The 142,053-nt window shown below is 43.4% G+C and overlaps 2 protein-coding genes and 1 long non-coding RNA gene across 3 annotated transcripts in view; 1 reads left to right on the top strand and 2 right to left on the bottom strand.

The window, feature by feature from the left end:
* LOC142494438 (uncharacterized) overlaps nt 1-12,468 on the top strand; it is a 31,821-nt gene extending 19,353 nt beyond the window's left edge. Inside the window, exon 3 of the long non-coding RNA XR_012801436.1 lies at nt 12,367-12,468. This is a non-coding gene — a long non-coding RNA (uncharacterized LOC142494438). The remainder of the gene's footprint in view (nt 1-12,366) is intronic.
* An 8,528-nt stretch (nt 12,469-20,996) lies between these two features.
* LOC142495318 (tyrosine 3-monooxygenase-like) lies at nt 20,997-92,307 on the bottom strand. Its single transcript, XM_075600613.1, has 12 exons — nt 92,080-92,307; nt 89,732-89,906; nt 86,854-86,942; nt 75,749-75,816; nt 67,774-67,824; nt 58,524-58,669; nt 56,042-56,177; nt 55,719-55,788; nt 48,815-48,871; nt 44,417-44,512; nt 23,346-23,479; nt 20,997-21,720 (listed from the first exon to the last, which is right to left on the bottom strand). Exons 1-12 carry the CDS (start codon nt 92,305-92,307, stop codon nt 21,561-21,563), a joined length of 1,410 nt encoding a protein of 469 aa, XP_075456728.1. The 3' UTR covers nt 20,997-21,560.
* Nucleotides 92,308-113,246: 20,939 nt separating this feature from the next.
* PAH (phenylalanine hydroxylase) overlaps nt 113,247-142,053 on the bottom strand; it is a 95,697-nt gene continuing 66,890 nt past the window's right edge. Inside the window, exons 5-13 of the mRNA XM_075600612.1 lie at nt 135,036-135,103; nt 126,019-126,215; nt 125,222-125,357; nt 120,582-120,651; nt 120,404-120,460; nt 119,686-119,781; nt 117,527-117,660; nt 116,635-116,750; nt 113,247-114,563 (exon numbers count right to left, since the gene is read on the bottom strand). Of these exons, the coding sequence (XP_075456727.1) occupies nt 114,520-114,563; nt 116,635-116,750; nt 117,527-117,660; nt 119,686-119,781; nt 120,404-120,460; nt 120,582-120,651; nt 125,222-125,357; nt 126,019-126,215; nt 135,036-135,103 (918 nt within the window). The 3' untranslated portion in view covers nt 113,247-114,519. The remainder of the gene's footprint in view (nt 114,564-116,634; nt 116,751-117,526; nt 117,661-119,685; nt 119,782-120,403; nt 120,461-120,581; nt 120,652-125,221; nt 125,358-126,018; nt 126,216-135,035; nt 135,104-142,053) is intronic.

Raw genomic sequence — 142,053 nt, 5'->3', positions numbered from 1 at the left:
CGATGGGGGGGCGGGTGGCCCGATGCGAGGGGGGGCGGATGGCCCTTTGCGAGGGGGGGGGGCGGATGGCCCGGTGCGAGGGGGGGGGGCGGGTGGCCCAGTGCGAGGGGGGGGGGCGGGTGGCCCGATGGGAGGGGTGACAGATGGCCCTGCAGGGGCCTGAGGCAGACAGGCATGGAAGCGCTGGCTGCCGGAAGGGGGAGGAGTGGAAGCGCTGAGGAGGGAGGCCACTGCTCAGAGAGCCGGAGGCGGGGTAATCTCCCCCAACAACATGAACCCGCCTCCGGCTTTTTTTTTTTCTACAGCGCGAGCGCGGGAAAAACAGCAGCGCGAGCGCGGGAAATTTAAAAAACACACGTGTGCTGCTTGGGCCAATATTTACTCGCCCGGGGGTTAAATCCACCCGCCCCGGGCGAGTAAATGTATATAATTGTCGAACACTGTGTATATATATATATATATATATATATATATATATATATATATATATAGCAACTGTAAATATTACTGTATGTTCATTTGCATGTCTTAGACAGGTCTGCAACCCTGTCTTTCCCCATTGTCACCCAGCATACAGCGCTTCCACTGCAGCAAGGGATTCTGGGAAATGCATTTATGTCAAAAACGAATGTTGTTCTGAATAGGAATTTATTAAATGTATTTTATTTATATATTTTATTTTAAAGCGGGGTTGGGGGCGGGACTAGGGGCGGGGTTGGGGGCGGGACTAGGTGGCGAGTAGATTTTTTGGTTGGGCGAGTAGATTTTTGGGTGATTTGTCGAACACTGTATATATATATATATATATAATCAAATGGAACTATAACTGTATGCTCAGATCCCCTGAAGAAGTCTGTTAATCAGATGAAACGCGTAGGGAAGGTGTGCAGTGGACTTTTCAACGCTTACAATTGAACTGCTGAATATCTATACCGGTCCGGTATTAAGAACGGTTCCCGTGACGTCATCCGCTGGTCCGCGACTTCAACCGTCCCCGGTGGGAACTAAAAAGCAACTGGTTGGTGTGCACCGGGGAGAGACCATCGTGGAGTGCCTGATTCGTCAGTTCCTGCAGGCAGTGAACAACGGAGGCAGCTATCTGTTCCAGTGGAGCCACGGAGGGACTTCAACAGCAAAGCAGCGTTTCCTGGTCCTAGGAGCATGAGTATTACTCATACAATGCTTTTAATTGTTTTATGTTTGTGAGTTTATTTTTATTGAGATTTTTGGGAATTAAATATATCGATTTTTGCACAGTAATGCACTAGGATTTGGCGCTTTTTTTTTCTTATATATTTATATATATATATATATATATATATTAATTATATATATATTAATTATATATATATATATATAAATATGGTCGAAACAGCTGTCGGTGGGTGGTTTTCTGGGTATGCACCTTAACCCTGGCTGTGCTTAAAGCTGTGACCATGCAGCAAGCTTAATCCTATAGGGAACCATGTTAAAAATGGTTTTTGAAGCAAAAAGTGGCACTGTGTGCTCATTTGCATGTCATTTCCCAGAATCCCTTGCTGCAGTGGAAGTGCTGTGTGCTGGGTGATAATGGGGAAAGGCGGGTTGCAGACCTGCCTAAGACATGCAGATGAGCATACAGTTGTATTTACATTTGCATATATATATATATACAGTGTTCGACAATCCTATACATTTACTCGCCCGGGGCGGGTGGATTTAACCCCCAGGCGAGTAAACATTGGCCCAAGCAGCACACGTGTTTTTTTTTTAAATTTCCCCCGTTCGCGCTGAAATTTCCCTGCTCGCGCTTAAAAAAAAACAAAAAAAAAAACTCCCTACCTGACTGCTGTTTGGCGCGCGCTCCCAGGATTTGTGGGCGCGCGGCAGGCTCTATATGAGCCCGCCCCCAACGAGCAGCCATTCTTTCTGCCCGGACATCAAGAGTAAGTACACGCCATGCTGCGGCCCCTCTGCTCCTTCCTGCGATCCCCCTGGTCCCTACATGGCTCCCTACTCCCCCACCGCGGCAGCTCTCCTGTCCCCTCCTCCTGTCCCCGTCCCCTGTCCCCTTCCCCTCCTCCTGTCCCCTTCTTCTGCTCCTGTCCCCTTCCCCTGCTCCTGTCCCCTTCCCCTCCTCCTGTCCCCTGCTCCTGTCCCCTTCCCCTCCGCCTGTCCCCTTCCCCTCCGCCTGTCCCCTGCTCCTGTCCCCTTCCCCCTCGATCCACCGATCGCTGATCCGGGCGGGAGGTCCCCACTGCTTGCAGCCCGGTTGGCGTGCGGGAGGGGGGGGGGGGGACTCTGCCCTAACCACGTGACTCCCACCTACCCTGCCGCCTCCCCGCCAGCTAGCTTCATGCCGCCGCGGGCTGGGGGGAAGAAGCAGTCTGCAAAGCTGCTTGGCCGCGCACTGTGAAGACATGCCGGCGAGGGGAGCAGGGTAGTGGCGGCCACTGCGGGGCTGACTGTCCCCTGGGGGATACCTCGCCACGTGCCTCCCACCCACCCTGCCTCCCCAAAGCTTCCAATATGCCCGCGTGAGGTATGGGGGGGGGGGTGTCGGCCTGCCCCCCCCCCCCCCCCACGAGCGGGGGGTGGGTGGGGGAGGAGCGTGGTGGTGGTGCTGGTCGTGGCCTTTCCTTCCCCCCCCCCCCGTGTGTGTGTGTGTGTGTGAGCAAGTGTATGTGAGCAAGTGTATGTGTGTATGTGTATGGGAGCATGTGTATGTGTATGGGAGCATGTGTATGTGTGTATGTGTATGGGAGCATGTGTATGTGTGTATGTGTGTATGTGTATGGGAGCAAGTGTATGGGAGCAAGTGTATGTGTATGGGAGCAAGTGTATGTGTGTATGGGAGCATGTGTATGTGTGTGACACCAGAGGTACCCCCCCAATCAGTCACCACCCCCCCAGTCAGTCACCACCCCCCCAGTCAGTCACCACCCCCCAGTCAGTCACCACCCCCCCAGTCAGTCACCACCCCCCCAGTCAGTCACCACCCCCCCAGTCAGTCACCACCCCCCCAGTCAGTCACCACCCCCCCAGTCAGTCACCACCCCCCCAGTCAGTCACCACCCCCCCAGTCAGTCACCACCCCCTCAGTCAGTCCCCCCTCAGTCAGTCCCCCCTCAGTCAGTCACCCCCCTCAGTCAGTCACCCCCCCCCCCCCCAGTCAGTCACCCTCTCTGTGTATCACCCACCCTCTGTGTGTCACCCACCGTTTCTCCCCTCTGTGTCTCTCCCCCCACACTCTCTCTTTCCCCCACACTCTCTCTTTCCCCACACCCTCTCTCTCCCCCCCCCACCCTCACTCTCCCCCCCCCACCCTCTCTCTCCCCCCCCCACCCTCTCTCTCCCCCCCACCCTCTCTCACCCCCCCCACCCTCTCACTCCCCCCCCACCCTCTCTCTCTCCCCCACACCCACTCTCTCTCCCCCACACCCTCTCTCTCTCCCCCACACCCACTCACTCTCCCCCACACCCTCTCTCTCTCCCCCACACCCTCTCTCTCTCCCCCCCACCCTCTCTCTCCCCCACACCCTCTCTCTCTCCCCCCACACCCCTCACTCTCTCCCCCACACCCTCTCTCTCTCTCCCCCACACCCTCTCTCTCTCCCCCACACCCTCTCTCTCTCCCCCACACCCTCTCTCTCCCCCCACTCTCTCTAACTCTCCCCCCACTCTCTCTCTCTCTCCCCCCCACTCTCTCTCCCCCCCACTCTCTCTCCCCCCCACTCTCTCTCCCCCCACTCTCTCTCTCCCCCCACTCTCTCTCTCCCCCCACTCTCTCTCTCTCCCCCCACTCTCTCTCTCTCCCCCCACTCTCTCTCTCTCCCCCCACTCTCTCTCTCTCTCCCCCCCACACTCTCTCTCTCCCCCCACACTCTCTCTCACCCCCCCACCACCCTCTCTCCCCCCCCCCACACCCTCTCTCTCTCCCCCACACCCTCTCTCCTCCCCCACACCCTCTCTCTCTCCCCCACACCCTCTCTCTCTCCCCCACACCCTCTCTCTCTCCCCCACACCCTCTCTCTCCCCCCACCCTCTCTCTCCCCCACACCCTCTCTCTCTCCCCCCACTCTCTCTCTCTCTAACTCTCCCCCCACTCTCTCTCCCCCCACTCTCTCTCCCCCCTCTCTCTCTCTCTCCCCCCACTCTCTCTCTCTCCCCCCACTCTCTCTCTCCCCCCACTCTCTCTCTCTCTCCCCCCACTCTCTCTCTCTCTCCCCCACACTCTCTCTCTCTCCCCCCCACTCTCTCTCTCTCCCCCCACTCTCTCCCCCCACTCTCTCTCCCCCCACTCTCTCTCCCCCACTCTCTCTCCCCCCACTCTCTCTCTCTCCCCCCACTCCTCTCTCTCTTCACCCCACTCACTCTCTCTCTCCCCCCCCACTCTCTCTCTCCCCCCCACTCTCTCTCTCCCCCCCCACTCTCTCTCTCCCCCCCACTCTCTCTCTCCCCCCCCCACTCTCTCTCCCCCACTCTCTCTCTGCCCCCACTCTCTCTCCCCCACTCTCTCTCTCTCTCTCTCTCTCTCTCTCTGCCCCACTCTCTCCCCCCCCTCTCTCTCTCTCTCTCCCCCCACTCTCTCTCTCCCCCCCCTCTCTCTCTCTCTCATCCCCCCACTCTCTCTCTCCCCCACTCTCTCTCTCCCCCCCCACTCTCTCTCCCCCCCACTCTCTCTCTCCCCCCCCCACTCTCTCTCTCCCCCCACTCACTCTCTCCCCTCCCACTCTCTCTCTGCCCCCCACTCTCTCTCTCTCTCTCTCATCTCTGCCCCCACTCTCTCTCCCCCCTCTCTCACTCTCCTCTCCCCCACACTCTCTCTCCCCCCCCCACACTCTCTCACTCTCCCCCCCACACTCTCTCTCTCTCCCCCCCCACACTCTCTCTCTCCCCCCCACTCTCACCCTCTCCCCCCCCCCCACTCTCTCTCTCCCCCCCCACTCTCTCTCTCTCCCCCACCACTCTCTCTCTCCCCCCACTCTCACTCTCTCCCCCCACTCTCTCTCCCCCCCCTCTCTCTCTCACCTCTCTCTCCCCCCCACTCTCTCTCTCCCCCCCACACTCACTCTCTCTCCCCCCCACACTCTCTCTCTCCCCCCCCACTCTCTCTCTCTCCCCCCCCACTCTCTCCCTCTCCCCCCCCCCCACTCTCTCTCCCCCCCCACTCACTCTCTCCCCCCCACTCACTCTCTCTCCCCCCACTCTCTCTCCCCCCCCCACTCTCTCTCACCCCCCCCACCTCTCCCTCCCCCCCCCCACTCTCACCCCCCCCACACACTCCCCCCCCACTCTCTCTCTCCCCCCCACACTCTCTCACTCCCCCCCACACTCTCTCTCTCCCCCCCACTCTCTCCCCCCCACTCTCACCCCCCCACTCTCTCTCCCCCCCACTCTCTCTCTCCCCCCACTCTCTCTCTCTCCCCCCCACTCTCTCTCCCCCCCACTCTCTCACCCCCCCCACTCTCTCTCTCTCCCCCCACTCTCTCTCTCTCCCCACCCCCTCTCTCTCTCCCCCACACCCTCTCTCTCTCCCCCACACCCTCTCTCTCTCCCCCCCACCCTCTCTCTCCCCCCACCCTCTCTCTCTCCCCCACACCCTCTCTCTCTCCCCCACACCCTCTCTCTCTCCCCCCACCCTCTCTCTCCCCCACACCCTCTCTCTCTCCCCCACACTCTCTCTCTCTAACTCTCCCCCCACTCTCTCTCTCTCCCCCCACTCTCTCTCCCCCCTCTCTCTCTCTCTCCCCCCACTCTCTCTCTCTCCCCCCATTCTCTCTCTCTCCCCCCACTCTCTCTCTCTCCCCCCACTCTCTCTCTCTCCCCCCCATCTCTCTCTCTCCCCCCACTCTCTCTCTCTCCCCCCACTCTCTCTCTCTCTCCCCCCACTCTCTCTCTCTCCCCCCACTCTCTCTCCCCCCACTCTCTCTCTCTCCCCCCACTCTCTCTCTCTCCCCCCACTCTCTCTCTCTCCCCCCACACTCTCTCTCTCCCCCCACTCTCTCTCTCTCCCCCCACTCTCTCTCTCTCCCCCCACTCTCTCTCTCTCTCCCCCCACTCTCTCTCTCTCTCCCCCCACTCTCTCTCTCTCTCCCCCCACTCTCTCTCTCTCTCCCCCCACTCTCTCTCTCTCTCTCCCCCCACTCTCTCTCACTCTCCCCCACTCTCTCTCTCTCTCCCCACTCTCTCTCTCTCTCCCCCCACTCTCTCTCTCTCCCCCCACTCTCTCTCTCTCTTCACCCCACTCACTCTCTCTCTCCCCCCCCACTCTCTCTCTCCCCCCCCACTCTCTCTCTCCCCCCCCACTCTCTCTCTCCCCCCCCACTCTCTCTCTCCCCCCCCCACTCTCTCTCTCCCCCCCCCACTCTCTCTCTCCCCCCCCCACTCTCTCTCTGCCCCCACTCTCTCTCTGCCCCCACTCTCTCTCTCTCTCTCTCTCTCTCTCTGCCCCCACTCTCTCCCCCCCCCTCTCTCTCTCCTCCACTCTCTCTCTCTCTCCCCCACTCTCTCTCTCTCCCCCACTCTCTCTCTCTCTTCATCCCACTCACTCTCTCTCTCCCCCCCCACTCTCTCTCTCCCCCCCACTCTCTCTCTCCCCCCCCCCACTCTCTCTCTCCCCCCACTCTCTCTCTCCCCCCACTCTCTCTCTCCCCCCACTCTCTCTCTCCCCCCCACTCTCTCTCTGCCCCCACTCTCTCTCTCTCTCTCTCTCTCTCTCTCTCTGCCCCCACTCTCTCTCCCCCCTCTCTCTCTCCTCTCCCCCCACTCTCTCTCTCCCCCCCACACTCTCACTCTCTCTCTCTCCCCCCCCACTCTCTCTCTCTCCCCCCCACTCTCTCCCTCTCCCCCCACTCTCTCTCTCTCCCCCCACTCTCTCTCTCTCCCCCCACTCTCTCTCTCCCCCCACTCTCTCTCTCCCCCCACTCTCACTCTCTCCCCCCACTCTCTCTCCCCCCCTCTCTCTCTCTCCTCTCTCTCTCCCCCCACTCTCTCTCTCCCCCCCACACTCTCTCTCTCTCCCCCCCACACTCTCTCTCTCCCCCCCCCCACTCTCTCTCTCTCCCCCCCACTCTCTCCCTCTCCCCCCCCCACTCTCTCTCTCCCCCCCACTCTCTCTCTCCCCCCCACTCTCTCTCTCTCCCCCCACTCTCTCTCTCCCCCCCCACTCTCTCTCTCTCCCCCCCACTCTCTCCCTCTCCCCCCCCACTCTCTCTCTCCCCCCCACTCTCTCTCTCCCCCCCCACTCTCTCTCTCTCCCCCCACTCTCTCTCTCTCTCCCCCCACTCTCTCTCTCCCCCCACTCTCTCTCTCTCTCCCCCCACTCTCTCTCTCTCTCCCCCCACTCTCTCTCTCTCTGCCCCCACTCTCTCTCTCTCTGCCCCCACTCTCTCTCTCTCTGCCCCCACTCTCTCTCTCTCTGCCCCCACTCTCTCTCTTCTGTCTCCCCCCACTCTCTCTTTCTCCCCCCCACTCTCTCTCTCCCCCACACACTCTCTCTCTCCCGCCCCACACTCTCTCTCTCCCCCCCACACTCTCTCTCTCTCCCCCCACTCTCTCTCTCCCCCCCACACTCTCTCTCTCTCCCCCCCCCACACTCTCTCTCTCTCCCCCCCACACACTCTCTCTCTCTCCCCCCCACACACTCTCTCTCTCTCTCTCCCCCCCCCCCCCCACACACTCTCTCTCTCTCCCCCCCACTCTCTCTCTCCCTCTATCTCTCTAACCCCCCCACACTCTGGATCGCTTATTACCCTATATATCTTACTTGCCCTATACTACACCGAAATAACCTATACTGCTGTCTTCCAGATCTGACTCAAGCTTCACACGGAAGATATCGGAATCCCCCCTAACCCAGAAGACAGGTAGGGAACACATCCCCTCCAATGTGTAACATTGCGGGAATGAGGTACCTGGACATTGAGGGACTGCGGATCAGGTAAGATCCCAGGCGGGATTACTGCTTTAGATATTGTGAAGCGGGGGCGTCCAGACACTGGTTAAGAGGTTCAGGAAACTAGTCATTCACATCTGGCTTTTATTTCTAGATCTGAAATTTACTCACACACACACGTAACAAGGCCTAATTGTAGTATAATGTAATACAATAAATACATTTATGTCAAAAATTAATGTTGTTCTGACTAGGAATTTATTAAATGTATTTTATTTATATATTTTATTTTAAAGCGGGGTTGGGGCGGGACTAGGGGCGGGGTTGGGGGCGGGACTAGGTGGCGAGTAGATTTTTTGGTTGGGCGAGTAGATTTTTGGGTGATTTGTCGAACACTGTATATATATATATATATATAATCAAATGGAACTATAACTGTATGCTCATTTGCACGTCTTGAACCCCACCTTTCACCATTATCACCCAGCACACAGCACTTCCACTTCAGCAAAGGATTCTGGGAAATAGCATGCAAATGAGCACACAGTGCCACGTTTTTGCTTCAAAACCATTTTAAACATGGCTCCTTATAGGCTTAAGCTTGCTGCATGATCACAGCTTTAAGCACAGCAAGGCTTAAGATGCATAGCCAACCAGCAGGCAGGCAGGCAAGCAGGCGTTTTGACCTTAATGGGTCTCACCAGTGTGAGGTTGGTTACTGGCTATGCAAAACTGAAGCAATGAGGATGGTGTTTACCATACTTAGTTAAGTTATAGTGAGTAAAAAAAGTGCCATAGCTAGTGACCAACCCTGATGAGACCCATTAAGGTCGAACAGCTGTCTGTGGTTGGGGTTATCTGGCTGTGCTTAAAGCTGTGACCATGCAGCAAGCTTAAGCCTAGAGGGAACCATGTTTAAAATGGCTTTGATGCAAAAAGTGGCACTGTGTGCTCATTTGCATGTCATTTCCCAGAATACCTTGCTGCAGTGGAAGTGCGGGGTGATAATGGTGAAAGGTGGGGTTGCAGACCTGCCTAAGACATGCAAATGAGCATACAGTTACATTTCAATATGCTTTGCTGTGGAGGGGTTTTGTAACTTTTTTTACTCACAATAACATGTGTGCGTGCGTGCGTGCGTGTGTGTGTGTGTGTGTGTGTGTGTGTGTGTGTGTGTCCAAGTAACCCCCTGGGCTACTAATCTGCCATACCTAACACATAAACCGTGGTACCAGCGCAGGCAGTGTTAGGGTTAATCGCAGGAAGCCCAGGAGAGGAGCTGTGAAGTTGGCTTTGCAGCACCACCTAATGTCCTGAGTCGGTGAGTTACACAGAGATCCTTCACCTCTCTCTCTGCTACAGGCCCAATTGTTCAATTCCAAACTTGCCTGCCCTGCCCCCACACACCCACATGCATTTTCCTACTCTCTCCTCCTCACATTCTTCCCCCCTCACTCTATTACCCTCCCTCCTCACTCTATTACCCTCCCTCCTCACTCTCTTACTCTCGCCCCCTTTACTCCCCCCTTACTCTCCTGCTCCCCCCTCATTCTTACTCTCCACTCTCACTCCCTGCCTCTCACTCTACACAAAAGCTCACCCCGATGGCCCACAGCGGGTGAGGCGGGATTAGGTGAGGAGGAGCGACAGGAGCAGGGTGGATGAGGAGGAGGCACACGGTCATACCAGCAGGAGCCCGCTAGCCCGGCACTACTATTGACCCGGCATGCCTCGCAATAGTTTCTGCAGTCGAGGTACCTCACCAACTCCAGCTCTCCCGACAAAGACTGGCCAGACAGGTGCCCCGTGCAGGCTGGACAGGCCAGATAGGCAACATCATGGAAGCCCGACTCCCGGTGGGCCCAACTTCCATGTCAGGACTTCCCCCGTCCCGCCACCGCTGACAAGTAGGGCTCTGGGGAGTGTAATGCTGCGGCCACGCTGCCGCTGAGCGCGCTCATGCTTGGTGCGCTCATTTTAATGTAATCTAATGAGTATGGCCACACATACGCTCGGCAATGCTCAGCGCTTGGGGTGACATGGAAAATTGATTTCCAAGAGCTCAGAAGGGTCACGTGACACAAAAAGACATCACAATAGTTCCTTAAATAACACGCCTCGATCCTACCAATTACACGCCCCCCCTTAAACGCCATGCTACACCCCTCCACACCCACCGCCCCCCCCTGCTCGGGCTCGCAAATTGCAGAAGGACAGCCGAGCACTCATGCTTGGAGTGTTAGTGACGTCACTGCTCTCAAGCATGGGGACGCTCAATGGCAGCAGGGCCGCAGCCTAAGAAGTGTCGCACTCACAATTTGCACCGCGCCCTGCGATTTTCCAAGCCCGTCCTGACCAACAGTAGTTTATTAAAGCTTTAAACTTTTTTGTACATGGTATTGGTATATATGGTATTGTCTGGAATTTTTTAAACTTATTGTTAAGTAGTAGAGAGCATCTATAGGCACAACCTTCTTTGGGTACTTTCTTAATTACACACACAATCCCTGCAAGCTCTAACCCCAACACCCACAACACCATATGTCTCATGTTCCTTTTGATAATGGACATGTTGTGTATAGCACATACCCTTCTCAACTTGGCAGACACAAATATAAATGTATCTACGTCACCACCATGTGGACAGATTTCAAATAGGCTCAACAATATCATTGTACTTTGTTCACACAAATGTATTTATTTTTTGTACAGTCATAATAATTCCCATTTTATTTTCTCAAGTAAACAACATGAAATATTAACAACATTACCATCCGGCTTTGGGATAAAGTCACTGTGTTGCTTTGCTGCCACATGGTAAAGCCAAGTTTATATAAAGCAGCTGCCCAACAAACCTCATCACTCAGAATACATATAAATTACCACAAAAAAACAGTTACTGTGATAAATTAAAGAAAACACACACACACACATACATATGTATGTGTGTGTCGGGGCTAAAACCTTGGGTGGTTGGCAGTGGGATCCTCCCCTTCCCCTGCATTAGAGATGTGTGAACTTGTCCTGTTTCAGTTTATGCTAATTTTCTAAGCATATGTAATTTAGAAAAAATTAAGCTTAATTTTTTGTGCCAAAAAAAATCTCTTTTTGTTTCAAGTTTGGCAAAAATGTTATTCTCGTTCAATTTTTTCAAAAGATGCGTAAAAACAATCCATGGTCACGTGACCAATGTCACCTGCACACTTGTCATGTGACCTTGCACATTTTATCCCGAACTCTGCAGTTTTTTCATGAAAAGGTTCTCAACAAAACTGCAACTTTCGCTGTATACCTGAACTTTTACCAAACGTTTGCACATCTCTAGACTGCATGCACATTCTCCTGCACATCATTGGTCTCAGTCACTCAGGTTAGTTATCATCACTCTAGCCCATTGTCCTCTTCTTTATCCTATGTGTGGGCCCCCCTTTCAGACCTGCTAATTTCTGGGTCATAGAAGCCAAAAGTGACCCATACGGGCACATTCTAGTAGCTGCGAGTCTTGCATATCCCTGCAGAAAGAGCTCTTTCTAATAGGATATGTAGGTTTTGGTATTCTATAAGCCCTTTCTCGCATGTCCTAACCATTTAAGGATTTAGTTGATGCGGTTTCATTGTAGCTTTGCAACTTCCAGTGGTATGACCCTAAAGGCTCAAACACACATTTTTGTTCAACTCGCTGGAATTGTAGTAGCTCTGTTAAGTACCAATGTGGAAAAAATGTTTTATTTCGACACCTCAAGGGCAGCGAGAGAGGCTCAATAGATGCAAACTGGTATAACAACAAGCGACACATGAATTCTGGTGAGCTCAACATGCAGTTAGTGATAAATTAAACCTAATCAAGTATTCTACTTTAATTAATGCCACTCTCCAGTACTTCCTAAGGCTGGGGCCATGGTACAGCAGACTGTGCAGACGCGTCCGCCCGCTGAGCGAACAGACTGCCTTAAGGCAGTGTTCACGTCCATGCGGCATGCGGGTGTGTGCGTGCGGATGCGGGAGGGGGCACACGTTGCGCAAGAAATCAGTTCAAACTGATTTATTGGCGCGACAGGTTGGTCACGTGAGCGGTTCGCCCAATGAGGGTGAACCAGCTCCGTGATTCCATAGTCACGCCCCCCACGGGCCATCGACCAGGCCCATGGAAAGCTCCCGCTTTCCCACATCCTCCGCACGCCTGGAACCGGGGCGAAGGCACCATGTCCCGGGCCTAAGCCATGATGTAGCCGAGAATAACAGTAACATTTTTCCCAATAGAATGTAACATTGTTGTGGCAATACTAACTTGAAAGTCTGACACTTAGTATACTGTAGCAGCAATAATACACACTGGTTGAATAAGTTCTGTATAAGTAGCCAATTACAATAAATCAGTGATTCTTGGCGTACAGTAGATCATGCTGTAAACTCTATAGAAGATGCAGGCAAATTTTAACCATAATGTACGGCGTGATTGATAATATAGAATATTGTCTCTGTCTTTCCAGACCCAGATGTCCAAGAAGCAGTCGCCATTACGAAAAAGAAAAAGACAAGATTGAAACTTTTGAAGAGGCGGCGTTGTATTTTTGTATTTTTTTTCCCCTTTATTCTCCTGTACAAATAAATAGTTTTATTCTTTAAATATACTTTTTGGGTGTTCATATTTTTATTGTCTATACACTTAAAGTAGTAATACTGTATACCTAAAATTCATTGGGCATTTTAATATATAAAAATGTGTCATTGATAAACTGTACAGAATACAGTACTGTACAAATTAATATATAAATCTAGAAAATAAAATAAATAATAAATAAATAAAATCAAAATAAAAGTGTTTTTTACTATCTAGATACACTAACAACAGTACTGTACTACTGTCTAGCACAGTGGTTCTCAAATCCAGTCCTCAGGGAACCCCAACAGTGCAGGTTTTAAGCATATCCTTGCTTGAGCATAGGTGGTTCAGTCAAAAATGATTGGGTTTAGCAGATACAGTATCTAGCGACTCTGTGAGGAAATTACATACACACATGCACATAAATGTGCTGACACGCATATGCATAAATGTGATGACACGCATATGCGTTTCAACCAGGTTCCAATTTGACATACACGCATGCGCATAATTGTGATGACATGGATATGCGTTTCAACCAGGTTCCAATTTGACATACATGCATGTGCATAAATTTGATGACACGAATATGTGTTTCAACCAGGTTCAAATTAGACATACCGTACACGCATGCACTGAATAAATATTTTACATTCTGAAGAAGAGGCGACGTTGTATTTTTGTATTACTCCTTTTCCCTGTATTATCCTGTACAAATATAACATTTAATTCATTAAAAATACTTTTTATTGTGTGTGCTCATATTTTTAATCTTCTACAGTTAGAGGATTTGTGTATGGCTAAGGAACCTCAGAAAGGACTTTTTTCCCATGTACTGTATACAGCATGAACTCGTAACGTTAATCTTCAAATTACAATTACACACACACACTTGCAGAACTGTATGGCAATAAAAGACAGGTTGAATTGCACTTAGATTTTTAGATTTTAAGACAACTCGTGATTTTCCACTTGAGTTTCTCGACGGTATTGCAGACAACGCTAAAATGCAATTTTCTACACCTGTTAAAAACACTAGTAAACCAGCATCTTAACGCTGGAAAGTTTTAAGAAATCATGTGGCACGACCTGGATATGCCCAGGAATACAAATCGTGAAATGTTCGGATAATGGCAGCTGCATCTGAACATTGTACCAAATATTTGGAGCCCTGTTAAAATATCCATTCAAAGAAACACATTCCTTCCCCCCTGTCTCTTTAACTCATAGGTGGACTTATTGAAAGGTAAATTGCCTATGTAATTAGCTGACTATTTAAAACCCCAAGAAAACACTAACTTCTTCATTGCCAACATGGATTTGTTCAGCATGAACTGGTACATGTTGCGCTTCATGCGACAGAGACACAGGGAGAGAGAAGAGATAATACAGGGAGAGGACAGGGTGGCTAAGAGAGTGCATAGGCCATGCTCCTATTGGCCGAGAACTACCTTGGAAGAACTCACAGAGCAGGAGGTTGTGAGCAGATACACGTTTAGCTCAGCAGCCATATTAACTCTTTATGAGGAGTTAGGGGGAGACTTAGAGCCCTTGAGAGGCAGAGTTCATTTAGTCCATGGCCTTGTCAGAATGTCAAGCTCATTATGCCTTTCAGTAAATTGTTGGCATAGTAGGTGGGGTTTCGCAGCCGACATTTTTCCATGCTCTTCGCCAGTTTCTATGTATAGTACACTAAATAGACATGCTAGGCATTATATAAATGTTCCTACTGAGCACACAGAGTGACAGGTACTCAGGATTTACTTTTACAACATAGTTTGCCTACCCAATATGATGGGTGCAATACATTACACACATGTTGCACTTACCCTGCCACATGAAAGGGTGGAGGTGTTTTGCAACTGCAAACAATATCAATCCCTTAATATGCAGGTTGTATGTGATGCACACATGAAAATTCTGAGTGTGGTAGTCAAATATCCTGGTTCCTGTCACGATTCATATATACTGCATCACCCATCAGTCTTCAGTACATTTGAGGCAGAGAAATATGGCACAGAATGGCTGCTGGGTGAGTAAAGGGAATACCAAATGGACAGAGACACTTAATTGTAGGTTATGAATGTTGATATGTTTTCATGCCAAATATTAGAACTAATTAAGGGTGAAATGTACTATACTATTTATAACTTTCCACAAATATATATCAGACATGAAAACAGCTGAGTATTTTAATTGCACTTTATACAAATGTTATTGTAATGTGTTGAAAATGATTCATAGTCACAGGATAGCCAGTCACTATATGGTGAAGCTAAATACATACTATTTTCCCTAGATTGTGTACTGATTTTAGGTACAGAAGTGCACTATTTTGCAAATCCAGTCCTAAAGAAACAGCATGCCATGTAGTAAGCATATTTCTTTTTCAGCACAGGTAGTTCTATCCATATGTATGATTCACTGATTAAGGCTCCTGCAATGAAGATGGCATTTCATAAAAATTAGACGTTGGCTATTTTGGAGGAGTGTTGTTATTAAACTCTGTTTCATATTATAGCACATTATAAAGACCGATTTAACCACATAAATACATTATAAGATGTTGCTTATCTGTTCCCACATTCTTACAGGGGTGCAGGATAGGGAAACCAGGTGTGACTCCTTACCCCATTGGAAAACCCTCCAACCCCTACAGAGGCAGATTATAATGCGGCACACACATCCACATGCCCAGTTATTGAGAGGACGTTTAAACTGTTGTAAAGTCGGTTCAGATGTCTAGATAGATCTGGTAGTGCCCTAAAGTACTCGCCTGAGAAGGTTGCTGACAGTCATTTGTTGCTGTATTCTGAACAATGTTGCACTATGTCACAATCTTCCAGGCTACATAGATGAGAATCTGGAGGCCGATCCTCATGTGTCTGCTGCAGGGGTTAGGGAGCACACAGCTAGAGGGGAGGAGGCACGGGAGCATGTTGTTCAGCAATTTTTTGCAAGTAAGATGTTATGCATTATTATATCTAAATGTGTTGTCTCATTTGTGTGTACATCACTTATGTATGTTTTTTTGATCGTAGGATAGAGTGCAGTTCATGCTAAAGATGCGGCATGGACCAGGCATTTCCTGTCCTGTGCAATTGCTGTTCTTGGAGTTATATCCTATGCACACTAGGTGACCATCTGGCAATGGTATGTGAGGGATTAACCTCTTCCTCCTCCCCATGTCTATTAACCCCCACCTCACACCTGGCTGTTATATGTGTGTAGGAGAAGAGGGTTCATGGTGTGCATGGAGGTTACTGGTATTTTCCTCTATTCTTTTGAAAGTCATGTAACAACCTTTCCCCTATCCCTATGGGAAACAGCAGCAATTACGGTACTGATGCTACCTGTTAGATGTACAGAAGGCCTGGGCCTCCACTCATAGGGAGCCTGGGGTGACTGTGTGCTTTATATCTCTATGGTGCTGCGCCTCTACCTATGAGGATCCTGTGTAATAGGATGACTCCTCGTATACTTAGGGTATACCCCAATGACACACTTATAATCAGGCATAATATAACACCTTTACTGTGGTCCCACAGAGGGCCTCCAATAACACTTACAACACAATATACAAATACAACAAGGATAGCAGTATTCACAGTAATATAGTCCTGAGGTATCTAGCCCCAATAGTACCTAGGGTTCTCAGGGACCTGTAACCCAGTGTCCAGTAAGCAACCCCTCCCAGTGTGTGTTTTGGGACACAAAAATCCTTTGGAATACAAGTTTCTTTGCTCTACATCTGAGTGCTGTCGTCTCTTTTACCATCTGCATTGGTGGTAAAGTATGTTTTATGTGATTTTACAGGAGTGCTAGTATCTGCTAGTATCTGCTTGTACATATATATCTGCTTGTACACATACATATACATAGCTCAACCCCATTATAGTGCAATCCGCTACAACACAGATCCACTTATAACGCAGTCTGTGCGTGGCTCCCATTTTTTTCCACGCTAAGGGTTTTTTTTTTTTTTCAAACTTCATCTCTCACTTCTTCCCCTTGTCCCTCCCACCTGGATTTAATGTAACAAGCAGATAGCCCATGGGAATGGAAGCCCGGAGAGGACAGAAGTGCCCGTTCGATCAGCCAATCAGAGCAGGACGGGGAGGAGGGGTATTTTTTTGCTGCATTAGCTAAGGTTATGCCCCTAAGAGAGGTTACATTCATTGAAGGTCACCTTCAAGTGGTACTGGTCCCTGTTACCTTTAGAATTGTATCACCTTGTAATCTTTGGCACAGGATGTGAATCCTCAGTAACCGGTGAAAGATTCTCCCATCCGATTCTTATCTGACTATTTTACACCACGGCAGAACAAAGTCTCCAGTCCTGCCCTTGCTCTTGTCACAATATCACAATGTCACAACCCAACAGCCTTCCTACAAGAAGTACTAACCTTACCAATCTGGACAACCGTGCCTATATCCTATTCAGATGTACTTTTTATCTGGTTGGTTATGAATGACTCACACACACATCTCTTTATATTGTAGATACAAGACCAGGCCAAAAAAAAAAACGAAAAGAAAATGAGTGCGCCAAGAGAATCAAAATCTAAAGGTATCTAAAAAAGCAATATTGAAAGATTGACTAATCTTAGAATAAAAAATAAATTGAATACCTGAATTAGGATAAAAACAATGTGACATGAACCAATCCGGAGCAAACATACAAAATAAAAAGGGTCTGGCACCAAATACTGTAGCATATAAAACTCAAAGTGTGAATGTAGCTAAATATAATGTGTGTTCAAACCAAAACCGCAATGATTGCAGGAAGTGATAGATTAATGAAAATAAGGAAAAATCTAATTGGTGGCAGACAAAATAATACAACTACAATAGTAGAGGAAGACGTTTGTGATTTATCCTCTGAATTTACCAGACTTGAGAATTTTCTGAAAATAGAGGCACGCCACTGGTGGGATGTTTATTATTTAAAACAATATCTTAATGAGGGCAGAATCCCAAGGGGACTTAGACTCCTAAAGAAATCAACCTTTGATGATTTAGAATTCACTAAATCCTGGAATGAAATTTTAGATGTTTGCTCTTTTGCTCTCATTAGGTTACTTGTTACCTATAGAGAGAAGATCTTGGAAAATATAGCAGAAGATATTGATCAGCTCCAGGGGGAATTGAAAGAAATGGTGGGTGTAGATAGAGCACAGCCGAAGACATCCTGCTTCCGGTATCCAGAGAAGGAAAAGGCCAGGCAACTCCAAACTGACGAAAAGGTAATTTATTGCAAGCTAAACATACAGTAAAAACGGACTACATGAACGCACCTACGCATTTCATGCAACAGCACTTTATCAAGGTGTGAATTGAAGGGGGAATTGAAGCTTTTTAGTGACACTGTTGAATTTAATGATCTAGTAGAAGAAACAGATATTAAACTAGAGAGATTTGAAGAAGAATTGATATCAAATAAAGATAAGAAGTTTAATAGGGACTTTCTTGATTATAATACAAATAAACAGAGAAACTGGGCACCCAAACGGGAAGGAAAGGAGCATTTTAGAGCTCCGAATTTTCTTCTTCACATAAGGGAAGGGTCCAATTTTAAATATTCAAGGAGGGATGATTATAGATCTCATAATCTAAATTGGGAATTTTCAGATCAACATAGAGTTTCAAAGACTAGGAGGAATACTGATGAAAGTACAAAATTTAAAACATCTAGGTTTAATCCTGTTCCCCAAACTAGGAGAGGATTTGACTTTTCAACCCCAAAAGATCCAGGATCAGATTCTCTAAGACCCTCCTCAGATATATTTAGAATTAATGAGGTTTCACAGATAGGTACCAATTTGGGAGCAAAACCAAAGATTAGGTCTGGGCTTTTAGAAACATTTAGAAACCCATCAGCAGTGTCTTTTTTAGAGAAAGACAAATTTTTTTCAATCTGTCAACATTCCCACTCACTGTGGAACAAAGTAAGGTTCTCGAGAGAGGTTTATCCTTTGCCCCCACTAGTGAGCCGGTTTTGTTTGACCTGGTTATTGATATGCATAGATTCACGAGAAAGTTAACACTGAAACAGCATTTTTTTTAAAAATGGAACCCAAAGTGTTCCAATTTTTGACAGTGCAATACAGGCCAATGAACAGGAATATATTGCATCAATGGTTCCCCTTTTAGAGGAAAATGAAGGGCCTGTAGAGGCAGGTATTTTGTTTGATTCCCTAGTGAGTTCAGAAGAAATTATACACTCAAATTTTAAACCTAGATCGAGTTTTTATCCATCTCAGCGCAAAGGACATAATGTTGAGGTGTTCCATGAACTTGTTTTGAAGGATCTTGTGAAACTATGCGAACACCCCCCTAAGAAAACTTTGAATTTAGCATATAATGAAACTAAAGCACTAGAAGAACTTAAAAATAATCAAGATATCACACGCAGTGATATGTACCCAACACTGGGATGTCATCACCCCAGGGCAAACGTCACCACAAACTCAACATGTATTTAAGTAACCATTACATGCCCTTCTGAGAAGCCTAATGAAAACAACCCATATTTTACTTACAACTGTGAGCGCCTTAGCATGAAATGTATATTAACCTTTTTCAGTGGGGCAGCCAGTACTGGCAGATCCAACATCACCTTTCCACGGGACTGCACATGGTTACTTAACCTGCGCTTCCCAAGGTTAACAAAAAAATATGCATGCCATCATTCGTGTCCATTGCCAGCCCTGGAGAAAAAGAACGTTTTTTGCCTTAATTTTTTTTAAAACACGTTGTGTGCAGTTGGTACATGAGGAAACACACACACTGTAAAGTATATGGTTACTATTGACTTATCTGGATTATTTATCCATTAACGTAAGTGCTTGTTACCACTGAATGCATTGATTTTTTTTTGCATGGTAAGAAAGAGACAGAGAAATTGGAAGAGAAGGAGAGTGAGAAAGAAAAGATAAGAGAAGGTAAAATGAAAGATAATATTCACACACACACACACACACACACACACACACACACACACACACACACACACACACACACACACACACACACACACACACACACACACACACACACACACACACACACACACACACCACCCTCCCTACCTCTCACATGGATTTTCCTCTCGGAAGCGGACAGCAGAAGCAGGGAGAGGAGAGAGCTGCCGGATGTTGCTTCAGACGCCGGTTAAGTCCTGGGTGGGGGTGCTGCTGTGCCGCTGCACCGCCTGGTCTGTGACAGCTGGGAGAGTTATCCCAGTTCTCCCCCTCCGGTGGACACGGAACCCTGATCGCAGTGGCCATTTTCTTCCCCACAATCCCTGTTATAACGCGGTCGTATTATGTGGACCCCAAGCACCGCGTTATAATAGGGTTCAGCTGTATTCTTTTTTCAAAAAAGTCAAAATTAGGAATAAATTAATATTACAACAAGTTTGTGATATTCTTTTTTTTAATAAAAGGATTGTACCCAACAGTTGTATGGGTATGATTGTTAACTATATAATTCCAAACATGTTATTACATTTACAGAAAAAGGAATCGAGAGATATGCCAAACTCTAAAAAAAGGAATTTGCTACATTTTTAGGTGGGTGTTGTCACAATTTGAGTTCCTTACAATTTCAAGTTCAATTTCGCCAGGCCTTAAAGGGCTTTCAGCAAAATATCGTTAGACAGTGCCTTATATATAGTTTCATCATTAAGTGAATGTAGCGATTTGATAGAATGTCACAAATAAGCATATTAAACTAAATTGCAAGGCACGGTGACTTAATATTTGGCGAATCCCTTGCGCACTGTGACACTGGCGCGGCTTTTTATGGCGACAAATTTTACATGGTCCATAACCTCATGAGAAAGTTTCACACATCTCTACACAACAGTCTTTTCATATTTTTTTAACTACTTTGCCGCCAGAGGTGCCAGGAATGCAGCTAAAGGGTTAATACATTTACTACAATCAGATGTCAGTTCAGATTACTGTATATTTTCCTGCATTAATTTTCAATGTAGATGCTTTTTCAACCATCTCAATCATTGCTTCATTTGCCATTGGCAAGGAATTGAGCTTACAACAAAAAACAAACAAAGATGCCCAAAGCTACTTCCAATGTGACAAAAATACACAGTGCAATACCTACAGTATATATTCTCTTGAAAAAGGGTCATTTAGTTTAACCCTTTGGCCAAAGCATCTTAAGCCTGCTAGCCACTTCAAGGCATGACCGTTAGCAACCTCCCCCCCCCCCCCCAAGATTTAAGCTCGTCCCTCCCCACTTTCCAAGTTGGGAGGTCAGTTTCATTTTTGCTGGGTTATGACAGATCCAATGCTGATCATTATTCCCCTAATTATAGAGGTTAATAAGAATTTTAACTCAGGGAGTGTTAGGACCTGCTAACGGTCATGCCTTGAAGTGGCTAGCAGGCTTAAGACGCTTTGGCCAAAGTTGAACTAAATTACCATTTTTCAAGAGAATATATAGGTATTGCACTGTATTTTTTTGTCACATTGGAAGTAGCTTTGGGCATCTTTGTTTGTTTTTTTGTTGCATACATTTAGCTAGCACTCCTTTTGACACTTGTATACATAAATATATTATGTGGTAATGTTTGGGGTTTCTCAGAGCTTGTTGGGTATCTGTGTGTTTAAGGAATTAAGCTTACATGCAATATTTCCAATTACGCAAACATGCGCTAAACAAAAAAACACACCATATATACACACAACATTTAATTTATTATATTCCATTATTTTGTAAACCAGTAAATTGTTACAAACTAATTTACACTCCAGCAAACAAAAAAGTTTAACGTTTACGGAAATAATCTAATTTGAGGATGATATTAGCAATGGTATTTAAAACATTTATATTTTATCTCGTGTGACCAATGGAAAGTTTTACCACATCCTCATTTAAAACATTTGCAATTTAGCAAGTGAAACATTAGTTTAACTAAGCATTTATTTAAATCTACTACTTCTGACAGAAGTTTTATGGTGTAAAGAAAGTAATGCAACTTTTTGGTCTAAATGTCTTCTAAACAAAATTTCCACAGATGTGGGTTTATCCAATGTCTTTCCTGTCTGATTTGTTTTAAGAAACTTTATCTAGTGCAAAACATAGGCTTTTCAGTTCATCTTTTATTTGATTGAGGGCATTCTTGACTTTTTGCGGAGAATCAAGAACCTCCACACTGCAGGTGAAAGGATCATAACGCAGAGAGAAGGGCTTCTTGATCTTCATAGCATATATCCTTCAGGGAGAAGAAGAAAAGAAAACAAGTGTTCTATTTACATTGATATCTGGAAAACTTGTACTTTTTAGAAAACAGAAAGGAAATAACCAATTTATGTGTATAATGCTGCATTGGGTACTACTTCTTTTTTTTTTTTTTTAACATGTTTAACTAACCTTTAAATGTTGCCAGTCCCTTTTAGAGAAAATAGTGATTTTGCTGCCCAATCATTAAATGTATATTTACAGTGCATGCAAAAAAGACATGTTAGAAAAAATATAATGATAATTATTTGTTTCTTAAAACAGTTTAAGGATTGCACTGTTAAACAGCGCAATAATGAAATTGACATAATGAAACTTTCCAAGCAAAACTGTGTACCATGTTTTTCAAAGACAATGAATCCCATTGAAAGCAAACTTTTTTCATTTGACAAACCTGATGCAATTCCCTTGCCCCAGTTTTGGAAAACTTTAATAAACAACGTCCTGTATACGCCTCTGAAGTTTGTGGCATTTAGTTAAGAAATGGTTTTCAATTAAAAAAACACATAACTAAAGACTCCATATTTGATTTACAAAGGAATTGCAGGACGGGATTGCATGACATGGTTACAAGTTACATGGTTGGTTATGGAGGTACAACACTTGTACTATTTATATTACATGTTCATTACCTAGTTAAGCTTGATTTTACATTGGAGTAATAGAGGTAGATATACTGAGAGAGCATTACTTCGTCATACTGATTGTTAGCTCTCAGAAGGCAGATTAATAATGTAAGTGCAATACTGTATGTATCACATTGGCAATGGTTGCACCTATAATCTATAATTAAGACTGCCAACAGTCTCGACCTGAGTCCCAGGTTGTTGAGCGGGGAGTTTGTGGGAGGCGGAGGGTAGTGCTAGCTGCATGTTTAGTGCAGGATGGGGGGCTACCTCCTTCTGATGAGCATTCTAGCATCCCAACCAGGACCGCTAAGGGATCTCGGTTCCACAATGTTGCCGGCAGAGAAAGAGGCCCTGATCACAGAAGTCGTGTTCGACTTGCAGCCGGGACCAACTTTTGGGAGCGGCTGGGCTGGCTCCCTCCAGCTGAGACTCTTGTTCCCACTCTCATGCAAATAATGATGTTTTAGGTGTTTGGTAAGATGGTGGCCCTATATTACTTATCATATGAGATCTGACTCTCAAAGACTGTTCATGGTCCCAAGGTTCAGCAAAGATCCGTCCGCTCCTCCTTCTCTTACCGTGAACCACAAAACTGGAACAACCTACCGGAGACTCTCACATCCACCACCAGTTTAAGTTCTTTCAAAACTAAGGCTGTCTCACACTTTAATCTGGTCTGTAACTGTTACATACGCCTATAATATATTTTTTCTTTAACTGTGCATGCAATGTCTTGTATATAATGTATACCCTGTTCACTTATGTAACTGTATTTGTAACAATGTATTATTTGTCATCTTAACTCTATGCCCAGGACATACTTGAAAACGAGAGGTAACTCTCAATGTATTACTTTCTGGTAAAATATTTTATAAATAAATAAAATAATTAAATATATTAATTAATGTATGTCTCTTGTGGCTCTACTAAAGCAGGAAGTTGTGCTTAATACTGTACAGTTATCACTCACCTGAGTTTGGCCTTTGCATCTTCAAAGTTGTCAGACACAAAGTACACTGGCTGAAATGACTGGTCCTGATAAGGCTGAACTGCAGTAACTTCTGGATCAAAGGGCCTTAGCACTGGCTTGTTTGACAATGCATGCTATATAAATATAGATTTATTTACACACATATTTACACACAGACACATATTATTGATGCTTACTTGCCCTGGTTTTTGGATCATGGCAGAATATGTCAATTTTATTACATGTAAAAAGTGAAAATATATATTTAATAAAGTGGAATTTCTTATGAATATTTAATTAAAATGTATCAAGTCTTTCTAAATAGTAATTCAATATCAGTTAATTAAATAACATTCTTATATAGAACACTATTCTATAAATGGTAGACAGGCACTCAAAATGCTTCGTTAAGTGGCTTTAAGAGCGCAAAGTACCCTTTAAGACCGATAAGGCTGCAGTGAAATTCACTAAGCAGTGATAACTGCGCTTTATCTGTCTTAAAAGGGCTTTTTTCAGCCCTCGCGCAAAATGCGCATGATCAGGCTATTGCGCTGCTTTTTGCCAGTACATGAGATTCACTAAGCAGCGCTAAGTGAATCGGCCTTAAAAAACGCGCCAAACAAAGGCAGGCGCAAAAGAAGCTGGACTTAGAAAACATTTCTTTGTTTACCTTTTTGCAGGCACACCATCCATACAACAGGCCCGCGGGGGTGCCAGTGTGATCCCCGAGGGACTACAGGGGTCCCTGGGGGTCCGGGGGTCCCCGCAGCCGTTCGCAGGCCTGCGGTACCAATGGTGTGCCCCCAAAAATTAAACAAAACTCTAAAAATATACCCCGCCCCCTAACACATACACTACAGTAATGGGCAAAATTACTATTATCCACATATGGATAATAATGCATTTGCCCATTAAATATACATAAATCACAATAAATACATTTTGTACTCACCCTTGTCCGGCACCCACGATGAAGGCCACTCGCATCTTCCTCCCCGTCCATACATTTGTTTTTGCTGCTCTTTTATAGCATCTGTATTTATGTCTGTAAACTATAGGTGGACACATATACAGGTACAATAAAAACTTGTTGGCTTGCCTTGTTTGGGTGTTTTTTGGAATTGCAATTTGCTGCTTTGTGTAAAAATGTGTTGCTCATGTACATTTCATTTTTTCAAATGTTTATTTAAAGGCTGTTTGCTATAGATTATTTTATTGGCTTATTTTTGGAAGATAGATTTAGTTTGATGGTTACTTTGACGTAGATTATTTTTCACAATGGTTTGCTTGTAGGATTTGAAGTGTGTAATTGATTTGGATTATAATTCATTGGTGATTGGATTAATTGATGGTAATTTAATTGTGTTGATGCTTTGTTTTTCTTTAGTGATTGTATTTGTATCTTGTTTGGATTAGTGTATTTGATTTGGAGCCTTGGTTGACATAGTATACATGATGCACAGATTAATTGTATCATGTACACATTGTCAAATTGAGTGTTTGTATTTGGATTTCTTATATATTGATATTGCTTGGTGCTGTTTGTGTCAGGGTTCTGCTCGCCACAAACCAGGGTCGGACCGCGAGGCTGAGGTGGGGTTGTAAAAGCACGGACCTGAGACCGCGCAGGCTGATCCGGATTGCGCAGTTCGTAGTCATATGTCGCAGGATCAGGATTGGAGAAGACAGCGTCGTCGTTGTACAAGCCAGGGTCAGGACAGGAGACATCAGGATAAACATTGTTCAGGCAAGAGTTCGGCAACAGGTAGTCAGGAGAGCCCCGCTTCAGCTTAGGAGCGCGGGGTTGGCCTCTGCGCGAGCGATGACCATGGCCCATGGTACTGGTCACAGGAGATGGTAGGCAGACCAGAGTAGCACACCGCTTTGCTGCACGGGTGCACCAGTGCTACAGCGCAAGAGTCCTGAGCGGGCTAGGGAATCCTCTGTCTCAGCGCAGGAACCAGGACACGGCCTCTCTAGATTAGGGAAAGAGTAGGCCCCAGGAACCAGGAAGCTGTAGAAAGACAGGGAAACCACCGCTGCAGTGCAGGAATCCAAGAAGCTGAAGGACGCAGGGACGAAACCTCCGCTTCAGTGCAGGAATCCAGGAGGCTGAAGGACGCAGGGACGAAACCTCTGCTTCAGCACAGGAGAACAGGAGCAGACCGCTGCGTGAATATAGCAGCCGGTCACAGGAAACAAGGAACTGAAGTAAACAAGAAGAGTACTCAGCTACAACACAGGAGACTGGAGCAGACCGCTGCATGAATATAGCAGCCGGCCTTAGGAAACCTGGAGCTGCAGACAACAAGGAGAATACTCCGCTTCAGCATGAGAGACAGGAACAAGCGGGAGCTTGTGGCAGAACAGTTAGTGACATCCAGTAAGGACTATGCTCGGCAGGGAGCATTATGGGAAGACAGTACTTAAAGGCCAGCGGGCCAATCCCCGGCGGGGGTGTGAAGGTACTGCTCCTAATGAGTGAATGCAAGTATAGGTTGCAGTGAAAGGCTGCACAGCTGCAGTAGATACCAGAGGGAGTGTGTATTGCTTTGGTGAGTGAATCCAGGCTGCAGCAAACCTCAGGAGAGCTGCTCCAGAACTGCACCGGTCTGCAAGGTAAGGCAACCAGTAAACCGTGGAGCGGATTCCTTACAGTACCCCCCCCTTCACGCGAGACCTCCGGGCGAACATGAGCACTCATAGAGTTGGAGGACCGGGAATTGTTGCTGAACCGTCTAGGATTGGGGTTAGAGTCGTGCTCCAGAGACTCATGATTAGTCCTTAGTGTACCCCCACCCCCCGGTGAGAACTGTGGCCAGACAGGACCATCCATGGACCTTGGGGACATTGAGTTGTTCCTAAAATTCTTTAGGTAGAAAGGGCATCCGTAAACGAGTAGTTCTTTGGTGAGTACAGTTCTAGGATATGAGATTGATGGAAGAAACATCCTTGGTACATGGCTCGCCTCGCAAAATGTCTTGGAAATCCAGGGCTGTGAAGAACCAGAGAGTTCCAGAGCAGAAACGGTAGAAGAACCCCCACTGAAAGCCCAGTCTTTAATAAAGGAACCTGAATCTAGGATCAGCGGCCCTGATAGTTGATCGAATACACCAGGAGGAACTTTGTAACAGAAAAAGTCTTGGCTGACCACTGCATGTTGGAATTTGCGAGGAATTTTTCCTCTAGAAGGTTCCCAGGTAATGGTTAGTAAGGGTATAGGCTGGTTGGAAGCTTCTCCCGGTATTGGTATGGAAGGTGACAAGGCAAGCAGTAAACCAGGCATAGGGACCGAAATCTTGGGATACGTACAGAGTATTTCCAACTGAGAGGAAATAACAGGAGTAACCGAAAATTCCGAGGGACACAACCATGGTTTAGCAGGAGCAGAGAAGCAAACAACAGTAGAGCTCTCCAATACTGGGAAATCTTCATTGGGAGATAATATTGTCAGTGAATCAGGAATAGTCGTTGGGATCTTCAAATCAGTAGCTTGAGAAAAAGGCAGAGCCAGGGTAGTGGTGGGAGGGAAGCTAACATCAGAAGCTGAAGTCTGTACCTCAGTGACAGGGCCCTGAGAATCAACAAGCAGCAAGTATGAACTATGAAAACTCTTAATGACAGGCACCTTAGGAGTACAAGGAGTCTTTTCTGAAACTGCAATGTCCCTAACCACAGGGGTACCTAACCTGACAAAAACATGAATTGGTGTGTTTTCTAGTGCAAAATCTCTGATCACAGGACTCCTAACCGATAGTGAGGGTGTCTGGGTTTGATTAGAGAAAAAATCAGATGTATTGATAAGTGACTTAGAAACAATTACTGAGGTTCTAGATTTGCTGGACATGTGAGAAAAAATACCCTTTAAGACAGGAGTTTTAATTTCTTCCCAGAGTAACCCCATGTTTGCTGGGGCATATTTAGACACAGTACTAAGGGACTGGGTTTCAGCAAAGGCAGGACAGCTAAATAGCTCAGATTTAAACCCCAGGACTTGTAATATATGCATGGTGACCTCAGACAGTACTAAGGGAGTGACCACAGATATGCTGATCCCTGGAGAATTAGCCTGGACAGAGAAATCAGGGGGACCCCCAATCAGGATACTCCTTGTAGGAAGAGCTTCAGAATCAGAAGGAGAATCATTACCTCTCAGAGTCTCAAAACTAGTAAGACACAATTCAGCGAAAAGGGAAACAGAGTGCAAGCTTTTTACTAATCTATATGAAAAAGCGTCACTTTTGGGAGAAAACCGTGCGTCAGCAAACATTCCTGGGAACATAATATGAACCCCAGGAGGGACATACAGACTACTGTATGCTTTTAACCCTAAGCTTAAAGAAGAGGAGAACTCAGACAGTACACAGGGGTTAATCATAACTGTACTGGTCTCTGAAGTAGGTATTTGGTAAGGAATGTCTGGGAAACCAGAAATTACTGCAGACTCCATAATGTGGGAACTATGCGCTGAAGCAGGGATCACCGCTATGTGGGCGACAGGCTGGTTCAGCGAAACACCCGGGAGAAGGAACTCTGCGACCAAGCTTAGGGAAAAACCTGACTCCTGAATACATTTATCGGGAACCAGAACTTCAGCCGAAGTCTCCGGAGACGAAACTGCGGAAACTTGAGCTGAAGCAGGGGATTTATAGCAAAGAATATCTAAGGACTCCGTACGGTTATGAGAATCCCTCAATGCAACCTCTGCTGTCTGACTTGTGGGCTCATTCTCTGAGGCTAAAACGAAGGCATTAACTTGGAGGCAGCAAGAATTTACAGGGGTTAATGCAGATAATGCCTGAGAGTAAAACATAGGTAATCTCTCTGTATTAGGAGAGACCAGGAATCTCCCCTCTGGAGCTAGGGGCGTGACCATGGCTGACAGAGAACAGGGATTTACCAAAGGAAACTCAGAGAGCTGCCCCACAGGGGTTAATACAGAAATGACCCTGGGAACAGAATTTAGGGATTCTTTCTCTGACGGGGAAAGCGCACAGGACTGCCTAGCAGAGGTTAAAGCTGGAAACCCCTCAAGACCTGGAGTGACAGATTCGGAGTTAGAAATAGGGGAACTAAGGGACTTATTCTCTGATAGTAGAACATTAGTGTTGGCTAGTGAAACATATGTATCCTCCAGGGGAATCTCACAGGACTGATCGGCAGGGGTTAACGTAAACCTATCATTGGTGTCAGGGAACCCGGGCATACAATCAGAGCTAGGGACTGTGGCAATTTCTACGCTGGGAGATATTGCTAATGGTTCCGTTTGGTCATCTCCTGGAGAGGGAGATACGTCCCCCGGTTTAGCGACAGGATTGGCAAGCGAGGGAAACCGCCAAAGGACGGCGTTAGCGGCCAGGGGGCGATCCTGTTTTAACAAGCAACCATCCAATCCCAAGGAAAGTAAATGCAGCGTGTCGTGAGCGAGAGCCACCATGGCGGAAGGGTCCGGGAGTACTATGGGAATGTCCAATGATAAAGCCAGGGCATTGAGTGTACTACAGGCGTTGACCAGTTCCACAGGACTCACCTCATCCCCAGTTAAAGGGGAATCAGGAGAGAAAGCACTGTTTGCAATGGCCAGAACACTGGCCAGATACTGTTTTAAGTCTCTGAGGCAGTAAGCCTTACGAACCAAATCATTACGGCATTTCTTTTGCAAGGGAGTTAAGCCCTCTGACATAAACGGATCTTCCATCAGGGGTATTATATCGCACAAATAATCATTCTCAAACTGGGACTGGTCTACAGACCGGGACAGGTTTTTAGGAAAAAACTTACCAACCCACACCTCAGCGGGGTCCGAGTTTGTGAGGCCGAGCATACTGTCAGGGTTCTGCTCGCCACAAACCAGGGTCGGACCGCGAGGCTGAGGTGGGGTTGTAAAAGCACGGACCTGAGACCGCGCAGGCTGATCCGGATTGCGCAGTTCGTAGTCATATGTCGCAGGATCAGGATTGGAGAAGACAGCGTCGTCGTTGTACAAGCCAGGGTCAGGACAGGAGACATCAGGATAAACATTGTTCAGGCAAGAGTTCGGCAACAGGTAGTCAGGAGAGCCCCGCTTCAGCTTAGGAGCGCGGGGTTGGCCTCTGCGCGAGCGACGACCATGGCCCATGGTACTGGTCACAGGAGATGGTAGGCAGACCAGAGTAGCACACCGCTTTGCTGCACGGGTGCACCAGTGCTACAGCGCAAGAGTCCTGAGCGGGCTAGGGAATCCTCTGTCTCAGCGCAGGAACCAGGACACGGCCTCTCTAGATTAGGGAAAGAGTAGGCCCCAGGAACCTGTAGAAAGACAGGGAAACCACCGCTGCAGTGCAGGAATCCAAGAAGCTGAAGGACGCAGGGACGAAACCTCCGCTTCAGTGCAGGAATCCAGGAGGCTGAAGGACGCAGGGACGAAACCTCTGCTTCAGCACAGGAGAACAGGAGCAGACCGCTGCGTGAATATAGCAGCCGGTCACAGGAAACAAGGAACTGAAGTAAACAAGAAGAGTACTCAGCTACAACACAGGAGACTGGAGCAGACCGCTGCATGAATATAGCAGCCGGCCTTAGGAAACCTGGAGCTGCAGACAACAAGGAGAATACTCCGCTTCAGCATGAGAGACAGGAACAAGCGGGAGCTTGTGGCAGAACAGTTAGTGACATCCAGTAAGGACTATGCTCGGCAGGGAGCATTATGGGAAGACAGTACTTAAAGGCCAGCGGGCCAATCCCCGGCGGGGGTGTGAAGGTACTGCTCCTAATGAGTGAATGCAAGTATAGGTTGCAGTGAAAGGCTGCACAGCTGCAGTAGATACCAGAGGGAGTGTGTATTGCTTTGGTGAGTGAATCCAGGCTGCAGCAAACCTCAGGAGAGCTGCTCCAGAACTGCACCGGTCTGCAAGGTAAGGCAACCAGTAAACCGTGGAGCGGATTCCTTACAGTACCCCCCCCTTCACGCGAGACCTCCGGGCGAACATGAGCACTCATAGAGTTGGAGGACCGGGAATTGTTGCTGAACCGTCTAGGATTGGGGTTAGAGTCGTGCTCCAGAGACTCATGATTAGTCCTTAGTGTACCCCCACCCCCCGGTGAGAACTGTGGCCAGACAGGACCATCCATGGACCTTGGGGACATTGAGTTGTTCCTAAAATTCTTTAGGTAGAAAGGGCATCCGTAAACGAGTAGTTCTTTGGTGAGTACAGTTCTAGGATATGAGATTGATGGAAGAAACATCCTTGGTACATGGCTCGCCTCGCAAAATGTCTTGGAAATCCAGGGCTGTGAAGAACCAGAGAGTTCCAGAGCAGAAACGGTAGAAGAACCCCCACTGAAAGCCCAGTCTTTAATAAAGGAACCTGAATCTAGGATCAGCGGCCCTGATAGTTGATCGAATACACCAGGAGGAACTTTGTAACAGAAAAAGTCTTGGCTGACCACTGCATGTTGGAATTTGCGAGGAATTTTTCCTCTAGAAGGTTCCCAGGTAATGGTTAGTAAGGGTATAGGCTGGTTGGAAGCTTCTCCCGGTATTGGTATGGAAGGTGACAAGGCAAGCAGTAAACCAGGCATAGGGACCGAAATCTTGGGATACGTACAGAGTATTTCCAACTGAGAGGAAATAACAGGAGTAACCGAAAATTCCGAGGGACACAACCATGGTTTAGCAGGAGCAGAGAAGCAAACAACAGTAGAGCTCTCCAATACTGGGAAATCTTCATTGGGAGATAATATTGTCAGTGAATCAGGAATAGTCGTTGGGATCTTCAAATCAGTAGCTTGAGAAAAAGGCAGAGCCAGGGTAGTGGTGGGAGGGAAGCTAACATCAGAAGCTGAAGTCTGTACCTCAGTGACAGGGCCCTGAGAATCAACAAGCAGCAAGTATGAACTATGAAAACTCTTAATGACAGGCACCTTAGGAGTACAAGGAGTCTTTTCTGAAACTGCAATGTCCCTAACCACAGGGGTACCTAACCTGACAAAAACATGAATTGGTGTGTTTTCTAGTGCAAAATCTCTGATCACAGGACTCCTAACCGATAGTGAGGGTGTCTGGGTTTGATTAGAGAAAAAATCAGATGTATTGATAAGTGACTTAGAAACAATTACTGAGGTTCTAGATTTGCTGGACATGTGAGAAAAAATACCCTTTAAGACAGGAGTTTTAATTTCTTCCCAGAGTAACCCCATGTTTGCTGGGGCATATTTAGACACAGTACTAAGGGACTGGGTTTCAGCAAAGGCAGGACAGCTAAATAGCTCAGATTTAAACCCCAGGACTTGTAATATATGCATGGTGACCTCAGACAGTACTAAGGGAGTGACCACAGATATGCTGATCCCTGGAGAATTAGCCTGGACAGAGAAATCAGGGGGACCCCCAATCAGGATACTCCTTGTAGGAAGAGCTTCAGAATCAGAAGGAGAATCATTACCTCTCAGAGTCTCAAAACTAGTAAGACACAATTCAGCGAAAAGGGAAACAGAGTGCAAGCTTTTTACTAATCTATATGAAAAAGCGTCACTTTTGGGAGAAAACCGTGCGTCAGCAAACATTCCTGGGAACATAATATGAACCCCAGGAGGGACATACAGACTACTGTATGCTTTTAACCCTAAGCTTAAAGAAGAGGAGAACTCAGACAGTACACAGGGGTTAATCATAACTGTACTGGTCTCTGAAGTAGGTATTTGGTAAGGAATGTCTGGGAAACCAGAAATTACTGCAGACTCCATAATGTGGGAACTATGCGCTGAAGCAGGGATCACCGCTATGTGGGCGACAGGCTGGTTCAGCGAAACACCCGGGAGAAGGAACTCTGCGACCAAGCTTAGGGAAAAACCTGACTCCTGAATACATTTATCGGGAACCAGAACTTCAGCCGAAGTCTCCGGAGACGAAACTGCGGAAACTTGAGCTGAAGCAGGGGATTTATAGCAAAGAATATCTAAGGACTCCGTACGGTTATGAGAATCCCTCAATGCAACCTCTGCTGTCTGACTTGTGGGCTCATTCTCTGAGGCTAAAACGAAGGCATTAACTTGGAGGCAGCAAGAATTTACAGGGGTTAATGCAGATAATGCCTGAGAGTAAAACATAGGTAATCTCTCTGTATTAGGAGAGACCAGGAATCTCCCCTCTGGAGCTAGGGGCGTGACCATGGCTGACAGAGAACAGGGATTTACCAAAGGAAACTCAGAGAGCTGCCCCACAGGGGTTAATACAGAAATGACCCTGGGAACAGAATTTAGGGATTCTTTCTCTGACGGGGAAAGCGCACAGGACTGCCTAGCAGAGGTTAAAGCTGGAAACCCCTCAAGACCTGGAGTGACAGATTCGGAGTTAGAAATAGGGGAACTAAGGGACTTATTCTCTGATAGTAGAACATTAGTGTTGGCTAGTGAAACATATGTATCCTCCAGGGGAATCTCACAGGACTGATCGGCAAGGGTTAACGTAAACCTATCATTGGTGTCAGGGAACCCGGGCATACAATCAGAGCTAGGGACTGTGGCAATTACTACGCTGGGAGATATTGCTAATGGTTCCGTTTGGTCATCTCCTGGAGAGGGAGATACGTCCCCCGGTTTAGCGACAGGATTGGCAAGCGAGGGAAACCGCCAAAGGACGGCGTTAGCGGCCAGGGGGCGATCCTGTTTTAACAAGCAACCATCCAATCCCAAGGAAAGTAAATGCAGCGTGTCGTGAGCGAGAGCCACCATGGCGGAAGGGTCCGGGAGTACTACGGGAATGTCCAATGATAAAGCCAGGGCATTGAGTGTACTACAGGCGTTGACCAGTTCCACAGGACTCACCTCATCCCCAGTTAAAGGGGAATCAGGAGAGAAAGCACTGTTTGCAATGGCCAGAACACTGGCCAGATACTGTTTTAAGTCTCTGAGGCAGTAAGCCTTACGAACCAAATCATTACGGCATTTCTTTTGCAAGGGAGTTAAACCCTCTGACATAAACGGATCTTCCATCAGGGGTATTATATCGCACAAATAATCATTCTCAAACTGGGACTGGTCTACAGACCGGGACAGGTTTTTAGGAAAAAACTTACCAACCCACACCTCAGCGGGGTCCGAGTTTGTGAGGCCGAGCATACTGTCAGGGTTCTGCTCGCCACAAACCAGGGTCGGACCGCGAGGCTGAGGTGGGGTTGTAAAAGCACCGACCTGAGACCGCGCAGGCTGATCCGGATTGCGCAGTTCGTAGTCATATGTCGCAGGATCAGGATTGGAGAAGACAGCGTCGTCGTTGTACAAGCCAGGGTCAGGACAGGAGACATCAGGATAAACATTGTTCAGGCAAGAGTTCGGCAACAGGTAGTCAGGAGAGCCCCGCTTCAGCTTAGGAGCGCGGGGTTGGCCTCTGCGCGAGCGACGACCATGGCCCATGGTACTGGTCACAGGAGATGGTAGGCAGACCAGAGTAGCACACCGCTTTGCTGCACGGGTGCACCAGTGCTACAGCGCAAGAGTCCTGAGCGGGCTAGGGAATCCTCTGTCTCAGCGCAGGAACCAGGACACGGCCTCTCTAGATTAGGGAAAGAGTAGGCCCCAGGAACCAGGAAGCTGTAGAAAGACAGGGAAACCACCGCTGCAGTGCAGGAATCCAAGAAGCTGAAGGACGCAGGGACGAAACCTCCGCTTCAGTGCAGGAATCCAGGAGGCTGAAGGACGCAGGGACGAAACCTCTGCTTCAGCACAGGAGAACAGGAGCAGACCGCTGCGTGAATATAGCAGCCGGTCACAGGAAACAAGGAACTGAAGTAAACAAGAAGAGTACTCAGCTACAACACAGGAGACTGGAGCAGACCGCTGCATGAATATAGCAGCCGGCCTTAGGAAACCTGGAGCTGCAGACAACAAGGAGAATACTCCGCTTCAGCATGAGAGACAGGAACAAGCGGGAGCTTGTGGCAGAACAGTTAGTGACATCCAGTAAGGACTATGCTCGGCAGGGAGCATTATGGGAAGACAGTACTTAAAGGCCAGCGGGCCAATCCCCGGCGGGGGTGTGAAGGTACTGCTCCTAATGAGTGAATGCAAGTATAGGTTGCAGTGAAAGGCTGCACAGCTGCAGTAGATACCAGAGGGAGTGTGTATTGCTTTGGTGAGTGAATCCAGGCTGCAGCAAACCTCAGGAGAGCTGCTCCAGAACTGCACCGGTCTGCAAGGTAAGGCAACCAGTAAACCGTGGAGCGGATTCCTTACAGTACCCCCCCCTTCACGCGAGACCTCCGGGCGAACATGAGCACTCATAGAGTTGGAGGACCGGGAATTGTTGCTGAACCGTCTAGGATTGGGGTTAGAGTCGTGCTCCAGAGACTCATGATTAGTCCTTAGTGTACCCCCACCCCCCGGTGAGAACTGTGGCCAGACAGGACCATCCATGGACCTTGGGGACATTGAGTTGTTCCTAAAATTCTTTAGGTAGAAAGGGCATCCGTAAACGAGTAGTTCTTTGGTGAGTACAGTTCTAGGATATGAGATTGATGGAAGAAACATCCTTGGTACATGGCTCGCCTCGCAAAATGTCTTGGAAATCCAGGGCTGTGAAGAACCAGAGAGTTCCAGAGCAGAAACGGTAGAAGAACCCCCACTGAAAGCCCAGTCTTTAATAAAGGAACCTGAATCTAGGATCAGCGGCCCTGATAGTTGATCGAATACACCAGGAGGAACTTTGTAACAGAAAAAGTCTTGGCTGACCACTGCATGTTGGAATTTGCGAGGAATTTTTCCTCTAGAAGGTTCCCAGGTAATGGTTAGTAAGGGTATAGGCTGGTTGGAAGCTTCTCCCGGTATTGGTATGGAAGGTGACAAGGCAAGCAGTAAACCAGGCATAGGGACCGAAATCTTGGGATACGTACAGAGTATTTCCAACTGAGAGGAAATAACAGGAGTAACCGAAAATTCCGAGGGACACAACCATGGTTTAGCAGGAGCAGAGAAGCAAACAACAGTAGAGCTCTCCAATACTGGGAAATCTTCATTGGGAGATAATATTGTCAGTGAATCAGGAATAGTCGTTGGGATCTTCAAATCAGTAGCTTGAGAAAAAGGCAGAGCCAGGGTAGTGGTGGGAGGGAAGCTAACATCAGAAGCTGAAGTCTGTACCTCAGTGACAGGGCCCTGAGAATCAACAAGCAGCAAGTATGAACTATGAAAACTCTTAATGACAGGCACCTTAGGAGTACAAGGAGTCTTTTCTGAAACTGCAATGTCCCTAACCACAGGGGTACCTAACCTGACAAAAACATGAATTGGTGTGTTTTCTAGTGCAAAATCTCTGATCACAGGACTCCTAACCGATAGTGAGGGTGTCTGGGTTTGATTAGAGAAAAAATCAGATGTATTGATAAGTGACTTAGAAACAATTACTGAGGTTCTAGATTTGCTGGACATGTGAGAAAAAATACCCTTTAAGACAGGAGTTTTAATTTCTTCCCAGAGTAACCCCATGTTTGCTGGGGCATATTTAGACACAGTACTAAGGGACTGGGTTTCAGCAAAGGCAGGACAGCTAAATAGCTCAGATTTAAACCCCAGGACTTGTAATATATGCATGGTGACCTCAGACAGTACTAAGGGAGTGACCACAGATATGCTGATCCCTGGAGAATTAGCCTGGACAGAGAAATCAGGGGGACCCCCAATCAGGATACTCCTTGTAGGAAGAGCTTCAGAATCAGAAGGAGAATCATTACCTCTCAGAGTCTCAAAACTAGTAAGACACAATTCAGCGAAAAGGGAAACAGAGTGCAAGCTTTTTACTAATCTATATGAAAAAGCGTCACTTTTGGGAGAAAACCGTGCGTCAGCAAACATTCCTGGGAACATAATATGAACCCCAGGAGGGACATACAGACTACTGTATGCTTTTAACCCTAAGCTTAAAGAAGAGGAGAACTCAGACAGTACACAGGGGTTAATCATAACTGTACTGGTCTCTGAAGTAGGTATTTGGTAAGGAATGTCTGGGAAACCAGAAATTACTGCAGACTCCATAATGTGGGAACTATGCGCTGAAGCAGGGATCACCGCTATGTGGGCGACAGGCTGGTTCAGCGAAACACCCGGGAGAAGGAACTCTGCGACCAAGCTTAGGGAAAAACCTGACTCCTGAATACATTTATCGGGAACCAGAACTTCAGCCGAAGTCTCCGGAGACGAAACTGCGGAAACTTGAGCTGAAGCAGGGGATTTATAGCAAAGAATATCTAAGGACTCCGTACGGTTATGAGAATCCCTCAATGCAACCTCTGCTGTCTGACTTGTGGGCTCATTCTCTGAGGCTAAAACGAAGGCATTAACTTGGAGGCAGCAAGAATTTACAGGGGTTAATGCAGATAATGCCTGAGAGTAAAACATAGGTAATCTCTCTGTATTAGGAGAGACCAGGAATCTCCCCTCTGGAGCTAGGGGCGTGACCATGGCTGACAGAGAACAGGGATTTACCAAAGGAAACTCAGAGAGCTGCCCCACAGGGGTTAATACAGAAATGACCCTGGGAACAGAATTTAGGGATTCTTTCTCTGACGGGGAAAGCGCACAGGACTGCCTAGCAGAGGTTAAAGCTGGAAACCCCTCAAGACCTGGAGTGACAGATTCGGAGTTAGAAATAGGGGAACTAAGGGACTTATTCTCTGATAGTAGAACATTAGTGTTGGCTAGTGAAACATATGTATCCTCCAGGGGAATCTCACAGGACTGATCGGCAGGGGTTAACGTAAACCTATCATTGGTGTCAGGGAACCCGGGCATACAATCAGAGCTAGGGACTGTGGCAATTACTACGCTGGGAGATATTGCTAATGGTTCCGTTTGGTCATCTCCTGGAGAGGGAGATACGTCCCCCGGTTTAGCGACAGGATTGGCAAGCGAGGGAAACCGCCAAAGGACGGCGTTAGCGGCCAGGGGGCGATCCTGTTTTAACAAGCAACCATCCAATCCCAAGGAAAGTAAATGCAGCGTGTCGTGAGCGAGAGCCACCATGGCGGAAGGGTCCGGGAGTACTACGGGAATGTCCAATGATAAAGCCAGGGCATTGAGTGTACTACAGGCGTTGACCAGTTCCACAGGACTCACCTCATCCCCAGTTAAAGGGGAATCAGGAGAGAAAGCACTGTTTGCAATGGCCAGAACACTGGCCAGATACTGTTTTAAGTCTCTGAGGCAGTAAGCCTTACGAACCAAATCATTACGGCATTTCTTTTGCAAGGGAGTTAAACCCTCTGACATAAACGGATCTTCCATCAGGGGTATTATATCGCACAAATAATCATTCTCAAACTGGGACTGGTCTACAGACCGGGACAGGTTTTTAGGAAAAAACTTACCAACCCACACCTCAGCGGGGTCCGAGTTTGTGAGGCCGAGCATACTGTCAGGGTTCTGCTCGCCACAAACCAGGGTCGGACCGCGAGGCTGAGGTGGGGTTGTAAAAGCACCGACCTGAGACCGCGCAGGCTGATCCGGATTGCGCAGTTCGTAGTCATATGTCGCAGGATCAGGATTGGAGAAGACAGCGTCGTCGTTGTACAAGCCAGGGTCAGGACAGGAGACATCAGGATAAACATTGTTCAGGCAAGAGTTCGGCAACAGGTAGTCAGGAGAGCCCCGCTTCAGCTTAGGAGCGCGGGGTTGGCCTCTGCGCGAGCGACGACCATGGCCCATGGTACTGGTCACAGGAGATGGTAGGCAGACCAGAGTAGCACACCGCTTTGCTGCACGGGTGCACCAGTGCTACAGCGCAAGAGTCCTGAGCGGGCTAGGGAATCCTCTGTCTCAGCGCAGGAACCAGGACACGGCCTCTCTAGATTAGGGAAAGAGTAGGCCCCAGGAACCAGGAAGCTGTAGAAAGACAGGGAAACCACCGCTGCAGTGCAGGAATCCAAGAAGCTGAAGGACGCAGGGACGAAACCTCCGCTTCAGTGCAGGAATCCAGGAGGCTGAAGGACGCAGGGACGAAACCTCTGCTTCAGCACAGGAGAACAGGAGCAGACCGCTGCGTGAATATAGCAGCCGGTCACAGGAAACAAGGAACTGAAGTAAACAAGAAGAGTACTCAGCTACAACACAGGAGACTGGAGCAGACCGCTGCATGAATATAGCAGCCGGCCTTAGGAAACCTGGAGCTGCAGACAACAAGGAGAATACTCCGCTTCAGCATGAGAGACAGGAACAAGCGGGAGCTTGTGGCAGAACAGTTAGTGACATCCAGTAAGGACTATGCTCGGCAGGGAGCATTATGGGAAGACAGTACTTAAAGGCCAGCGGGCCAATCCCCGGCGGGGGTGTGAAGGTACTGCTCCTAATGAGTGAATGCAAGTATAGGTTGCAGTGAAAGGCTGCACAGCTGCAGTAGATACCAGAGGGAGTGTGTATTGCTTTGGTGAGTGAATCCAGGCTGCAGCAAACCTCAGGAGAGCTGCTCCAGAACTGCACCGGTCTGCAAGGTAAGGCAACCAGTAAACCGTGGAGCGGATTCCTTACAGTTTGATATTGGGAGAGATTTGTATTTGGCCATGTACAGTATTTATTTGTATATTGGTTAATCATGCATATACAGTTTATATATATATATATATATATATATATATATATATATATATATATATATATATATAATAAAATATATATATAATATATAGGGAACCATGTTAAAAATGGTTATTGAGGCAAAAAGTGACCCTGTGTGCTCATTTGTATGTCATTTCCCAGAATCCCTTGCTGCAGTGGAAGTGCTGTATGCTGGGTGATAATGAGGAAAGGCGGGGTTGCAGACCTGCCTAAGACATGCAGATGAGCATACAGTTATATTTGCATATATATATATAAATATATATATATATATATATATATATATATATATATATATATATATATTATACAGGCATACCCTGGTTTAAGGACACTCACTTTAAGTACACTCGCGACTAAGGACATATTGCCAATAGGCAAATGGTAGCTTGCGCATGCGTCTGTCAGCATGTCCTGAACAGCAATACCGGCTCCCTACCTGTACCGAAGCTGTGCACAAGCGGGGAGACTATAGAGCCTGTTACAAATGCGTTATTTACATCAGTTATGCACGTATATGACGATTGCAGTACAGTACATGCATCGATAAGTGGTAAAAAGCTAGTGCTTCACTTTAAGTACATTTTCGTTTTACATACATGCTCCGGTCCCATTGCGTATGTTAATGCGGGGTATGCCTGATATATATATATATATATATATATACACACACACATGATGAAGCCACTGTACAAATAAATGGGTGAAGGGTGGGTATCGGGTCAGGGTGGCTTAACCCCTTAATGACTGTAGCGGTTAATAACCGCTAAGGTCATTAATGGGTTAGGGGACATTAGTTTGGCACTTTTTCTTATTGTGTATATTTTTCAGCACCCCAGTGTATGGACGGTGAGGAAGATGAGGGTGGCCTTCATCGTGGGTGCCGGACAAGGGTGAGTACAAAATGTATTTATTGTGATTAATGTATATTTAATGGGCAAATGCATTATTATCCATACAGTATGTGGATAATAGTAATTTTGCCCATTACTGTAGTGTGTATGTGTTAGGGGGCGGGGGGGATGTGTGTTGTATATAGCAATGTTTATTGGGAGCAATTGTCCCCAATAAACTTGCTATTATGCCTTAACCCCTTCAATGCCTTAGCGGATAGCCGCTAAGGTAATGAAGCTGCTTTAATGTATTTTTATTAATAGTGTGCGGGAGCAGGGGATCCCCTGAGCTGAACCGCATTGATTTGTGGCTCATGGACCCCCATGCTTCCCGAGTTACAGGCCCCGGTAAGGGGTATCGGATGCCAATGTCGATGCCATCTTTATTGAGCCCACGTCGCGTTTTTTACGCTATAAAGATGGCGCCGACACTGGCACCGATGCCCCATACCGGGGCCTGTAACTCGGGAAGCAGGGGGTCCTTGAGCCAATAATCAATGCGGTTCAGCTCAGGGGACCCCCTGCTCCCGCACACTATTATTAAAATGTACATTAATCCAGGTTCATTACCATAGCGGATAGCCGCTATGGTAATGAATTATTATTTATTGTTATGTGTGTTTTAATACTAGTGTAGATGTGCAGGGGGTCTCCTGAGCTGAACCGCATTGGTTTCATGTCCGGGGACCCCCTACTTCAGGAGATACAGGCCCCTTTCTGGGGTGCCGGTATCCCCTGCACTTTAAAGCTCCCGCGTCACGTGACCGGGACATTTAAATTCTGCAGGGGATACCGGCACCCCATAACGGGGCCTATATCTCCTGAAGTAGGGGGTCCCCGGACCTGAATCCAATGCGGTTCAGCTCAGGGGACCCCCTGCTCATGTACACTATTATTAAAAATCATATTTGTACAGCACGATCGCCTGTAAGAGTCGTGCATTGAGACGCAGCGTCTCCATGCAGTTCTTACAGGCTGCTTTGTTTATAATAGTTATCGTGCTAAATAACTTTAAGCACGATATCAGGGGGGGAAGAAGGTGATCGCGTGATATGGCCCTTTTGGGCAAGGCGGGCCGTAAACGCGCCGAACAGCCTTAGTGAATAGCGCTTATGGCTTCCCCCTTTTGCGGCCGAGCGATGTAACCCATTTCAGCGCTACTTAACGTAGCTTAGTGAATAGGCCCCACTGACTCTGATAACAATGATATTAAGTTTGAAGCAGGGGAGTCTGAGTCAGATCACGGTGTCAGCTCCTTGGACAAGTCACCTTATCCTCCTGTACTTCAGACACCAAAGACATAGATGGTAAGCTCATCTGGGCAGGGACTGTGTATGTAACAATCCTATGTGCTGTGTGCCGCGGACTACACTGTAATTGTGAAGCGCTTTGTGTCCCAGTGGGAGAAAAGCATTACAGTATATGAAATAAAACTATTATTAATGTTTTGAGCCACTATTGGAACATTTATCATGATCCCTATAGTGGTCCCAAACATTCATAGAATATTGTTCTGCATATAAACATTAGAACACGTGCATTAAAAACTTTTTTTCCAGAGTGCCTCATGAGTTTGTTGTATGTATGTATACATGTTATCATTATTAATACATTTTAATATTTATACATATATTTAAAATGTCAGCACAATACAAGGATATATATATATATATATATATATATATATATATATATATATATATATATATATATATATATATATATATCATGCAGGTCATCTGGTTACTCTATCAAAAAATACTTTGGGTAATAGCTACATACTACTGACAATTGTAAACATATTTACTTCATATATTAATGCTGCCACTTAAGAATCTTTTAGGAATATTACAGTTCATTTTAACAAAAGTTGAGACTAGAGGTAAAATTACATTTATAGAGTATTATATTTAATGTACTTATCTTGACCACCGGGTGCCAGTAGTGGACCATTAATATTCAACATAGAAGGCGTATAATCTAGAACGTCACACCATTATATACTCTATCTATCTACACATACTGTATGTACTGTATCTACTGCATATTAACTCACAGGAAAAAGCACTTACCTTTATACTTTCATATACTTAAATCAACTTCACAAGTTTAAGCACCAGAATATGTCTTAATTGTACTGACAAGTATAAATACCTAATTACAATCTGAAGAAAGATTTTTTTTAAAATACTTTCAAAATAAATGACTACATTACAGTATTTATGGTGCGGAGATGCAGGCCCGCCAACAGGGGGGGTCTGCCGGGGTTGGCGTTCCGGGCCCCCTGCGTGGCTGTGGCCGTTAGCAAAAAAAACCACAGTGTGGCTGCACCCGGTGCCAGGTCTCTCTGACAGCAACGCCGGAAGTCAGCTGGGCTAAGCTTCCGGCACGGCGGCGTGAGAAGGAGGCCTGGCGCGCTCATGAGCAGCTCAGTGTGGGACAGATAGTTGCATGCAGCAGGGCCAGCGGTAATTGCTGTGACCTGCCATTGGGCCTCCGCAGTCACTGCCCCCGCAGCAACGCCAGCCACCGCCCCCCCCCCCAGCACTGCCAGCCACCCCCCCGCAGCACTGCCAGCCACTGGCCCCCCATGCAGCACCACCAGCCACCGCCCCCCCCAATAGCCACCGCCACCCCCCCCCCGCAGCACAGTCAGCCACGCCCCCCCCCTGCATCACCGCCAGCCACCGCCCCCCTGCAGCACCGCCAGCCACCGCCCCTCGCAGCACCGCCAGCCACCGCCCCTCGCAGCACCGCCAGCCATCACCCCCCCTGCATCACAACCAGCCACCGCCGCCCCCTGCAGCACCGCCAGCCACCGCCCCCCTGCAGCACCGACAGCCACTGCCCCCCCACAGCACTGCCAGCCACCCCCCCCCCGCAGCACTGCCAGCCACCACCCCCGCAGCACCGCCAGCCACAGCCCCTCCCCCTGAAGCCACCGGGCCTGACCTGAGACCATCCCCAAGGTAAATCTGATTTTTATATGTATCGAGGGGGTTGGGGTATATTTTTATATGTATTGGGTGTTGGGGGGTATATTTTTTTTATGTATTTGGTGGAGTTTGGGCTATATTTGTGTATGTATTGGGGGTTGGGTATATATTTTTTAGATGTATTGGGGGGTTGGGGAATATTTTTTTTATATGTTTTGAGGGTTTGGGGTATATTGTTGCACATTTTGCAACAGCAATGAGGTGCGAGATAGCAGCACTGTGGAAACAAAATGAAATCCCATCTATTGTTAAAATCAGGAGCAGAATTTGGTTTGTTTGCCTGATGGAAAAATTAACAAGTTTAGTTAATGACACTGGCACGAAATTCCAAAATGTCTGGCTCCCATGGCTAGCCCAGACAGACATTCCAGGGTTGAGCAATGCCACTGTTTGGTTTTGATAGTTTCAGATGCATTCTCCTCTGACATATGGATAGATCTAGGAAGTTGGAAAAGGAGGTTAAGGAAGTATGCAGGTGAAACGGTAGACCCAGTCGCACCGCAGACGAAACTCCAGTATGAAGAAAGAAAGAGTTGCGTAGTATTGAGGAGCATAGCTAAACCATTGACAAAACCTCTGGAATTCATTACCCATGGAGACTGTTATGGCGGATAAAATATCCTGCATGGAAAGAAGGGTAATAATAACCACCCCAGAACCGGACAGGATCTCAGATGGGGCCCGAAATAGTAGGATCACTGCTATTGATACTGATAGTGCTAAGCAAGCAAAACAAGGGGGGCCTGGTCCAATACAATTAGTTATCTCAGTAACAAGTGCACGTACCTCTCAGGAGTGTTGAGAGGACACTTTGGGAAGAACTATGTTAAGATGTGATGGCAGTATGGATGTAACAAGGTACAACCATGTCAATCTTGTTGTATATGGAAATGAAGTGTTCCCATGTCTGGGAACATGAATAAAGATTGAAGTTGTACTATAAAAACTCCTGGCGTCCATTTTTTCCAATGCCCAGTCATTCACATCCAGCACCCTGAGACAAGGTAAAGTTATGCTGATGTTCAACACCCTACTACACCGATGTAGCCTCCCTAGGATGCCGAGCAGAGAGGGTTACAGATAGATGACAGGCAGATACAGACAGACAGACAGACAGACAGACAGACAGACAGACAGATAGATAGATAGATAGAAAAGACACAGTGCACCAAGCGTAAGTTTGTCAAAATGTAATATAAAAACACAAAAGTATCTAAAACTTACAATTCAGATAACAACAGTCCACTCAACACATGAGAAGTCTCGTGATGTGTGGGGGTGATACAACAGAGACCTTGTGCACTAGGTCCTCGGATCTACCAGCAAATATCTGATCTCCAGTCTCAGAGCATAATCCGTCAGTCTGAATGTAAGACGTAAAACATAAGCCTCTAAACATTGGGAGTTTTCATCTGATGTCACCTCCTGATGAAGCATGGTCATGTGTGAGACGCGTAGATGCTTACATTTTACGTCTTACATTTGGGCTGAAGGAATCTGCTCTGAGACTGGAGATCCGATATTTGCTGGTAGATCTACAATAAATTCAAATACATTTCCTAAGTCTATTAAGCGCATAAGCAAATGTGACAGCCTTTCTTACCATAAGTTCTCCATATGAGGAAAGGAGACCTGCTCCATAGGCTTTGATAGATCCATTCTGCTTGCAGAGACCAAACTCAATAGTGAACCAGTATAGCTGTAATTTAAGAATAGTAGAACAATAAAAATGTAGGGCTCTAAATAGCAAAGAAAATACTGGCACATAGCACTTTTTAAATATGTATGATTAGAATTAGAGAACAGTGAATGTTACAGGGTGCCTTCCCTGTTTAAGTACAGTAGCTTTACAAGAAAACCTGTGTAGGGAGCTGGAGTCCAGCATTGAGCAGGTTAATTCAGAGCAGACTGTGCTAATTAACCTGCTCCACGTATTCCTCCTTTAAAAAGCATGCAGCAGAGAGAATTTCTAGTCCAGGGAGATGCTTTGAACTGCTGAAGGGGAGTTGTGTCTCTCTGGTTCCAGATGCACATACGCATGCACTGAACAGCTGCGGAGAGAAGCCTGCACCAGGGCTTCCAAACCCCAACCCTAGCCGACGGTAACTGACCTCCACTCTCTCCATATCTCTGGAGAGTAGTAAGCTGATCCCTGTGTGTTGTATTGTCAAAATGGTTTTAATTTAAAATGTCTCTTTAATAAATGTATCACTAAAAAATGTGGTGATCAGCTTTTTGTGTCAATTAAAAGAACTATTGGTTAGGCACACTGGGCGTGCTGTCACAGCGGCGGCCACTCTCACATGCTGATAGTGATAACTTGTTAATGATGTATCATAACAATACCTCTGGTATCACTTACTTTTGTTTTAATGCATTTATCCTTGTGCACAGTAGTTTAAAGTATAAAACATATTCTTTATACCTTTTTTTGTTTAACAGAAAGTATATATCTTTATGTATACAGCACCATCCATGTACATAGCGCTTTACCGCAGTGACACACGTGACAGAATAGGAATAAGCACTTTACTGTATACATAAAAGTAGATATTTGGAAAGGCGCCCCTGCCCCGAAGAGCTTTGATCTAAGTGGTAAGTAGGGAGAACTTACAGAGGCAGTAGGGAGGGTGTTCAGGTAAGCGCGTTTGCAAAGGATCATGGTAAATGCATATGAGATGTATTGTATCAGCCAGCGGAGCAACCCAAATTCTTCATTAAAGAGGTGTGGTTTAAGATGGTCTTAAAGATGGAGAGAGAGGGTGCTATTGGGATATTGAGAAGGGCATTCCAGAGGTGTGGCGCAGTGAGTGAGAAAAGTTTTAGCGGGGGGTAGGGCTTTGGATACAGAATGGGAAGGCAGAAGAAATCTTTGAACAGAATGCAAGAGTCATGCAGATGTAGTTAGATAGATAGGGCTGAGATGTAAGGATGGGCAGAGGAGTGTATAGTCTTAAAAGAAAGAAGCAGAATTTTGTAATACGGGATTTTATAGGAAGCCAGGGGAGAGATTTCAGCAGGAGAGAAGCTGAGGCAGGTTTAGGAGAGAGTAAAGTGATTATAGCAGCAGCCTTTTCAATGGATTGTAGAGGAGGCAGGTGTGAAGCAGGAAGCCGGACAGTAGAAGGTTACACCTTATATAATCTTTTTAACTTTTATGGATTTTTAATGTATTTATAAATACCATGCTCTTAATGGGTAAGCACTGGGCTAGACCAGGGAGGTTGTGGACTTCATGCAAAATGGGCTAATAGTATTGATTATATTTAGAGCAATATCACTTTATATTATATCTGAAGACAGAAATGGAAACAAGATGTACATTCTAATACAGCGGTTTTTAACCTGTGATCTGTAACTTTGGGGTTTATGAGAAGTTACCATGAGTTCCCTGAAAATGAATTGGGAATGGCTGACATGTTACTCTTCAGGACAGAATCATTTTATTTTGCCGCAGTTCTAATCTAATCATTAAAATTTGTTTATTATATGTTATACTATCATGTTCTAAATTGTATATATACTGTAATAGAAACTATACAAAATTGTAAACCGCAGCAGTATATTTTTTACATACAGTGATAAGCGGGCGGGGGTTCTACAAAATCACAATACATTTAATAAATTTTTAGAAGGTTCCAATGACAATACAATTGTAAAGGGTACTGACGTTTTTACGAAGGGGAAAGCCGCTGTCCGAATACATTTTTCACGGTACTTTTTTTTAATTAAATAATATAGCAAAATCCTAGTTTAAAAACTCATGATGACTGCACGTCTCGAAAATATGGCCTGCCTCACCACTTGTGGAACAGTTGGCTATGAAGTGAAAATCAGCTTGTGATAACACAACTTCAGATACTGTATGTTACAATGTATAGTAAAGAGATTTTCAGAGCTAGAACTAATCAAATTTGTCACCGAATGAAATACTTATATTAAATATATTTTCTTACACAGAAAACACTATATAAAAAATTAATTTCACATATAAATAAACTTGGATGCTACCCAAACTACCCACAGATTTCTCAACCAATCTGAAAAAAAAAAAACAAAGTCTTAGGGGCCTATTCTAGGAGCTTCGATTTTTGTAATTGCAAAACCGAACGTGTTTGCATGTTCATAGCTCCCGGTATGAAATGTGTTTAAGTTTGTTTAAAAAACGGTATTCTCTATTGCAAAACACATTTTCTATACGGTTTGTTAAAAAAGTAACATACCGTTCGATTTTGTAGTTGCTTTACAAGCGAAATTACCAGAGAGAGCAGAGGTCCCTCTCTCTGCGCAGCTCTTACAGGCGACCACGCTGTTTTTATTTTTAGTACATGGGATTGAAGAAGGGGGTCTTCGGAGCTGAACTGCCTTAATTTCAGTTACAAGCCTCCGCATCGGGTGCCATTATCTCCTGCAAGTTTAAATGCCCCGCGTCATGGACCACGTGACAGGACATTTAAAATACAAGCACTGGGTAAACTAAAAACGGATGTTTGGTGCACAGCCAATAGAGTGGGTCACAAAAATTGGATGAGTAAAATATAATGCTTTATTGGTCTATAGTTAAAAAAAATGACCTCCTGCGCGTTTCGTGCATACTGAACTTTATCAAGGAGTCACCAACACATATACAAAGAACCCTTTAAATAAATACCGTATTTCCTCGATTGTAAGATGCCATCGATTGTAAGACGCACCATCGATGTGGCCCTTACAATCAAGGAAAATTACATGTTCACTTACCATGTTTCAGGAGAGGTCCCATGTCAGCGGAGGATGAAGTGGGCGGCGGCAACGGGAGAGGTCCCATGTCTGCAGATGGTTGAAGATGGACAGTGGGCGGGAGTGCGGTGGCAGGACAGGTCCCAAGTCTGCTGGTGAATAAAGCTAAGAAGTCAGAGGGCGGGTGGTGGCAGCAGCAGGAGATCATAATAGCAGGAGAGCTAACCAAGAGCAGAGTGGCAAAGGGGAATGGCTGGGGTGGAGCACACTGTAACCAGAAGTCAGACACCGGTCAACTTCCGGTGTTAGTGTTCACCTCCCAAGCTGTTTCCCTATGCTGCTCTGCTCCTGCTCAGCTCTCCTGCTATTATGATCTCCTGCCGCAGCCGCCACCGCACGCCCACACGCTGTCTTCTTATCTTCATTCACCTGCAGACTTTGGACCATCCTGCTGCCGCCACACTCCCGCCCGCTGTCCATCTTCAACCATCTGCAGACGTGAGACCTCTCCTGTCTCCTCCCGCTTTGTCCTCTGCTGACATGGGACCACTCCTGAAACATGGTAAGTGAAAAGAGGGGGCTAGTACTGTAGATACTTTTTTTTCTCTTCCTTTTTTTAATACATCGATTCTAAGACGCACCCCAATTTCAGACATGTGAAAATCGTAATAAAGATGTGTCTTAGAATCAAGGAAATAGGGTATTCAAATTGTCCATTTCGCTCCAAAACGCAGCGACACTAGGCTGTCCCACGCATGCGCAATGACGTCACGCACAGCCGCGCATGCTCACGGACTGAATCCACGCATGAATGCAGGTCAGCTCCAGAGATCCCCTGCTTCAATTCTATGTAGTAAAAATAAATGATACTCCATCTGATGGACATTATAATTCCTATCTCGCCACGCTTTAGGTGGTGTAAAAATAAAAGTGAGTGTTTCAGCCGCGATTTGCCTTATGGAGTTACTTAAATAGCAGTTATTGTTAAAAAATGCGAGTTTAAGCGTTTTTTGTCCTACCGCTCAGATTGTCAGCAAGAGTGATAACGCATGTAAAAAAGCTATTTACTGGCGATTTGGACATGTTTAATGGTATAAGTCACTTACAGTAGAAGGAAGATTTTCATAGGTGCAAATCAAGTGATGTCAGTGTTGACGCAATGATCACAATATCATCGTAGTATGGTCGTGAATGTTACAAATGTATGCCTTAAAAATCAGTGGCTATAAAATCCACATTCTAGCATTATTCTACACTTCTGTACAGTTTTTTTTAAACTTACAGTAGCCAGTTTTTCTATATCTGCATCCGACACTCCAAGTGAAGCAAGTCCAATATCCTGAAAGCAAAGAAATAAGACAGTGATTTCTTAATATTTGTTTCAGCGTTAAAGACCCTTGTCTATTATGCTTACCTGTGAAGCCACTTCCCAGTGCTGGATAAGTGATCAGCTACATGAATGGGACAAACTCTTCTCCAGCATAAGGAATTAGCTTTACAGTATATTGAATACAGGCTAATACAATTGTTTCATTATTTATGTGAAAACTCTCTTCCTCTAAAATATATACAGCGTTCTGCAGTTAAGATTATAACACTCTTTCCGAGATCTGTCTATGACTTTCTCCACCTTAGATCCCTTTGCTGGCTTCCCGTTATATTTCTGTATCACTTGCAAAATCAGCTCCCCTCCTTCTCTACTTTTGCCCCTCATTACTGCAATTATCTGCTCCTATTACTTGCAATGGACCTCCTTGCTTCCTCTGTTGTTCTCAAGCCTTCTTTTGGACCCACACAGCTCTACTGCTATGTCCAACCTGAAATTTCTTTCATGCCACCACCTACCTCTGAAACTCTCATCCAATGTCAATCTGTTAAAACATAATTTTTCTTAACCTTGTTGTACAAAATGTCTACTCATTTTGTCTCTGTATGTCTCCCAATATTTAGATTAGATACAGTGACCTGAAAGGAATGCTTTTCCCCACAACGTTTACCTTTATGTATTATGCACTTATCCCTAATTTGTATTATTCTTCCCTAGTATTTTGTCTTGTATAATATATTTTTAAAAAGCTGCAAGTGCTTGCTGGTACTATATAGATCAAAATACAGTACAATATAGATGCCCATTATTACAAGACAATGTTAGGTACCCTTATACAGTATGGCTACAAATTGTTGTAGTGTTTGTTAAGCATCGGCATTTTCACTGGGGTATTGTGTTTGGATTTAATAATGTTTTGGTTTTGCTGGAACTTCATTGTTTTTTTTTAATTTTGATTTAAATAAGAGGGGGGGAAATATAAATAAAGCAGATTTAAACATTTAAATTCTTTGCAAAAGTTTCTGTGTTCTTTCTTTTGCCCGAAAACTTTGATAGCTTCGATAAGTAACTCATCGAGCAGTTTGAGCACCTCTTGAATGAGTTGGCATAGGTAGCTAATCAGAAAGCTTTGATAACATGCCAAACTCACACGATAAGTGCTTCTTCCCGTTCAGTTGCGCTGAACTCAAAAAATGCTAAAAAGCATTTTTTGGAGATATCAAGCAATTCAAAAGCAGCTTCCATAATCACATCGTGGCTGCAACTCGCACGCAACTCGCAGGTTCTCATCTCGCCACTTGAAGGGTGGCAAGATGGGATCTGCAATGTGACTTAGAATTTATTTTTTATTTTTACTGCATCGGATTGACATGCATTACAATCAGCTCTGGAGAGCCCGTGCTTCCATCCTATTTAAAAAAAATACATTGACATGCAGCTTCATTGCCTTAGCAGCTAAACGCTAAGGTAATAAAGGGGTTAAATACCACTGCTCGGTTTATTGGGGTTGAGGGGGTGGGTGAAGGTGGTATTTGGCCCATGGTGGGTGTTTATGCCTACCGGGAGAGTTGCGGGAGGAGTTAACCCCTTCAGTACCTTAGCGGTTACTACCACTAAAGTAATGAAAGGGTTAACCCCTCTAACTTCCCACCCGGTACGCATAAACACCAACCATGGGCCAAATACCACCTTCCCCACCCACCTGCCCCCCAATAAATATTAAAACACAATACAAACACCAATACACCCATAGATTGCCAGTGTGGTTACCTATGCCCTCATTGGGAGCGAAGATAACCCCAATGGCAATGAATGAGCAGCCTACTACCCACATGCTCTACCTCCAACAACCCCCCCCCCCCTCCCCTTAACACATACAGTACAGTAATGGGGGGAAATCCCTATTATACAGATCTGGATAATAGCTAATTTGTTTATTACAGAGTTGATCTAAGACAGATCAAAAAAGATATCCCCTATCTCAAGCACTCATTGCTGGATGATAGTACGGAGACTGTATTCAGTCTAACAGATTATTACTGTAAATCAGTCTATTGACCCTTTGAGAACCGGGAAGATCAGTAAAAATAATAAAGTTTTATTTCATAATCACAATGATAAAAACACACATACAACATAGTAAAATGGGTATATTTTGTGGTTCTTTTTTATTAGGTTGCCCATTCATTGCCATTGTGGAAATCCATGCCCATATTGTGGACAAGGTTTGCCACAGTGACAATCAATTGGCAGACGGGGTGGGGGATATGGGTAGTTGCCCATGGGGAGGGTGGTAAGGCTTCCCGGGTGGGTATCAGGGGCTGGGGGAGGGATAACCCCTTATTTACTATAGTGGTTACTAACCGCTAAGGTAATAAAGGGGTTAGTGGCCAGTAGTTAATTTTTTTTATTTTAATGTTGCTGCCTGAGGCAGACGGTGATGAGGATGAGGGCGGCCATGATCCTGGCAGGGTTAAGTGCAACTTTAATTTACTTAATGCTGGCTGGATAATGTTTTATTTTTAATGGGCAAATGCGCTATTATCTGGATAATAGGAATTTTGCACATTTTTGTACTGTTTGTGTTGGGAGGAGTGTTGGGGGTAGAGGGGGTGAGTATTAGGGTTATTGTTTTTTTATTGTTTCTTGCGGGTAGAGGGGGTGGGTGAAGGGGTTGTTGATTCAGGGTGGGTTGTTACTTCTCTCGGGTGGGTAGCGGGAGCGGTTAACCGCTTCATTACCACAGTGGTTACCACTGCAATGGTAGAGAAGGTTTTAACTCATCCCACAACCTTCCCGGTAGGCCTAACTATCTACCCTGGGACAATTACCACCTTCACCCACCCCCTTTACTCCAAAGAAACAAGGTACTTGGGTTTAACCCCTTCATTGCTTTAGCGGCTAGCCAATAAGGTGAAGAAACTGTTTTTATTTTATTTTAATAACAGAGTATTAAAGCAGGGTGCCTCCTTAGCAGAACCACATTAATTTCAGGTCCGAGGACCCCCTGCTTCCCGAGTTACAGGCCCTGTATGGGGTGCCAATATCTCCCTGCATTGTTTAAATGTCCCGTGTCACGTCACCGGGAGATTTAACTGCATAGGAGATACCGGCAACCCATACTGGAGCCTGTAACTCGGGAAGCAGGGGGTCCCCTGACCTGAAATTAATGCGGTTCAATTCCGGAGACCCCCTGCTACAATACTCTATACCTAAAATTTTAATTAAAACAGTGCGATCGCTTGTAAGAGCTGTGCAGGGAGATGCAGCTCTCTTTGTGCAGCTCTTACAGACTGCGTGCAGATTGCAACAGTAGAACTTAGAAAATGGCTGAGTTAAAGACACTGCTATCCTGAGCGGCATTGGCATTTTCTTACCTCACGGTTTCGAAAAATTTTCGGGGGGGGGGGCATAATTTATAACCGCAGCGCAATGGCGGTCCCGGCTGCGGCACAGATTGGTCCCGACTTGGGAGTGAGACGGCTTTCATTGGTAGGTAGTGTTACCAATGAGAGCCGCATCACTCCCGAGTGCTACCAATGACAGTGCGCTGCGCTTCCTCCTGCGTAGCAGCATAGGCTAGCCTACCACTAGCTGCCTGCGGCGGCGCCAGGGGCACCCACCCACCTCCATCCCGGTCCACCCACCTCCGTCCCGGTCCACCCAGAGTCTGTTTTTGGCATTTATAGCGCCGTTAACGTACTGTACGGCGCCATAAATGCCAAAAACAGCCCAGGACTGCGAGTGATCCAGGCAGAGCCGCCAACAGAAATCATGGGGCCCAGGACAAATGAAAGGAGCAGGCCCCCCCCCGAACCCATAGCGCCCCCCCCCCCCCCCGAACCCATAGCGCACCTACCACGAAAAAATATCTTTTAGAGCGCAACTTTTACTTGGCTGTTTTCTGATTGTGATACAGAATAAAACATTACAATGCAACCTGTTTATTTTTATATTTCCAACAAAAGACATGTGTCTGCCTGCCTGGGTGGGTGAGTGGGTGAATGACAGTAGAATGACAGTGGGTGAGTGGGTGAGTGGGTGAGTGGGTGAGTGGGTGAATGACAGTGGGTGGGTGAATGACAGTGGGTGGGTGAATGACGGTGGGTCGGTGGGTGAATGACAGTGGGTGGGTGGGTGAATGACGGTGGGTGAATGACGGTTGAATGACGGTGGGTGGGAGGGTGGGATAATGACGGTAGGTGGGTGGATGAATGATGGTTGAATGACAGTGAGTGAGTGGGTGGATGGGTGAATGACAGTGGGTCAATGACAGTGGGTGGGTGGGTGAATGTTGAATGTGGGTGAATGATGGTGGGTGAATGACGGTGGGAGAGAGTGACTGGGTGACAGTGACTGGGTGGGTGGGTGACAGTGACTGGGTGGGTGGGAGACAGTGACTTAGACAGTTACTGGGTGGGTGGGAGACAGTGGGTGGTTGGGAGACAGTGACTGGGTGACTGAGTGAGTGACAGTGACTGGGTGGGACAGTGACTTGACAGTGACTGGGTGGGTGGGAGACAGTGACTGGGTGGGACAGTGACTTGACAGTGACTGGGTGGGTGACAGTGACTTGGTGAGTGACAGTCAGTGACTGGGTGGGTGACAGTGACAGTGGTTGACGTTGACAGTGGGTAATGGTGACAGTGGGTAACGGTGATAGTGGGTGACGGTGACAGTGGGTTATGGTGACAGTGGGTGACAGTGACAGTGGGTGACAGTGACTGGGTGGGGTGACTTACCTTGACCGGGTGGGTGCAGCTTGTCGCCGGACGCTTCCCCCTCTTGCCCCCGAAATCCCCTTCTGCCCCCGATATCCCCGCGGCAGCTGCCAGGGACGGGAGGTGGGCTTGGGGAGGGGGCGCGGGAGGAGGGCTTGGGGGGGGCACGGGAGGTGGGCTCGGGGGTGGGGGGGGCAAGGCCACGGGAGGTGGGCCGGGGGGCACGTGGGAGGTGGGTGCGCGGGAAGCTGGCCAAGGGGGGGAAACAGGCCGCAGGAGGAGCTGGTACTTCCCCCTCCGTCCCACATTGGGAGCAGGCCGCAGAGGAGCTGGTACTTCCCCCTCCGTCCCACGTTGGGAGCGGGAGGGGGAGCGGGCCGCAGAGGAGCTGGTACTTCCCCCTCCATCCCACGTTGGGAGGGGGAGCGGGCCGCAGAGGAGCTGGTACTTCCCCCTCCATCCCACGTTGGGAGCGGGAGGGGGAGCGGGCCGCAGAGGAGCTGGTACTTCCCCCTCCATCCCACGTTGGGAGCGGGAGGGGGAGCAGGCCGCAGAGGAGCTTGGCTTGTACTTCCCCCTCCGTCCCACTTTGGGAGCGGGGGGAAGCGGGCCCTGCTTGCCCTGCGCATGCGTGCCGGGACCGCGGGGAATCGGCGCCATTTTTTTAAACTTTTTTTTTAATGCATTTAATTAACTGGTGCCCGGCCGCGCAGGGGGCCCGGCCTGACCCACGGGGCCCGGGAAGCAGTACCCTTTGTCCCCCCTGTGCCCCCGCTGTTTGCGGCCCTGGATCCAGGGGGGGCAAGCGCCCCCCCTTGCCCCCTCCTGCGGACGCCCATGGTGATAACACAAATGTTAGGCTGAGTCCATGCTCCCTGCTTGCTCGCTGAATCGCGCTGAGGCTCAGGGAAAGCGGGTGCTTTCCCTGGCCTTGCGGTTGCTTACCGCAAGCGCTCTCAGTGGGCCGTCAGGGGGCGGGCGCGTCACTGGCCGGGGGCGGGCCAGTGACGTCACGGAGCTGGTTCGCCCTCATTGGGCGAACCGCTCACGTGACCGGCCTGTTGCGCCGGCAAGCAGGGGAATTTTAAATTCCCCTAAGACCTGCGCTTCCGCAAGCGCGCGGAAGCACAGGTGAGCCCCTAGTAAAGCCGCTCTAATTGCGGCTGTAGGGGCTCAGTGCTGAGCGGGAGCGCGCCTCAGCGCGCTTCCGCCAGCAAGCAAGTAACATGGCCGAGGCCTTAGACTGTGAATTAGGGTGCCAAAATGTTCAATTTGGCAGTGATTTTATCAAAGCTACCTGAATAGGCCCCTGAGACTGAGTCTTTCTTGGGTTTTGGCTCGAGTTATGCTTGGCTTTCAAAATTTGATTCAAAGTTCACGATGTTCAGATTTTGAACCTGTGAACCTGGACATCCTTAGGATTTATGCAAAAGATAGATCATAAAAATTGCTCACATTATGCAGGAGACACTGGCAAGGAATGATCTACAAAAGAGTTACAGTAGATAATAATAGTTTACATGGTACACACCCTGGGACCAAGGTTTTCGAGATCTAGAAGTGTGAGTGCATTGAAGATGGATTTCCAAATGGGGTATTCAACAGTCTGTGCTACTGTTATTATTTATTGCCTGATCCTGGGGATCCTTTAAAGCTGACTAACAGGGCCTTAACAACCTGGGGTCTCCTTGTCCCCAGGGGATTTGAAATATTTCAAAATTGCTAGCTAACAGGGAGCTGTAAAAGACTTCCTGATGTATTAGCGACATCATATCTATATCTCAGGTAGGAGGGGCCATAGGGATCAATGTACAGTGAATTTGGATTAGAGGATCCCCTGGTTCAGATACTATAGAAACAAAAATAAATTTAAAACATAGGAAGTTGCTGCTTTAAGGCGACTTAACAAACGATAATATTAATGTCATAAATTATTTGGGGGACTATATATCAAAGTCTTCTGGCTGCCAAACTGGAACAACCATGTGAAAAAACAGGACTAGGTTTTATCAAGAATTTAAAGGATGATTTTTTTTTTCACCATGATTCCTCAATGTTGTAGCTGGAATGTTTTTGTTACAGAGCCAAACTTATTTTCTATCAATTGCGATTTTCACTGTGAGTTAAATTAGATTTACCTGTGAGAATTGTGCAAATTCCTTGTCAGCTAGCATGGGAATGTGGCCCAGCAGTTCATGACAGCAGTCACTAAAGAGACAACAAAACACTATTTATAAGGAGCACAAGGATACTTGATATTCTCATGTTGTATTATTTACATACACTAAACAAAGTAGAGTTCAGTATTCTAATTTATAATACTATATTGTGTGCATGTATACTAAAGATGTTAGCAGTTAACTTTTTACATACAGTGATGCTGGTATGAATTTAAAATACATTAAATTCTCATTTGTGTGGAAGAATAGTATTTGTAGAAAGTGAAAATAACTGTACTCACGGTTCTGGGGAATGCATGGGAGATGAGGGATGTCTTAGGTACTGAGTGCTTGGAAATACTCTTAATGCTAGACAAGCAAGGAAATTCCGTGCAGAAAGCAAACCTGCAGCTGGTCTCAATTGGAACCCTGTTCTTTCTACATAGGAGAAACCAATTAATAGTGCGCTTGTGATGTTTTTCTACAGCTTTTCCTCAAACACCATTTTATCAATCTCTCTGGTAATTTGGTAAACCAAACTTATTCTTATCAACCTCTCTGCTACAACTAAGTACTTCTGTTATTAAATCATATGTATTAGCATTTAGCCCCATGTTACACTTTGTCTCTATTTATAATAATAGTCATGTCAACATATATACAAATGTAGCAGCGGTTATTGCACCTATAGCAGAAAAAGCGAAACACAATTTTTTCGGAGTGACTCTACTCAAAGAGCAATAACGTGCAGCAAAGTCAATGCAGACAATTGTGGTATCGATCGCCAAGCACCATAAAGGCTGCAGTAATGGCTGCTACTGTACATCTCTACATTTTGATCGGTGATGTTAATAAATAAAAAAAGATTGGACCACTTAGTAAAATTACTCAAAAGCCTACTTTCCTATATTAAGGGTATTTAATTTTATTTATGAATATGTAATACTAGCTGATATACCCGGCATTGCCCGGGATGTAAATGCGTGAAATGATATGATGTAGTTGTTGTTCAAAAATTGCGAGGTGGGGTGGTATGGGGGGGAAAGAGGTGGGGTGGTGTGGGGGGGAGAGGTGGGGTAGTGTGGGGGGGAGAGGTGGGGTGGTGTGGGGGGGAAGAGGTGGGATGGTGGGGGGGAGAGAGATGGGGTGGGGTGTGGGGGGGAAGAGGTGGGGTGGTGTGGGGGGGAAAGAGGTGGGGTGGTGTGGGGGGGGGGAAGAGGTGGGGTGGGGGGGAAGAGGTGGGGTGGTGTGGGGGGGGGGAAGAGGTGGGGTGGGGGGGAAGAGGTGGGGTGGTGTGGGGGGGGAAGAGGTGGGGTGGAGTGGGGGGGGGAAGAGGTGAGGTGGGGTGGTGTGGGGGGGGAGAGGTGGGGTGGTGTGGTGGGGAAGAGGTGGGGTGGTGTGGGGGGGGAGGTAGGGTGGTGTGGGAGGGGGAAGAGGTAGGGTGGTGTGGGGGGGGGAAGGGGGGAAGAGAGGGGAGGGGGGGAAGCGAGGGGAGGGGGGGGAAGAGAGGGGAGGGGGGGAAGAGAGGGGAGGGGGGGAAAGTTCTGGGGAACAGGTAAATAATTCCTAATGCTGATGGTACACTGCAAACATGTAGTAAGTAGAATAAGGAGGAAGTCCAAGTATAGCACAAAGTGCAGTCAGAGCAAACCCCCAATGATTAAGGCAATAATAGGATAAACAGTGGTCAGGATCTGGCAGCCCAGCAACAGTGAACACTACAAGCATGTAGCAGGCAAGGCAGTGAGGGAGTCCCACGATACAGACCAGCGTCAGAAGTCCCAGCATCCAAGGAGTATCATGAGTGAAGACGTGACCATCCACACACAGCACACGGGTCAGGGGATAGTGAGAGAGTTATCTCTGCTCCGCTCCGACGGCCGATTCGCCGTGAGGCGTCTTCCGGGAGCGTGAGATATATATATATATATATATATATATATATATATATATAGCAACTGTAAATATTACTGTATATTCATTTGCATGTCTTAGACAGGTCTTCAGCTCTGTCTTTCACCAGTATCACCCAGCACTTCCACTGCAGCAAGGGATTCTGGGAAATGACATGCAAATGAGAACACAGTGCCACCTTTTATCTCAAGCTCACATTACATGAACAACCCTGTTCATGTAATGTGAGCTTGAGATAAAAGGTGGCACTGTGTGCTCATTTGCATGTCATTTCCCAGAATCCCTTGCTGCAGTGGAAGTGCTGTGTGCTTGGCGATAATGGTGAAAGACAGGGTTGCAGACCTGTCTAAGACATGCAAATGAATATACAGTAATATTTACAGTTGCTTTATACTTTACTGTGGAGGGTTTTAGTCACTTTTTTTACCCACCATAACCTATATATATATATATATATATATATATATATATATATATATATATATATATATATATATATATATATATATATATATATATAAGTACTAATGGTGGATACTTTTACTGGTATTTTGATTCTAAAAAATTGTTTTTTTCCTTCTGGTTTTGCCAAAAGTCCAAAAACTCAATTTTTTGGTTTTTGAATTTCACCAAAAGTTTGTACATACACAAAATAAGCAGAAATATGCAAAAACAGCATAATGAAGTATGAAAAAAATACTTAAAAGAAGTATAAAATAATAACAACAATTATTCAACTAAAATAATATACATTTTCTTCTGGTGCTGCAAGGTTTCTTATGGTCCATAATGTATCAATCATACATATTACAGAAAAAAATAGTTATGATAATTATGGAAATACTTTTTTTTTTTGTAAATGTATCTCACCTTTTAAAAAATGTGACACGTCCTGAAGTTGAGGTATGAAATCCTCTCTGAACCCAAAATATTTCTCCAGCTGTTGTAATGCATTTAAGTATTGTTTGCATGCATGGCTTGGATAGAGACTGCTTAAGTTTTTATAAACCTCTCTCCTATAAGGACACAAATTATTAAGCCTGATGTCACAGTAATTAACAAACGCTGTGCACATGCTACAATTAAAATAGCATTAGTCACTTGAAAGACAGAAAATGGGTTTAGTCTTTATACCATCAAATAAATGATTACATATTATTATTGCATCTTTATGGTAATCAGAAAATAAGTATGACTTTATTTATGAATTGTGCATCTAAATGACTGTGTATTTTTTGCAATGCTGATACTCTGTAAATTGTATGTTGACTCTACAATCAGAGCATTTAGGAGTTGTATTTGTGATTTAAAACAATGATCTACAATAAGTACAGTAACAATAATACAACACTGTGGAATTCAGACATACACAGTACATTTATTTCTATGTCATGATTTGTAGGCACTGGAAATGTGAGATGTTCTGTGTAACCTAGTTATGATCAATTGATCTGCATTCTGAAATGAATGCAGAATGTATGTTCTTTGTAATTTAATTTGAGTTATACAATATAAAAACCTAGTTACTGTGAGTTCTAGCGCTGGGACCTTTGCTCCTCTGCATGATGCTTTATTTTTGAGAATTTTTTAACGATGTGGTTTCATCTTTTAAGCTCTTGGACAATTTCTCTATACTTAGTGACATACAGAAATGCATATACTGTAGAATGATTTATAAATAGAAACTTTTTGGACTAAAAAATATGTTCTGCCATGTTTCACAAATATGAACGTGTTTCTGTATGTATCTGCCTTAATATGGGGTACATAAAATGGCACATAAAATGGGTTACATATAATAAAATATTTTTTTTACAGAGCTCCAGGGCCTTAAAATATTGTGTATGTATATCTTTATTTATATTTTGGGACAGGGCTTTAGATAAAAAAAGGGGTGGACAGAAAGATATTCATATGTGCATGTATGTCGATAGATAGATAGATAGATAGATAGATAGATAGATAGATAGATAGATAGATAGATAGATAGATAGATAGATAGATAGATAGATAGATAGATAGATATTTTATGACAACTGAGAACATTCTTGGAAATACAAAGCAAAAAGATTGACCTCTGTTTCCCTTCACACTCAACAACTGCTGGGAAACGATCTTGAAAAGCGAACATCCACCCAGATCATTTTCCCTTTATCATTTTATGGTGTTAAATGTGCTTTTACAATGATATTGTAAAAAATAATAATAAAAAAAAATGTTGAAAGCACTTTAAACCCTTGTTCAATATGAAAGGAAGCAGGGAAACACAAGAAGTCCCTGCATCGTTGTCTGTGTTGTTGTCTATTTCTCATTATATTCAGTAGGCAAAGAAGGGTGGGTAACTGTGTCGGTCCTCTCTTCCATGTAGTAACAAAGGAGGGGAGGGTGTAGGTGTATTTTTACCTGATAAAGGACCCTGAGAGGTTCAAAAGCTTGTAACATACCAACTACACGTGGTTACAATAAAAGGTATCATACTACCTACTCCCTCTCACTCCTTTGTTACTATATTCAGTAGTGGTCCTTATGATGTAACTGACTTCCATTAACAAAAGTAATCAACCTTAAATCAATCTTTTTGGGTTTGTTTGGAAATTCATTAAAGTTTTTCTTTTCAACAGGGACCTTAAGAAGGCCAAAACCTGTAACTCAAGTGTTTCCTCCCCTCTTTGTTTATACTTTCCTAGTCTGAGAGCCAATTAAGACAAAAAAAAAGGGGGCGGGGAGAGGAAAGGGCAAAGTGCTTGTGCAGGGTCCTCAATAGCAAACTGAAGCACTTCAAAGTCCTCCCAAGTTTCACCTTACTATATTTACAAATGAACTTTAAAAAAAATGATTGAAACATTCTCAAAGTTGTCTGAATTTTGTTAAAAGAAAATAAATAAATTAGTTAATTAAAGGTATCAGTAACCCAAAATTAATTAATTAGAAATATCACACTGCCGGTGAATCGTATGGGGGCGTGGCTAACCACCGAGCCGAGCGGATGTACAGCTCCTGAGCTCCCGGCCCCAGAGCTCAGCAAAAACGGGAGACTTAGCCATCTGAGGGAGAGATCTGCCCCAGCTTGAGCCGAGCAGGGAGAGGACTGTGCCCCCGACTAACAGTTCGTTTTGCGAGCTCATCCGCACCCGAACCACTTCGCGCAACCCCGGGAGAGTTTCTGGCTGCCAGGTACCCAAGATGGCCACCGCCCACGTGTGATCCGAAGAACTCCAACTCAGCGGAACAACCCGCGGTTAGAGGGAGGCCTTCGGCGGGGTCAGGCACCACAGCCAAGTCAGCAGAGGTAAGCGGATCAGGCGGCAGAGAGACGGAGAGCCACGGACGGCGTGTGGCTGGAGGCGCTTAGTGGGAGGCATTTGGAGCTGACTGATCACAGCGGGGGTACCCAAGCCTGAGGAAGGCGGGGGGTGAGGTGGGGGGTTGCCGCGAGAGGACGATCACCTACCCAGTGCAAGTAGAGGCTCCAGACAGCGTACCAGCGGCTAACAGGTCTGCCGAGGAGGCTGCAAGGTGGGGAGGAGCGACCATCTTACTTTGGCTATTGGAGCCTTGACGCCGCCTAGGGGGAGCGTGGACCTGTCTCCCTTGCACCTCCCCCCCCAACTGAGATCTGACAGTGGTCCCTGGGGGCCACCCCGAATCTGCACCCCCCCCCCTTGTCCCCACTACTTCAAAAGACCAATCAATATTATGAGGGAAGAGAGACTGACCTTATTACATTAAAAATGTTCATTCTGAGACTTCCGGTGACGTCAACCTGGATGGCCGCTTAGGGAGTTAACTCCAGAGACCCCTCGCTAAAAAGCACATAGAATAGCACCTTTCCCACACCGCGGAGAACCCAAAAGAACTCCAAAAGAAAAGGAGAACTTGGGGGTCAAGAAGATGTCAAACAAATCCAGTAAAAAGCACCAACAGAGCCTGCCTACCTACTTTGCGCCGGAGCCACGGCTTTTGCCGCCATGCGAGCCCTCACAATATGGTGCCGTCGTGTGCGCTCCAGAGATCCCAAGCAAAAACCCGACTCCAGAGTTGGACCCGGAGATAAGATCCCTTAATAGAGAATATATGGAAGAACTCTTCGTCCGTATGCGGAAAGGATTCCAAGAAGACCTGGCAGCTGCAGTGAGAGATGTGAGGGTAGAAATTCACGCCCTGACGGAATGAACGGACTCCATTGATCTTAAAATGGAGGAGGTGGGGATCGCGCAGGCTTCCATGGAGGATGATATGTCCCGCATGGGCTTCGAAATCAGAGCCCTTAAAGACCAGGTGGAGGACCAGGAAAATAGGAGAGGAGGCAAAACCTCTGCATCCGTAATATTCCGGAAGAGGTCCAGATGGAATCTTGGAGGCCTATTTGAAAGACCTATTCATGGAATTGTCCCCGGATTTAACTACAGAACGGATCGAAATTGACAGGGCTCATAGAGCCCCAGGCCCAAAATCTGCGGACCCTAAAAGAATGAGGGACACCCTGGTGAAGTTCAATTCTTACCGTACAAAAGAACAGATCCGGACAGCAAGCCACAAATAAAGTGACATCTCATTCAGGGGCTCTCAGATACAGATATATAGTGACCTTTCAAGAGCCACAATAGAATGGAGAAGGGAGCTGAAACCAATTACCGAAATGCTAAGAAATAAGAATATTTGGTAACGGTGGGGATTTCCCTTCCAGCTTATTGTAGCATAAAAGGGCAAATTCTTTACCCTTACCTATCCGGAAGACGCACCGAGGTTCCTCAGGAATCTGGGACTCACCCCAGCCGGGCCATCGATGGAGGAGCAGGAAGAGGGGAGCCCTCGAGAACAAAGACAGCGTCGCGCCTCTGAGAGACTAGCTGGCAGGAATGCAAACAAGAGCAAAAGGTAGAGGAACTGAGCCAAGCTGAGGGAATCAATCGCGTGGTGAAGCTCAAAGGACCCATCCACAAGTATCTGTGGAGCAAATACACCGCAGCCCCAGAGTTTGGGGGGGGGGGCTTGTTTATGGTCTTGGGGGTGTCCACCCCAGCAGCTCCGGGAGGAGGTCCCGGCGATGGCTTTCTTGGGAGGTGGGAGGTGGGAGGTGGGGGAGGGTCCGGGGAGACCACTGTGAATTTACCCTGTTTTCCCGGAGCGGAGGCAGACCATTGGAGATGATGCCTGAGTCCAGTCTCAGATCCAAGATGGGGAACTTTTATTTGATTCGGGGACCTGGAGAATATTAGCCGGGCCTGTGGTTGCTCGGGACAGGGGGGGGGGTTGGTGGGGGGGGGGGGAGGAGGTGAGGCCTCTGCTCCACGGCTTCCACTTTCCGAGACAAGCACAACGGTCAAGATGTACTCTATTTGTGGATTTCTGAAGAGGCCTTTAAGTGGTGATCGGCAGTTTGTATAAAAGTGTTTTTATTTTAAATGTTTTCCTCTCCATCCTCCCCTGTGCCCCCACCCCTTTTTCCCTCGCCTCCCCCCCCCCATTTTTCCCTCCCTCCCCCCCCTTACAGGCTCTCTTTTAGGCACCCCAATCATCCTGGCAAACATCTACACTCTCAATGAGGAACAGATCCCCTTCCTCAGGTCGGTCCTGGAGAAGGTGAGTAAAATCCAACACAAATCTATTATTGTAGCGAGAGACTTCAATATGATATGCTCCGCAGATTACGATAGAACCAGTACCCAGGGCACTTCCCCACCCAGATCTACTCTCCTTAATGCTAAGAGCTTTAAAGAAATTATGCGGGACTTCTCCCTATATGACATTTGGAGATCTCAGCACCAAGGACAGAAAGAATATACGTTCTTCTCTACTCCTCATCAATCTTATTCGAGGATTTACTTTTTCCTAGGTACCAGAGATGTGCTCCAGGCATCCTCCCGGTCAAATATTGGCTCAATTTCCTGGTCTGACCATGCCCCCATTGACTTGTCGCTCTCTCTACTGTTTTCAAAGAATACTTGCTATCCCTGGAAAGTGAATGACTCATTGCTGAATTCCCCAGAGGTGGTGGAAACAATTTCTCAACAAATATCCGAGTACTTTGTATTAAACAAGGGCTCAGTGAATTCTCCGGTCACGCTTTGGGAGCCCCATAAGGCAACAATCCGAGGATGCCTCATTTCCATTGCATCCTTCCAAAAGAAAAAAAAAGAGAAGACTTAGAAAGAGTTGTCGGAGAGTGCTGGAGGTAGAACACAAAACCAAACTGACAAAACAACTCTATAAGACACTTAATAAAGCTAGGATGGAATTAAAAGCCATTCAACTAGAAGAGGTAGAGAGGGCTATGAAGTGGACAAGGCAAAGATACTACGACAAGGGCAATAAGGCAGACCGGATTTTGGCCAATAAACTAAGAGGTCTAAGGGTGAAATCCCACATTTCTGCCATTCGAACTAAAGCCGGCTCCAAAACATACGTAGAAAGTGAAATTGCCCAAGAATTTTCGGACTACTATACGAAACTTTACAACTTGAACCCCCCCCCTTGAGAAAGGGCATAGAGCCCGAAATGCATAGGTGGTTACTTGTTGGGGCGAGAGACTTCAATATGATATGCTCCACAGATTACGATAGAACCAGTACCCAGGGCACTTCCCCACCCAGATCTACTCTCCTTAATGCTAAGAGCTTTAAAGAAATTATGCGGGACTTCTCCCTATATGACATTTGGAGATCTCAGCACCAAGGACAGAAAGAATATATGTTCTTCTCTACTCCTCATCAATCTTATTCGAGGATTTACTTTTTCCTAGGTACCAGAGATGTGCTCCAGGCATCCTCCCGGTCAAATATTGGCTCAATTTCCTGGTCTGACCATGCCCCCATTGACTTGTCGCTCTCTCTACTGTTTTCAAAGAATACTTGCTATCCCTGGAAAGTGAATGACTCATTGCTGAATTCCCCAGAGGTGGTGGAAACAATTTCTCAACAAATATCCGAGTACTTTGTATTAAACAAGGGCTCAGTGAATTCTCCGGTCACGCTTTGGGAGCCCCATAAGGCAACAATCCGAGGATGCCTCATTTCCATTGCATCCTTCCAAAAGAAAAAAAAAGAGAAGACTTAGAAAGAGTTGTCGGAGAGTGCTGGAGGTAGAACACAAAACCAAACTGACAAAACAACTCTATAAGACACTTAATAAAGCTAGGACGGAATTAAAAGCCATTCAACTAGAAGAGGTAGAGAGGGCTATGAAGTGGACAAGGCAAAGATACTACGACAAGGGCAATAAGGCAGACCGGATTTTGGCCAATAAACTAAGAGGTCTAAGGGTGAAATCCCACATTTCTGCCATTCGAACTAAAGCCGGCTCCAAAACATACGTAGAAAGTGAAATTGCCCAAGAATTTTCGGACTACTATACGAAACTTTACAACTTGAACCCCCCCCCCTTGAGAAAGGGCATAGAGCCCGAAATGCATAGGTGGTTACTTATTGGGGCTAGGGGGGACCTTTGTCCAATCATTTATGGCATAAATAAATCTTTGCTTCTGCTGCCGTGAGCCTCCCCCTGGTTTTCTTGGCAGTGCACTGCCGTTTTTTCTCCTATAAAATTTATAGTGACAAATCAGAAGCCCTGAATATATCCCTGACTCCCACCGAAGTAAAACTTCTTCAAACAAATTTGAACTATAAATGGAGCTCCCCAAGTATTAAATATTTAGGGATCAAAATTACAAACTCCTATGGAGCTCTATATAAATATAATTTCCCCCCATTATTTGCTGAAATTAAAAGAGACCTTCAGAGCTGGAATGTGTACCATATTTCGTGGATGGGGAGGGTTGCATCGGTAAAGATGAATATCCTCCCCAGACTACTGTATTTATTCCAGACAGTGCCGATCCAGGTCCCTGTGGCGGATCTCAAAAATATCCAAAATAGAATTTTCCAATTCATATGGAATGATAAAAAGCCGAAAGTGGCTAGGTCGGTCATGTTAGCACCAAGAGAGAGTGGAGGCCTATGAGTACCAGATATAACCAAATACTACTTAGCAGCCCATTTAAAACAAGCGGTAGTTTGGAATAAAGATCCAGCGTCCTGTTGCTGGTTGGAGATAGAGACCTCCTATGTCTCTCCCCTCTCCCTCCTGGCCCTTTTGTGGTCAGGGGGCGGGGGGGGGGGTAAAGTCGAACGAGACGAGCCTGGGAGCTATGAGATGCATGTGGAAGATCTGGTCGAAATCAAAAATTAAATATAGTTTAACATCTTCCCCTTCAGTACTTATCCCGCTATTCGGTAATCCGGAGTTCATACCGGGATGTGATCCTAGAGATTTTAAGCAATTTAGAAGAGCTAACATAACAAAAGTGTCCGATCTGTTAGACAAAGGCCGACTCATGACAATCCCTGAGGTTCGGAAGAAATTTTCCCCAGTAGAACTACCCCTATTCAGCCTCCTCCAGATTAGACACTTCCTAATAACAGTCTCCCACAACTCCAAGTTTGAAAACCCCACTAATTTTGAAAAGATGTGTGCTGTGGGGGCATATCAAAAGGGTATGATTTCGAGACAATATGTGGGACTAGCACGAGCCTTGATACCCGTCAACCATAGCTACATGCTAAAATGGACTGCAGATCTCAATGTTGAAATAGATAGAGAAGACTGGGAGGAGATTTCGGATGCAGCGGCCAAAATCTCGATTTGTACTACTATCAAAGAAAATATCTACAAAATACAATTTCATTGGTACCTCACCCGAGCAGACTGAGCCGGGTCTTCCCTGGCCTATCTGACCTCTGCTGGAGGGGGTGCGGCCAGCAGGGAGACCTGGTACATATATTGTGGTCTTGCCCTGTATTAGCCTCTTTTTGGGGTATGACGCAGGCAATGATTGAGGAGATAGGGGGAATGGAGATACCGCTAGACCCGGTGTCATTCCTGCTAGGAAAACCTATAGAGGGTCTTCCCCATCAAGTCAATAAGTTAATATCATTCATTCTGACAGCGGCCCCCCACCAATACAAACACCATTAACCCCTAGATACAGACACACTACACACACCCCTAGATACAAACATCCCCCACAAATACCACTACCACCCGCCAAATAAAATTCCCCCTCCACAAATACACTTACAACACCCCCATAAATACACTTACCACCCACCACAAAAACACTTTCCACTATCACAAATGCACTTACTACTCTCACAAATACACTTACCATCACCCCGCCCCCCAAATACACTTACCACCTTCCCCCACAAATAATTATCACTGCCCCCCACCCTCACAAATAAACTTACCTTTGATACCTGCTGGGCCTTGGCTCTCTCTAGCTGTTGGGTGGCTGGGCCTCTTGTTGCCGCCACTGGACCCCGGCTCCTTGCTCTCCCCAGCTGCTGCCTCATCCCACACCAAGCCTCTCTCTCCCGGTGGTGCACACCGGAAGCTGAGCCTGACTTCCGGGTGAACCCAGGTTGGAGAGAGAGAGGCTCGGCATGGGATGAGGCAGCAGCTTAACGATGCTTTCACTATCCGATGCTAGTTCCAGAACGGATGCCGCAGGTTAACCGAGGACCACCTGCACATCCATAAATACAACATTCACACCACTACTGAGCGGTAGACAGCACAAAATGGCAAAATCCACATGGCAAGCGCTGCAACGGTATTCTGGTGCTGCACATGTAGTATTTCTTATAAAGTGGCAGTTGAGTGTACATACGTCATGTTATTTTTCAAGGAGGGGTCTCCTACACACAACTGTTGTTTCAAACTTACAAACAGCTCCACGGTTTTGGTACACTGGGACCAAAAAACAATACAACAATACTGTATAATCGATCCCTTGGGTAACCTCTGATGGGCCTGTATGCTAGTGGCCTTTGTGACGTCCAGCAGTTGCTACCCATTTTTGCTACATAAATAAGATTTGTTCAATAAGTTATTAAATGTGAAATGAAGAAGGGAGAATGCGTTGTGCTTGAGAAAAAAAAACATTTAAATTGTGATACTGTTGTGTGTTATCAAGAAGATCCAATTATTTACCATGACAGTTTCACATGGAACAATAACAACAGTTATTATGATGAGCTCTGGGTAATTTGAATGCTCAATACACAATATTCCAGGATAATTTTGTTATTTAAACGACCCCTTTATCTTTAGTTTTGCTCACCAAGTTGCAGTTTCTTCAGCTGTGTACTCGACTCTTGGCAGAACATCTCCTCTAAAACAAATAGAATTATATTTACTTTTATTTTTGTAAGAAATAGGGTGTGCCTATGTACAGTACAAAACATATTTTGTTTTGGCAGCTATCACTGAAATATTATTTTCATACAAGTGCATGTGGCAACCACATTTAGGAATATTTAGATTGATTTCAATAATTGGAACAATGAAGAGGGACCTCACTCAACTCGTGTAAATATAGAGGTGGGTGCTACCTCAGAGGTACCGAAAAGTGGATATTGAAAGTGTATCAAAGGAAATTCCCTGATAAAGAAATCCCAAAAATGGTGCACTCCACTAATAACTGGATGTCTATTTTGTGAAAAATTAGTAGAATATACAACTTAGCATTTAATATATCAAAGTTGCAATATGCATACTAGAATAAGAAACAAATGTTGTACAGATAAACTAATATAAACAGTACAGTGCTACTATGGTACAGTGATTGTAAAAAGAGGGTGACCCCAGGGGGCAAGACTGATGATTGTGCTGGTTGTATAAAGTGACCAGAGAAACTGCATGCAGCAATTGGACAAATAGCCAGGGTGTGGTTTAAACACTATGATGATACAGAGCCAAATGATCCCGGTGTAGTGAAGATAAAGTATTTATATCCTTGTCATGCTTGTGCTGGCTGCATATGACAGGAAAAAATGCGCATAGGAAAAAAGACCACAGATAATGATAGTTATTCGAGCTGTAGTCATATTCGTGATCAGTGTAGGAAACACAGTGTGACCTCTAGCATAAATCTAACATGGATACTGCTTCTTGAATTAATGAGCAGTTGGTAATCAATTATCACTGAGAATACAATCAGTGATATTCAGGTCTATATACCAATATAACAGACAGTTGCCAACATTATGTTGTGTATACAATTAGAGAATGTTTTCTATAATTGTTTGCTTGTTGCCAACATTATGTTGTGTATACAATTAGAGAATGTTTTCTATAATTGTTTGCTTGTTTATTTTTGCAAATAAACTTAACACATGTTATTTTAGTTAACATGGATCAAATTGCTCTAAAAATGTAAAATTGAAAAGTAAATATTCAGTATTCTTAAATTGTGGTATGAAATTTCCCTTTAGAAACCATTTAATCATTAAACCTATGTTTCCTATGATATGAAATAACAGCATGTTTTTATCCGCACGTCCCCTTTTCAAATACAAATACAATCCGATATTTTAAAAGTACTGCAGCATTAACAAAGAGTTCAAATCAGGTCTCAGATTGCATTTGTAATCTGAGCTATTATTGCTAAATTATGGCCCCAGATCATAAGAAACATACATGTGGCAAGCAATAAAAAGTGCAAGGATATCATTGTTAAATATTCTAAATATTCATTGTTCATTGCTACAAACTACTTTCTGGATACAATTAGTATAGTAAGAAGAAAGAAAAATATATCAGCAAACTACACAGTTGTTTTACTGATGCACTGTTTGCATATAAATTTAGTGATTTAGTCAAATGCTTCCAGACAAGAGGGAACTCCAGAAACAATATCAATAAAGGTTATTTGAAGGTGAAGTACAGTAATAGGACATATCTCTTTTGAAAGATATTATTAGAAAGAGAAAAAATATGTTACGGTTTGTGACAGAGAATGGGTTACACAAGCAGACTGTGCCCCCAAATCCAACACAAATAATGGAGGGTGATGTTATTGGATCAAGAAATTTCTGACGAATTATCCAAATATTACAGTGAGGAAATCACAGATTCACATTTAAAATATATTTGGAAAATAACTCATTTTGTTCATAGCCCTCCAACCAAAATATGGTTACAGAACAATTAAATGAATATTCGGTGCAACCCTCGTGGGGGAGGGAAGCCTTGCAAGTTTATTAAAAAAAAGTTTTACTGATGTCACTTGCAGAAAAAAAAGTTGTGTGTGCTGAGTACGCGCATTGCAAGTGAAACTTCTTTGTGTTTTGTTACAGAAATTGTATTTGCGATGGTGATGTTTTTAATTCAATGATTGCGATTTGAGAGTATAATTAATTTTATTTATTTTTGTGTTGAAATTTCGATACTATCACTTTGAATACATGATATAATTGACTTATGATAACTAAAGTAAGATATATATATATATATATATATTTTGGGGGGTATTGCAAAGTATCTAAATGCCATTACTCTCAAAAGTCTTTAATTTAATGTAAATCATGAAAATCAAAACACAATTTCAGTGACAAAACCCAAAGAAGTTTGAGTGCGCAGCATGGAGCGGCATCTTCTGCGCATGCGCAGAGTACGGCAGACGTTTGGCGTATGCGCACAGTGCAGCGGCCGTTCAGCACATGCGCACGGTACGGCGGTCGTTCGGCACATGCGCAGAGTACGGCAGACATTCTGTTACTGCACAGAGGTGAAGTATGGTATTGCGCATGCGTGGTGCGGCCTGCAACCTCCTCTTCTGTGCATGCGCTGCTTACAACCTCCATGCGGCCTGGAACTTTCAGGTATATGCATGCGCAGGCGCTCACCCATCTGTAGCGTGATATCACTTTCATAACGCTTTTTCATTACAACACGTGATTTTTCCTATCAAAACTCTGTAGGTGCCAGCAAAGAAGTTTCACTTCAAAAATACTCAATTACGTAACTAATTGATTAATTATAAAACCATAAGGGTTGTGTATTACACAACCATTGCAGATTGTGATTGCAGAGAGTTTAGAAGAGGAATTTTAGAACACCAATTTGACGTTAAGAAACACAACATTAAGAGTTGTCAGGACCGCCTCTGTCGGGCCCATAAGAGAAATGCCAGAAACAGGTTGGACATCCTCCCCTCCTCCCCCACCACCACTCCCCCTCTCCTCCACTCAACAGGCCCCCCGCCCCCAACCTGTATTATCAGACACACACGCAAATCCATGTTGGTACAGTGTACATCCTGAGTGCTTCATTGGTGGCACATAGGTGGGATTGGAAGGAAGGCCACAAGAACATATTCCTTTTATTTTCATTTTTTCCTTGTGAACAACTCACATGTGTACACTTTTGTACAGATTGCAGAACTGTGTTTTGTATGACTGCTGCCAAAGCAGCCGGGTCAGAAAATGAAAGAGATGTGAGAGTCTGACTGAGATTTACAAGCTAAACTGCTGCTACAGCTGCTGTGGACAGAGCTGCCACCAGCAGCTGTAGCACTGATCTTGTGAGATTCACTTCTCAATTTGTGTTGGCTGCCACCAATACTATCCTGCGATTGTCATATTACTACCACTAACAGCATCAACTTTCGGCTAAATTTAGCATAGGTTGAACTTGATGGACATATGTCTTTTTTTCTACCTCATCTACTATGTAACTAGTGTCCACCACACCACCACCACCATCATCATCATTCATCATCAGTGCCATTTGTCATCCTTCCAATAGCTTAATTGAAATCATTTAAAAAAACTACCATTTTTGTGGCCCAAACATGCCAACACTCATACGGCATTGCCTGTCACAGACATAATATCAATGGAATCATGCTTGGCTTGTTTTAAGTATGTCCTATTTGTTTCATTTGTGATGCAATGGTGGAAGGGAGGGCTCAAGGAAATACTCATACCGTATATGTACAGATTACAGAGTAGGGTCTAGTAGAGAAATTGAGTGAGACGGAAAAGCCAGGTAGGAACTTACAAGCTGGAAAACAAAAGAACAGATCTGCACTCCTACCAATTTGGGCTAAAATATACTAGTGGCGTGTTTATATTCAAAACCAAGGCCTGTGTGACAAAGGAGACATGTGGTTGCATCTTTCGATCAAAACATCATTCAATCCTGCCAAGCTCGTCAAGCAGGTACCTAAACTGAATGTATGTCATTTCTTATTGTCCTGTGGACTAAACTTTGTGAAATATGTGAAAGTGCTCTGAAAGGGTTAAATAAATTAAGCATATGCTTTTGAGATGTACAGTAGGGCAATTAAAAGCTTGCCAAAGCCAGTATAAGCATTCCCTTATTATAAAGGTGAACTGCAGGTGCACAAATACCCTAGTGGGAAATATTAAAACTGAAGAGCCGGTGAGTGTCTATGGCTGACAGAAAGAAGAGGTGTAATTTTTAATATTTCACAAAAGTTTATTTGTGCACCCACAGTTCACTTTTATACTAAGGATCTCCTGACCATTCTTCTGCCTACTACTTCCCTGGAAACTTGACCTGCCTGTCTATACTTTGGATCCAGATTCCACAAATGATTTTCTGGGATATTTGATTTCGGCCTCCGGAATAGCTATGGATGAATGAAAGATCCAGTCCATACGGGAGTGGCCATCCTCCACAGATATGAAATTTCTGCAAAGATTTTTAGGGTTTGTCGCTTTTTATCACAGCTTCGTTCAAGATTTCTCTCTGATGCTGCATCCACTCATGAACTTCCTTAAAAAAACATGTTTCTTTTTCTTGGGCAATTCAAGCCGAGGCCACATTCCAAGAACTAAAAATAAAATTTTCCTCTGCACTTGTATTAATGCATCTCAACTCTCAGCAACCCTTTATTGTTGAAGCAGATGCCAGGGATTCTTCCATTGATGCAGTCCTGTCCCAATGATTTCCTACGGATTACTTCGCCCATCCCGTCGCCTTTCTATCACAAAAATTGTCCAACGCTGAAATAAATTATACTACTATGGAGAAAGAACTGTTGTCTATCTGGGCAGCGTTCCTTGAAAAACTACACCTTTTGGATGGGGCGAAACATGAGGTTGAAGAATAGACAGACCATAAGAACTTAATTAATTTGTGAACAGCCTGCTGCACCAACCAGCATCTGGACCACTGGGCCCTATTCTTTTCCCACTTCAATGTAACTTACAAACCAGTAAAGAGCAATGGAAAAGCAGATGCTCTCATGTGTAAAGGTCCCCCTCGGACCTAACCTGCACCTTCCAAATTGGTTTTACCTCTCGCACATGTACTGGCAGCAGTTCAAGTACGTGACCAATTTCTTCACTGAGTGAAACGGGCTACTGCAAATGATAGTTTTGCTAAGAAAGTCCATCAAAGATGACCTCATAACTTTAGGAATCAAAGTAAATGTTTGTAAATTAAGAAAAGACTTTATATCCCGACCAAAACATTACGTCTTCAAGTCCTTCTATGGTACCAAGACATACAAACAGGGTGTCACCAAGGTTGTGGTATTGCTCCAAATACGTTTTTGGTGGCAACAACTTCCACAGGACCCGACTCTATTTATTAATTCATGTGAGACTTGTTCTTGAATGAAGCAAGCACGACATCGTCCGACGGATTTATTTCAACCTATTGACAGTCCTGCTCAACCCTGGACCTGTATATCAATGGACAATATTGTTGAATTACCCCCTCTGATAGTTCTATGGTAATTGTAACCATCATTGATTCCTTTTCCAAATCAGTTCATTTCGTAACACTCCCTTAATTACTCACTGCTCAAGGTTTGACCAAAGGCTTCCTGAAGAAGGTATACTGATTGCATGGCCTTCCCAGTAAGATAATTTTGGATTAATTTCCCACTTTTGTCCGAGATGTGTTTGCTTCTTTATACAGATATAGCATAATGGTTGGTCGTGCTGACCTCACGAAATCTGCTATGGGCACGATTTTATTCCCATGGTCGCGGAGTGGCTGTAATAGACTAATGGCCCATCGGGATTAACAAAGCAGGGGTCCCTGCTTCCAATGCGACTTCCGCTGTGTGAATCCTACCGGATTGCATCAGTCTGTAAGAGACACGCAGTAAGAGTGAGACAGAATCAGTCACTCTCCCTGCGTGCCTCTAAAGCTTCGTCCAGGTGAATGGAAGAGCGGAGCGAGAGGGCTGGCGCTCATGAGCAGTGACGTCACTTGCATGTAAGCAGGAGACCAATCTTGTCCTGCTAGAGGAAATTTGCGAGCGGGGGGGGGGGGCGTGTCAGTGGGACGGGGGGGTGTCAGTGGGATGGGGGCGTGTCAGTGGGATGCAGGGCGTGTCAGTGGGACGGTGGGGGCATCTATTGCAGTAACATATATATATCTCCATATACACTATATATATATATACTATATATATCCATATATATATATATGCAGTGTTCGACAAACCTATACATTTGCTCGCCCCGGGCGAGTGGATTTAACCCCCGGGCGAGTAAATATTGGCCCAAGCAGCACACGTTTGGTACTTGGTGGCGAGTAGATTTTTTTGTGTGGCGAGTAGATTTTTTGGTGATTTGTCAACCACAGTATATATATATACCCTCTCTCTCCCCCTACCTTCCCTCCCCTCTCCCTCCCTCTCTTTCTCTCCCCCTGCTCTCTCTACCCTTCCCTTTCTCTCTCCCCCTGCTTTCTCCCTGCTCTCTCGCTCCCCCCCTCCCTCTCTCTCCCACCCCCTCTCTCTCTCCCACCCCCTCTCTCTCCCCATCTCTCTCTCCCCCCCCATTGCTCTCTCCCCTGCTCCCCCCCTGTGCTCTCTCTCTCCCGCCCCCCCCTGCACTTTCTCTCTCCCGCCCCCCCTGTGCTCTCTCTCTCCCGCCCCCCTGCGCTCTCTCTCTCCTGTACCCCCCTGCACTCTCCCGCCAACCCTGCGCTCTATCCCGCCCCCCCTGCGCTCTCTCTCTCCCTCCCCCGCGCTCTCTCCCCTCCCCCCCTCCCCTCTCTCTACCCCTGACCCTCCCCTCTCCCCCCCGTCCCTCTCTCTCTCGACCCCGTCCCCACACCACCTCTTTGTTTTACCCCCCCTCACACCACCACTTCGTTTTACCCCCCCCTCACACCACCACTTCGTTTTACCCCCTCACAACACCACTTCGTTTTACCCCCCCCCCCCGTTCACATCTCTCCGTTTTCCGTTTCGTGTCCCCCCCGTTTCGTGTGTCCCCCCATTTCGTTTCCACCCCGTTTCATGTCCCCCCCCCGTTTCATGTCCCTCCCCCCCGTTTCATGTCAGAGGATAGCAAGCAATGCAATGCAATACAAAACAAGCTCCCAATGCTTGTATTGCATTGGTTTTGTCTTGCTGTCCTCTGATTGGGTAAAGTAGGTCATGTGATCTGAAGTCGGAGCTGCAGATTCAAAATTTTGAAACTCTTGAAACTGAGCTCCGACTACAGCTCACGAGCACGCGCAGGAGGGAGCTCACGAAGGCTACACACATTGTCTCAATGTGTTTCATCGTGGCGAGCGTGAGCGCCCGCACCAGCTCAGCGCCACCCTGGACGCAGCCTAACAGGCCATTGCGATGCTTTTAGTTTATTTTAATAACACAGTATTGAAGCAGGGGGTCTCTGAAACTGAACCGCATTCATTTCAGCTTTGGGAACCCCCTTTTTCTCTAGTTACAGTCGCCGGTATGGGGTGCCGATATCTCTCTGCATTGTTTAAATATCCCGGTCACATGACACGAGAGAATTTAAACATGGCAGAGAAACCGGCACCCCATACTGGGCCTGTAACATGGGAAGCAGGGGGTCAGTGAGGCTGAATTAATGTAATCGCCTGTTAGAGGTGCATAGGGAGAGTGACTGACTCTGTCTATTCTTATGGCACTTGTCTTACAGACTGATGCAGCCCGGTAGGATTCACTCAATGGGAGTCCTATTCAGAAGCAAGGATACCCACTGTGTTAATGCTGATCTTCCACTAGTCTCTTTACTGGGACTTTGCAAGCACACAGGATAAAAAATGTGCCCATAGTGGATTTCGTGAGGGCAGCACAACCAACAATTTGGCGGCATCAGTATGTTAGTTAATGGCGATCAGATATTTAGGAAAATACACTAAGCCGAACCTCTTGGACTGATTTTTTTAATGGAAATAATTATTAAATATTAATAAAACACCAAATACACTGTTCACATTTGATGTGAAAGTGAGTTCTTTATTGGGTAGGGAATCAAAATGCAAATACTGTGCTTTTAACAACTTACTCTTTATAATTGAAAGCCAATTCTGCAAAGTAGGCCCTGCGTTTCTTGTATTCTTCATCAGCAAATCCCTAAAAAGCAAACACACATATATAATCTCAACACTGACAAAAGATAATTTAAAGCGTTAAACAATACATAATGTACATATGTTATATTAGAGATGTAAATTTGACTCCTGCTTTTCTTTTTTTTCTACAGAACTCAATTATTGGCGAACCAGTTTACAGAATTTTTAATGGCTATTAGTTTCTCAGAAATCACACATTTGCACCACCAATTCCCTGTTTCTCCAGTAAATCGCAACTCAGTCACAATTTGCAAGTGATTTGCCAATAATTTCCCCCTCTCCAGAAAAACCCATATTTCAGGCTCTGGATGGGGGTTCGGATCAATAATTGAAATGCTTGGCTAATTTCACCGAGCTGGGACTTACAGGTCTGACTGATTCACAACATTTCGAAGAGAAGGAAAAAAACGGCCAATTTTGCATGGTTTGTGTGAAAGCTTTGCCCATATCTAAACAAGACTAGATCGAAGCAGGAGACTATTTAGAAGAGCATTTTAAATCAAGTATGTTAAGCTAGAGAAGCATGTGCATAGAGGGTGGTGTTTCACGTAAGACAGGAGGAGAAGAAGACTACTATATGGCCATTCAATTAAATCAAGTATGTTATTTTAGAGATGGAGTACAATTAGACTAATTGGACAATTCAATCAAATCAAGTATGTTACAGTATGTAGAGATGCACTGACAATGGTGCCTAGCGCTATCCTCAGAAATTGTACACTAAATTAATATGTGCAAATACTATTGATTGCAATTAAATGGTGACTTGTGATACTGTTATTTAAACAGTGTGAACATATGTGAATACAAACAATAATTTGACTCAAGTTCCATTAGCTGCTAATAAAGTCCACTGATTTTCTTGGAAATCAGATAATGCAATGTCCCCCCCAAAAAAATGGAGCTTTATGGTAAAGTAAAAAAGTCAAACCCAACAGCTGCAGATGGTTGTGGGCATAATGTCTTTATACGCAGCTTACATGGTTAGTAAAATGTGGAAACAAAAAACACAAACATAGTGTAATACCTCAGTGGGTAGGTGAGTGATTGAAATGGTTAATTCTCAGTAAACATTCATCAGTGAGATCTCTTGGGGGAGGGGAGATGGTTTTCGATGGGTTACATATGAATTTTAACCTAACATAGAGAATATGTCCCAATTACTTAAGGCATATAGTATCTACAAATAATGGACTTGGGGTGACCCCCACTGTATATGGAATAAGGGTATCCAAGAATGGCTGGCATTAGAAATACAGATTGGATAAAAAAGAACAATAATACAAAACGCGATGAAAAACGCAATAAAAAATGCAAGGAAAGAGAATCTACTTGACATCTCGGAGAATGTAAAATGGAAATCCTACTCATGAGATTTTAAAGAAATTCTGCAATTTCATTATTATAGTGTAGAAACTTGTCACACAGAATTATAGGTCACAAAAGCCAAAGAAAGGTATTACAAGCATACAATATATATATATATATATATATATATATATATTACAAAGGAAAGGCAGGTAAATATGAACAAACAGATATTACTGCCAAGAACCTGGTATTGTACTTGATTCTCTACCCAGGTGAAGGATGGATTTGGAAACCTGGAGGAGAGTCCCATTTGGACACAAAGTACCGTACAAGACGGAATTTATTTTCCCCGTAAGAGTATAACATTAACAGTTCCATGGTATCTGACACCTTTTGGAACTAGAGATGTCTGATATCCAGAAGTGGCTACAGAAGAAGAAAGACCAAAGAAAAGAACCAAAGATAAAGGCCACAGATCCATCAGCGACCATTTCCAGAACCAAAGATGGATGACCAGATCAGAAGCAAGGAAAAGAAAACAAAGAAACATCATAAACAAGCCATGCTGCACGCACTATTTCACGTTATGATTTATATACTTCTATAGGAACATATTCTGGGACAAAAATGAAGTGTTGAGGACACGTGAAGATCAAGAAGGTGGCCTCTATTGGCACTGTGCTCTTTTATGTGACCCACCATTTTTAAATGGCAAAAGGGAAGCTGTATGGTCAGTAACAATGACTGAAGAGCAGCAATGTGTACATAAAACAGTAAATGGAAGTGGAAGAGTAGTGGTATGGGCTAATATGACTGGTAATTTTGGGAGAATAGCAAGATGTAATATATGTGTAGCAAACACTCGCATCATCATATCAGTGAAACACACTATTCCATTACATAACACAATGGGCCTCATTCAGAAAGCCTCGATAAGGCCCTTATCGAGCACTTATCGACCAAAATGGCTACTCGTATTCAGTAAGCCTCGATAAGTGCTCGATAACGGCCTGTATCGCAGCAAAATTTTATGATCCAAAGAAACTCGCCAAATGAGCGGCGATCAGCCGCTTATCGACCATTTTCTGAAGGATCATAAACTCACGCGATTCTATTACCCGCAAGTCGGCTGTCGCGGCCTATCACAGCCCTAAAAGGCGATCTTCTCCCCAAATCCAATTCATCTCAAAATGTAGGTAAATTGGTGGGGAGATGCTTCGATGAGCTGCGATGTGGCGGGACTTAGAAAAAATCAGGCCCTTCTCCTGCCTCGGATTGATGCCGGGGTCTCCGGAGCTGATAGCCGTTAATATAAGCACCGGAGGCCCCCGGCATGCATCCGAGGCAGGAAAATGCATTTACAGCAACTTCATTACCTTAGCGGCTAACCGCTAAGGCAATGAAGGGGTTAAACACCCACGCCACGCTTACTGTGGCTAGCGAGGGTGGGCGAAGGGGGAATTTATTTATTTATTTATTTATTTATAAAATATTTTACCAGGAATTAATACATTGAGAGTTACCTCTCGTTTTCAAGTATGTCCTGGGCACAGAGTAAAACAAAATAATACATGGTTACAAATACAGTTACATAAATGAACAAGGTATACATTATATACAAGACATTGCATGCACAGTTAAAGAAAATATATATTATGAGCGTATGAAACAGTTACAGACCAGATTAAAGTGAGACAGCCTTAGATTTGAAAGAACTTAAGCTGGTGGTGGATATGAGAGTCTCTGGTAGGTTGTTCCAGTTTTGGGGTGCACGGAAGGAGAAGGAGGAACGTCCGGATACTTTGTTGAGTCTTGGGACCATGAATAGTCTTTTGGAGTCTGATCTCAGGTGATAGGTACTGCATGTGGTAGGGGTGAGGAGCTTGTTCAGGTAGCTGGGTAGCTTGCCCAGAAAGTATTTGAGGGTGAGACAGGAAAGGTAAACTTTGCGCCTAGACTCTAGTGATGACCAATCTAGTTCTTTGAGCATTTCGCAGTGATGTGTGTTGTAGTTGCATTGGAGAACAAAACGACAAATTCAATTGTAGAGGGTGTCAAGTTTGCTAAGGTGGGTTTGAGGAGCCGAGCCATATACTATGTCTCCATAGTCAATAATTGGCATTAGCATCTGCTGTGCAATACGCTTTCTGACCAGGAGACTTAGGGAGGATTTGTTCCTGTAAAGTACCCCTAGTTTGGCATAGGTCTTGGTTGTCAGGGTATCAATGTGCATCCCGAATGTTAAGTGGGAGTCAAACCATAAGCCCAGGTATTTAAAACTAGTGACAGGTGTTAGGGTGGTGTTAGCGTTGGTTCTAATCAGGAGCTCAGTCACTGGAAGCTTTACAAATTTAGTCTTGGTCCCAAATACCATTGTTACAGTCTTGTCAGTGTTTAAAAACAGTTTGTTTTGGGAAATCCAGTTTTCGAGTCTCAAAAAGTCAGAGTATGTGTTGAAGGTCAGAGAGGCTATGGCTGTGTGCATACAGGATTGTGTCATCTGCATACATGTGTATTGAGGCTTCCTTACAAGCTGTGGGAAGATCATTAATGAACACTGAGAAGAGTAGGGGCCCCAGAACAGAGCCTTGCGGTACACCACAGGTGATATCCAGGGGGTTGGAGTTAGAGCCTGAGATGGACACATGTTGGGATCTTCCTGATAGGTAGGACTGAAACCAGTTTAAAGCATGTTTCCCTATTCCAGAGCTCTGGAGTTTGTTAAGCAGGATAACATGATCAACTGTGTCAAAAGCCTTTGCAAAATCTAGGAATACTGCACCAGTGAGTTGTCCCCGTTCCATTCCACACTGGATTTCATTGCAAACTTTTAGCAGGGTACTTACGGTGGAGTGTTTGGGACGAAACCCAGACTGGAATTGGCTAGGGAAATTTGTCTTGGTGTAGAAATCGCTTAATTGGGAGTGGACACATTTTTCCATAACTTTGGATAGAATTGGGAGAAGTGAGATTGGCCTGTAGTTTGAGACAGTGTTTTTGTCCCCACTTTTGAAGATTGGGACAACTCTGGCAGTTTTCCAGGTCTTAGGGATATGGCCTGCAGACAGGATAGAGTTGACTATGGACGCAATTGGTTTGGCAATGGCTGGGGCACCAAGTCGTAGGAACCTAGATTGTAGTAAGTCGGGTCCACATTGGCTGCTTAGTTTTAGTTTGAGGAGCGCTTGTGTAATCTCCTCTTCAGATACTGGGCTAAATTGAAAATTGTGGGCAGTGTTGGGTGGGGGTGGGACTGTAGGGATACTCCCAGGATGAGATTCATGTTTGGGGTTTGTGCTGCGTTTCGCTAATAAGTTAGTGGCACACCCCACAAAGTAATCATTGAATGCATTTGCAATGTCAGTGGGGTTTGTCAGAGTAGTATCCCCCTTAGTGATATTACTTGGTTGTTGATGGTTAGGAGCCTGGAATATATTGTTGATAACCTTCCAGAAGTTAGCTGGGTTTGATGTATTTTGGTGGAGATTGTCAGAGTAATATTGTGCTTTTGCATACCTTGTTTGCCTTGTGCACACGTTCCGCAGGCATCTGTAGTGATTGAGATCCTTGGTAGTGCCAGTTACTTTGTAGCTTTTCCACAAGGCATCCCTGAACTGGTAGAGTGCTATAAAGTCAGGTGTAACCCATGGAAGGTGGGCCCCCCGTACCCTTATTCTGTGTAGTGGAGCATGGGTATCGCAGAGTTTTAAGAACTCGGATTGGAAATAGTCGAGCGCAGAATCAGGGTCGGGAATTAAATCGATTCTGTGCCATGGGCAGTTGGTAAGGTCATCCAGAAACTGTTGTGGGTTAAAGTTTTTAAATGTTCTAGTGAGGAGAACTTTAGGGCTTGAATGGGGCGGTTTAATTTTCCTTACACAGTACACTATTGCATGGTCACTGAAAATATCAGGAAGGATGCCAGAGGATTGGATTCTGCTGGGGTTTGAGGAGAGAATCCAGTCTAGCAAGGAATGGTTATGCGATTTCAGGTTTATCCGTGTGGGTTGGGAAATGAGTTGTGATAGGTTAAGTGACTTGAGTTGTATCTGGATTTTGTGGTTTTTAGGGTCAAGCCAATTGAAGTTGAAATCCCCTAGAACTAGCAGCTCACTCTTCTCATTCAGAGAGGAAATGGAGCCAAGAAATTGGGTGATATCAGTCAAGGATTGTAGAGGGGCTTTAGGGGGGCGGTAGATACCAGCAAGCAAGATGGGCTTAGAAAAGGGGAGGCAGATTTTGCCAACTAGAGTTTCAAAAGAGGGTGGACTTGGTGGGCAATGTAACAGTGTAAATTGTAAGGTGTCTGCAATATAAAATAACACCCCTCCTCCTCTCTTTGACCTATCTCTCCTAAAAATGGAGTATCCCTGAATGGCGATATTTGCATCAGGGGTTTTAGAGGATAGCCATGTTTCTGTAAGAACGATGGCTTTGGGTTTATGCATAAGGCACCATGCCCTTAGTTCATCCAGTTTGGGCAGCAGGCTCCGGATGTTTATATGGGCGACAGATAGCCCTTTTTGGAATTTAAAGGTGGAATTCTCAGGGGCATGGGACAGAGCTGAAATGGGAGGACCTGGGTTAGTTTCAACATCAATTTGGCCCTTAGTGGCTGTTTAGGCCTTGCAGGAGGGGTTGCGGGGGGGGCTTAACCCCTTCATTACCTCAGCGGTTAATACCTCTAAGGTAATAAAGGGGTTAACCAAACCGCTACCCACCCGCAAGGTCTAGACACCCATCCTTAGGGCTAATACCCCCTTCACCCATCCGTGAGGCCTAAGCACCCACCCGGACTGACTATACCCACCCTGTACCCATTGAGTAGAACAGTGGTACATCTTACCCATATAATAATAATATGGGCATGATAAGCCTCTATAGCACTCAATGGGCACCCTAATTACAATATATTAATACACAAGACACACAATAATAAAACATAACTCCAAAAAACCACACATCACTAAATAACAACAGTAGCCAGCTAATCCAATGAATATAAGCAATAACAACATCAACAATGAATTAATTAAACCATTAACCAATCAAAACAATTAATTCCTAAACCAACTCAAAATGAATAGTAACACTAACCAATCAAACCAATTAATTACTACAACATTAATGAATTGAAACATTAAAATACAAAGAAATAAATTCAAACAATATCTGAAATAACCATAAAACGCATTAGATAACATAATACAACATTAACTAAAAACGAACACCAATCGCAAACATTGTATTACCATTAAGCAGGAAAAAAACAAACAATCACATCCACATGAGAAACTGAAATTAAAAAAAACAACAGCAATACCAAGCCAGAAATGCCCCCCAAATAGTGTCATAATAATGTATTCATCTGTACCCTAAAATGGTACAGATTAATATATTAATTCCGACTCCCAGGGAAACAGGAAGCTCACGTACCTTGGAGGCCTCCAACAGCATCCGATGCCATCCGCCATGTCACGTGACCGGGACATTTCCTTGCATAGGAGATACCGGCACCCCATAAAGGTACCTGTATCTCGGGAAGCAGGGGGTCTCTGGACCTGAAAACAACGCGGTTGAGCTCCGGTGACCCCCTGCACATCTACACTATAAAAGAAATTTATATTAAAATAAATAATTTTCGGGCGACATTTCCGTTGTGAGAGGCGGCTCTCTCAGAGCCGCGCTCTCTGCAGCAGAAATGAATCGCTGGTTTAGGCCTTTTCAGAGGCTCGATGCTCTCACTGGCAGCAATTCGCCCGTTTTGGGAATTTTGCTATCACAGGTAATCGAGGCTTTCTGAATACCGTGATAGCAACGCCCAAAAAACGGCATTTTAAATGTTCTGGCGATAATTTTTATCAACCTTCTCTGAAAGAGGCCCAATGTGTGAATTGATCTCCGACAGTGAAGCCTATATACCCTCACACTATTTGAAAAGAACTAGACAGATAAGAAAAGAAGTGATCAATAAAGGTAATAAAGAACTAGGAGAAGCAAGGGTAGTTCTGAAACACAACACTAAAGAATTGTTACACATCAGAAGGGACTAGGAGCTGGGGTATTACATTTTATGTTACACCCAATTACTCTATTATTCACACTTAAGTTACTAATGTTTGTTATATTACTGTGTTTGTAGTTGTAAGGTTTGGTGGGAAGTACTCGCAGTTTAATTGCTGAGGTTCATGAGACACACAGATCTCTTGTCTTGAAATGCACCGCTAGTAAGTAGTTCTTTTATGAACTAATGGGGGGATAAAGATAGGGTGACGTCCTGAATAATAATTACGTTATATTGTCTATATACATATATATTCAGCATGTAATTAGTTAAAATAAGTAATATTGTATTACATTAGAAATTATATTGGGGTAGTTAGAAATAGTTACTTTGTAAAACAATACAGTAGAGATCGATCTAAAAGCTTAGGAACACAGTTAATCCTATAGTTACTTAGTGACAGAACAAAAGACTTTTGTAAATGAAAGTAAATATTGCTAATTGAAGAAACATTGTTCCAATGTTGATGATTAACTAAGAAAATGTGTCTAACAGTGAGAAAAACTGGTGATTCCTAGGTTGAGGATAAGTGTATAAAAGATTGTACTTGGATGTATAGAATTCAGAATCATTATCACCATTCCGAAGCTGAATCATTTAACATCAACAAGCTGAGGATTCTCCACTCTATAACCAAATTCTATATGTGCCTGAACACCTTAAGTATATGTGCCTTAAGTAATTGGCACATATTCTCTATGTGGGGTTAATATTCATATGTAACCCATCAAACACAATCTCCCCCCTCCCCCCGAGTGATTTCACTGATAAATGTTTACTGAGAATTAACCATTTCACTCACTCACAAACACTGAGGTATTATTCTGTGTTTGTGATTTTTATTTCAACATGTTACTAATCTATGTGAGCTGTGATATAAAGAACATCACACCCACAACCATCTGCAGCTGTTGGGTTTGGTTTTTTTACTTCACCATAAAGTGCCATTTAAAGTCTTTTTTTTTTTTTTGGCATGTAGATGAGCAATACTTTTGCCTAAAATCGCAAACACTGTTCAAGCATGAAAAAAATCACGCCTATGTCAACGTTCGCAAGCGATTTGCAAAGTCTTTGTAAGGATAGATACGCATATTTCAATGAGCTAATTTGCATATTTAAATTAGATGTCACAGATGTGAAAAAAGTCAAGAAGAGGTAGCACTCAATCCAAGCAAGCGTAACACTCACAATTCATAGCTTCTTCCGGATTCGTGCTAAACATCAGACCTGACGTAGTGAAGCAAATGGCTATCTTTATTCCGACAAGGAACATACCACACAGCAAGGAACATTTCAGGCCCGTACACAGCCTTTCATCAGATGGAAAATGATCAACTCTATTTTTCACATTCTTTCCATCTATACAATCTATCTAAAGAATCCAAATGTTCAGAGTGGGCTTTAACCTCTACATCTTAGATACAGTATGGGTGTCAAATGTAGGAAATACAATAGGCGATTATATACCATTAAACACTGGTGGTCCTCATTGATAAATACAAAAGAAACAGCGCAAAAGACCTCATAGTGTAGTATGAATATAAAATTATATTGGTATAACAGGTGAGTATTGCACGTACATCAGATAAAATAATTACTGGCAGTACATGTATATGGACATGTTACCAATCAGAACCACAGGTGGAACGGGCAATCGTCAGGTGGATATTCTCTCCTTCCCCTTTCCTTTGGTGGATCAAGGCTGCTGCGGTGTATGGTGTTAACCCGACATCCAGCTGCAGTAGTCCGGTGGAATTCGTCTACTTCACAGCTGTTGTTTCAGCGGGGCAGGCTCACGGCATCCAGTTTCAGCAGCCCGGTAGATTTCGTCTGCTGTGCGGCTGTTGATCCAGCGAGACAGGCTCTCACCCTGTATCTCTCGGCGTGTGACGTCAGACTCCGGCGCACGTCAATGACGTCATCTGGTAGCGTCTTCACGATCTCAGCCGGTCAGGGTGGCAGCGGGCGGGAACGGAGATTAGTAAAGGGTGTATACAGGATACAAATGCACAGTGGGTAGTGCTAAAGAAGCGTCCTCTTATCCAACGCGTTTCGTACTATTACAGTACTTCTTCAGGGATAGAGAATATCCACCTGACGATTGCCCGTTCCACCCGTGAAATTTCTTCTAGAGCGTCAAGGTGGCAAGTTGGGCAATAACCCCCAAAAAGTTGGGTTATGACATTTTTTCTGATCCACATTAGTAGCCCAAGAATAATAATGAAATTTATGTAAGAGAACTTTTTTTATATAAATACAATTGGACCAGTTTAACTTTCAAATAGACAGGGTCTCAACATCTACAAAAACATACATTGTAACTGCACTGTAAGCTACCTGACAAGTTCAAAGAATTATGACGTGTTGGAATTTTACAGATTTTTCTAAATATGCTTTTGTACTGGAAAGCAATTTCTTGTTAATGTGGTTTGATCGTGTTCAGTGGGAGAAAAACAATTGAAAACATCATTACATAAACCATGTAACAAGATAATTTTTGTTGATACTAAAATGATAAACATATGTTTATCCTTTTGGTGCAAAAAGTCAAACCTTGCAGCTGTGGAAACTGGTCATTGTATACATGGGAAAGGGACTATTCTCATGCCATATGGTACTACTTATTCTGGGAAACCCCACCCAAAGACATAACCCTAAAATTCTTCATTATACTGTATGACATTTTCTTGGTTCTGGATTTGAAATTGTGGATGAGATACATACTACATTTTCTATGTAAATGATCTATCTGGGAAAATTAAATAATACTTGCTTCACAGAGAAAATTACATTACAATTGTATGTAAGCCAAAGGTCATCACATTTTGGCTTCATTTTTCCCTAAAGTTTACATTTTAATTGTGAACAAAATGTTTAGCTTTAATAATATGCATCACAAAGAAATTCAAAAAGTTCCATTGATTGTCTTATAATTGTGTTGCCAAACATGAATCTGCAAGAATCAAAAGCCACTTTTAATTTTTGATTAAAAATTATTATGGCTGTTTTCAGTAGATTAATAAAAAATGTTTTGGGTTTAATGTGTATGTTTCTTCCTGTCCTCTGTAAGCATGTTAAAGGCACAGGGAAGCTCACATTCTAAGAGCTGTTCACTTTTTCTCTTTTGTTTCTGTGTGTAATCTACATGTAGTAGCTCTGTGTTTGAAATAGGAGATCTCATGTCAACTTCGTGTGTGTTTAAGCTGTTTGCTTTCTCGCCTTGTGAACGGAAATTAAATAGAGTATTATCTTTATAGGGTAGAAATTAAATAGCCAGTTCAACATCTTAGCTAAAAAAAACACAATTAATGCACAACTATTCATAAATATTAACTTTTTTTAAGAGGGACCCTGAAGTCCAGACTGCTTGTTAATTAACTGTGTCATTCAACCTCTGACAATGTTGCCTACACCCTTTATGTCATCATTATTATACCTTAATAACAGAAGGAAAAGATAAAAATATGTGGAGGAAGCACACCTATATTAGCATACTGTAGCATCACTGAAGTTAACAGATGTGAAAATCCCCCTCAGTGCTGCTCTGTAATACTGCAAGGTCGGTTATTGAGTTATATTAGTCAATAAAAGTAATGGTCCCAAGTGATGTCCATAACCAAGGAGAGCAAAACAACGTTTGCAATTAAAGTAGTTAATACTTACAGGATGATCCTGATCAAAATTCGGTTCAAATTTATTAATCAGATTATGGCATGTGTCCAGGTCTCGTACTTTTCTTGGAAAATAAGGCACTGCTTCAAACAAAAAACAAGAAAGGATTGGATTATATAAGTGGAAGCGAGTTATTTGTTTTCAATGTATAATGTTATTTCAAACATGTTTCCAGAAAAGGCTAGAAAATGAGCCAGCTGTAGCACACATCAGGGCAAAATAAGACAATAAAGTACTAACCTCTGAATGTTCCTTCTCTTTGAAAAACAGCCCTAAAGCAGTATTGCAGTTTGTGACATTTGGATGCCTTCAAAGGGAGGGGGGTTGCCACCTTAAAGCACCCAAAGCTAAGCAATGTCAGACCGCAGCAATGTATTATATACAACTTAATATTATGTAACGGGTATTCCCCCACCCAAGAGCATATGGTATGTGTGTGCGGGAACCTAATGTTACCAGGTGTGGTGTGTTACCTGTTAGGCTCATAGGAGGCCTAAGCCTCCGCCACGGGGAGCCTGGGGCACGTATAATAATAGGAGTAACCTTGTACTCGGTGCAGCGCCTCCACCTGCGATGGCTCCCACCAGAGGGGGAGTGATCCTCGCAGGACAATTTATATATATTACACACACAGCATGTAAAACAACCAATAACTTTACTGTAGCAACCGTACTTAATCATATATATCAACAGGTGTCCCTCTCTAGAAGAGACACTACTACTGCGTCTCACAGGACGCTACCCCCTTTCACCGGGTGATCCCGCTCCGTGTCCAGTAACCCCACACAATATGTCCTCCACCCGCAAGTGAGATAAATATATGTGTGACTGCGCAGCCAATATGTCTTCTATGAATAAATGGTATAGTTGGTGCACTTGTAGATTACCTGCCGAGCACTCCAGTGCCCGGGCCTGCCAAGGAGCTTCAAAAAGGATCCTGATGACAAGGAAATACAGGAACTACCGTCCGGGGCGATCCCACCCGGATGGCTGCTGCAGCCGCAGCGGAGGTCTGAGCCCAAACCTCTGGATGGACGTGCAGCGTTCGCTGTGTCCCTAACTGACTCTGGATAATAAAGGGCAGGGTCCCTAACCTGGGGCCTGTCCCTGAACAACACAACACTACTGGTGGCTCAGGGCTATCTGGGGCCTAGGGGGCTGCTGGCCTAGTACAGGGAGTCACTGACTCCTGCACCCTACCTCCATCTCCTAGCTGCTCCGGTCACCAACTGCCTAACGTGCTTCAAGCCCACGAAATGTATCCAATCTCCCCTGCAGGGAGATGCTGTAGCCCTATTGGCTCCCTGGGGTCATGTGGGGCGCTCCTAGGTTCATGGGATATGTAGTCCCTCTCTAGAGCCCTATTTCTATTGGCCAGCGTTCGCGCGGTCTATCTGCGCATGCGCAATGTCCCTGGCTGGCCGCCTCATGCGGGGACTCACTGCGCATGCGCGAAGTTGCACAACATGGCGGCGCCCTGCTCGGGAGCCGCCAGGGACCTCCGGAGCACCGGAGTCCTCCCTGCTCGGCCCCCACCCTCCAGAAGTGCCGCCGCGTCTATCGAGTGACCCCCGGCAGCGGAAGTAAGAGGGGGGGGGTCACGACACAAAAGGGGACCTGGCTACAATTAGATATTTTCAAGGTATCAACACAATACATCCAAATGCATAATATAGTTCATGTTATAACTAGAGATGGGCACATTTTTGGGGGCGAATTTGGATCCGCCACGGATCAGCCGGTTCCTTTGTTCCACGGATTTCAGCGGATCAATCTCAAAAAAGGAAATTCACTTTTTTTGCGGAAGTTTGTATTATTATTACCAATACACTTCACGGATTCCGCAACCCACCACCGGGTTGCTGAATCTGCAGATTGGATTCTATAAATCCATCTACGAGGATTCAAACTGACCAAATCTGTTTGTGGATTTTACACAGAAAAACATATTTTGGGGTTGAAAATGCGAGAAAATCCAGGAAACGGATTTGGCCAGATTCCCACACCTCTAATTATAACCTACAGTAACATAAACATATTTTTGCAAAACATTAATATTATTATTTATCAATGTCTCTAGGCTCCACAACTGGAGCGATGCTGCTGCAGAAAAAAGCCGATGAAAATATTTGGGGCTATGCATAAAGCTGCCCAAAAAATTATAGTAGACAAATATTTAACAGTCTTTCTCCTTGTACCTACGTCAAAAGGAAACAAATATATAATACTTTGATGACTAAAATAAAAGGGAGAAAAACTATTCCTACCCCCAATACTCTTGTTCATAGTACAACAGGTGGAGTTTATAACTCTTTTGCAATATGTACTATATGTTGTATAACTCCTGCCCAAGTCACACATTGATGCAACGAGGTAAATAGAGTGCAACATGATATACTGTAATACATTATTCAAAGTGAACAGATGTTTAAATGTCCTGTTTTAAAAAAAAAAGACTTGTACAACAGCTTGATAAAAAAAAAGCTCCACACTAACCCAGTCAAGCTAATTATCACTAGGGAAATGCACACACATATGTTACTCGTTATCTTTCTAACCTAAAAAAGTATTAAGCTATTGTGAGGTTCATTAAACCCTTCACTGCCATTACGTTGCAGGCCAATGTAACAGCAAGTTATATTTACTGTATGTTTCTATTGATTTATACACCTATTTTTGCCAGTTTTACACATTTAAAAGCTTTCCCGTATTAAATTACTGAAAGCATCAAATATATGTACACCGCCTGCACCCCTCTACATGATTAACTGTTTGATTGATTTATACTAATTACATATTTAAATGAACTAAATGCAAGATGGAGCTATTCTCTCTCTCTCTTTTTTTATTATATAAGTACTGTACTTACACTTTTCTTCTCTGGTGGTTTTCACATCAACCGCCACCCTTTTTAAAGAGGTTATCAGAGCACCGATAGAAGAGGTTTGAACTTTGCATTTCACGAAGAATTCCAAGTCATCTCCTTTGTTATTATCCCTCCTTACAGGTCTAGTTTCAATATGGTAGATTCGAGCTTCACATTTCTATAAGGACAAACATACTGTACAGAGGTATTTCATTTGAGAGAGCCTACTAAAAGTTATTATTACTTTCTGAGAAATAGAAAACACACCCAGCCATCTAATTAAAAGAAAGAGATAAATTAATTTTACTGTGGACTACATAACGTAGCAAAGGTCATTTTAATAAATCAATTATCATTGCAGTGGTTTTGTACAAAACACATTCTATATTTACACTAGTCTTTCCATTTCCAACCAGTTTGAACCATCATTATGTGTGGTAGTTTCAAAAGGATTTATGAATTATATCATATTGTGCTTCTATATACTAGAGGAAGCAGTGTTAAGTTCCGATCTAAACCAGAGTTATTTACTGTACTTGTTGATTTTTTTGTTTACTGGCTTACAGTATGTATAAATATATATCAAAGTTCTATAGATATCAAAGTAATAAAATATACCTTATACTGTATGTGTGTGTGTGTGTGTGTGTGTGTGTGTGTGTGTGTGTGTGTGTGTGTGTGTGTGTGTGTGTGTGTGTGTGTGTGTGTGTGTGTGTATATATATATATATATATATATATATAAATAAATAAAAGAAGCAAAAGAAGAAGAAGCCCAAAAAGTAGCACTCAGGTATACTATAAGCAATATCAAAAGTTTATTAATTAGATGTCACAAAAGGAATAAAAAATAGCACAGACATATAAAAGAACATGGCATAGATCCCCTGTACATAAATCCAAGACAATAAATGAACTAAAAGCCAAATATGACACATGAGCGCACTGTAGAGAACCAGGGGTTGAAGAAAAATATCCCTAGCACAAATACATAACCCCAAAGAAACTGTACTGAAATGCCAATAGACACAGTTCCCTAAGGGGAAAAAACATACAATGTTATAATGTTATAATGTTATTACAATGTTATAACAACAGCATAGATGCGCAGCATTGCCTCTCAATCTACACATATGAGAGTTAATTAAAGCTGGAAACACCTTTTCCAAAAGTGTTTTCAAGGTAGCATCTGACTATTTAAAGTCTTTCTTTGTTTGCTGATTTATTATAACCAATCCAACTTACATAGACATGGGCATTTGTCTCTGATACAACTATAGCCTATCTCTGCAGCTCATCACTGTATACTTACTTATCTGGATGATTGGATATGAATAGTTTAATATTGACCTAATATACTTACCTTGTTATCTTACTATTCATATCAGCCACATCAATATGGGGATTTTTAATATTGCATCTGTTTTTTTAACGTCAATATAGACATAATAAAATTTTATTGATTTTTGATTTCTACGGTGATTCTGACAGCACTTACCTGCTGACGCAGTAATTTTGCAGGACAAATCCTATATGTCCACAAATATACTACATATGACTAGAGTGCTGTGTATAAAGGGTTGCCTTTCTGATCAAAATTCTCTTTTTTGATCAACACTGTTAATATCATATATTAACCCTTTGAGCACCAGTCGTATATTTCCACTCTACAAATACATATTGGTGAATGCGGTTTCAGTTACATATTCACCCATAATGTTTCTGCAAATATTGGAAACATTTAATAACACAGGCAAATATTTCACAAGCACAGGCAAATATAGCTGTATTAAAGTTTCTATAGCACGTGTTCTAATATGAATTAACTTTAATGAAATTATATACAAAACCTAAAAAAAAACAATTACCTTTCGAGCATACTAATTCAATATTTGTAAATCGTTTATGAACAATTGTCTTAATAATGTGTGCACACTTCTTCTGTTAAAAAGATTTTCAGTGAAACTTATTAAACATTTGTGTTCGAAATACAGTAACAATAGACCTTACCTTTTGAAAATTTTGCTTTGCCAAATTAGTCAATATAACAGGTTTAGCATTTATGAAAATCCGTCACAAAACCACTACGTTTTTAACAATAAATAAACTACTGCATACAGTATATGTTTTATCATTATAAAAAAAATAAAAGCTGTTCAAAGAGCATTGCCTCAATATTTAAAAGGTTTAAAATGTCATAAGATCACTGCGCTTCTTGTTTCAACAATTTGTTTTGTGATACGTGCATTTTGACATTTCAGATGAATTCATTGGCTGTTTTCCCTTCATTACATTGGTAATATATTTGCATAGGTTCTTTATCGTAAAAAACAAAAAAGACCTTGTAGTTACCTCAAACACTTTGATGTTATTGGAAAGCCAAGATGTGCTGGAATTCCTGACAGTAAACATCAGATTGAATGTGGTGCTCCCTTCCTCTTGATCTTCGATGTTGGCAAGCGGCTCAGGTGCAAGGGATTCACTTTCTGCCACTTCCCTCTCTTTCCTTGCATCCTCTACAAGACTCTGCCGTCTGCTTGTTGATTGAGCACATAGAGAAGCCCCCACTTCGGACTTCATCACAGTGGTATACAGCTCAATGCAAGAGCAAATAGAAGGAGCAAAATAATTCTTTTCAACCAAGTATCTGACAGGCACCCTGCCTTAATAAAAATATATGTTTAAGGACATCGATTCTATTCTTCCAGTGAAAATATTTTTTCTTTCGATTGAAGATTTCTGTAATCTCGGTTCGAAAATCAATGTTTATTGAAGAACAAATGTGAGTGTCTAGCAAAGTAAGCAGAATACTGTCTTCTGGTCTAATTTTAGATACTTAATTTGGCTCCACTTTCAACTGGAAAGGATTAATTTGATTTTTATATTATAAAAAAGAAAGTTATACTAGAGATTGAATATAGAACACTTGTTCCAAAAAGATGAAATCATAGAAAAGACTAGATCAGCCAGCCCTACAACAAGATTAATTTCCAGAGAATATATATACTTTATAGGAAATTACCTTATGAATATTCATTAATTTACTCCGTCACACTTCTTGTATTTGTTAGTCATGCATTTCCTGCTGGTTAAGTGAGAGGACGTTTACAAAAAAAATAAACAAGTACATTGTACAATTTAGGAATTGTTTTCTACAAAATCATTTAATTTAGCAAACAACCCCCAAAACATAAGAAACTGTATTTTTTTTCCATTTACAACAGTATTTTAATGCCACTAGGGATTAGGGTTGTTAATAATCAAAATATGTCATCAGGTAACTACATTGATTTATTAAGAGAACAGCAGCCATTTATTATTCGGTTTGATTAGAAATATTTGCAATGTGAATAGTGCATAATACATGTATATAATAAAATACATTAATAAATAAATGGACAAATAAAGATATAAAGTAAAGAAATACATTAAATGCATTTTTCCATATAGAATATTTATACTGCATTAGGTGACAGAATTAGAGAAATTCAGAAAATTAAGTCTTGGAAGGTTTCTGTGATATTATCTTGCAAGATAAAGAGGAATGTCACATATTAAAACACAATTTCATCAGTGCTTAAATAGTTGACCAATATTATGTATTAATCTGTCCACCCACTTAGTACTTATATGTATATTTTAATTATTAATTAAATCATTTAACTTTTCCAAGATCAACATTGGATAAAAAGAAAAAACATAAGTGATAAAGTGTGTTGTTAGATTGATGTGAAGCAGGGGAAGGTGGTATACTTAAATACAGTATGCATTTTGCAGCAGCTCTACAAAGCAGAATGCTATCCGTGGTGCTGAATCTTCTCATCACATCGCTGTGGACTGGAGACATTTCAGTTTTAAAATGCATCTAGAAAACATCTTTTAACGACATTTTACATTGCCACGAATTAACTTAAAAAATACAAAATAAATAGGTTTGACATGTGAATAGGCAAGTTTTTTTTTTTTTAGATTTGTAAGAATAAATAAACCCATAGATGTGTTTGCGATTGCAATCATTTTCACTCGTCTCAGTTTCTGTTACTTGGTTAAACAAATCTACAATTGTAAGGGGAAGTGTTACATCAAATAGTATTAATCAGGTTACTATGTGCAGGTGGGTAATAACTGGGATGGAGCAGCAGTGGTGATTATGACATGCAGCAGAAATTGGCGCTGCGGGAGTTTTCTGTGGGAACACAGGAGACGGGGAGAAATGTAATCCCATATATTCATATACTTATATAGTTTGAATGTGCGATTCTGGAAACATTTGACAGGTTGAACAAATATCAATGCTCTCACAACAGGAAGCTGCTTATTAACGGCTGAGAAACCCACGTTTTAGTAGTTTGCCCACATCCATTAACCCCTTGAGGGGTCTGCAATGCGTTGCTGACCTTTCTGGAACTCAAGGGGTTACTGGCGTTTTGGTGGGCTTTGTTGGAAAATAAAGAATTAGTCGCCAAAGTAAAGTATGCACTGATCACACTTTTTGATCCTATATCAAAAATAGGTAGAATGTGAGAGGAAACCGGAGAATGTATACGAGTAAAACAGAGTCTCCGGTGCAGGACATGAATGGATTACATGCACACAGGGAATTAGTGCAGCCAGGGTCTAGGATGAGCTGAAGTAAGAAACTCCTTTAAAACCCCACTTTCCCAAACACAGACACCTAGATGAAATATATGATTTGGCAATGTGTTTGGAATTCGCCCCAAATGATTATTGTATTGTATTGTATTGTATGTCTTTTATATTTATATAGCGCCATTAATGTACATAGCGTTTCACAGTAGTAATACACGGGGTAATCAAATAAATAACATATAATATAAATAACAGGTCATGGGAATAAGTGCTTCAGACATAAAAGTAACATTAAGGAAGAGGAGTCCCTGATCCGAGGAGCTTACAATCTAATTGGTAGGTAGGGAGAACATACAGAGACAATAGGAGGGCATTCTGGTAAGTGCATCTGCAGAGGGCCAAGCTTTATGTATCATGTGTCCAGTATTATCCACAGTGCTATTCATATGCTTCCTTAAGCAAGTGTGTCTTTTTTTTTTGCAACTTTCTTTTTTTATTTGGTTGTTACAAGTTATACATTGTATCACCTCCCACTGTCTTACACCATTACTTAGCATAGTGGGTCAAGTGGCTCAGTAATTTGTACAGACTTATTTAACTGACGTGACGAACAACAGTGACTAACTCCACAAGACATACATGACTCACTGGACACGGGCCAGATACATAGGGGTGACCACGCTGGTCGGGGGGGGGGGGGGGGAAGGAGCCGAGGTAGCTACTTCGGTGGTTGGCGCCTTTCCGTGGCGTGTATGCCGCTCAGCCAACTCTGGTATGCCCTGATGCGCTAGAGTGCCCGTGTGGGGTTATCTGCTCTGCCTGTTTCTATGTCCTTGTCTTACCTGCGTTTTTTGTGGGAGAACGCATCTGAAGCTATTAGTGCAAAATGGTGTCGGTGTCCATCCCCAGGATGTCTGTTTGGGCTATCCATGGAGCCCATACTTTTAGAAAGTTTGAGCCAGAGTCGTTGACCCAGCTAGTCAACTGCTCCATCTGGCAGACGTGCCAAATTCTATTCCGGATTTTGGGTATAACTGGTACTTCCATTTGCTTCCACAATGCTGCGATCTCACATCGCGTGCGGTTGCAAAATGTGCAATCAGTTTGTGTGCCGCCTTAGACACACCCTGGATCCGTCTGCCCAACAGGAACAGCCACGGGTCCAGGGGGATCTCCAAATTGAGAATCTGCTGTAACCAATCTCTAATAGATTCCCATATCGGGGCCACGTTCGAGCAGGACCACAGCATATGTTTCAAATCAGCAGTTTCCCCGCACTGTTTTGGGCAGAGCGGGGAATATCCCCTGACAAATTTAGAGAGTTTTAGAGGGGTATGGTACCACCGCATTAAGACTTTATATGCGTTCTCCTTCAACGTGGCGCATATCGAGCTTTTAGCTCCTGCCTGCAGGATTTGGTCCCAGTCCTCGTCCTCTAGAGTCTCCCCTAATTCTGTCTCCCATAGTCTCATGTATTTGAGTCTTGGGGCATCAGCAGAGTCAGGACAGATCACTTCCCTCTACATCCTAGACTTAGTCCCCGTGTGTCCGTGTCTCTAGAACACAGTTGTTCGAAATTGGTCCTTGCCGGCCGAATTGGCGATTTATTATAAAATGCTGTGATCTGGAGGAATCTAAAAAATTCAGTGTTTGGTATTTTCTTTTCAGCTTTTATCATCTCAAATGTTTTTATAAATTTCCTACCCTCCAGATCCTTCAGTCGTTTGTATCCTGACTGCATCCAGATCTCAAAGTTAGAGCCTAGCAGCCCCGGAGCAAAGTCTGTGTTTCCCACCAAGGGGGTCATTAGTGAATGTTTAGTAGTCAGATTATTTCGAAATTTGGCAGACTCCCAGACCAAGTTCACCACGGCTTGCAGCGGCAGCTCTATCCTGTTCTTACTCTTTTTTGGTAGCCAAATCAGGTTGTGCAGTTCCACCGGGGCACAACATTCTCTTTCCAGTGCCACCCACCTTCTTTTGTTTGGGTCTGAGTGCCACTGTACAATTTGGCATAATTGAGCTGCTTTATAGTATGCCAATAAGCTAGGTACCGATAACCCCCCTTTCGTGACTGGCCATGTTAGAATACTCTTTGCAATTTGTGGGCTTTTTTTGTTCCAAATAAATTGAGTAATATGCCACTGCAGCGAGAGGATGTCAGCTTGAACCAATGGTATTGAGAGGGCCTGAAACAGATACAGCATTCTAGGCAATAGATTCATTTTTATACTATTGATCCTTCCGAACCAAGAGATGCCGTAGCCCGCCCATACCCTGAGATCCTCTCTTAGTGTCTTTATTATTTTGGGGAAGTTGGCTTTGTACAACATTTTATAATCTTTCGTGATATACACCCCTAAATATTTGATCGCGGAGGTTTGCCATTTGAAATTAAAATTCAATTGCAGTAGTTTTTCAACCGGTTTGGGTAGATTTATATTGAGGGCTTCAGATTTAGTTTGATTCATTTTGAATCCCGATATTTGTTTGAATTTCCTCAGAATCTCAAAAACATTGGGTAGGGAGGTGAGAGGTTTGGATAACGTCAAAATCACGTCATCTGCATACAACGCCACCTTGTGCTGCTACACTCCCGCTGCAATTCCTGATATATCTGGGTTTAATCTGATGTGGGCTGCGAGGGGTTCAATGCAAAGGGCAAATAATAAAGGTGACAAGGGACAACCCTGCCTCGTCCCACTGTGGATTTTAAATAACTCCGATGGGAAGCCCTGATGTCTCACACTCGCCATCGGCCCGTTATTGAGTGCCCAAATTGCGTCTAGCAGACGTCCCCCGAAGCCAAACGCCCCCAGCATCTCTTTTAGGTAGGGCCAATCGATCCTGTCGAAGGCCTTTTCAGCGTCTAGACTCTATACCATCGACGGGATATTTTTCCTTTTGGCCAGATCGATCAAATCTATTATCCATCTGGTATTGTCTGCCGCTTGTCTACCCCCTATGAAACCTACTTGATCCAGGTGTATCAACCCGGGAAGGACGATGCCCACCCTGTTGGCTATAAGTTTAGAGAACATTTTGATATCTGAATTAATCAGGGATATAGGCCGGTAGCACTTACAGTCTGCCGGGTCCTTTCCGAGTTTGTGGATCAGTGAGATGGACGCCTGGAGCATCTGTGTCAGGAAGGACGCCCCTGCAAGTATCCCATTAAACAATTTCAGAAGGTGAGGAGCTAGGATTTTGCTATATTTTTTATAATATAAATTGGAGAAGTCGCCTGGTTCTGGGGCTTTGGCCGGCTTGAGGGATTTTATTACCTCTGTTAGCTCCTCTAGGGAGAAATCTCCTTGCAGCGTTTCTCTTTCCACCCTGCCCAGCGTAGGTAATTTTGCCTCTTTTAAAAATTCCCTCAATAGCTCTGAGGTCTTTTGCGTGTGGCTGACCTTGTCTCCATTGTAGAGCGTGGCATAATATTGTTTAAATACTTCCACAATTTGTCTAGGGTTGGAGGTAAGGTCCCCCCCTGGGCTCTGATTGATGCTATATGGAAATTTGGAAGCTTGTTTCGGAGCTTATTGGCAAGTAGGGTATCTGGCCTAATGGCTTTTTCGTAGAATTTGCGCTTTGACCAAGTCAACTCCTTCTCGGCCTGGGACGACAGCACGAAATTGAGCTTCATTTTAGTGTCTGATAGCTCCTTCCATATCTCTTCCTGGTTGGTTTCTTTATGCTGCACCGTGAGGTGTGCTAACTTCTCCTGCAGCTCTGTTATCTTTTTCTCTTTCTCCCTTTTCCTTCTAGCGGCCAGATTCATTAAGACCCCTCTAAGGGTCGCCTTATGGGCTTCCCAAAGTGTGGAGTGTGACGTAACGCTCCCTTCATTTTCCTGGAAATATTCCTTGATCTTTGCTCCGATCTCCCCTTGAGTTACCGGGGATTTCAGCAGGAGCTCATTGAGCTTCCAGTTTGCTCCGGGTCTGTCTACAGCGCTCAATTTGCACCGCAGCTCTATCGGTGCGTGGTCTGACCATGAGATACAATGAATCTCTGTATGGTCGACCGCCGGGACCACTCTATTCGACACTAGGAAGTAATCTATCCTGCTGTATCTGTTGTGGGGATGGGAAAAAAAAGTGTATTCGCGTGAACCTGGGTGTTGCTCTCTCCACACATCAACAAGTTGACAGTCGTGTAGGCCCTGTTGTATTGTTAGTATGTCCTGTCTGTGGGCCGTATTAGTCCCTGTACATCTGTCCAAGTCTGGGTCTAACGCGCGGTTGAGATCTCCCGCAAGGACAATCGTGCCTTTCGCCACTCTGTGCAATTTATTGAAGAACTGCGTAAAGAATGATGGGTTTTGCTCGCAAGGGGCATATAGTGAAGCTAAAGTTAGGCTTTGGCCCTGGACTGCGCCATCCAGTATAATAAATCTGCCATCTCCATCTATGTATGACTTGTTGATTTCCAACGCTAATCTGTTGTGCACCACAATGGCGACTCCTCTTTTCTTTACCGAGGCCGAGGCCAAATAAAATGTGCAATAGTTTTTGTCTAGATACTTTGGATAACTTGTTTTTGAAAAGTGAGTTTCCTGTAGGAAAATTAGCTTTTCTGAGATTATAGTCCCTGAAAGCTACTCTCCGTTTAAGCGGGCTATTGAAACCTTAACGTTGTGCGATATCATAATCAATTCTTTACTCATCTGGTCTGTCCAGAGATGCTGCTTTGGTATCAGGTGGGAATGCTGCCCTCCTGTATTCCTTGATATTGGTAGCTACGACGGCGGGTTTGCTTTCCTTTCTCTGCCACTCCGAGGGGATAGGTATGCTGGAGGGGGGATAGGAAAACACAAAGGGGGGGAGGGTTGGGAAACACCTAGACAACCACACATATAACAAATAAACAGTGTCCCCAGAACCCTGGCGTGCGCACCCCAGTCCTGAGTCCATCGCCCTTGGGTTTGGGATGAGGGGGGCCGGGCGTGTTACCCTCCCAGCCTCCTTTCTCCCCTTGCTCCCCTCCTTCACACAAGGGACTTTGCCGGTGACCTGGGGCGAGTCCCCCTCAGTTCATGCGAATTCCGGAACAGGCCCCTTCCCTCCCTCCCCGGTCCCGCTCCCCAATGTATTCAAAACTAACAACTTTCAATATCAACAGAGTCCCAACTTGGAAGCCGTTGAGGATGAACTATAAAGATCACCTGCTGCTGTAGGCCCTTGTATCCCTTTCGTATGCTATGAGACCGTGTCGCCTCTCATTCCTCTCAGTCTCTTGTGTACCGTGGAGAACTGCTCTTTTCTCTACCGTTTTGGTCTGAGTTGAACCCCTTTTTCTACTCCTGTGTATTATGTCACTCTTTCCCTCTCCCTCTGTGTTCCTGTGCTGCTATATTTTCTTAGTGTTTCCTCCGTCTCCTAGTGCTTGCTCTGCTGTCTGGCAGTTCGTCCCCTCCTCGGCATCCCCCCTCTCTCACCTTGCTCCAACTACTCTCCTGTCCCCTACCATCTCTACTACCTGCTTCCACCCTTCTTTGAACCAACCACTTCCCCCTTCCTTCCAATCTACCTACTTTGTCCCTTCGCTCCTTAACTACCACTCCGGGTCCTCTCTTTACTCCTTGCTAACTTCCCACCTGCTTCTTTCCTTGCTCTGCTACCCCAATCTGCTCCTCTTTCCTTTTCAACCTACGTTCTACCCCTCCCTGCCTACCGCCTCAACCTCTCTTCCTTCTTGCTCCTTCATCTCCTATCTTCTATATCACCTGCCCCTGCCTTCCTATGCTACTTACCATGGTGTGCCTTTCTTCATCTGCCCTACCTACCCGACTCTTCCCCCTCCCATATCTTGTGTGGTCTTTGCAATTGCGTGCCGCTGCCATGTCTTTTTATTGTCCTGTGTGCCGCTCGCTACTCGTCGATGTGCCTGCCAGCTCAATTTTTCTCTCCGCCGCGTCACCGCTCCCTTAGTTTGCCGGCTCTCCGTTGCGATTTCCACTTCCGGTGCCTGGTGATGATGTCGCCGCTGGTATCCCTGGTACCTGCTGCCTCCTCCACGATGGGCGTCCTCCATCCAGTTCCTGCTAGTGATGTATGGCAGGCTGCCGCCATTTTGGATTTGTCAGCTCACCTCGGCGGAGGCAGCCTCCTGAGGTCCTCCCACTCTTGTGGTTCTTCCCGCCAAGCTGTTTTTCCTGGTCCTGCGTGTCACTCTGGGGTAGCCGCCTCCGCCATCTTACCCTGGACTCCATTCTTTCTCCACGAGGTGAGTGATAAAGTTTTTTTTTTACACAGGGATCGCCGAATCCTCTTTTGTTGGCAGCGGATCCGCTCTTCATGGCACACTTCTGTAGGGGCTACTACAAGTCTATGGGTGTTCATCCCCCGGTTGGCCTCTGTCCATTTTGCAACTGTGGCTCCCTTGAACAATGGAGCTTAGAACTTTATTGGAACTTTAAAACTTTTCCCCGCAGCTTAACTGACTGCTTAGCGGTCGCCTTTGTTTCAGCCCTGTTCTGCTCTAGCCTTTGCCTGGCTCCCCACTGTGGTCCACGCTGGCCGTGGCACTGCTTCCTCCACCTCTGGGCCAGGAGGGCTTTCCCCTATCCCCAGCTTCTTTAGGAACGTGGCTCCTTCCTCTGGGTCCCTCATAGTGATGGGCCTCCCATTGCGTACCACCAGTAGCCCGAACGGGAAGGTCCACCGATACCGGATGGCCTTGTCCCGCAACACCTTGGAGATGGGCCAGATCTTTCACCTTCTGGCTAATGTGGATGGTGAGAGGTCTTGGAAGACTAATAATTTGGTGCCCTCGAACTCTGCGGCGGCAGCGTTCCTCGCTTTTTGCAGCACCAGCTCCCGCGTGCTATAGTAATGCAGCCTGATAATGATATCCCTTGGCTGTTCGGTCTGTAGGGGCCTTGATCGTAGTGCTCTATGGCACCTGTCCATTAGCAGCCTGTCTTTAGGGCTCTCCGGGCAGAGGTACTCTAACCACCATGCCACATAGCTTTCACAGTCCTGCTCTGTCTCTGGGACCCCCCTGTGGTGGACATTGTTCTGGCGGCCGCGGTCTTCCCTTCTCTCCCGGAGCTCAATTATCTGCTTCTGGAGGTCAGTGGATTTTTTTGCATTTTTCTGTGCGGCTTTGGTGTTGGCGTCCACGCGCCCCTCCAGGTCACTCGTCCGTGCTCCCAGGCTCCGGACCTCCTTACGGAGTTCTTTGATCTCTGCTTGCAGTAGAGTCTTTAAATCTGTAGAGAGGCGCTCGAAGTCGCAGCACCTGACCAGTAATAGCCCTTGTGCCTCCGCTTCCCCTTCTTCCTCAGACTCAGATCCCGTTCGGGATGCAGACTCCATTGAGGAGGCCGCCCTGCTGCTTCACCCTCCGCCAAAGTAGTCGGGTAGGCCCTACTTCTTGGGGGTTTTGGTCACTTTTTTAGACATCCTTGTCCCCTCTTCTCTTGTGTGATATGTTTTTGTGCGGGAAAATGTATATTTGAATGTTTTTTATTTAAATATTTTCGGAGCGGGTCTCGGAGCCATGGAGCTATGCGGCCATGCTCCTTGACGTCGCGCATGCTGCTCAGCAAGTGTGTCTTAAGGTGGGTCTTAAAGGTGGATAGAGAAGGTGCTAGTCAGGTATTGAGGGGAAGGGCATTCCAGAGGTGCGGGGCATTCAGCGAAAAAAGGTTTAAGGTGGGAGAGGGCTTTAGATACAAAGGGGGTAGAAAGAAGGCATCCTTGAGAAGAACACAAGAGATTACACCTAAAAAGGCTGCTACCTGGTGAAAAAATCATATGAGATGGGAAAGCTTCAATATTGTACTTCACCGAAAATGAGTGACAAGTCACAGCTTATGTGGCTATCGATCGAGGCGGCAGTAAGGTTCTAGCAACTACTGTATTGCTTCATTGTCCTGCTTGAAGTATTTTGTATACTTACATGCGCTTGTTATTGGGAAACATTGTAAGTGTGCATTATAAGGTTTCTAATTGTTAAACTTTTATAAATATCTTTTGGTATCGTCTGCACTATTGTTTGTTCTTTTTTTCTGGGACATCTGCAACCTCTACTACAGTATATGAGTTATTGAGGAGGCCTTTTCTTGGCCATTGCCTAAAGCGTCCATTAATTTATTCCTAATTGTAAGTGTTCAAATGTTTTTTCTAATTTACTTTACAATATACTTTTAAACAGATATCTGGTGTGCTCTGTGTTTTCTTTTCTTTCTGTGGACCTTATACCTGATGTGCCTTATAGTGATATGCACTTTTTATTTTGAAAAAATGTGAGCTCACCTTTTCCTACTTTGTGTGTGTTATCAATCCAGTGGAAATGTATTTGTTCTATTTTAGTGTTTTTTATTCTTCTATGTCGCAGTCAATTGGAATTTGAACTCCCTGAATTTTTAAGAAAACAAATCCTTTGTTGAAAGGTTGGCCTTATACTATCCATTGCCTTCATAAATCTCCTAATTACCAGATGTTTGTTACAAGAACTCCTTCAATATGATCTTGTAGGGCTCATAATGCTGAGACAGACATGAATTAACTCTTACCTAGCCCCTTCTCAAATCCTGATTGAATAAAGCCCATGACTAATAGTATGATTGCAGAATATGGATTGATCTGTTAACATTGCAAAATTAAAAAATGTATTCCATACCTTATAATTAACCTGACATAGTTACGTAGTACATAGTTACGTAGTACATAGTTACATCGTAGATGAAGTTGAAAAAAGACATGCGTCAATCAAGTTCAACCTATGCTAAATTTAGATGACAGATACTTTATCCAATATCCGTACTTACAGTGTAATGATGCAGAGGAAGGCAAATAAAAAAAAAACAGTGAAATATCCTCCAATGATCTCATATGAGGAAAAATAAATTCCTTCCTGACTCCAATAATTGGCAATCAGATTACACCCAGGATCAACATCCTTCCCATGTTTACTTATTTGGTATATTCCTGTATATCTTTCCTTTCTAAAATGATGTCCAACCTTTTTTTTTAACATATATATTGTATCTGCCACCACACTCTCTCCATATGGGTAAGGAATTCCACATTTTAACTGCCCATACTGTAAAGAACCATTTCCTTTGTTGCTGGTGAAATCTCCTTTCCTCCAAATTTAAGGGATGACCCTGTGTCCTCTGTTCTGCTCTTTGGATGAATAGTTCTTTTGAAACCTCCTTGTACTGTCCCTGACTATATTTCTATATAGTTATCATATCCCCTCTCAGACGCCTCTTTTCTAATGTAAATAAATCTAATTTAACTAGCCTCTCCTCATAAATCAGATTGCCCATCCCCTTTATTAATTTGGTGGCTATTCTCTGCACTCTCTCTCTAGTTCCATAAATGTATTTTCTAAGGAGTGGTACCCCAAATTGTACTCCATATTCAAGCTTTGGTCTTACTAATGCTTTATAAAGGGGCATAATTATGTTTACTTCCCTTCCATCCATTGCCCGTTTAAGGCAAGGTAAGATCTTGTTTGCCTTTGCAATAACTTTGGGCACTATTGCTAAGCCTGATGTCTACACGCACTCCTAAATCCTTTCCCATCAAGGACTCTCCTAATTTATCCCCAATTTAATTTGTAAGTTGCATGTTTATTCTTGTTTCCCAAATGCATAACTTTACATGTATCTGTATTAAACCTCATCTGCCATTTACCTGCCTATGTTTCCAGTCTCTCCAAGTCCTCCTGGAGAGAAATTACACCCTTCTCTGATTCTACTACCTTACACAGGAAGAAGAAACAGGTAACAGCGGTCATAGCTTCTCCAAACAGCCAACGCATTGAAAAAGTGAAAAACTTTATTGAATTCAAACAGTGAACATCAGCAGCTATTCACTCTGACACGTTTCGTCCAATGGTGGACTTTATCAAAGAGTCACTCTTTGACAAAGTCCGCCATTGGACGAAACACGTCAGAGTGAATGGCTGCTGATGTTCACCGTTTGAATTCAATAAAGTTTTTTACTTTTTCAATGCGTTGGCTGTTTGGAGGAGGTGTGACCGCTGTTACCTGTTTCTTCTTCCTTTGTCGTCACTTCCGGCTGGAGCACGCCGACACCACGAGCAGCCAGGACTGAGGCTGCTCACACATCAGCGCTACAGGCAGACCACTACATTCTTCATGAATACTGACCAGCTGAATTGTGACATTGTTGGACACAGGGTGGAGGTGAGGCCGACGGACACCGGACACATTGACTTATCTTTAGGCACCTCCTTGGAGGGGCCTTTCTGTACTTCTACCGGAGTATACTTCCTAGCCCACCACCCTGAATTAGTCCGGATACTTATGAAACTTATATAACTCTTATAATATTATTTTAAGAAGAGTGGTGTCTTTCTCCCTTATTTATGGACTGGTATAATTACAGCCTGGGTAGTAGCCTCGGTATAATTCCCCACTAATTCCCCATATTCTCTACTCCCTTACACAATTTAGTGTCATCAGCAAAGATGGAGACTGCTCTCTATGCCAACCTCAAGGTCATTAATAAACAAGTTATAAAGCAGGGGTCCCAGAACCGATCCCTGAGGTCCTCCACTCACAACTTTAGCCCAACCTGAAAAAGTTCCATTTATGCCAAACTCTCTGTTGTCTACCCTTCATGTTTTCTTGATTTCAATAAGATCTCTACTACCTTCAAAGAATATCCTTTTTAAGTAATATGGACTTCTCATCAGTTAAGCCAGGGGTGCGCAAACTTTTGTTGCTGCACCCCCCTGCTTACTCTGCTCCATTTTCACCCCCCGCCTTACCTTGGTGCGGCATCAAATGATGCGGCGGGGTCACGTGACTCACAGCATCATTTGACTTCACATTGCCATGGCAAAGCAGTGTCGGGGTCATGTGTCGTGACATCACATGACTCCGCGTTGCCATGGTGACGCATCCTTAAGCCGGCTGAATCTCGGTAAGTACAGGTTGCAGAGGCCTCGCACGGTCACCCGGCATTTTATTTAAATACCTTGGAGAAGAGCGCAGGACCACTGCAACAGCCCGCGCCCCACCCAAAAAAAATCTTGCGCCCACCAGTTTGGGCACCCTTGATTTATGCCTTCATAGCTCATCTCCCAGACTCTGCATGCTAAACTGGATCCAGGGAAAGAAGGTCTAGAATAAATTGGAGCTTCCATGGTGACAATATTGAAATTTTTAAAAGCTCCTTTTATCAAGCCCTTCTTGGCCACTCAGTTGTTATTAATATTATTGTTGTCTTGTCTCTCTTGATTGTCTTGAATACTGATAGAAGCATTGAAAAGGAGAAAAATATACACTAGTTGCATTTATTACCCAAGGTTTCTGTGTGTGAAACCTCAAGCAACATCTCATTATCTTCCTGGTGGAACAAGTAGCCATTTGTTCTACTTCTGGAGAAAATAATTTTTGGTTCAGTTCCCATTTTTTGTCTTCTCAAGTAGGTCATGACTGCTTTATTATCTGAGAATTCTCTGCCTGCTCTTAGGTCGTAGAAATGCAGACCGTAACCAGTTAGAAAACAACAGTGAAGGAGAGGTGGCGGTGCACAGCACAATAAACACTTAGGGCTGGATTACTTGCAGTTATTTAAACTAGATTTATAGCACATGGCAAAGTACAAAAATGCCATGCAAGGCGCAAAATGCATTAATGTTTCATACCTTTTTGTACTTTGCCATGTGCAAATAAATCTAGTTTATGTAACTGCAAGTTATTCAGCCCTATATTTTTATTGCGCTGTGGACCGCCATCACTCCTTCACTGTTTTCACAGCATATGGCTGAAGCACACTAGCAAAGAATTCAGCATCAACAGAGGTCACGCGAGTACCTCAGCAGTCTCTTTTTTCAAGAAAAAGTGATGTCATCTATTATTCACTGGGGACTATATGCTTTAATGTGTGCGAGCAGCAATAGGATATTTTCTGTGGGATAGAGACACACATCACCAGAGGTAAAATCCCCAATGGGAGGCAGATCACTAGTCTCCTATTTTCCCATCATTTGCATTTATTATAGAGCTGTATCCCATTATATCAATAAAGAGGAGTGAATACTTACTATTGGTGATTATAAAATTATCCTGACTGAATGAGGAGTTTTTTATTCATCTATATAAGAAGACAGTCTCATCAGATTTTTATCTAAGATACTGAACAAAGGTTTTCGATGCACTGATTTTGGGTCATGTGCTGTTTTTTTCCCAACCTGTTAGATTTACAGAAAGAAATATTCATTTATCTAGTGGTATGCATGATTATATATTCCTATTCTGTTTCCACTAGATTAGTAAAATTCCTTATTGTGTTGGCAGGGTGATTCCTTAATTGTCTACATCCATTCCCTAAGCCCATAAAATATTGTTTTGAAAAGGTTTCATCTGAGTGTAATCTTGTGTACAGCTGCAGACATATAGTAGGACCTTGGAGTCTCATGCAAAACTCTTTCTACATGTTGCAAGATATCTGTAAATGATTCTGCTCTGACCATCCAGTCATCTAGATACTGGCCCTTTGTACTGGAGGTGGCTTTCTCCATCCACAAAGTGCAAGAAACATTGGTGAGATGGCCAAATAGGAATGGGCACGTGAGCATGTTTGAGGTCTTTTGAAAGAAGAAAATCTCCTTTCCCTAGAGCCTGCATCACCTTCCTTGTGGATTCCATTTTAAATTTTGATATTATTTTTTAAGGATTTGGTTCAAATATCTAAGGCCCATATTTGGCCCTAAATCCTTACTGTACAGTACCTTAGGTACCAGGAATAATCATGAATAGATTATATGACCCCTTTCCAACCTCAGAACTAGTGTGAAGGCTTGTTCCTCTAATATAGTATTGAGACCAATCATCAATGCTTGAAACTTTACTGGAGCTTTTGGCCTTAGTGACTCTAATGTGTATCCTAGATACTCTATTTGAAGAATTCACTGTTTGGATGTTGTATAGTTCCAGAAATCCCAGTAGAGGGAAACTTTGCCTTCAACTGCTCCTGCAGAGGCTGTCTGAACTTGAATGTCCAACTACTGGAAATCCCCCAAAATATGAAGGAAAGTCCCCTTGCGTTCTTTTAGCTCTAAGGAAAAAGGATGAATAGGAAGACTGTACCACAAGTCATACTCTTTTTTCCTGGTCTGTGTGAGTCACAATATTAAAGGCTTGTCTTCAACCTTCTAACAGTGGTACATACCCTTTTAGTCTTTAGCCATGTGACAGTCCAAATTTGGTCTAGCACTTCATCAAACAGCTTATCCCCTTTGAAGTGACGTGAACACAGAGAATTGGTAGATGCCATATCAGCAATTTATTTATTAATGATCTTGAGGTTGGCATAGGGAGCAAAGCCTCCATCTTTGCTGATGACACTAAATTGTGTAATTGTGTAAGAATCAGAGCAGGAAGTAATTTATCTCCACAAGGACTTGGACAGACTGGAAACTTGAGCAGGTAAATGTTACATGAGGTGTAATACAGATAAATGTAGGGTCATGCATTTGGGAAACAAGCATAACAGGCGGCATACGAATTAAATGGGGATAAATAAGGAAAAGCCTTGATGGAGTGGATCTTTTTAGTCCACAGTTTTGCTTCTTCTTTTGGGAAGGGGTACTTCCTACTAAATCTTTTGAAGGCAGGCACTCTTTTCTGTGGAGTTGACCAATCTTTTTAATAAATACTTTCACAAAAGGACGATCTTCAAACTGTCCGATTCTTGAACCTATTGATTAAATCAATATTAAAAAGTATGATTCTTGTCTTATTTCTCCTTCCTCTTTAAATTATTGAAATTCACCCTCTGGGACAGATTTAAACCAGAATGCTGACCTTTTTATTCTCTTCTTAAAACGTACTATAGATTTTATTTAGAGCTGACCCTGAAACTTCTGCCTTTTTTTTTTTTTACTTATATTTGTATTAAAGTTTTCAAGTATAAATGGGAGGGGATGGGATACAAAAAGAAAAGAAGGGTGGGGGAGGGGAACAACCATTTTGTACAAAAATTCTTACAACCAGAAACAATCACATTACATATCATACAACATTTTATAGAAGACACATTCTACACACTACACTCCTGAACCCTCCCCACTTCTGTGATCATGCCTCTTATCCAGTGTCTCAGGGTTCCCAGACCCTGCAGTACTTCCTTGTAGTGGGACTCAGAAGTGAGGTGAGTTTCTCCATTAACTGGACATCGTTAATCCTTCTAATAACCTATTTTTTGGAGGCCGGGAGTGTCTTTTTCCACATCGCTGACACAGCACATCGAGCTGCTGTTAGTATATGCAAAATTAATTTAAGTGTGTAGTGATAAAATTTTTTCCATGGGTTTGGCTAGAATAATTAGGGTTGGATCTAGTGGAATCATAATACCCGACACATCTTTTATTAATATCAATACTGTTCTCCAGTATGTCTGCATTGCCGGGCAATACCACCAGATATGTGCCAGTCACCTGTCTGTCCACATCCCCTCCAACACCTATCTGCTGGGAACATCTGCTTTAATCTTTTGGGGTGCAGTACCAACATAACAGAATTTTATATATATTCTCTTTTGCTACCGTACAAATAGAAGTTTTACCCGCATTCTCCCATATGTCTTCCCAGTCCTCCTTGATATTTCTGTCTGGAAGTCCAGAACCCACTGATCCATATATTTATGGGCCGGGGTATCCTTTTTTTTAATTAAGCTCAGGTATAGGGATATTAGACACTTTTGGTATGTCTTAGTTCTGCATAGGTCTTTGAATCTTGTGGGTCTACGGCAGCAGTGCGCAAAATGGGGGGCACACTCCCCAGGGGCAGCACGAGATTAACTGCGGGGGGCGCAGGGTGTACAGAGGCCCCGCGTGCTTCCTGAAGGCACTTAAATGAAGTGCCAGGGAAGTGGCAAAGACCTCTGTAAACCTTACTACCGTGGTTCATCCGGCATCTGGATACGCGTCGCCATGGCAATGCAGCATCAAATGATGCTGCGAGGTCATGTGACGTCACAGTGCTATGGCAACGTGACGTCATGACGTCCAGATGCCAGGAACCACGGTGAGGAGGGAGGGGGCATGCTTGCAAACCCTGCTTTACAAAATGTCGGACCTGCATTTACTTAAACAGTTTGGTTTGGGGTAGATCATACTTTCCCCTCAATTCCTCAAAAAACATTACTGTAGCTTGGTTTTAACAAACAAGTCCCCCACCTCTAAAATCCCTCTATGTCTACAGGTATCAAAGCCATGTCCATGAAAACCGGGAAGAAACCCAGGGTTACAAAGCAGAGGGGTGAGCCTGGCTATTCTCGGTTGCTTGTTTTTCCAAATAAATAGCATAATTTGATTTTGAATCTCTTTTATAGTTGTGTATGGGACAGATATTCATCTTAACCGCAGTTTTACGCCCTATACAGGAGATATAATGAGAGTTCCAGGCTTGTAGGTCCTTTTTTATTTTGGAGAAAAGATCAGGGTAATTATATTTGTATGAGTGATAATCACTAGTAAAATATATCCCCAAATACTTCAAATTAGTCTTTTTCCATTTATAGTCAAACTGCCGTTTAAGGACCTTGACCTCATCAGTTAGTGTTAGATTTAGGGTTTCCAACATCTGCTTAGTCCACCTAAGGACCTTCTCTACATCCTTTGGCTGCAGCCTTTTGAGTTTTCCCCTTGCCTGATTCAAAATGTTATACATTTTCCTCTATGGATTTTTTTTATGTGTACTTTCCAACGATATATTTTTTTCCATTAAATGTTTTTGTGTTTCCAATTTCATTCTCTTTCTGTATGATGCTATTGAAATGAGCTGTCCTCTAATCATAGCCTTATGTGCCTCCCATAATATTGCTGTCGATTCTACCTACCCATTATTAATCTGGAAATTGTTTTGAAGTGAGTCTCCAATTTGCGAGCTAATGTCCGGGTGATTTAGCAGTGAGTCATTCATCCTCCAATGGAATGATTGAATCTTGGTAAAAGGGGGGGTCAAACATAATTGCAACTGGAGCATGATCCGACCATGTAATAGGCCCTATATTTGAGTGAACCAATACCTCCAGGATATTGGGGGTTACAAATATATTATCGATTCTTGAATATAAATCGTGGGGGGGCGAGTAAAAAGAGTAATCTCTCTGTCCTTTATGTGAGTGATGCCAGGCGTCGAGCAGGCCAAATTCTTTACTTGGAGATCTGAATTTCTTAGCGGTACTATATGTCATTGCAGAATGTGATTGCCCTGGATGCATGGATCTATCCACATCTGGGTCCGGGACCATGTTCAAGTCGCCTCCCAGAATCAATGAATGTTCTCGGCTATCTCCCACACGCTCCAATGTTTCCTTTGAAAGATCGATTTGCCCCTCATTAAGCGCGTAGACATTTACTAGTCTGATACGTAGGCCTGAAAGAAGATCGTGCACTACAAGGGATCTCCTTTCTCCTCTCTTTTAACCTCAAATGTCTGGAACGGGATGTCATGTTTTATTAGAATTGCAACCCCCCTTTTTTGGCTAGTGAAAGACAAATAGAATGCTACAGGGTTTGTCCCCATAAAAGTGTTTGGAGGCTCCTGAGTGTCAAAGTGTGTCTTTTGCAGAAAAACAATGTCTGCTTTCATTTTCCTAAATTCTTTTAGGGCCAGTCTATGCTTGCCATTTGCATTCAGGCCTTTTACAATCAAGGACCCTAACTTCAATGGAGTTTTGTTAGTCATTCCAGATTTCGTGTCTCTCTATCACTTGTGAAAGGTGTAATCTAAAAATGTTGATGGTTGTGGTAGGGAAGGGGAGAGAAATTAGGGAGGGGAACTCTCCCATGTCTGGAGAATGGGAAAAACAAAAACAAAAATTAGGTTGTAAGGTAGGACGAGTGTACCCAGCCACTCACCCCAATTTTGCGGCCAGTCCCAATGTGGTTTGGTCTGGCGGGCATATGACTCTACTGGAGATACCCTGGCGTCAGGCATGCTAGTCTCCTTTCTCCACCATACACCCCACCGCAACTTAATCTCAACTTCCTGATTGCATCTTTGTTTTAAGTTGCTTAAGGTGTCAGTGATTAACAGGTAAGACAATTCTTACCAATTTTGGAACATATTAGCATACAAAACTTTCACAATGTAATACAAAATAATCCCTCAGATCTCCGTTTCCTTCAATCCCTCTCCCTCCATCCGAATTATTCCTATAATATTATTTTAAAGGCTGCAGGGGGCAAACAACCTGAGGGAAAACCTACGCTACACTACACTTTGTATTTTTCATTATACATTCAATAACAGTTAACTTTGATTCTTGAGCAGGGGCTGGCCTTGTCCTTTAATGGAGCTTAATGTCCTTCTGTCTGTGTTCTGAGTCACAGTGTGCTATGCAACCCACAAAAGACCCATAATTTCAAGCTAATTAAGGCCAAGGCCCACTCACCCCTTGCTTGGCCCCTCATTCAAAACTAAGTGCAAACCACCAGGGGGCTTCTCCCCTCTGCAGAGATGATCCTGTCACCCATGTGCTGTGTTTGTGTCATCCATTTTGTCTTCAGTCTGTATGAAAGCTGCATGAAAGTTATAGTGGGTTAAAAGATTCGCTCTCGGTGTTTACCAGCTCTGGCCAGCCCAGCTGCAGAAGGAGGGAGGGGGCATACAGCCTTGAGGAGTGAGATTAGAATTAGAGAAGACTTCTCACATTTATGTGCCAGGTAAAGTCTTGAGAAGTGAGATCAGAATTAGAACCGACTTCTCAGCATTAGAGTGTCTGGTGGACTCAGAGATAGAAATCATTTCTCACATTCAACCCCTTTAAGAATGTATGTATCATTTCATTTTTGTTATGTATTACAAGATTATGTCATTTTAGTTGACACACACTTACATAATTTGTTATGTATTACAAACTTACATCAGCTTTAGTATTGTTATGTATTACAAAATGATGTAATATTTAGTGACGCACAAGCCCCCCATAAAGGGGTGGAGCTTTAGTTTTTAGGGTATAAATGTATCTCATACCGTATTATCTGGGAGAGAGCTTTTTGTTTTGAAGCTGTCTCCGCTGTGTGCACTCTGAATAAACTCATTTGATAACTAAAATGCTTTTTGTAACATTTTTACAGCTTTCACACTATATTGACGAAATGCGTAGGGCAACATTGAAAAAGCACCATTGAGCTGACTGAGCAGAGGTACTGTGGAGGACCACCGAGGACACCTGAACCCTGACACACTTGTGACTTTCTGTGGACGGCCACCACTGGGATTTGCTGTGAAAGGGGTTCTCCTTGACTTTATCCCCCATCCTGTGCCCTACTGCCCACGTTTGCTTATTTGCTTGTAAGTGTTTTCTGCTTTTATTATTCATATACATAAACTTATCTACATCATCCCTTTGTCCTCATACAAATTTTGCTTAACTTCATACCTTTATGCTTCTATTTAATGTGATCTATTTGAGGAGTGCAGAAAGTACAACATTTTTCATAATCAAGACCCTTTATTATGTCCTGTTTTGCACTGCCAGCTATAGGCCCACATCCTGTAGGTAACAACCCTTGTTACCATTAATGGCTCTTTGTCCGATATATTTTTTATCTGTTTTTTTTTTAAATAATTATTAATCTAAGTGATTTTATATGACTTCCACATAAAAGGAAACACTAAGGAAATGTTGGTGTAAACATTGTGTATGGTTTCCACATGGCATGGAGGGATGTAAAAGTTTATTATAGTTACCCATTTACTGTTTCATACATTTAATCTCCTAATTAATTAAAATACAAGTGTAGCTCTAGCCCTGACAACTTTATTTGATAAATACTACTGAACCATATAGAAAGAGAATACTCATTAAGAAACAAGTATAGGAAGTAGCGATCTGCTCAAAGCACAAGCTAAAATAACACTGAAAATATGTCGGCGCTGGAGGCTTATTTGGTTTTGGCGGTCAATTTAATCATATATTGGAGACATTTTGATCGCAAAATATCCTTTATTTGCATAATAAGAATATTCAGAAAAAAGAAAGTGTGTTAAACAAAGCATTTTCAGTAAGTATTTTCAAGAATTGTTTGTTTGAAACATATTCTGACAACAGATTTATTTTATTGCTGAGTGATTTGAAAAAAAAATTACTTAATTGTTTTATTCATTTAAAATGTCACTATTTATACCATAAACTATGCCAATATTTCAGTACATATGCCTTTAAAGAAAATAAAAGCTTAGTAGCTTAAGTGAATAATGAATTCTGAATACAACAGACAGTTTACTGTGTGAATGTAATATTGATTCAATGAAAACATTAGCTAAATATTATGAATACATACAAAGAATAGACATTTATACTGTTGTTATCCATTATACAGACAGTTTTTTACACATGATTATGCACAGCTAGTCTAACTTTCATATAGTTACATATGTTAATATACTGTATATATGGTAATATATGAATTTAAAGACTATATATAAGGTGCTTAGATATGCTTTTAATGTATTAAGTTTAAATGTATAAGATACTGGGCCTTATTTACTAAGTGGATAGCATAGGACACCTTCTGGAGCCGTTACACACTATTTGAACAAGCTGTATGCTGTCTTATTGTATGACTAAAGAGGTGTGAATGTCACAGAACTTAGTGAATTTCTCTTTAATTTAGCATTTTTGTGAAAGTCATATCGCTCAAAAATTGCCAGAATTTAGCAAAAATGGCTTTATGTAAAGGGTCATGTGACCTGAATTTAGGGTTATAAGACCTGTACGTAAAATTTTAATACTTGGAAAAAAAATGTTTTGCAAGGCTTGATGATTTTCGCTACATTTTACTCATACAAAGGGCAAACCACCTGGTTTGCAAATTTGTCTACTTATTGCATAGTGCTGCATAATAAATGTGGGCGTAGACAATTACTACTCATGTTCAGTCCTTGAGGGATCTCATCAGACCAGGTTTTAAGGATTTCTCTAATTATCATATACTTAACCAATTATGACAACTTTCTTTGTTATGTATTGCCCTGAAAACCTAGCCCTTGGGGACTCAACCTGAGCAGCACCCCTGCCTTGGGCTTTAAGCAGTACAAAAAAATGCTGTTTTAAACATATACAAATACAGTCTAACCTTGATATCCTTTCAACATTTGAATTCTTTCAACTGACTTTAATTTAGTAATTCTGAATGGATATGGATATTTATCCAAATCAAGAATCAAATAATTGTGGACGTAATGTCTGAGCGATGCTCACTCCAGCTTTCTGAGAGCACTGCAGAGAATCCCAATTTCACCTGTTGGGAAAACACAGATAATACACACAATTTAGAATTGTTACATTTACTGTATCTAAAACAAGGAAAGTAGTAGCAGAAATGTAATTTGAAGCAGAGATGTTGAACCAACGGGTGAATGGATACAATGGAGAGGGCAATACAGAATACTAGGGGAAAGCCTTCCTTAAAAGAGCCCTGAAACCTTGCCCTCATGATAATACAGGTAAAGGTGAATAATTTGAAGAGACTAAGGTCCAGATCCACAAAAGCTCTATTAAGTGACTTGTATTAACATGACGTTAACCTAAGTTAATCTGACGTTAAGCCTTATCGTATATATGCAAAGGGTAATAAAATAACGTTCTCTTGGTTTCTCCTAAAAAAAAAGAATTGTGTAAACTATAATTCATTACATTGCATATCCACTAAAGACCATTAAGTTTAAAGCAGGGACTTAACATTACGTTAGTTGTCATAACTAAACTTAGCATAGGCATAACGCCACATTGTTGTAGCACCTCGTTGCGTTAGCTTCAAATAACATGACTCTCTGAGGTTAACACATATCCGCCAAGCTAATTATATCACAAACAATGGCTGTTAGTCATCTTTTTAGCATAGGCCTAATGCCACGTTGTTGTAGCACAATGTTGTGTTAGTTTCCAATAGCGTGACAGAAAGTATGTTTTACTCCTATCCAGTGATAGTGGTGAAGGAGGAAAAGTCACAACCACAACTTAAAAGGCCCCCTTTCAGGGTCTGGGTGCAGCCACAGGCTGTATATAAAACAAATTGCTATGTCCCAAAGCGAATTTCCATTTGTATTGTTACATGGATCCTTGAAACCTTTTCAGCCAATTTTTCGTTCTGAGCATTTCTTCTTTAGAACTCGAATGATATGAATTGTATAGCTGAATCCCTAGGCAGCATTAAGCAATAAAACTGTTATTCCGAAGGAGAAAGGAAAGTGACGTTTTCTGTCCCCCAAAAATCTAAAAGCAGAGGCCATGGTGGGATAGCACTGTGGAGCACAGCTACTGTACATTATATTTACTAACATAACATTACACTATCATTACTAAGAAATCTATTAATTTTAATAAAACTATGTTGACCTTCTATTTCAAGAGAAAAACATTTTGCATGAATATTTTAAAAATAAATTCCGAAAAGGTTAATCCTAATGATTAAAAAGTTTACCAAAAAATGTTTATATCAGGCATGACATCACTACTTTTATAGGCATTTTAGCCATTTATAGTTAAATATTTAGTTCTTTATCATGAAAAAAACTGTCAGTCAATAAAAGCATTCGAAAAATATTTTTTTTTAGGTAACATTTACAAAAAGTTTTTTCAAAATAGAGGAATTGCAACTCAGAAAGTTGATAGTGGATACAAATGTCTACTAAACTCAACAATTACAGGATGTGACAATGTGATAATGTAACTATTTCAGGGAAGCCTCACAAAATGTACTTGGAAATTGTTTACAAAAAATTTCCACAGGGCAACCAGCCCTACAGTTGTGACCCTGGTGGCGCATGCTATGATCCGCATGCAATGATCCGCATGCTATGATCCGCATGCTATGATCCGCATGCTTATGATCCACATGCTATGATCTCAACACTCCGAGATTTATATATCTTTTGTATTCTTCCATTTAATATACAATTGCTCAGCAACCTTTTAGCAGCATTTAACAACATGTACATTGTTTTCTAAAGCTCTGGAACCAGGTCATGCTCTTCTGGAACTCGATGTCAACTTGGTATTGTAAGTTGTTCAATGTTTTTTAAGGTCAAACTAATAAACTGTGATTCTTTTTAATGAATGATTTGGAACTGACGCAGTAGCTCTGTTTATACTTAGTTACAATTGCTTCTCGTGTAGATACAATCGTTGCAAAGTAAAAGAGCATGGACTGACACAACCCAGAATTGGTGCAAGTGGGAAACAAGTTGGTCATATGCAGAGTGCAGAGGATGCATAAACAGGAATAATAGATGAGACTTTTTCTCTCATGAAATGTATCCAATGTGATATTTGTAACCATGGGTAAAAGTATCTGAAACAAAAAGACTTACCACTAATGCAGTCAGCAAGATTCTTCAACTGTTCTACATTGTCCAGAACCTCAATGCTTTGTGTGTATGGGTTGTAGCGAACAGAGAAAGGCCGAGGAATGGTGGCTGCAAATTTCCTGTTGTAAAATGTAACACAATATGAATTATTCTATTATTTTCATTTACTCATGTACTATTTAACATAGAAATAAAAATGCTTTATTTATTCATTACAGTTACAAGCCCACTTAGAACCATATATTGGAGTTGCCATTTGAATGATTTGTTTTACTCTCCTAAAGTACAATAACGGATATCAGCTATTACACAATACATATTCATTTTGATACCAGATCATTGGAATCTCAATTTACAGCACTGAAAACAGAATGCAGAAATGCAACACTGCACTGAATAGTATAGATCTATACAGTATGTCTTAGAATATTTCAAATTGTAGTAAAAAAAAGTTAGCAAAAATATGTGATATTTCAATAGTTCTCTAAAATAGAAAAATAATGGAGAATTTCACAGTGAACGACAATAAGCAAGAGGAAAATTAAAACATAAAGTAATCTGCTATGAAATAAAATAACACAGTTTTGAGCTGACTAATCCAAAATGGAAAATGGTTCAAGTTACTGTAGCAGAGGGACAAATACTTTGGAATCTATCATATACCACACACACCACAGCCATCGCTCCATAGATGCTGTGGAATTTGTTGATGCTTTATAAATAAACAACAATAATAATAATACTAAAGCTTAATTAATATATGCAATGGATGCATATTATGGTAGTATCCTAAATATAACCATATTACATTAATGTAGCAACGTTCCTATTTTTCCCTCAAAATTTTTCCCCTTTTTTCTCTAGAAAGATTTACCCAGAAATATAGGATGCTCACCTTACTTTTTCTTTTGCATTTTCAAAACTGTCAGCAATAAAATATACCGGTTGAAAATCTGTTATTGGATACTTTTGTAGTGCTGTGCTTTCAGGTTCAAAAGGTTTAAATTCCGGTTTATCTGTTAAACAATACTTTGCAAAAAAAAAACCATATATTTAATATTACATTTTTAAAGAGAAAGATTTTGACTTGATACAACATTATGAGCTTTTTCTAGCTGTCTATTTTATACTGAACAGCAGGACATGATTTAATCTGCTGCAGTTAATTTAATTACAAAGGACTTCATTTTTTTTATCTGTGCCTATATTTGCTTAACTTCTAAACAGTATTTCTGGACAAAGAATGCACCCACTTATGTCACTAACATCTAAATTATGCGTAGGGATTCCGGTTTTCAGGGGTTAATTTTTTTGTAAAACCTGTGTTTCTTTATTTTATTGTTTTCTGTGTTTTCATTTTTTTTTTTAATTGTGTTGATCAGTGTTAATATTGAAAAAAAATGGAATTGCATTTGGTGTTTACACTTATTTTTAGTTTTCATACTACCTATGTATTGTTTTTGTCTCCTACCTGTTGCTTAGCAGCTACATGGAGGTGGAACTCAAAGGAAATGATGTTTAATTTTCGAGTTATTATCAGTTTTAACTGGATGTACAAGGTTGGGATTTCTGGTGTTTTTCATTAAAAACATAAAACCGGAGTCCCTAATTATGGGCCATTTTTACTAAGCAGTCTTCTGCCATAAGACACCTTAAAGCCTGAATACCACAAAAATAATAACCTCACGCTCAACCTAGATAAATGAGATAAAAGTAAAGATGTTTGGTACAGGTAGGTGCTTCTGGGGAGATAGGGTAGGCAGTAAAATTGATCCCACAGAGGGGATCAGAAAAAGCCCACAGATAAACTGCACTCAAACCTCATCATGTGTCGAACATATAGGGCCTTATTCAGAGAGGGTTGATAAAAAAAATCGCCAGGGAATGTAAAATGGCGTTTTTTTGGGTGTTGCTATCACGGTATTCAGAAAGGCTCGATAACCAGTGATAGCAAAATGCCCAAAACGGGCGAGTTGCTGCCAGTGACCGCATCGAGACTCTGAAAAGGCCTAAACTGGCGATTCATTTCTGCTGCAGAGAGAGCGGCTCTGAGAGAGCCGCCTCTCACAGCGGAAATATCGCCCGAAAATTATTTATTTAAATATACATTTCTTGAATAGTGTAGATGTGCAGGGGGTCTCCGGAGCAGAACCACGTTGGTTTCAGGTCCAGGGACCCCCTGTTTCCAGAGATACAGGCCCCTTTATGGGGTGCTGGTCACGTGACGCGGGACTTTTCAATGTAGAGGGATAAAGGCACCCCATAATGGGGCCTGTATCTTGGGAAGCAGGTGGTCCATGGACCTGAAACCAACGTGGTTCAGCTCCGGAGACCCCCTGCACATCTACACTATTAAAGAAATGTATATTAATAAATATTTAAAAAAAACATCAGAACACTTTTTGGTGTATATGCACTCATTAAACAGCCTTTTTAATTGATTGCGTGTGGATTTCCATTTTCGTGCCCCGACGGCAGCAGTAAACCGCCAGAATACCCCTATTCCTGTATACAGCACATCAGCCTGTTAGAGGGCATTACAATGAAATGACTGTTTACATTGGTTAATGAATATCACACATTAGTAAATACATCACGTAAAAAAGTGTGGCACAGAATACATTTCTAACATAAAACCGTGGGATTTATTGATTAATGCCACTAAACTGCAAAACTGTTCCAAATTAATCAAAGAAAAGCAATCTGATTTATTTCAATGGAATTTCTCCTTTTGATCAATATGCTGCTGTTTCCTGCAAACATATTGTTGCTTTTTTGAACCTGGGGGAGGAGGTGTTAACGTTTTGCTGGATAGTGTATTTGCCAATTACCCTACTGTGTTTCCCCTAATCATCTAGGAGGCTATTCCATAAACTGATCATATTCTCAATAACGTATTGTCTTATATTTCCAGAGCCGACTCCCCTTCAGCTCCGTACAATGTACAACACTTTCCACAATTCTTTAACTCCCACAAGAGCAAATTGTCAAAGATGCTAAGATGCTGAAAAACAAAACATGAAATTATTGAAGCATAATAGATAGTATTCGGACCTGCAGTTCCCCAAATGAAGAGAGTAGACCAGCACCGTATGCCTTCATCTTACCGCCCTGTTTACAAAGTCCAAATTCCGCTGTAAACCAATATACCTAGCAGTAAAATAAAACACAAGAAGCATGCTGTAATATTAGCCAGTAAGGTTGGTTTGGTGTGTCAGGAAACACTGTACTACTATGTATGGTATGAAGTGGCACATTATAATTGTATTACAACCCTTACTATTGGTCGCTTTGGTGCACTGGAGTTTGAAAAAATATTTTCCATAACTCGCTAAAGAAGACACTTTATATTGAAACGTGCCACTGGATTGGATTAACATGAGAACTTTTTGTAAGCTTTCTATATGGTCGGATAACTTTATAGATACTGTACAAACGTTAATGGCCTGTAGCAGCAACCCAAAATGTTTTTATTTTGGACAGATACTGTAGTAGGAGAATTAAAAACAGAGGGAATTTTTTTTTTATTTAGGTCTGCACTTGACACATTATAGAGGTATCACATAGGATTGCAATATAGAAGATCCCTATAACCCAGAATAAAACAGGCAAGGAATATTGTCAATTGTTGATAAACTCTTTCCCCTAAGGCTTTGATACTTTTCAGAACACAAAGCATGAAACTACCCAAAAAGGAGATTATTAGGGGTGTCATGTAAATGTATAAAAGAAAAACAAATCTAATTTGAGTGATCAATTGCTTTCATATTACCGTAGCAAGCATCTCAATGTACTCATCTGGAGCGCCAAGAGATGCCAGTCCAATTTCCTGAAAATATACAATATTTGTTTATCATTGAGTATTATTAGAATGTATTTGTATTATATAACAAGTATTACACTGGATAATGGTCTGATGACTGATGTAAAAAAGAAACAAAAGTTCTTACTTGTGAAAACTGAGCAAAACTCCGATCAGCAAACAGAGGGGCATGTCCCAGTAGCTCATGGCAGATGTCACTACCAAAATAATCAACAACTGTTTTTGGACAAACTAAAACACCATAAATATAATTTCATTTTAAAGCAGCAATACCGACTATGGGGCCTAGGCACTAAGGGCTGATAAAAAAAAATTAAAATCGCCAGGGTTTTTAAATTGCCATGTTTCACAGCACTGCTATCACGGTATGCAGAAAGCCCCAAATACCAGTAATAGCAACATTTGCAAAAATGGCGAGTAGCCGGCGACGTGATGATCGACCCTCTGAAAAAGGCTCACCCAGCGAGTTCTTTCTGCTGCAGAGAGAGAGAGAGCCGCCTCTCCCTGCGCAAATCTCGTCTGAAAATAATTTTTTAAAATTTTATTACTAGTGTAGATGAGCAGGGGGTCTCCAGAGCAGAACTGCGTTGATTTGAGGTCCGGGGACCCCCTGCTTCCCAAGACAGGCCCCGTTATGGGGTGCCGGTATCTCCTATGCATTTGATTCCCACAGTCACGTGATGCGGGACATTTAAATGCATAGGAGATACTGGCACCAAATAACGGGGCCTGTATCTCAGGAAGCAGGGGGTCAATGGACCTCAAATCAACAAGGTTCTGCTCCGGAGACCCATAGCTACAATACAATAGTAATACAACCCTAATTAAAAATGTAACATGTTCGTTACAGTAGCGGCAATCTGCTATGGTAATGAAACTCCTTTAATGTAATTTTTATTAATAGTGTGCGTGAGCAGGGGGTCTCCTGAGCTGAAGCGCTTTTATTTCAGTCTCAACGACCCCCTACTTCCCGAGTTACAGGCCCTGGTATGGGGCATCAGGTGCAAGTATCGCTGCCATTTTTAACTCGTCCGCATCACGTGACCGAGGGATCTAAATAATGAAGGAGATACCGGCACCCCATATCTGGGCCTGTAACTCGGGAAGCAGGGGGTCCCCGAGGCTGAAATCAATGCAGTTCAGCTCAGGAGACCCTCTGATCCTGCACACTAATAATAAAAATTACATTAAAGCAGCTTCATTACTTTAGCGGATAGCCGCTCAGACAATGAAGGGGTGAAGGCAAAATAGCAGCTTTATTGAGGGCAGAGGGGGTTAGTGAAGCGGGTACTTGGCCCTTTACTCACCCCCTCTGCCCCCAATAAACATTACAATATGTACTAAACACCAATACAGAACCCACCCACCCCCTGTGCCCCCACATAAAACCAGATTTTATATTTTTATACACAGGATTGATACCAAAGGCCGGCTGGGGTCCCCAGGTGGTCCTTGCGGGTCTCTGTGGGCCTCCAGGTGGTCCCCGTGGGTGTCAGGGGACCCTTGGGTGGTACCCTTGGGTGTCTGGAGGCCCTAGGGTGGTCCCCATGGCTGTCTAGGGGCCCTCGGGTGGTCCCCACGGGTGTTCCCCGTGGATGTCTGGTGGTCCTCAGGTGGTCCCCGTGAGTGTCCGGGGTTCCTCGGGTGGTACCCATGGGTGTCTGGGGGTCCTCGGGTGGTGTCCGGGTGTGTCTGGGGGCCCTCGGCTGGTCCCCACGGGTGTTCCCCGTGGGTGTTCAGGGGTTCTAAGGTTGTCCCTGTGGGTGTCCGGGGGTCCTCGGGTGGTGTCCAGGGGTGTCTGGGGGCCCTCAGGTGGTGTCCGGGAGTCCCACTGGCCTGCAGTACCAATCCTTTATCAAAAAATTACTTTTGGAATACATTGCAATAAATACACATCTCCCTCCCCCCAACACATTCAGTAATTGGCAAAATAACTAGTATCCAGATATAGATAATAGCTCATTTTCCCATTATTAAATCAAACATTAGCCAGGCAGCAGAAATAAAGTAGATAAACCTTTCTATTGTTTAATTGTTTGGATTAAATAGTTTGTAATTTGGATTGCTTTATATTATTTATTTTTTCAATCGATTAGCGTTTTTAATTAATTACTACTTTTGTTGGCTCCTGGTTTGAATTGATGTGTTGGCTAGTGGTTTTATTAATAAATAGCTTTGTTGGTTACCAATTAAAATTATTTAATTATTTTGTTGGTTAGTCCTGTTATTAACTGAATTTGATGGCTAGTGCTTTTAATTATTGAATTGTGGTGTTTAGGTGCTTGTGTATGCTTTATTATTGTGTATTTTGGGCCTTCATGTATTTTTATTAGGGTGACCATTGAGTGCTATAGTGGCTTTTCATGCGCATATTATATGGGTATGATGTACCGCTATCAATGGGTACAGGGTGGGTATAGTGGTTCTGGGGTGGGTGGTTAAGCCTCCCGGGTGGTTAGCGGGGGAGGGTGGGTTAACCCCTTAATTAATGTAGCGGTTATTAACCGTTAAGGTGATTAAGGGGTTAGGGGCCATTAGATTGTATTATTTATTGTATTCATTCTGTCAACAGAGGACATGGCCTGCAGTATGCTGACGAAGACGCCCTTCATGATGGCAGGGGTAAGTATAAAGGTTTATTGACTTTATTTCTGGACACCCTGGAGGCCCACGGACACCCGCAGGGACCACCCGGGGACACCCACCGGCCTCTGGTATCAATCCTGTGTATCAAAAAATAAATGATGGTTTTATGTGGGGGCACAGGGGGTGGGTTGTGTATTAGTGGTTAGTACATATTGTAATGTTTATTGAAGGCAGAGTGGGGGGTGGGGAATGAAGAGCCAAGTACCTGCTTCACTCACCCCCTCCACCCCCAATAAAGTTGCTGTTGTTCCTTAACCCTTTCATTACCTTAGTCGCTAAGGTAATGAAGTTGACTGTAAATGCACTTTTATTGCATCGGATTTATGCTGGGGGTCTCCGGTGCTGATATTAATGAATATCAGCTCCGGAGACTCCCGGCATCAATCCGATGCAGCAGAAATGCATTTTTTCTAAGTTCCGTCTGGCCGCTCGTCCGCAGCTTCTCACCACCTTCTTGCAACTTTTCCTGGCGGAACGTTTTTGAGAGGAAATCTCAATTCTAGAGCGGTGATTAGCCTCGATAAGGTAATCGGGGCTACTAAAATAGCACGCATTTAAAAACCTGGCGATAAGTGGCTTATCGACGAGTGTTTGGTGATTTGTTTTCTCTGCAAAAAAAATTGCCGTAAAGATCTCTTATCGACGACTTATCAGGGCTTACTGGATAGCAGTAGGCTTTTTTAGCGATTAGGTGGCGATAAGTGGTTTATCACTGCTTAGTGCACTGGCCCCTTAAACTTTGACATTTTTTTACATTTCTTTTATATTACAAGATTGAAGAAGGGGGTCCTTGGAACTGCACTGTGTTAATTTGAGCTCCGGGGACCCCCTACTTCCAGAGATACTTACCTCCGTAGCTGTGCCGGTATCTTTGCATTCAGAGAAACTGTGTGACTAATATAATGGTAGTGTTTAAATGTCCTGAATCACGGGAGCCTATAGGATGCTGTGACGCCATCTGATGTGGCTTCCTAATCGCCAGCGTGACTGGAATATTTAAACTGAAAAGAGATACCAGCACCCCCTATGGTGGTCAGTATTTTTGGAAGCAGGGGGTCCTCGGGGGGGAAATTAACACAGTTCAGCTCCGGAGACCCCCGGCTTCAATCCTGTAAAAAAAAATTAAAAATGTAACCCGTTTTGCTGCTTTAATGGCCGATTTTAACAATATCCTTTTCTGCCTTACAAATTATTCCTTTTTTTCTGAACGGTCCATTCTGGTGTTCAGTTTCTATTTTCCTTAGCAAATAAAAATACCATTTATGAGCATATTCGCAAGTTTCAGATAGGTCCACAAACCTGCCTTTCCCCCATTATCTCTTAGCATATTGTACAATGCTTCCACTGCCGTCTGGGATTCTGGGTAACGACATGCAAATGAGCACTCATTATGTGTCACTTTTTTGAAACTTATCCATTTTAACATGGATCCCTTTATGCTTATGCCTGCCACATTACACTGCTTTTTCAGCATAGCCAGTAAACCTACCCCCACAGGCAGCTGTTTCAACCTTGTGTTCACATCAATGTCAGAATGGTTACTGACTATACAATATCAAGCTGGTAGTGGCTACAACCAAATGAAAAGTAAGTTATGGTGAGTAAAAAAGTGACAATACCCTCCACCGTACAGTGTACAGCAAATAGAAATTCCACTTATAAGCACATTCACACAGGTCAACAAAACTGACTTTCCCATTACCTCTTAGCATACTATGCTTCAACTGCAGAAAGTGGAAACAATGTTATTTAATTTTTTAAGTGACAGGACAGCCAATTTTTCACCACCACAGATATCATTCTAATCTTGCACATATGTTATTCACAGTAAAATTATAATTTTCTGCGATAAATGTTGTACTGTTTTTTTCCCACACAGAAAAATTGGAGTAAAAATATATTCAATCACCAACATCGTTCTTAGTTTGCTATTTCTACACTTCCATCCCTTTTCTCCATATCTACTATAAGTATCCTTTTCCAAGATTATTCTCACTGTTTTCTTGTTGAACGCGGTTAAAACCTGTCTCCCTTTGTGGAAAGTTGGTAAGTTACGTTATAGCACGCAGTAGAAAGAACAGCAACACAAAGAAAGCAAGAAAGTAAATGAAAATCACTTACGGTTCAGGTGTGTACATGGGTTTCGACCCATGTCGAATATATTGTGTGGAATGAAAAACCCTGAATGCCAATCCAGCCAAAAAATCTCGTGAGGACAGCAAACCAGCAACTGGGCGCAAGCGAAAACCAGTGCAAGCTTCATATAAAACAACAAAGGGCAAAGTTACTCGGTGTGATGCTGAAGCCTCATAAGAGGACCGTTTTAAAGTACTGAAGTGTGGAGGTTAGTTTGCTTTAATGAAATTTTATTCCAAAGTCTTTCTTGTTTCACCTTAACTTTTAAACCCTGTTTGAAAGAGATGTACTACTATTTGGTAAAATACTGCAAATTATTTTTATGTAAAAATGCTCCAGAAAAAAATAATCAGTTAATTCCCCCAAAAATATGAGCACCCAACCCATGGTGTGTCAATTAGCCTCAGTTGATGCAACCATTTTTTTTGTAACATGGCATGAAAACATGGCACCCGAATGTATGAACCATATTCAATCATGGTTTTCAGTGTATCTAGATCACTTCATTTATTTTGTGCTGCTGTCTTGATTTGCACCTAGTGCCTGTGCATTTTGGGAACAAAACGTATGCAGTTCTAGCATATTGTTATTTGGACAAATTATAATAAGTGGTTAAAAAGAGATGACATTCTGTTTACAGAGTTTTTGTTCACAATAACTAGGAAGTGAAAAAAACATTTCCCAAAACATTATAAATTTTTGTAAAACTTGCTGTCTAACATCAACTTTTCCCTTCTGCATCACACACATCTTTTTTTTTTTAAACTAATTGCATCACTTACTTTGCAGAAAATTGGAAACATCTTCAAGTTGTGGAATATTATTCTCAGTATATCCACAGTACTCTTCCAAAAGTGGAAACACATGGTTGTGTTCATGGCAAGCATGAGTTGGGTACAAAGTCTTCAGCTCTTTGAACACCGTACCCCATGTTTTTCTTTCCTCCTCCGTGTAAGTCACACAAGGGATTGGTTGCCCACTGAAAATAAAGAAGAATGGTTCCAGGATACGGATGAAATTAAAAGGCACTTATGTTTATATTATTCTTTGCTTCAGGAAGAAGAATGTTAAGAGCCAGATCAAAAATAGTGCTCTATATTATTCTAATTCAATGTAACTATCATTAGCCATATAGGAATATAGCTACATTTTCTTTTGTAAACTAAATGGTATGTCTTTATTTCAACCTACTACTGTATGTAGCTAAATATCTATATATATATTCTGATATCATGGAGTGGTTCATGTCAAACACAACAAAACTCACGAATGCATTAGCATGCATGTCTTCAACATGTCCCTCATACCTGCTATATTCATCCATTTGTCACTTGTCAAATACAACTTGATTCAGGGTCATAGCCATCAAATAAGCGCAATGAGCATGATGCTTTTAGCTTCCTACACATTTAAACATGTGTTTCCCTAGAGCTTTTGTTATTACACAGCTTGTACGGTGAAGCCTTTGATACGAAAGTAGAGAATCGCAAAGGCCCAGATCCACAGAGGTCCGTTAGAAAGTCTATTTTTGTAAAGTACCAAGTGACTTATACACTTCACTCAACAGTCCTTGATATGTTCGTGGAGAGATACCTCCGCATAAAACTGAACACACCTTTTTGTGTTATCACTTTTTCTAGGCACATTTTTGTTGAAACCTTTTGACAACCAGAAAACGTTTCACACTCCGGTGCCACCGGTCATCTGGGATTGGGACAATGTGATACTTTGGGTGTAATGATCAACCAACCCCCCAGTGGCATGAATAGAAGTGGCAGGGGCTCCAATTCCATTCCGATTGCGCTCTGCTCCTAGAAGATGAGCATTAATGGCATGTTGTACCCTGACTTATAGGGCACCTCATAAGGGCAGCAAAAGGGTTAACATGATTATGACATAATGACTCACATCTTGCAGCCAACTACATGGCACTGAAAGGTGCAAAACTGCACCAAATCAAATTTGAGATAAACAAATCGTATGAAAGAGTGGCAAGCATACAATGTTATTACAATGAATCTCAAGATCTACTGACAAACAGAAATGTTACTTTTATGGATTGACCATGTAGGAAGGAGACTCTTTAGTGTCTACAGATTCAGCAGCCTTTACTGCTACTGTTAACACATTGGAGGACATGACTCATGGGATTTTCTACATGGCTTTTGAAGCACGTTATGGCTTTTTGGACAGGATTCGCCAAGCCGCGAGACTTAAACGGCAGTTGCCGTTGGTATGGTGTGTGATACATGGCATGTTAGCTTGATGAACCCCAGTCTCTGAATAGAGCCGCTCTGATAAAAAGCGCATTATCTATTTAACACCCTAACATGTTAATGGATAAAATGACCAGCGCTACATATGCATTTACTAAAATCTCCTGGCTGCAAAAGTGGGGCGCAACCAGTGAAAAAATAATACCAACGCCATATTTATCAAATAAAATGAATCCCAATTAAAGCCATTTAAGTTTTTTCTTTGATAAATCGGATGTAATTATTTTGCATTGAGTTTTCCCCAGTTTTGCAGCCACTAGACTTTACTAAATAACCACCTATACTTGCAATTTCTTCTCTCAGAATCTCCTCGCTGTATTATCTTTGCTGTTTATTGGCTCTTCTTCAGGCCCCCTGAGAGCAGTGAGATTATCACAGTAGACATACTGTTAAGCATCATCAGATTCAATTTGCTATATTGTTTTAGAAAATAAAAACTATTTTTAGAGGGTAATGTACCCTGAAGGTGCTGCATTTTTTTTTTAAAATAAGATCATGTTTTTAATTTGATATGAAGTCAAAATAAAATGTAAAAAATCAGTCAACCAATATTACATTTGGCAATGAAGATAAACACCTGAGTGTTAATGTCATTGAATGTTTAATAGGTTCTACTAAGATTGCAGAAACTTTTTGTAATGTGAAAATGAACGTGTACTTGTTTTATTGTGCATTTTTTAGCTGTCTAGAAGTTGATTTTGAAGTCTATACTTGCAAATAAATTGGTGATTAAAGTTGTACAGGCATACCCCGGTTTAAAGACACTCACTTTAAGTACACTCGCGAGTAAGTACATATCACCCAATAGGCAAACGGCAGCTCACGCATGCGCCTGTCAGCACGTCCTGAACAGCAATACTGGCTCCCTACCTGTACCGAAGCTGTGCGCAAGCGGGGAGATTATAGAGCCTGTTACAAATGTGTTACTTACCTCAGTTATGCACGTATATGACGATTGCAGTACAGTACATGCATCGATAAGTGGGGAAAAGGTAGTGCTTCCCTTTAAGTACATTTTCGCTTTACATACATGCTCCGGTCCCATTGCGTACGTTAATGCGGGGTATGCCTGTAAGTAGCACAGTTGCTGTACTTATAGTACGTGTGTGTATTTCACTATGCACCTGCAGCACATTGGTTGGCTTAAAATTATATAAAAGTAACACCATATTTGTGTTATTTTCTTTATTTTGATTAAATGTCTCGCTGCAGCTGGGTCAGAATTGATAAATGTAATAGATTAAACAGTGGTGGGGGGTGGGGGGAGAACAGGCAGATACTGATTCATTCTTTAAAAAGTGTGTGCTTCAATGTCATTTAAGCCCTCTTGTTCTCTTTTCAGAATACCAGAAGCTGAATTATTCAGTATTCAGAGCCTTTGTAGTAGCATCTGATAATTGTGCACAATTACACTACAAAGATAAAGGGACTCGTTTGAATGTGCTATTTAGTTATGTTCTGACTATCATTTCTATGAATGCCCCAAGTCTAACAAAAACCTTTGAAACACACACTATATATATATATATATATATATATATATATATATATATATATATACATACACATATTAAATACATATATATATATACATACAGTATATATTAATGAAAAAGGCAAGATGGTATCGCATCCACAATATGAAAAGATAAAGGTACCCCAACTAAACCGGCATATAAACATTAATTATTGTTAGCTGGTGGTGCTCCTTGGACGTGGATATAAAAATGCAAAAGAGAATAATCCCATGTTGAGCACACAGGTATACCAAAATTATTACAACATATTATTTAAATACACATATGAATAAAAACAAGTGCAAGGGGGGATTAAAATGTCCGTTCGGGCACCCCACACGAATCCTCAAATATAGTACATCAATTCTTAGAAATTCCTAAGACTGGAAGTCTTCAGTATATTGTGATGATGAATAGTATCAAAAGCTGTACTGTACACGACAGAGCTCAATCCCAGCAAAAATGTATTTTAAATTGGCTATTATAAAGGATGGCTAAAGTGAGAGGGGAAAAGCAAATAGACGGCACAAACGGAGGGAAAATTAGTGCTTCTGTGGTTGGTATAATACATCAATGTCACAAAGCACCACTCTACTATTGAGAAAAACTCCCCATATGAACAAGGGAGAAAACACATCTATCTATTTTGTGATGATAATTATATATGTAAGTGTGTAGTCCATCCAAGTCAGGAGTAACCAGACTGCTAATGAAAAAACTCCCGTATATTGAAGGGAGAAAACACATTCAACAGTATTCTGATGTATAGTGGATAGAAAAAACTTTCCCTTGCTGAGCAGTAAATGGCATAAAAAAGCCTCTCACTATATTGGTCTAACAGCAAATGATCATGAGAAACAGTACTAAATCCAAATAGATGTTAAATCAGGAGTGTAATAGCTATAAGCTATGTGACAATAAGAGATTGGATATCTCATGAGAATGATTAGAAATCAACATAGGAAAACTGTCCCATAGAGTCTAACTGTATGATCAGTCAGATAGACTCAAGTAGCAATCACTGAATACACAAATGCATAAACATTGCAAAAGAAGTATCATGAAGAAGTAGGATATAGATACATGTTTCTCCAGAATTTAGGGGAGAATATGAGGGTGTCCAGCAGATAGATCCCACTCCTACGCGTTTTGACCAGTGTTTTCTTCTAGGAGTGGATCACACATACAAATAATGCACTAATTAATAGTGCATTATCTTTAACTACTTAGTCCGGCGTTATATAGATGATGTAATCTTTGTCTGGGGAGGCACCCCAGATGAACTAGAACAGTTCAAAATATACTTCAATCTAAATTATAGGAATTTACTTTTTAGTTTCAAACATAGTACAGAACGCGTAGGGGCCCATGCACTAAGCGCTGATAAGCCACTTATCGGGGCCTTTTCACCAAATATGCCTACTGCTATTCAGTAAGCCCCAATAAGTCACTGATAAAAGCCCTTTTCGTCAACTTATTTTCAGAGGGAAAAAAAAAACAAACAAGTGGCGCTAAGCCCCTTATCGGCTGATTTTCAAGCTCGTGCAATGCTAGTAGCTCCAATTAGCTTATCGAGGCTAATTGCAGCTCTAGAATTGAGATTCTCTCAAAATCATCCCGCCAGGAAAAGTTGGCAGGAAGGCAGTGAGAAGCTGCCGAGAAGCGGCGAGAGAGGACTTAGAAAAAAAAATGAATTTTTTCTGCATCGGATTGATGCCGAGAGTCTCCGGAGCTGATACCCATTAATATCAGTACCGTAGGCCCCCAGTATGAATCCCATGCAATAAAAATGCATTTACAGGCAACTTCATTACCTTAGTGGCTAACCGCTAAGGCAATGAAGGGGTTAAGGAACAAAAGCAGTTTTATTGGGGGCAGAGGGGGGTGAGTGAAGTGGGTACTTGGTCCTTCATTCACCCCCTCTGCCCCCAATAAACATTACAATATGTACTAACCACCAATACAAAACACATCTCCTATGCCCCCACATACTGTAAAAGCATTTTTTATACATAGGATTGATACCAGAGGCCAGTGGGGGTCCCTGGGTGGTCCCTGTGAGTGTTCGTGGGCCCCCAGGTGGTCCTGCAGGTGTATGGGGCCCTCGGGTGTTCCCACGGGTGTCTGGGGGCCTTCTGGTGGTCCCCGCTGGCCTGCGGTACGAATTCTGTTGCAAAAAAAAAAAAGTGGAATACATTGCAATAAATACACCTCCCCCCCAACACATACAGTATAGTAATGGGCAAAACAACTATTATCCAGATATGGATAATAGCTAATTTGCCCATTATTAAATCAAACATTAGCCAGCCAGCATAAATAAGGTAAATAAAACGTTCAACTTACCCCCTGCCATCATGAAGGGCATCCTCATCAGCATACTGCAGGTCCATGTCTTCCGTTGCCAGAAAGAATACAATAAAAAATACAATCTAATGGCCCCTAACCCCTTAATCACCTTAGCAGTTAATAACCGCTATAGTAATTAAGGGGTTAGCCCCCATCCCACGTTACCCACTCGGGAGGCCTAAGCACTAACCCCAGAACCACTATACCCACCCTGTACCCATTGATTGGTACAGTGGTATATCATACCCATATAATATGGACTTGATAAGCCACTACAGGCATACCCCGGTTTAAGGACACTCACTTTAAGTACACTCGCGAGTAAGTACATCTCGCTCAATAGGCAAACGGCAGCTCATGCATGCGCCTGTCAGTACATCCTGAACAGCAATACCGGCTCCCTACCTGTACCGAAGCTGTGCGTAAGCGGGGAGACAATAGAGCCTGTTACACATGCGTTATTTACATCAGCTATGCACGTATATGATGATTGCAGTACAGTACATGCATCGATAAGTGGGGAAAAGGCAGTGCTTCACTTTAAGTACATTTTCGCTTTACATACATGCTCCGGTCCCATTGCGTACATTAATGCGGGGTATGCCTGTATATCACTCAAGGGTCAAACTAATACAAATAATGAATGGCAAAAATACACAATAATCACATAAATACAGAAGCACTAAACACCCCAAAAATAAAATAACTAAATAGCCTAATAGTACACATCACAAATAATTATCTATTACCAAAATAGCTCAATTATAACAATTATGTTATTCCAAAACAATACAATTAAATAAACAACTATCCAAGTAAACTATTAAACAAACAAAACCACTAGCCAACAAAACAATTAATTAATTTACAACACTAGCCAACAAAACAATTAATTAAATCCAGTAGCCAACAAAATAAATAATTAAAATTGCTAACCAATCCTAAAGTGTACTAAAAACAAGCCATCCAAATTCAAATAAATTTATTCCAAACAATAAACCGAAATAAAAAAAAATAACAATCAATAGAAAACAAGCATTTACCAAAAAATGCATTGTCTGTCACTGTATTTATCTGTCAATCGGCAATGAAAAACATTAAAAGAAACACATTCAATCAAAAAACCTGTAAAAATAAAATTAGATATATTCAATATTTTTTTTGCCTTTAGAAGCGTTGGCCCTCCGAATCTCGGCAATTCTGCAAGCTCTCGAACCGTGATGACATCAAAGTCAATACAACGCCATCCACCTTGAAGATCCAGAACAAGTAACAAAATTCTTCTATTTTCTATCACCGTCTTCTTTCTTCATCTGTCATTATTTATTTATTTTCTATAATGTTCTATCTTTTTTCTTCATCTGTCAATCCAACCTCATGGTAAGTCCCAACGGATGTTGTCGCGTCATCTTCTTCCTGTTAAATGAGACGTCAAGGTCTTATATATGGCCTGTGACGTCACATTTTCAGGTCAGATGGTACAACTCCAATCTGATTTGGATGCTGTATCATGTGCCCGCCTTTATATGTTTCCACAGCAGCTATTAGGAGACATATTCTTCGTGTCTATCATGAGCATTGGTCAGAATAGTCTTGAATATTATAGACAATCATTGCAATATAAGGATGCCGTGGCATATTTTGAGATATGTTTTCCTGCAGGAAGATTTTTTGTTTTTAACTGTTATCAGCCAAGTCACACTCAGTGACGCAGCAATAATGATTATGTATAAATTAAATAAAATCAATAAATGTATACATATTGACTTGTACTAATACTGAAGTAATATTGAAAGTTATATTAATCATGAATATTGGTCTTAAAACATATATAAGGAGAATTAATTCATTAGTATGAGGATTAGGGCTTATTTAGGTTGTACTAATTTGAAGATAGATATACAATTATGGAAGAATAGGTTATTCACACATTAACTGTCACTATTTACAGACAGAGGATGATACACGCACTCAATATCAATGGTAATAGAGGTGGGGTACTTAGCTGCTGGTGCGCTGGTCCTGGGGAGCTCCTGTAGTCCCAAATGTTCCAGTACAAAGAAGAAGCAGGCACACGGTCTTACTCAAAAGGAGGTTTAATATGCCATAAAGTCCAACGTTTCGGCAGTCAAATACTGCCTTTCTCAAGGTGAAAGCTCACCTTGAGAAAGGCAGTATTTGACTGCCGAAATGTTGGACTTTATGGCATATTAAACCTCCTTTTGAGTAAGACCGTGTGCCTGCTTCTTCTTCTTTGTACTGTCACTATTTACAACATACGTACAAATGTCATACAGTCAACGTAATATGTTTATATGATCAAGTTGATATTATGTCATTAAGAGCGTACAAATATATTGGATGTTAATATGTATGTTCTGTTTGTTAGATCTGATGTTTAAGTACCTTGTCATGTGTGTCTCGATATGTGTGGACTTTATACTAGGTGGACATTAATTGAACACTATCAGGAGTTTATTAAGTAAATTATATTTAAAATAATTTACTTATTAAGTAAATTAGAAGTATGGGTATACATATCAGCTTACACTGATCATCTGCAATATCTCTGATAAAGAGACAAAGGTCTTGAAATGCGTAGGGTGATTTTTGGACTCTAAGGGACACCGTAGCTGAATTCGGAGAGCGGTGATGTCATCAGGTGCAGCCCTGCAGGGACAGTTTGATCCCCAGGCGTGCAGCCGTCGATCTGAGATGACACGGAGGAACAGTCGGGAGATTCCAGTCACAAAGAAACCTACTTACAAGACGCAAGTTCGAGGGGATAATTGTAAGTAGGTTTTCAATTTTAACATTGCCTGAGAGTTGGTCCTATCAGGATTCATTGGAGCTTATTATACAACATAGCTCACTTTGCAGCATAATATTTGATTGCAGTATTTTATTGTTTTACTAACCCAATAGATAATATTCTTATGGAATATTATCTTAGCACTGAAGTGTTCAGTCCATTACAATTGTAGTACTGCATTCTCTGGACTAAGTAGTTAAAGATAATGCACTTACTGCCCTGTTTTTGCCTTTATTATCTATATGTATGCTGGAGTGCCGTGAAAATATTCTGGAGCCACGCATCAGCATAACACACCGGGAAGGATCCACGGAAGAACTATCTGTTTGCGGTCCACTTTGGGTTGTCATCTTTGGTGCCATACAGGTCTTTTTTGTTATCATATCCATTCTGGTTGTGGAGAAAATCAGCTAGACTCGCTAGGCAGCCTATCAGACTTCAAAGACTATTGGAATTGTACCATTATATTGTTCACCAATTTATATTATTAGCCCCTTTTTCACTAATTTTCTACTGCAGGATTTATTTGGGGCTATTCAGCTGTGAGGCTTGGAGCTACCAGCAACGCGGGTTTACGGCTGTGGGTCTCTTGCTGCCGGTTCACTTCCTCTCCTTCCGCTGTTCTCTGTTCCCCTACCTGTCATATCGTCCACACTGTCATTGGCCTGATACATCAGCATCTTTGTGTGCAGCGGGCATACATATCCTGGGACATCTTACTACAATTATTTCCCTAATTTCTGACATCACATACCTGTAGTCATTTTGTCTCTATCTACCGCATAAGACTAGAGCATTGGCACAGGGATTGTTCCCACACTCCATACAGTATGTTAAAAACTCACTGTTTATAATTGAAAGCAATATCAGCAAACTCTTTCCGACGGGCACGGTAAACTGCATCAGTGAATCCCTGAAATAAAAGAAACAAAAATGCATTCGTTCTAGATTCTCTATAAAACTACATTGCATACTGCGCATTTTTATATCATTTTGCAAGCGCAATGATTCCCAGCTCCAAAGTGACTACAACCTCACTTTAATGCTTTAGGTGCAGGGAAATAAAGTTATTTGTCCAAGGTCATAAGGAAAGCTGACATAAGGATTCAGACCAGGTGTACGTACTGTAGTTCAATTTCTGTATTTTTATGAAAGCTTAACAGATTAAAGCAAAATCCAAGGATCGCGAACTCCAGTGGTCATAGAACGCAAACCAAAACCATGTTTCTGCCTCTGACTTGGCTTAGGTCCCCTCCTACCACCCCTGATCATCTGATGTCCCACCTGTGGCTTGGAGGAGGATCAGAGTTCAGTGCCCTCAGACAGCTCTACCCCAACCTACCGCAAAACCAATAGAGCAAACCCCCAAAATGTGTAAAGACAAAACACCAGACATCCACCACCGTTAGTTCTTACTATTATTTATCAGCCCATCACAGTACAGTTCTGCTAAATGTAATGAACAGTATCAGCATTGTAAACTGCAATAGAAAGGCTTCTTAACAAAAAACGTGTACTAGAATATTGTTTATTATGTCACAATGGGGGTTTATTTATGGGAGTATTTCTGGTGGGAAAAGCAGCTTTGTCAATGTAAAGACTCTCACTGAGAGCAAAGTGATCTATTTGGTAAATCTGCTGCTGCTGAGCTGTGAAAATCAGATGAATAATACCTGCTCTATGTGGCTTGTATAAATACAAAGGAACAAAAATGTTGGTGCACTGTGCATGCAGATTGTTAGGGAGTTGAAATGTGTAAACTATTTTTGCAATTTTGTGGGTTTAAAAAACAAACACAAAATGTTGCCCTGTCACCCTCCAATTTTTCACCAATTTCGCTAGTTTAAAAAAAACAAAAACTAGGTTACATGATCAATGTTATCTGCATATTAGACATGTGACATTCCTGCACACGGTGAAAATATGGAAAACAAAATCACAGAAAAACTGCAAATGTTGCTGAGTTCTCGAACTTGAGTGCACAGTTCACCCATTTATATTAGACAGGGGACATTTCGGATGGCTATAGCCTATATTTACCATTTGGAAAGTAGCACTTTCAGTCCAGGCTTTCAGGCTGACTAATTTATCCCAATTGAATACGGACCTTTAATTTCAAGACCGTCCCATCTTAATTTGCCAGCTCAAATCCACCATCCATATATCCCTCCCTCCTCCTTCTCTTTCTCCTTTACATGTTCTCTTTATTATGGGACTAAATATAGTTATTTTATTATTATTATTATTTATATAACGTGCCAGCATATTCCATAGCGCAGTACAATGAGTTGGAGGATGCAAAAAAACAATAAAATAACAAACATTAACATACATTGTTACAGTAGATAAGGAGGGCCCTGGGTCAAGGGGCTTACAATTTATAAGGAAGGGTAAGGGAGAACATAGGGTACAGGGGACAAAAAGGTTGGTATGTTTCGGATTGTAACAGAGCAGCTGTAACATCAGCGAATGGCTCACACCCTTTGGCTGCCACCAAAGGTTACGGCCTTTGGGGCGATACAGATGTGGGCTGAAGAGGTTGTGAATGAATTCAGCTCTGCTATGGAAGTCTTGCAGTCCAGAGCAATAGAAATTCAAGAGGGCGGGGCTGACGAAACACATTGCAAGCAATCCCTGATCTTAACCCTTAGAACGCTGTTTCTGTGCAGATGGGAGGAGCCTTTCAGAAACCCTTTCAGATGCCCGCCTTTGGGGCGACGCAGATGTAGGATGAAGAGGTTTTTATTATATATACTAAAAGGGGGGGGTATCCCCCACCTCTTGTTGGTGTCTATGTTTGTGCCACATATACTCACACTATCTGTAAGACACACACTGACACACGGTATTAGTTAGCACATTTGTACTCCATAAACATTTCACTCTCTACACCTACAGTAACCTACAGTATAGTAACACATCTGTGCTCCTATCTGCAGCCAGGACCAAAATCATGGAGAAAAACTGCCTGTGATAAGAGATCTGCAACCAGGTCTCCACCATCGGAGTTGGAGCCTGTTTTCCAGAGAACTGCAAAAGGCGGTTCTCCGACATCAAGGGCAGGAGGCCGACAGCCTGTGGCATGCATTGAGGGGGTCCCCCCAGACCCCTTGATCTAAACCTCATAGAAGAGCGGCTCAGCTCCATCCTAGTTCTGAGGGGATATTTGGCTTGCCCGGAGACATTGGGCACAGTGAGTCTGACCCTGAACAAGGTCAGTACCAGATGCATAGCTTTAGCCCGGGCAGCCCGGGAAAAGCCCAGGGGCCGTGCTTTTGGGGGGCCGCTCTCCCCCCGTCGGCAGCCCGGACCCCTGCCTGCACATTCATTCCCTGCAGAGGTCGGGAAGCACAGAGGGAAATTCCTTCCTTTGTAGGTGGGCGGGGCCTGGGTCAGGGGGCAGGCCCCTGAAATGCAGTAGGGAGCACAGAGGGGAAATTCCTTCCTCTGCAGAGCCTCCACAGGTGGGCGGGCCTAGGTCAGGGGGCGGGGCCTCGAGTAGTGCAGCGTTGGACTGGAGCTGCAGCCTGAGAGACAGGCTGGGAAAGGTGGGAGGGAGGGGAAGAGTTAAATCACAGGGATAAAAAGACATGAAAGGGAAAGGATACAGGAAGGAAGAGACAAAAAGAGAAAATGAAGTACAAGAGAGAAATACATAAGAGGGAATAGAAAGACATGAGAGAGAGAGAGAGCAGAGAGCAAAGAGAGAGCAGAGAGAGAGAGAGAACAAAGAGAGATCGATCAAAGAGAGAGAGGGGGACAAGAGAGAGAAAGCAAAGAGAGAGAGAAAATAGAAAAGAGAGAGAGAGCAGAGAGACAAACAAACACAGAGAGAGAGAAAATAGAGAGAGCAAATAGAGAGAGCAAGAGAGCAAAGAGAGATTGAGAGAGAGCAAAGAGAGAGAGAGAGCAAAGAGAGAGAGAGAGCAAAGAGAGCGCAAAGAGAGAGTGAGAGCAAGAGAGAGAGAGGGCGCAAAGAGAAAGAGAGAGAGAAAGACAGAGAGCAAAGAGAGAGAGAGAGAGAGAACAAAGAGAGATCGATCAAAGAGAGAGAGGGGGACCAGAGAGAGAAAGCAAAGAGAGAGAGAGAGAAAAGAGAAAAAGAGAGAGAGAGAGCAGAGAGACAAACAAACAAACAGAGAGAGAGAGCAAATAGAGAGAGCAAATAGAGAGAGCAAGAGAGAGCAAAGAGAGATTGAGAGAGAGCAAAGAGAGAGAGCAAAGAGAGCGCAAAGAGAGAGTGAGAGCAAGAGAGAGAGAGGGCGCAAAGAGAGAGAGAGAGAGAAAGAGAGAGAGCAGAGAGATAGAGAGCGAGAGAGACATGAGGGAGCCATTAATTTTTTTTTTGCCCTGGGGCCCGCACATGTCTAGCTACACCATTGGTGAGTACTATGACATGATTCATGGTACAGTACAAAGGTTTTATGGCCCAATACCCTGATTCAAAGACGGGTCAACACAATATTCAATTATGTACATTACTGCGGAATCACATACAAACTGATGACATCATAAGACATGTGGATGTTCACATTTAGCCAGTAGTGCACCTACATTCACATAGTTTGTAAGGGAACTTGTACACTTACATAAATAAATAGATGCTATTGCACTGGATGATGAAAGAGAGTGCATAACAAAATGGCATGGTATGGTTGTAAAAAAAAAAATTAAAAAAGAGAGCAAATGTCAAATAGCAGACCAGTTTTACTATATAGAAAAATATAAACAATTTATTAAAGAATCAACGTGTCTCTGTAAAATTACACCTTCATCAGGACTGGTGTCCTATTCGATTTTTAGTTACATTTGCAGCAGCAGGACGGCAATGAATGTGTACCCAGCATCTGCAATTCCTGTTGGTGTGCATCTCCACTCTCTAGTAGCTTAAGGCTATGCACAGGGGTTGTTATGAAAATACAATATCCTATACAGTTATTGCTTACAGCCATTACTATCATTAATTGTCAGTGTATTGATCATGTGAGCACCAAGTTTATTGAATGAAAAGCTTTAAACAAACATCTTTCAAACATATTGACTAAAGGGTGTGCTATGGTTTTAAGGTTTCAAACTCACATTATAAACAATGTCAGTTGTACTTCATCAGTTTTTGCAAACATGAATGAATAATGGGCCTATATTCAAGAACAATATATGATTAGACCATGCAGTGGACACTTAAATCGTTGGATTAGATTACATGTAATTCTATATTCCTATCCTCACATCTAAGTAGCAATATTTTATCTTAAATCCTATCTGTTCACATCATTAGCAGATGTTGGCGAGGCCATAGATGTGCTTTTGCTGCCAGAGGGGCATTTCAGGTCTTCTGCAGGGGCTAGAAGTGTCCCATCTTTAAATAGGCCCATTTTAAGTGGAATACAATATGGTTAAACAGGGAATACTAGACCTCGAGGCTCTGAACAACATCACCAGTAACATCTGCTGCCAAGATTCCTGCTGTGCACTTGCACTACTGTACATGCCCATTTTTCATTGTTAGGTGTGAGAGGAATTGCCACATGTTATGTTTTAACTGTATACAGTACTCTTCATACTACATGTAGCCCCGGTAAGAAATGGGGGCTAAATATCTTTCTCCTACTGGTGTAAGTCCTGTTAAGGGCAGGCTGCCAGTAGGTATCATGGGTTTTTCCCCGCTTCAAGCCCTGCCTTGAGTGATGGAGGCAGGCCCCTGACTCTGTATGCAGGCCTGAGACAGAGGGGAGGTCCTGCTGACATCATGAGGGGTGGGGCTGTCTAAAGTCAGTTCTGCAGTTCCTGTAAGTGACAAGTAGTTCTGTCCTGGGAGCAGAGAGTGCTGGTGTGTCTGATCGGAGAGGCCATGGTTAGAGTGACACCTGTGATTGGAGAGGAGGCAGAAGACCAGCCTGTTTAGAGCTGATAAAACTAAGTGGACCAATACCCCTCACCCTTCTCAAGGGGTGAGGGGGGGAATCTTGCCTCACCCTGAGGGTATACCCTAGGGGTGAGTGTCGGGGGGATATTGGAACCCCATACAGCCCATTCTGCAGGGATACAGCTTGGAGGAAAAGGAGAGGAGGTCAATATTCTGTACACTGCATATGGACTGCTGCTGTGCATGAACTGCTGCTGTGTGCTGTTGTAAGGACAATAAAGAGACATTGCTGTTTTATACAAAAGAGACTGTGTGTGAGATTGGAATCTCTCGCCCTGGGACCAGGGCTTCTCTGGGAGGATTCCAGCCTATTCCCTAGGTTGTCGCCAGAGATGGAGGTGCTGCACCACCACCACTAAAGATGAAGGCATATACCCCAGAAGCCTGTCCCTGTTATCCCCGATACTACCGCGGGAGACTCAGGCCGTCCTGTTCCTCACAGGGATGCACCACCAACATGCATGTAGCCAGCCCTCACTACACCCTAGAGGTCCAATCTGCGACCGGGGGGGGGGGGGGGGGGCAACATGGGTTACATACACTATGCCCTGCCTTTTCTTTGTGTCACAAGAAAGCCACATAAGAGGAGACTACTAGAGGGGACAACATATAGCTAATGCAAGTCAATTTCTAACACTATTTTACCTTTATTGGATAAAATCACCTGGGTTCCACCAATCCAAAGAAACTACCACTTATTTGAAAAGACTAAGCACATAGTCTATGTGAAGGTTGGAGCTAAAAAATCTAATTTTTCTTTATTTCACCAGTCATTTTATTATTATCACATCACATTTTGTCACTGGGAGCGCTTCTGTTCTGCTCACATTCACAATGTAGCTAAAACCCGTTGATTTTTCCTCCGTAACATGCTAAAACTCTAAGGCTAAGGTCCCCGCTGCACGCGGCCCCACTTCACCGCTATCTGCGGTCTTTAGGGAGCCGGTTTTAGAAGCGGTGGGGCGTGGCCAAAACGGGTCGGATGGGCGGGGTTATGATGCGGCTTTTACATTGCATTTTCTAATGAGCAACAGACCAACCTTTATGCAGCTTCATTTAAACATAAATGCAACCCAGGAGCACCCTGTTATCAGCAGAGAGCAGGAGGACTTCTGTAGGCTGCTGGATCTTTGCCATTTTGCCCTGGGGTATGGATTGCACTCGTGAGATGGCAAAAAACCTTGATGAAGGATCCACCTCCCCCCCCCCCCCATGCCGGCTATCTCCCCTCCTCATTGGTTCCCTGCCAAACCACGTGACGCCGCTCGGGCTTACAATCCTATTGTAGCCCCTGCTGGCTGATGCGTCACAGTGCGCAGCGAGTCTTGCAGTGAGGAGGGACTGGGGCCGACTCGGGAGGACATCAGGAGCTGGTGAGTGGCGCACGCCGTCGGATACAGAGGGACCCAGGCCTAACGCAGGTCCTCATTATCTCCTGTCGACTAATCTTCTACTGACCGGCCTTCCTGCCTCTCACCTGTGTCCCCTATAATTGATGCTAGAATCGCTTTTCTCTCTCCTAAATCTGTCTCAGCATCTCTCCTTCTGAAATCCCTCTCCTGGCTTCCTATTAAATTCTTTAAAAATCCTCCATCTCTTTTTTTAAGACTATACACTCCTCTGCCCCGACTTATACTGCATCTCAGCTCTAATTTCTCACTGTACACCTCCCAGACTCTTGCGTTCTGCTCAAGGATGTCTTCTGTCTACCCAACTACTACCACACACCTCTGTAATGCCCTTCCTACATACACAGTGCCTGATATTAACACATAGTAATGTAAGATTGTAGTATTTTCATCCCTATGTTTATAAAAACTTTTCTACGTTTTGAGGGTTATTTTGATTTAAAAAAAAACAAATGCAAATAATGGACTAAAATAGCTTTATCGAAGAAAAAAAACCTGTTTCCTTTTCATTTGATAAATTTGGTACTT

Source organism: Ascaphus truei, chromosome 5 (genome assembly GCF_040206685.1).
Source record: "Ascaphus truei isolate aAscTru1 chromosome 5, aAscTru1.hap1, whole genome shotgun sequence".
Lineage (NCBI taxonomy): Eukaryota > Metazoa > Chordata > Amphibia > Anura > Ascaphidae > Ascaphus > Ascaphus truei.
This window is presented reverse-complemented; position numbering and strand designations above follow the sequence as displayed.

Coding starts and splice junctions, on each gene's coding strand:
- LOC142495318 (XM_075600613.1), bottom strand. CDS start 92,307: ATGAAGTCCGAAGTGGGGGCTTCTCTATGTGCTCAATCAACAAGCAGA. Junction 89,907..92,079: donor ATAACATCAAAGTGTTTGAG/GTAACTACAAGG, acceptor TTGTCCTTATAG/AAATGTGAAGCTCGAATCTA. Junction 55,789..56,041: donor CCCATGCATTCCCCAGAACC/GTGAGTACAGTT, acceptor TTGTCTCTTTAG/TGACTGCTGTCATGAACTGC.